The sequence below is a fragment of the Rhyacophila brunnea genome, unplaced genomic scaffold, assembly GCF_057557595.1.
Source record: "Rhyacophila brunnea isolate RB1 unplaced genomic scaffold, BYU_Rbru_1.0 scaffold_18, whole genome shotgun sequence".
NCBI classification, from domain to species: domain Eukaryota; kingdom Metazoa; phylum Arthropoda; class Insecta; order Trichoptera; family Rhyacophilidae; genus Rhyacophila; species Rhyacophila brunnea.
In genome coordinates this window covers 11,220,077-11,343,594 of record NW_028232837.1, presented here as the reverse complement: position 1 = coordinate 11,343,594, position 123,518 = coordinate 11,220,077, and the positions used below count along the sequence as shown (strand labels likewise).

The following is a 123,518-nucleotide window of genomic DNA, read 5'->3' as shown; positions in this document are numbered from 1 at the left end:
CTGCATATTTTAAATCGAAAAATAAGATTTTAACTACAATAATAATTAATATCTTAATACTGACTACAGTAAGTTCTCAACATACGTGAATTCGTACTTACAAGATTTTTTTTTTTAAATATGCTTTTTTTGCTGCAGTTTGTTTCTTTGCGCTTGTGTTTACATTGAATATTATGTTATATCGTCTCTGTTCTGGCAGAACACACTAACTGGAGACTACTAGTTTTGAGTAATTTGACTTTGAAGTTGTTAAAATGTTTGAAATGGTCTATCATGTGAGTTTATTAGGTAATCGTTACAAGGATGACTTTAAAATAAAGACTGTTTATTTATTAAGAAGGTTTCCAGACGGTAAAGTTTGAAATAAGGAACATTTTGGTATAACTAACTCAATATGTAATTTTTTCAAATTAGTGTCTTCTGCCAGAACAGTGACAATATATGGATTATGTAAAATAATTAGTAGGAAGTAATGCAATCTACGATAATTACCAAGAAAAGAAGGATATTAATAGAAGAAATGGAAAAATTGGTTATATGGATGCAAGATGTATTGCAGCAACAACAAATTCCTTATACTCATACATGATAAAGCCTTGAGTCGTTTTGAAGTGTAAAAATGATGATAGTATTGATACTAATCATTCACTGCAAGCCACGGACGGTGTCAAAAATTTAAAAACCGTAATAAACTACACAACATCAAAGTAACAGGTGAGGCTGCCGAGTTATGCAGATACAGAGGAAGCTATGAATTTTACCAAGTCTTGCAGAAATCATAAAAATGAGGATTACTTCCCACAACAATTTTTTTATGTGGATGAAACTGGGCTTATTGGAAAGCAATGCCAGATCAGTTTGATACATATTTTATATCCCAACTAGAAAAATCTATGCCAGGTTGTAAGGTGTCTGAATATGGGGTAACCCTTTTACTTGGTAGAAATGCTGCTGGGGATTGCAAAATTAAACCACTTCATCAATCAATGTTTTCTTAAATGTATGTATGTAGGTCTATTTTATTTTCACTTATCCTATGAAACTAATGCAGATTATTTAAAAAATTGCATGATTTTAAGTACACGAAAATCTTCAGAACGAATTAATCACGTAAGTCGAGGACTTACTGTATGTCCAATCCTAATAAGATAGTATTATGGGCCTCTACAGGGTGGAGGTTTGTAAGTATTAATAGATTTGTTTTTACAAGATATGGATGTTAGTCACTTGCTAAACCTATTAAGTCCATACTCTGAAACAATATTTGTATTTGCCAGACCCAGGATTCGAACCTGGGACCCGCGACGTTATAGGCCGACGCATAATCCACGGCAATCGTGGGCGTAAACTTAATGCAATTCACTAATTAAAAACTACCTTATAAGTTGCTATAAAATAAATGGTTTGCTCAGTTTTTTGGGTCTCCTAAGTTTGTCATGTAGATAGGACGTATTGCACAGAATGCTCGTGATATGGTGGCCTACCAAAAAGAAGATATAACTGTGTCACAGAATAACTCTTGGGGACGCTGAAAATGTAAATTCTAATCAATATACCCCACACGTTACCCATTGCCGTCATAACGTATCTTTGGCTTAGCAACCTCTCGAAATGAAGCGTATTTCACAATAATTAATAATACTTATGGTTCTGCGTAAAGTTAACCATTGTGACGTTAACACATAAAACACAGTCAAAATGCCCCTTATAACTTACTGTGCATATTTAAAAACTGCATTTTACACGCAAGCAGGGTTCTACTTTCATAGTGGCTTTTTCATCTGACAATTCTAACAGTAACTATCACCCGTAGAGGTGGTCGTCCATATATAATGTCACGCCTTAAGTATGGGAGGGTTTAATATAATGTGATGATTTTTGATGAGGGATGTTTTTTTTTTTTTTTAAATTATTAATAACCTGTCCTTGCTTTTTCGTACAAGGTGGTTGTTGTTAGTAATTTTGAACAATCACAAACACCCAGGCTTTGAGAAAAACACATAAATGTTTTTGTCACGACCGGGAATCGAACCCAGGAACTCTCGGGTGGAAGGCGAGCGCCTTACCAACTTCACCACGAGAGCCGCCTTGATTGATGAGGGGGTTATAGAAAATGTGAGAATAAAATATTTGATGCGAAGATTATACCTACTGAAATCAATCATTTGTTTTTTTAACGAATGGGTAATAATTTAGACAAAGGGAAGGGAGATTTTTTGATGATTGTTGTCATTATGATGGTGGGAGGAAAAAAATGCTGAAAATCGAGTAACATCATTTATGGACTTCGTGCACTTTATGCGTACCTGTAGTAATATGTAGCAGAATAGCACAGCAATGCTGTAAAGACATGGCTGCGGATTTGCCATTAATGCAATATAAGAGATAAAGTTTATTTTTCTGACTAACTTCATCTGTATTTATTTGATGAAAAAATATTTGTATGAGCAGACTGAGATGTTCATGAGCAGGCTAGTTTACAAGGGCTCGTTATTCTTTACTTACATCTTACATCCATTAGTAAGTCATTGGCAGTTTTTGTGATTCTATATCTGTTATTGTGACAATAGAAGTGTCAGATGAAAATTCATTATCAAAGGTTTTATACATGCTATTTTTGAAGACATTTTTGAATAAATACACAAAATAATTACCGTACTGTTTGAATTCCACTCAGTCCCAACTTTTTTACTAATAGAAATGTTTCTGAAGAGTACATACATACATACACCTGCCCGCAAACAAATGAAAACTAGAACTGTTTCATTGAAAGTGATTTTATACAAACGTTAATATTTTTTTTGTATTCCACCACGTATTGAACGCAAGTGCAAATGAACTAAAAAACAATATGGTTGACAGAAAAATTTTACTCTTTCATCAGAAATAGTGACGTGTTATCTCGTGGAGTTTTGTTTTGATTAAAGTTTACTGCATTTAATTTGATTACAATGTTTACAGGTCTGGAAATGTTGAGTATAATATGTATTTGTGTTGAGACAAATATTTAGAAACAGTTTTAGAATTTGTTTTCGGACAGATGTAAATTGGTCTGTACCTACTAGACAAGAGATTTTTTAAAGGACTTGAAATTAGTTGATTCATATATGATTCTTGTGAATAGAGCGCAAGTGTGACAGCATCTGGTCGATGTGATAGAACTGTTCGGTGCAGAAGGGGCAGAATGACATTATTTGAGGATTCTGGCATTTGTTGACATCAACTCATGGGCAGCTTGGGTGCTTGAGGCGCAGATGTGACCTGAGGGTGTCGATACGACTATACTTAGCCGGGCAGTATGGGCAGAATGACATTAACGGCGAGTGACTGTGGTAGTGGTGCCATCTGTTGGAGACCTTCTTGCCGCAATACTTGCACCTCCAAAGCGAAGAACTCTCAGGCGTGGCCGTGAACATGTTGTGATACGACTTAGAACTATTCATTTCTGTAATATTACCATAGAATTAATATTTACCACAATTCCTGGTGGAAGTCAGCGCTCGAAATGGAAAAATTTACGAACCGGAGCGCTCGACAGTTTTCTGAAGATTTTACATAGTAAAGTTATCAAAGTTTATGTGTTTTTTCATAAAAATAAGTGTGTTAAATTTTCTATTATATGGCCTAGCTCAGACGGTCAAATTACTTATTCCACGAGACGGAGCGATAATTTTACTGATTTCACGAACAGGAACGGCGCTCCGGTCCATTTCGAGCCTTGGTGGAAGACCAGATCATTGCCGGCTGCAGATGATGCTTTGATTTACATGAATATTGTCAGTTTTTAATGCGGACAATAATGTCGATTGTAATATGAGTGTCTATTTCCAAAAACTGTTAAGTCCACATATCGCAACGCGAATGTAAAACCATAGTAAGAGCAAATTTTTCGATCACAATATATGAAAAAACCTAAAAACCAATTATTATTGTTGTTGTATTTTAGAAATCCTATTTGTCATGACTAAATGAAATCATTAAACCCCAATATTTCCCAAACTATGACATTTGCACTTACTTTGGTTACACAAACATTATGTTATGTTGAGAATTTAACTAAAATATGTAAGCACATATTCTGTGTAGTTTCACACAATTTGTAATGATTTACAATGTCGAAAACCCGCTAATACTATATCCATATATTTAATATTGCAATAAACGGTTTATCGACTAATAAATATAGACATATTGTTCGAATTTTAAAATAGAATACAATTGAAGGGTAGGTACAGGTGAAGACCATGTTACGTCACATTTTTTAAAGTGGCAATGCAGTCTCGTAGATCGAACCGAGTAGGTACTACAAGATTGTATTTTAATTTCGGTATAATAATAGTCACAGCATTATAGAGAATTGAAAATCACCATACAGGCTAAAAATAAGAAATGTCTATGGTCTACATTCACGTCAGACATGACACTCTTGATAGTAACCAAAAATTTCTCCCTGTGAAACGCCTGAGACCTGAAACGGATGAGTGCTATAAATAACGCCAGACAAAAACCGACGCCCTTTAGAGTCATTAACTTCAAAGTCTTTAATCAATGATATCTCAGTTTGACATTTGTGACATAACATGTTCTTCTCCTGTACCCTCCAATTTAAAAAAGAAACAAACATAACTGACCACTTTGGAAACACAAATAATGTCAAATCATGGACTTATAGTTTTTGAAAATAGAGCCTTATAGTACTAAGTAAATATTCTCATTAGATGAACGTATCCTCTTTTTATATTCGTAATGAATCAATGCATTGTCTGTAGTCGTCATATTATGTTATTTTATAACCATTACAAAGATTTTGGATTTATTATTTTAAATATTGACTACCCACCTCTAATTTTTTTTAAAAATGAGCACTGACTTCAAATGATACATAATAGCAAGTATGCTTCAGCCGGCTCTCACATCTAAACTCGCCTCGTCTACCACACAGCCATAAATCAAACCTTCTAGGAACGTCGTTTCGATGTCGCTTATGAAGACCATCTACTTAGAGACAGTCATGCGTAACCTCTTGAAAAGTATATATATTTGGATGCGGCAAGCCGGTATAGGAATGACCAATTCGTAGGTATGTGTATGCATTCTGGCGGCATCACCTCGCAGTCCGATACGCATGCGATTTATGGTTAGCAGCACCAGATTTCTTTTTTAAATAAAGTCGCATTCGACCTATTTGCGGAGCTCCATTTGGCAATTGGTGTTTTGTGAATAACGTGACATCAACGTATTCGACACGTTGCAAACGAGACGAGTTTTGATGTGCGAGCCGACTATCATGTTTAAGTCAATTTTGTGTTAAATTTAAGTGCAAAATGTGGAAGTAGGTTATTTATACAAAATATTTGAATTTTTTAATAAATATAAAAGGCTAAAATATAAAATTCATCCGCATCTACTATATATTTTTTTGATATCAGTTTATGTTTTTACTGTGTTTGTTATAAACATGTAGTATTTCAAAATCTCAGGAGTTTAAAAGAAAATCTTTGATAATTGGTGAGTTCCATGGTGTCGACATTCAAACACAGCAATATAGAGTTCGGTTTTGAATATTTGAGGTGCTAAACCTCTATAGGAAGTAATATGTATCCTTCTTGCTCTTAAATGTGAGACTGTATATTATAAGGAATCAAAGTGTCTATATTATACAGAATTTATTCATTGTAATTAGGTTTTTATACAACGCATAAGATGCGTGTATAATAACCGAGAAAATAATGTAAAAATCATAAATAAAATTATATGAACAAATAATTAATAGACAATAATCGTGCGGGATTAACACAAAACACACCGTGCTAGGACATTATGTGACAATTAACAAGCTGAAAACATAAACGGGAAGTCAATAACAACAGACAATTAAAATTAATATTTAACTTCTCAAAAGTAAAAGAGATCCAACACAAGTTTTTCGTGTTTAAAAAATTTCGAAGTATCATAAAATATTGTATATATATATATACGAATTTAAATTTACATCTAATACTACCACATTTTTATCGTAAGTTTCAATAAAATGAAGTAGCATGAAATGTTTGTTGCACAAAATATTGAGTTGAAGTAATACGATATATTATTTGTTTGCTACAAATTAATGTTGGTTAGGACTCTTTCACTTTCAAGTAGCAATTTATTAAAACAACAAAACACAAAAAGCACTTGGGTTAAGCATATCGTGACGTAACATACAGCGGGGATCGAGAAACAATGAGGTCTCGTGCAGAAAATTGCATGTCTTATTCTTTTGGACCTATTATTATTTTTAACTAAGTTTTCATCGAGTCATCAATTTATCGTACTTACGATATATCCTAATATATCCAAAAGAAATTTACAATAGCCAAATTTGTAAATTCACATAAAGTTTACCATCCACATTATAAAAAAATAGTATAAATGAATATGAAATGAAATTTCACACAATTTATAGTAAAATAATTCAATGTGGTGTTGATGTCGACAGCGCAATCCTTGAATTTGGTTCAGTATATCAACAGTAGATGATCATCATATTATTATTGAAGATTGATTCATTTCTGTCAGTCAGAAAACATACTTAATTTAACCGTTTTAAACAGAGTGGAGTCTCGAACTTCAGACGCATTGCATAAATGAAATTTTGAGATGATACTCTTTTGAACTATTAGTGATATCATTTTTTCAACTCAATATTCTCAAGCTCTAAAAGTCAGATTTGTCGGCAATATCTCCTGCAATGTTTATGTAGATATAATGAAAAGGATTGAATGTGTGTAGTTAAATGGTTCCTTTCAAATTATTTACACGATAATAAATCTATTAGATGTAAGTATTTAATAATGAAAAGTGTTTACCTATTCCAACGGCATCTGCAGCATAATATTATGAGTTTCCTTAAATCCATAGACTAGGTTTAACGTATAATACATTGTATTACCGCAACCAGGATGTAATGATGTCAAAAAGACCTAAGCCATAATGAAATATTATTTCTAGAAGTTATAAAGTCATAGTCTAGAAAATGCCTTTTTGACATGTGACACTGTAGTTTTAGAAATGCGACTCATATCAAACGACACTATCTCATAATAATGGTTTGATGTGGGCTAAAAATCAAAAAAAATTGTGAGAATATATATTATTATCATTATTGCGCCTTTTAAACCAGCTATATGCAGAAATTCCGTGATATAAGCATTTTGCGCAAAAATATTTTTATATATCAAAATTCGTTTGATTAAAAACTGACAAGTGACTTTTCACATTTTATTTGCTATAAATACAAAAAGGACAACATAGTGTCTATTTTGAAAACTAGTATAACATGGAAAAAAGTCATTAATCACAAAAAATATTCTAGAATTGTTTGTCGATTTTCTAGATCGCAGTCATTACAAGTCGTCATATTTTTTGCCTCTCCTGTAAAGTTTAGTGAACATTAGCCAGTTTTTAAAATGCAACAATGATGTCGATCTCCATTTCATAAATCAGCTGTCGTAATATGATATAATTCCATATATTACTTAGAGGAAAAAGGGTTTATGGTATCTAGCAAAAGGGATGCCGATTAGCGCTTTGCAGATTAAGTCCATTATGGACTTCCAATTCTTGTAAATGTAAAATCAAAAAAATATTCAGAAGTTACCAGAAATTATGACTAAAGTACCGTAGAAATATTTTGTAAATGAAATGTTCAATATCCAAAATCCAATTATATCTCACTAATCAGATATCTTTACAATTTTTAGAATTAAAAATCCTCAAATAGTTAGTCTTCACTATCCAATATACGGTTGCAATAACCTCTTTCTGGTCGGCGCGTACTCCATTTTAAATCTTCTCTGGCTTATTCACGTTCACTCTCATTACCATTGTATTAAATAATCATTAATTAAAAAATTAAACATCTATTAATTTTTGGGCCTTGAATTAAGCGGCTTTTTATTTAGACAAAACAAACCTTAAGCAAAACAACTAATACTTATAAATACAGCAACTAAAAATTAAAAAAAAAAAAACATAGACCACATATTGTATCATGCAGCTCCTAAGCATGTTTTGGACATAGGACTTTTAGGCCCACAATTTAGCAAAAGTAAGTGTGAATTTAGGCCATATTTTTGCCTAATAATAAATACAATTAATATTATGAGAGGCAATAAATTAATAAGGTACTTGAAGAAAACCACAATTATATTTTTTTGTAAAGGTACTGGTTCTGGTTCATAGTTATTCTAGTCTTTATCTAATCCATAATTCTTTTTTATATACTTAAAAACTGATGACTTTAACCTTCTTGTGTACCTACACATATATTGGTATATTGGTTGTATTCGATATATTAAAAAAATGAGTAGAACAAATCTTAACAGTGACTTTATTTCTCTTAACCAAATATTTTTGAGTTAGTACAGTTTAACATTAAGCCAGTAACTTTTCATACTTCATGACCATTTTAAACAAAAATAATTTAACCTTTAAAAATATCAGTTAAGACAAAAACTGTGACAATATAGCATATTTACACGACAACACAGTTTGTGATAAATAATAGAAACTTTATTTTCCTATTTTATTACAATGTTCCGTGTAAAATAATATTAACTAGTGGTCTCCGCTAATAAATAAACCTATATCAAAACTGTGTTTTAGTAGATACAACCATTTGACACTAGAAATTGGACTTAGTACCTGTTGCCGAGTAATGTTGAAACCAAAAAATCAACATTGATATTTGCATTTTGACATTAAGCTAATCGTGAATATACTGTTATAAAGTTGGTATTCCACGGAAACTGACGGTAACTCTAAATTTATTTGGATAATCATTTTTTTTATTATGTTAAATCGTGTGATTTTATTAAATTCAATACTCTGAAACAACCAATATTTATAGTAATTCAAATAAATTAACCTCACTAAAAGATGTGACATTCGAAGAAAATAATCCAGTAATAAATTTTACAGAAAATAATTCAAATAAGCAGACGAGAGGAAAACAGAAGAACTCCAATTTTGAGTTATCGCTATACTAAAACTTAACTTTAACAGTAAGTTCAAATGTGCTTAACAAATAAATACACAAATAAAATTGTTTTCTGTAAAGTTGTTACCGCTGTTTATCACTCAGATACAAATAAATGGAAGATTGGGAGAATTTAGGATGTCTACATCAACATCTACACCGGTGACGTCAATATCACATATTTTGGTGAGGTTACATTATTATGGGGGACTGACAATCAATAAGAACACATCATATTTGTAACATACCACAATTTAATGTAAATTAGTAATAAATACAACAGATAAATGCAGGAGTGAATGCAAGACAACATTGCACTCGATATAACTTAAAATTGGGATAAAAATAATCTGAATAAACTGACTGAGTAGTGGAACATATCAGCTAGATGTCACCAGAGGTCAGATTGTGCCACCCTGGTGAGTCTACGCCATGGTTACATTTCAGCACTCATTTGTGTACATAAATAAACAATAGGGCCTAAAAAACGTGACAGCATAGCGGGGTGACTCGGTCCGAAAACTATAAAATGAACAGATCTAATTTTTACAATACTAATGACAAAATAATAATTTCATTACTAAATAACGTTATTTTATTCAGTCAATATGTACATATCAATTTTCAGATAAAAATTATCTAAACGGGATTTTTAGGCCTCGCAGACTTCTTACCGACAATTTTATAATAATAAATTTACAGTTAACTTTAACAACAAAAATTATTGAAATTAAAATAATACAACTCTTGTTGTAAAATATTGTTACAATATATTTAAAAAATGATACTGTAACAGTCTTAGTGAATTAAAAATGGCATGTAACCATTTTAAGAATTCCAAATAATGGTAATTGCTATATATATAATCTATATGCACCTGCATTTAAATTTCATTCTATGGATAATAAAAAAGTTTACTGTTTAGCCAAAATTGGGCCTATGTTACTCCCACTAGGCCTAAAAATGGACGGAGTCACCCCACGATGTGGTATTTTAACATTATGTATTAAAAACTATCACAAATGAGTATTAAGAGTGTGGGATGGCATTGTGGCACAATCTCACCCCGCCGTACAGTATAATATACTATAAATATTAATTAATAAACCTTAAAACTGCAGAGGTATGGAAATTTCATGTTTATCTTTGTTACTTACCTAATAGCTTCATAACCGTAACCCAATTTATTGTTAACTAAAATTATTACTTACGAGAGAAAACAAATCAGGTAGACACAATGATTTAGACTGTTAAGATAACATTTAGTTTGGTTAAAAATTAAATAACTAGAAATATTGCACAGAGTATGTATCAATCGTTGATATAATCATAGCCCACAATATGATTTAAGTTGACATATTCAAACATTTATCTAACTACGACAGTCTGCCGACAGAAGACCCAAGACCCGAATCGACTGCGTGAACTCTCTTAGGCTGTAGCACCATTCCAATATATCACAATTTGATTACCGTACCACCCTAAATTTAGCTAAATTTTAACAGAATTTAATATTATTCATAATATATATATATATAATATATAATCTAGGTTAGTCCCGATCGCATAATGCCAATATTTAATGCCATATAAATTGAAGATGTGTTCATTTAAGCATATCCGTCCCGGGGGGGGGTTCGGAGCCCCGCCCGGAAGATCACAAGTACATTCATAAAAGACTAATTAGGTAATAATAATGAACACAATCATTCAGAGTGTAAAAAAAAAACAAACGATAAAGCCGCCTCGCCTCTACAACTCCTTCCTAACTACAATTTATAAAAATTGAAATACAGTAATAATAATAATAATAATAATATAATCATAATAATATATTAGAATTCATGTAAAAAATCAACACTAATAAAATTTTACAGATAAATATAAAAAAAAATGTTTTAAATATATTATGACAATAAAATTTCACTCTAAATATACGCAGACGCGTGCATATATTAAACATATACACGGGAAGGCGTACATAAAAACAATCTCCATTCGCCGTCGACGTCATCGTCATCATAAAACAGGGTTACGTTTGTATAAAAAATTTCTCTTATCTCTTATCAAATATCCGTATCGATAACTTTTAATCACATTCCGATTTCATTTTTTCCATCTCTATTCAAAAAAAGGCCTCAGATGCACCTAATCGAGATTGCGTCGCTGGCGCGCGGGGGAGGGGGGGCGTGGCCGGGATCAGAAGGCGCCGAAGCCGAGCCAGCGCGGGCGGGATCAGTCCATCGCGTGGTGGAGGGGGGAGGCGAGCAGCGCGGCGGGCGGCTCGAACTTGCGCGTGTCAGGGTTGAAGGCGGGGTGCTTGAACTTGCAGTGCGTGCGCAGGTTGTCGGAGCGGGTGTAGGTGGCGCGGCACAGCGGGCACTCGAAGCGGCCCGGGAAGTGCACGTGGTAGTGGTTGCGGATGTGCGTCACCACCTTGCCGCACAGCTTGCACCGGTGGAGGTTGAGCGCGCCCTGCACCCGCTCGAACGTCAGCCGCATGTGCCAGCCCTTGGAGCCTGCAACACACACACGTCACTACCCACCGCTTTTCACTCTCTACCGCTGTCTTCCCTATCATACTCCAAAACGATAGCCACCCATTTTACCTCACTAAACCTGAATGCGGTATCTCCGTAAAACAAAACAGAGATACTGCATTAATGCTTAGAAAGGCAATATTGTCAAAAACGGTTCAACTGCCATTTTCAGAATTGACACAAAGCAAAATTATGTTAAATTATGATTTACTGTTTATAGGCTTCTCATTGCGCCTCCTCAATTTGTAGTGATATAAAATGTAACACGCTTGAACACCTAAAAAGGTATAAATAATATAGCCATTTGATTCATATTACATTAGTAAGTGATGTCTATGGGCAGCTAATCGCAATGGGAATCCTCACACTGACATACATCACATCTTTACAACTATTTTCAATATTATTATTTCAAAATGGCATGAATTCAAAATTCAATTTCAAATTGAATATAAATTTAATATTTTTAATTCGCTTAGAAGATCGTAATAACATTCAGTTAGTTACACTAATAATATTGTGATAACTGAATGAAAACTAAATGAAGTAAAAAGATGAAGAGAGATGTTCTAAATTGGTCTGTCTTCGATATTGTGGTATTTATTTTTATTAGGTTGTGTTTTTGGAAAATTGACTTAACATTTTATGTCTTTTTGAAGCTGTCAAAATTTTGATTCAATACTTTCACAATATATAAGCAATTTCAATAATTATTATATATTTTCAACATTTTATAATATATTAAACTGTGATAAGTTATATAGATGTAAGATAGAATGTATGTTTGTGTGTACAGCCTTTATTGAAACTCAGTTTTTTTTTTAAATACATATTCTTTCATAAGGTTACGCACATAAACAGTGTAATTGTTACTTAATTAATCTGCATTCACTGTTATTTCATTTCGATTTAAGATCTATGGAGAAATTACATTTTGTAATGATAAATAATAAATTAGTAAAGCAAAACGAGAACATAATATTATTTATTTCCTTTTAATTCATTTTACGACTAATTAATTAATATGTATGTAACAAAATCGTAAATCAGACTATTTCTATACAGCACTACAAAATAATAAGTTACGAATTATTAGGCTGTAAGCGTTTTAGAGACTAAATATGAAACCTACTAAAAGAAAACATGTCTTTTTTTTATTAACACTGATATAATAAAAATTAATTTCATGAAGTCATCATTAATACTAATGTAATTTAATGACAACATTGTGATAAATTAATATGTTTTGCAAAAAGGCATATATTTCTCCGTTCGGTACATTCTAAATGTATATAACTTGAAAGGAACCATATCAGTAATAATGTGTTTAGGGTGAGTGATGATGACTCGGTATTAAAGCATTTTAAGCGGTTACAGACGCAGATTTTAGAATACAGAAAGAAAATGAAAGAATAACTCCAAAGGAAGAAGAAAATGAGAGCATGCATGAATAATAAACAGTTGCGGAGAATAAATCATTGATATAAAATGTACCTGTTATTAAAAAGCCTTCTATTCTCCATCTTATCTAAATGTATCACCATACTGCTAAAAGCGGACAGAATTTAGTAATAAAAAAAGCATAAATCCAAGAATGTACTTTTGAATAAAAATATAACTGAGAAGAATAGTAAAAATACATGGTTTTTTTTAGTGTTTGTTTTTCGAATTTCTGCAATTGAAGTTTTTTTTTGTGAAGATTTTGCAAGTGTTTATTTTTGGAGAAACAAAATATGTAACAATGAGGCAGCTTAGAATACTACTTCATTGTTAGGTTTGTTTTGTCAAAAATAAACACTTAGAACCTTGTAGTATTAGGCTCGCGATTTGTTGACAAACATATAACACCACATTATCTCAGAAAACGACTGTCTTATTTAAGTTGATGTTACATACAGGACAACATCGTTTCACTATCTCTATAAACATATCCATTTCGACTATATACTAATAGACTTTTCACATTTGTTATTACTATTCTATAATGTAATTCTTGAACAAGGTAAGATCCGATAATGTTCATATAATACAAACTAATATATTATATTCTCAATTGAACATAACAAAATTTGATAACCGATCATTTAAAGATTCATAAAATTATTTAAAGCCGGGTACTCATTAGCGAGCCGTAACTGTGATGGTTGCAAATACAGTAATCAGTAAGGACGCCAAGTAATTAGTTCTCGAGCTTAATAAATAATTATTTCGCATCTAGAGTTGGTTACAGTATCTGGAAAGGTTACAGTTACGGCTCGCTAATGTAGGTAGGTAGGTGCCAGAGCTTTGGAGATCCAACATAAATATTGCACACTAAACTTTGTCAGTCATACTTATTTGTTTTCATTGAACTCTAAGAACACAAACTGTAAATGATATTCATTAATTTTTATCCATTCCTCAGCATACTGAATTAACTAGTAATATTCTGTAATATATTTCTAAGTCAATTTACTTGTTTTATTAACAGAGAATGTGTCATTGTGCATGAAGAGTGTTAGAACCCTCACAAATGATTATCTGTTACATAGCACCTTATCAGCAGCATAGGGTTAAATTTTGGTTATAAAGCGTGAGAGACTTATTGCCAATTGACAAGTGCTACCAATGATTGTGAGATTCTCATATAAATATTATTTAATATGAATTTACAGGATTAAATTAAATATACATGTCAACAGAATCATTAAAAAGATCTTTTATGATAATCTTCAATGCATTTGTGGCAGAAAGAATTAATTCTATTGAAGAGATAATTGGATAAAGCAGTTATGTGACATTTTCATGATAGAATGAATTTTTGTGGTTCCATAAATGACACCAATATCTTCCATTTTGGTATAATTATTTATATATTATGAAAGAATAAAGGTGTTATGTAGATTATGAAAAATGTCACATAACACCTTTATCCATTTTCAGAATGAATGACGTTAAATGTCAATTCTTGGGGAAAAGACACTATATTAATCTTTTATTTTAATACCAATTAATCCACAATAAGTACTATATATTCTTCCATTTTAATCAATGTGCGGTATTCATTACTGTATAATCATGATACATTCTTATTGAATACCATAGGTCTTTCTGGGTGTCGCCGAGAAATATTAACTTTGTGATCGGAGTATTTTAAAGAATACATGCATTGTTATTATTTATTATGAAGCATTATAATAAAAGCCTCGGGCTGGCAACACTGCGTAACTTATAGGAATAGATAATTATTTTCATGTCGTACCATGAGTCTTAGCTTCTATTGTTTTCATTTAAAATAGCTACTGACAATATTAAAAAAAAAAAAAAGTACCATTACTTACCATAAGTATTTCATATTGAGAACAACCAATAAAGGAGTTTTTTTTTTGTTTGTTATATACAGAGTTTACTTTAAAAGGTGTTGTGTAAATATGTTCAAAAGATCTCAAAATAATGTGTTTTCATTCTGACCAACCCGTCTCGCCTCAACAATAATATTCAGCAACAGAAGTCATGTGTATCGTTATTTAAGAAGACATAACGATCCTTCGTAAACACATAATATGAATTGTATATTGTCAATTTGTAGTAACTCCATATAATACCAAAATACTGATTTTCAATAATTAAATCTCTAAAAACATTTTGTAATATTAGTAGAAATGGGTATAAATGCCAAATTAGGAAATCAAAAGAAACAACATACTCTACATAGAAGTGTACCTTTTCAGTGACATCAAGCAGTACAACTTATTTCGGTTTTTAACTTCCATACCTGATGAACAGTGGATACTTAAAATGGATTTAGCCAAAGAAATAATATTACACGTTTTGGCACTCTACTGATTTCTAAAAATAAAGTATAATCCATTTAAATTGTCGACATTTGTAAATTGACCTGAATTGTTAAGCTGATAAACATTTATAAATTTACCAAAGTCAACAAGAACAGGGTGTACTTTTACTTGTAACTTTTTAAGTAAATACTTCATTTAGTAATTTATAAACATTTACTTAAAAGGTCAAATAAAAGCAAATAACTTATTTTTAATAACTCACAACATTTGTAAATGTTTTGAAAGCAGAATATTATATTATTAATGATAGTGCGTCCCAATTCATCATTCCAGCTTCAAGATTCAATATTAATAATACTAGCATTGAAATATTAAGCAATGAATAATAGAGATAAGGTAAATATGTATAGAGGTTATTCTACGATAATTTAATTATTTTTGGGTTTTACCAGATAATACAATCTTTTAACGTCACATACATAGAAGAGAGAGCTTGATAACAAAGGTTTTGACCAATGATGTTCACTATAAAATCAATAAAGCAAGTTTTTCTATGTAAAAATATAGGTGTAATTCTTCATTTGAGTATATAAAAATTAGTGCAATATAATTCTTGTATAGAGGCTCCATTTCTATACAAGAAGGTTTTTTTCAATAGCTTTCGCCTTGACAGTAGTAATATTAAACAAGACGTATTCTCCCCGAAAGGATAAACTATTAATTTTGAATAGATATTTAAAATATAATCTATTAAAAATTAAGTGGTATTAGAATAACCTCTACATTGCGTGTAAATAATAGATACAGAGAAAAACAACAAAGATTTGAAAATAAGAAGCTTTAATTGTATAGAAATAAAAAAAGACATAGAAATCAATAAGGCTTAGAATAAATAATGATTAACATAAGGCACATATGTATGTAACTAACTGTACTATAATCTCAAAACTATGTACTATAACTAACAATTCATTTCTTGGCACAAATAATGGTAAATAAACATCTTATTTCTAATAAATTATTTATTTATAATGAATAATTATCTTATTATAAAAGCATGGCGGTCAACGAGATATTACCAAAATGGTCCATAATTTAATTTTAAACATGATAACCAAATGTAGAAAAACCAGCTCTAGTTTGCTATTATGTATGTATTAAAGGGAATGTAGCAAGTGCCGATGCGGTATGAGGTAATATTATTGATACATGCAACATACGTGTTCGTTGAATATTTTTTACCATTTCGGCGAGTTCGCACATACAAACTAGTCACTTTTATCAACAAACTATAACACCACAGTGTGTTTATTGGTTATGATAAAATTTCCATCATTACTTAAGTCGTCATGTGTCAACAAATATCCAAGAACTATAAACAACATTGTAATACTTTCATGTCTGATGACATATGACAACCGAAAGAATATTCTGAATGGATATGGAATTTTGTGGCATTGCGTAGATTTTCTATGTGCGAACCACCTTCTATATAGATACGGATTGATTCACCAAATATATAACATTGGTAATAAAGACAGAATTGTAATGCCGGGTGCTCATTAGCGAGCCGTAACTGTGACCGTTGCAGGTACAGTAACCAGTGTGGACGCCAAATAATTATTTCGCATCAAGAGTTAGTATCTGGAACGGTTACAGTTGCGGCTCGCTAATGAGTAGCCGGCTTTACATGGCTAATGAAAAAAACCTATAATATAGTTTTGAAACTTAACTACCCAGTATGTTTTTTTTAACATAGACTATATACCTATGTTTGTACAGTTATTTTTTACATATTTGACTAAACTTGTATGCATACAAATAACCATGTGTTCACCATGGATGGCATCATCACTGATTAAACTAACTGAATATTCTATATATTATATACATATATAAATTTGGTAATTAATCAATCCCTGAAAATGAGTACCTATATACTTAAAAATATATAAGATACAACTATGAGTATAAGTCTAAAACTATCAGTCAAAAGTTTAAAAAATATAATTCATTGATGAGATTTGAAGAAAGTAATGAAAAACATTGAAGTAATAATAGATAACCCAGCGTATCGTAAATAAAACAGCTAACTTTACTGTACTATGCGTTCTCAAAATGACATACAAGAAACACGGACGTTCACAGTCATAAATTAATACAGGTAACCCTCGTCCATCGCGAAACCGGTGAGTGTAAATTCATTGTTAATGATATCACGATCTAGTTTTAATATTTTTTTTGTCCTGCACTTCTTTTGACATGTACCATGAGCAAGTAATCATCATAATTGCGCCTGCACATGTGCATGGATTTACTGGCCCCAATAGTGTGTAAATTCAACCATCGCGATAAAAACTGTTAACACGTAAAAGTGCCGACTGTCTCACCAATCTCATTCTTCAAGCGGAAGCGAGACGCGATGTTGTCATTGTATGGTGCTATTTGACTGGTTGTGAAAAATTGTAAACGTCAAAATGCTTTCGTATTTTTTCCGGTAGGTTCGCCACTATCGTTCTACTGAGCAGGCGCAGATATCACACAAACTCTGTCACAGTGAAAATTCAGAAGCATCTGAACTTTTTTGATCCATGCATGCAATCTTGCAAAATTGCACGATGATATATATTTACACGTGAATTTTCTTGTTATGACAACGATAATACGTAGTCAGCAGTAAATCTGTGCATGTAAACGGGGTACAATGAGTGGAATCATTTGCATACGATATGTGCTATAAATTCGAGACAATATTGATAATTTTAAGTACAGTAAACTCCCGATTATCCAGGCTAAAATAAGTCAATATTTTATAGTGCAGTAATTGGTTGACAAAAAGTATCAAAATTACAAAAGTTAATAAATTATTTTAATTAATTACCAACAACATTATGACCATGACCGTGACTGTACCTATGAAGTAGAAGTGAGTAACAAATAATGATTTTATAGCTATTATTTTTGACAATAACGAGGATAAAAATACACAAATTTAATACTATATAATACCCCTTGTGAGTTTCCTAAACTAGTTAATCAAAGACTTAAATCATAATAGGCACCTGGAATGTTCAAATTTAACAAAAGAAAAATGTCCAATATTTACATACTACGGCAAAATATGTAGAAGAGATGTCCAGGTAGTTTTACGATAAATAAAATAATATATTGGAAGCATATGAGACCATTTTCTATAAATATCTTAATATCTACCAAAGTAGGTACTACGTAAACGTAGATAATTAAAGTAACCTTTCACCACCATCTTTGACTATTTTCATACTGGAATTCTTGTCTATGGAAAATAATATTAGTTCAATCGACGTACACAGCGGATATCATTGTAACTTTAAAAAATATACGATATTTAAATAATTATTAATAATCAAAACATTTTTGATGCAAATTTGTTCTTTGTTTAAAACATTACCAAATCCATGGGTTTATTTTTACTTTTAAGCTCACTCTAAAAATAATCTACGTAGGTTAATAAATTTTGAAAATTATATTGCATATTGAAATTTCTGAACCAAAAGGGTGTAAAAGATATTTTGGGTAAAATGTTTTAATCAATTGCAACTAATGAAATTAGTTAATTGGTTTAATTACTTCGCGTAACTTTAAGCTTTCGGCAGTTAAACGGATTAATAATAGGATTAAATTGTTTAGAAATTTATTTTCAGAGACTCAAACCATCAAGCAAGAGTTATTCGAAGATGTAGTTAAATCATTTATTCTACCTTACACACCATTGTTTAAACATGAGTTTAGTAGTTATCGGGTTTTAAAAACATTTTTAATTTTGGTTTCATTTAATTATGTATTTTATCTTATTATCATTGGCTTTACAATTTTGTGTAGATCTTGGCCGCTGAGGTTTCATAACAGTTTATTTTTTAACGAGAAATAGATACCAGCCACATGTTCAACCTTTTAGGTCCATGCTCTGGGCCCACACACATTAAAAAATAACACATGAATCTAATTCCTCAGATAGTATAGTTATTAGGAAATATCTGTAAGGATGGTCTCGGTTCGGTAGCTTAGTGGTCAAACCCCTCACACCGACGAACGAAAGACGTGTTCAAATCCCACTTCAGTAAAATATTCTTTAAGGATTTTTTAAAGTAAATATATTTTTTAGGCTTTTTCAATAAAGTTACGATGATATCCGTTGAAAATCTCGATATAATAACTAGGAAAAATAACACAGTACTTCTGAACAAAGTGATTCACTACAAATCAAATGTATTTAACTAACGTCATTTATTTTTTCTGTATATACTATGCGGTCACTCGATGTGACCATTTGTTACTGGTCATCAAAATTTGAAAAAGGTTGTATTCTTAGCGCCTCAGCACACAAATGATTTTCAGTAGATGATAGCAATCTACAATTCCCTGGGAAGGATTTATAAGCTTTACTGTGCATACGACATAAATAAGTATGCAATGAATGCATCCATTCCATTCTACAAGTGTCAATCGCTATTACCTACTAAAATTGGTTTTGACTTGACTTGACTGGTTTTGACATACAAAATATCACATCAATAACATAGGAAATTATAGGCACACTTGGGAGATATAACATTTAAAACTATTGAGCAATATATCTTAATTACTATTATAATATATAGGGTAATAAATCCATGAGCAAAATCAGTCTATTTGCGATAATACTTAACGATCCATTCCTTAAATCTCACTAGTAAATTGGTAAAGTCGTGAATGAAATTCATTCCATCATTTCTCTCTAATACTTGACAATGTATTCGGGAGAGAGAGGTATTTGTATTGAAAACAACACTAAGACACCTGTTTCAACTTGAAACAACAATTCGAGTTATATCATTCGATGTTTAGGGAAAAAGCGGTAACCCACAAAAATAAAATTAACACAAGCACTAATATAATTTGTCACCTCAATACTATTACTAAATAAAATTGATTTTGACATTGTTACAATAAAGTAAATATAAATTTCGAAAATTAAGCAATAATTAAATAGGTCAGAATATTTAGATAAGTACCTAACGAAGGTACAGGCGGTTTTCGACTTTCGTACATTTCTTAAAATTTAGATTTTTGTTGATATTGGAAAAACTGTGCGCTTCCGTACATTGTCAATCCTTAGACTTTCAAGGAGGAATAGTTGATAGCCATTTATTTGTCCAACCCATTGGTTTCTTGCACTGGATCAAAATAAATACACATTGAAAAAAAAGCAACATGCATCATCAACAAACAACACCAGTCGCAAGTTCATATTTGCATACAGACGACCGTTGCTCTACACACTGCATGTTATTAGATTTTTTAATTAATATAATTCTGTATTTTTATCACTGATTATTAGTATTTACAGAAATATGAGCATTTTCATGTCTAAAACTTTAGAGCCTTCTAATCTTCTGATCAATTAATATGGATTTTTTTTAAGAGGGCAATATAGGCATGTATAACAAATTTGTGGGTTACCATCTTCTGTCTAAACGCAGTCAATATTATTATAGGCTTGTCATACTATGAAAGCATACAATTAAACTGTATAATATGTTACCTCCTTTATGGTTATGGAGATATCATAACGTATTGTAAAATATACAATTAATATTTAGTCTATTTATCACCGTCGACGCAAGTGGCTAAATTGAATGCCATAGTCTTATCGAAATGAGCCTTGGACTCTCTGTGCTTCATACGCACGTGACGTTTGAGGTTATCGGCGCGCGTGAGCACCAAGGCACAATACGGGCACTTGTGCTGGTCGGGATTATGTGACTTCATGTGTTTCTTTATGTTGGCGACAATTTTGCCGCAAGCCCCGCACGCCTGCAAATCCATGCAGGGCGTCAGCTTGCCATTGCGTATCGGCTTTGTGTTGTCGTGCAAGTTATCGAAATTTATCATCCGGAGGCCTAAATGGCTCGGCGGCTCATGATTCTCATCCGTCGGAGGCTCTCCTGAAAATTTCAGCAACATTTCGTCACACATTTGAGCTTCCACATGACTTTCGTATATTCCCCTAAATGCCATACACTTTGTTTCATTTCATCGATTGTAAAGAAACCGTCAATTTAGAAAAAACTAAATTACAAGTTCAGCCATCATTATTTTTGCTCTACAATAGAGTGGATATTAGTTTCTCCCCGAAAAAAATTCATAAGTAATGGTTCATAACCATTAGGCCCTGACTGGTTCTAAACAACTTGTGGAAAAAACCTTGTAAATTAGCTAAGCACAGGAATTGAACCTGAGGCCCACTGTTTCAAAAGTGGGACATTCTGCCACTTGTCCATGGCAGGCTCTATTTTAACATCATTTTTATATGAGGAACAGATGTTAGCAAGTCGCTCAACCCAAAGGGTCCATGCTGTGCAATTCCAATCATCAATCGACCGATATAGATGGGCACTAAAACACTGAGGACGCACTTAATTCACAACTCGCATTCAACGTTTTATCAAAACGAATAACAAGATCAATTCTTTATCCTTTTAAAAAATTGATCGAGTAAGTAAACTCTTATCATTTTATATCTAAAAATTTCAGTTTCTGAGTTGAAAAGGATGTTTCGATGAAATGACTGACTCATGCTAATCATAGAACAGTAGTTTTAAGCTTTTTAAATTTTTAATTTATCTATCAAATAGGACAGAACTCGAGAATAATCAAAGTCGAACATGTGCATTCAACTGACTTAAAGGTTCCAGCCATCTGTCGAAATGAAACAAAAAATATAGACAAATACTTAACGCAAACTACTTCTCGACACAGACGACATTACCAACTGCACATTAGTTTCGACAACACTTCATGCTTTGTTATATTCAATACCGGATACTTATTCTTCTGAGGAAATTCTACAATACATCATAATATATATTAACCTCAACACTCGTCGAGGCCTGTCATTCTTTCTCGTCTACATATATTCTCAAGAAATCTTATTATAAATGTTACTGAACTATGACACTCATATATAATTCAAATCCACCACCTTCAAAATACAATTTTAGTTCATTACCAGACAGTAGAGTAAAAGCTTGAACAGACCAATGTCAATCAATAGCAACAACTAAGATGTTTGTATCGGCTCACAGACAAGATCAAATTTGCGCAAATCTAGTGTGCGAATTTCACAATTTAAAAATGACAGCAAATGCAGAAAAGTTGATAGAAACATATTATAATGGCCTGCAGGAAAGTAAATTAATACGGTTTCCATGTAAGCAGGCATTTTTAGTTTTATACTTAAGCATAGACAAGTCATTTATTTTTGTAGTAATGGTAAAAAACACCTATAGCATTTAATAAAATTTGTATTACCATTTTGTTAACATAAATCGTTCCGCATATAAAATATGACATAAGCGCAGTTTTGAACCAAATCCCAATTGATGCAGTCTCTCGTCAATTCTCAATAATTCTGACAGTTCTCGACAATGCAATTTCCCATCAAGAATCGTTGTTTCAGTTAAAAGAAGATTTAAAATATCCAAATTTAATAATTTTATGTATGGATTGAATATATTGATAGTCTAAAAACTTCAATTCTCAGGGCAGCTGTTAGTTTTATGTTTGGATTATAGGATGTTTATAAATTTAAGTAATTTTTTTTAAATTCCTAACAAATTAAAATTTAAAAACATCCCTGATTTACCGCAGAAAACCAAAGTTAAAAATAGCTACCCCAACCCAAGACTTGACGTTTTTCGACTTATCAATATAATATAAACACACCATACACGGAATTTGATGAATTCTACTTTTGAGTATTTAATGTAAGAATTGTTGTTTTAAAACATATAAATTTGTCAACAAAATGCATGATGATGATGCACCGGTCTGATACATGCAAAATTCGCTATGTGAAGATTCCGCCATCAGCGGTGGTGCTAATGTTTCACATTGGTCTGTGTGAGCCCTAAAGCTACAAAGTCGGTCTGTCACTCTTTACAACAAAATTAGCTGGTAACTTTTTGTACGGCATTATAGCAGTGTAAGAAATTTAATTCAATAGCTTACTATAATTTTTAACAGTATAAAGAAGTTATACTTACGTGTGTAAACATTCGCAACCATAGAATTAAACTTTAATACTTAAATCAGCTATAAACTCCTCTCTGAATCTATAAAAAAACAGCCTCTGGAGCTCTCAAGGTGTAAAAAAATGGAAACCTCATTGTACAACTCCACTTCTAACTAAAATAGGTTCTTGCTCAACCCTCGCTGGATTTGATAGAATGTTTAGATAGATGTTTTTCATGATATATAATATAAAATATAACCACAGTTTTAAGAAAAACACACTTATATAAATGAGTTTTGATATGGAAAATAAGGAATTGAGAATTCCAACAAAACTGAACACCCCGAGTTTACTTAAGTCACACTTCTATCTAGTCCCTCAAGTTATTGTTTTAAGACCATACAACACAACCAGCCTGTGGCGAAAACTTGTTACCATTGGCGAAGGGTGAAAGTAGACCGTAGATTGGCATAAATAGTGCTCACTAAACTTTCGCCACTGCTTGTGTAATGTTTACCATAACTTAGTAACGGAATAATATGACCATTTATTAAATAAACACAACATGCAATTTGTACAATAATACAATATTACAAATTGATTCATTTGTCTGTGAAAAAAATTAGTATCATCTATTTTATATTATGATTTCAACGATGACAAGCCATTTCTGTAAAATTATTACACTGTAATTCTTGCGTTTAAAATGTATGAAAACAGTGGCGACATCGGGTAGTAGAATATAAAAAATATCCACAATTTCTTAGTGGATTATAAACGCCAAAATAAGAGTGTATTCATAAATTATATTTTGTGGAGAACTACAAGGTTCTAGGTGTTTATTTGTAGAGAAACAAAGTAACAATGAGGCAGCTTAAAATACTACTTCAATGTTTAGGTCTGTTTTGTCAAAAATAAACACTTAGAAACTTGTCATATTACGCTAGCGAGTTGCTCATGTATCCTAATTATAATTTCACTGTCAAATCTACTGTTTTCAGTTACGAATCTTTTACCTCCCCCAACAGAGTATTCGCCACTGCAACTAGCAATAAAAACTGGACAGAACTATTAGTGTCGTTACACACACAAAACATTTTATAATGACAAAGTAACGTGTAATAATGGCTCTTGTAACCCTGTTTGATACACAGCGATTATTACCGCACAATACAAAGTCACGTATATGAAAGCATTCACATTACACGCCGGCGAACGATGGTCGTGCAATAATATTTGCTGCATATGAAATAGGTGTCTCTTTTCTCTTCATCAGATAAAACTAGGTAACCTGCTTTAGCTATAAATCAAGAACTATCAAACTTATACAATTTACTCCCATAATTGACTGATGTTTTTTTCATGGTTAGCGTAGAAACTTACCATAATCTTTTTTGATATGGTATAATCCAGCGATGGCGAACCAGTGACGATTTCCAATAAACAAAAGCAGATTTCCAGTTACAATCAGACTATTATTTTTAGTGATATAGATTATAAAGTTAAAAACTTCTGTTTTCCTTCTTTTAATTAGTTCAAATCAAATATTTCACGGAGATTTAGTTACAAAATTTCAAATTCAATTCTAACTCAGCTGCGGAAGAAGGTTCGCCATCTCTGGAATACTGGATAGAGAATAATATATTATTAAAAATAATAAGACTAACGATATTTCCATGATCTTGTAACTCATACTGTCCTCAAGCTATTCCAGCATTTATATGGTTAACTTAAAATACTTCTTGTTTTAAACAATGTTTTAACCATACCAGAAAAATAAGAACTGCGTATATTAAACAAAGATATTGAATCTTCCTCCAGATGTAGTCAGCCTTATGTAGTTTCGCTATAAAAATTGCTAAACCAAGTTCCAGTTTTACATAAGTGCCATTTTCATATTATATTAAAAAATGTAGGACTACTCCTTTGAGTTTGTATGAAAATCAGTAGAGTATTCCCAGATCTCCTTTGCTTTACTTGCTTTGCAAATTTTAGATAATATAAAGCCTGTATGTTAATTTTTTAAGAATTGCATGTGCATAAAAATATATTTTATTTGAAGAACAGAATAATTTAATGAATATAAGAAAAGAGCAGTAATTATTGTGAAGCATATAGATTTTATTACTTAAACCTAGCCATAGCACTCTTTGCCACTGAAGAATTACAAGGTTGTAAATGACATTGCAATCATAAACGGACCCTTTGATAAACAATGGTTTGAAATAAAAACCTTTGTCCGAAAGGTCCCTTATTGTTTATGAAAATACTGACACTTATAACCTTGTGATCCCACCTTCCTATACTACTTATATGCATGCAATGTTGTATCAAAAAAAAATTGAATTCCGCTGGCGAATTATTAAATTATATCTGATATGTGATGACGTCATAGTAATATTACGTTATTATCTAGATAATTTTGTTATTTATAAATTTTGTAATGATTTTGTATCTTTTGAAATATTAATCAATGTAGTAGGTAAGTAGTGTAGTTTAAAAAATGCACAAAAAAGAAAACATTCCACATACCAAAAAACCAGTTGTCGTTATTCAATACTCCCACAAAAAGCATGCAGGTTCAAAGCACAACCAAATACAACCAAAAGAAAAATAAACTACGGGAAAATGCAAAATGGGTTAAATGATAAATGAATAACACAATGAAACGATACACTTAATCAATTAATATTAAAAACATCTGACTACTCATACAAATGTTATTTTGATTTGTTAAATTTGCGTTTAGCTTCGACTGACTACAGTTTTAAAAATGATAAGAGTAATAAATCGATAACTTGATTGCATATTTTACCATTGACAACACTATTTGCTTAAACTTTCAATATTGTTAAAATTAGTCTATCTTAAATTTATAGTTTTTCCGTAAGCAGTTGTTGTTTAGCTTTAGTGATATATTTTACATCGCAACCTGGTTATGGTGTACTATTAAATACACCAGTCGGTTTGGTTGCAAAAGGTCCTAACGTCACATTATATATATTTTGAGATAACTCCTTGTTAAGCTGAGAATTTATTACATGCTGCAGATTTCAACACTAAAATAATTATGAATGAAAACCTTTTACAACCAGTCCAAATTTATCATTTAACATTATTTGTTATTATTTAAAGAAAGTTAATAGATAGATACATTATTTCATAAGCGAATGATTACCCATTAAAAATTCTGGAGTAATAGTTGAGATTAATTATTTATAATTAATTACCAAGTGTTATGACAATATTAGTAATGAAGTTAGCCGCACTTGCATGATAACCAACCATGAAATGACACTACTTTGATTTGAGTACAAAAAATATATAATATTGGTTAAATTGAGACCTTGATGCCCTTTAATTCTATGTTACAACTAAAATAATATTGATTAACATTCAAGTCATGAAAATGTATATCTATGAATTTCTTCTTTAAATAAAAAAAAAATGTATGGAACAATACAAAGGTACATACATGTCAAGCAGATTCAATTGTAATGCAAAGTTAATAAATCACAGTGCAAAAAAAGTGTAAGTGCCATTATTCATGATTATGAGTTAGTCTGTTTATGGATTTCAAGAGACTTGAATGTGACTAATATCATTTTGTATTGTTCCTTACAGTAAAAAAAAAAAAAAGACAAATAATATCACGTAAAGTCTGGATGGTGAATACAATTATTTCTTACCATCCATGGCATCGACATGTTCGAGGTGTGTCGGTAGCATGCTGTCATTGTCGGGTGACTCCGACAGGCCGTGAGAGCTCAGCAGGGAGGCCATGTCACCTGAACCCTGAAGAAACAAGCAAAAGTTTGTATGAAAAAAAATGTATTTTACAAATATATAAATATAACATAAGTGCAAATAATGGAGTCTTTCAGCAAAATCTCAAAAAGGGTGATTAATATTGTAAATAATTTTATGTGAGGTGTAAAAGGGAACCAACTACATTTTTAAAAGTGTAAAATAAATTCTTAAATAGCATATATAAAAATATATCAGGTATAAAATAATGTGACAAAATGTGTTCCTTGGATTAGTGCAAGAAGTCATTAACCCAATCACTGCCAGAGATGCGATATCTCGTATATCTCTTTAGTACTTAAATTACATATTCCGTCAGGTACATGTCATTTTTATGGCAGCCGAAAGGTTAACTAACAAAATAATAATATTATAATAATGATTTATTTTACTACAGGAGAATGCTTTACGACAAGAAATAATTTTTACATTAAGTGTATTAAAAATGAATCGGTGTTCGAGACACTTCTTGCACAAAACCTGTGATAAGTGTATGAGTATAGCAGTTGAGCTTTTGCAGCAGTCAGATAAAAATGTTCAAATAATTTATATCAATAAAACAATCAGACTTCTTCAGATAGACCTTTATTCACTTGTCATACTAAGTACGATTCATTGACAAATATATCACCATTTCATATATATATATATATAATAATATGTATAACTATCTAATTTGAGATCCTACATTCAAATATAACATTTCATTAGCTCATCTTTAAAGTACAACATTCCTTTTAACATAGGTAAATATATATTTTTATGCATGTAGTAATCACTATAAATATAACAAAAACATAATCAAGATGTAGAAATTCAAGAATGTGTACAATGGAAGAGAAATGACGGATGTTCCACCACTAAAAAAAACCTCAATTAAGAGTAATTAATACATTAAAACTTATCAAATAGACTGATTTGATTATCGTTTATATAAATTATTTCATGCAGCTATTTCTGAGAGTCCTAAGTGACATTCTACGATGAAATCTCAAATTAGTGTTAGATTCTAGAAGTACGTACAAGTATGTCTATTGATAACTGAAATTATTGAATCTCTTCTAGAACATTGTACGTAGGTACTTAAATTATTGTTTTAAAAAATATTTTTTCATATTTTCAAATCAGTCCATGTGACAAATTTCAGATTTGTTTAGGCCTAACTAAAAGTCCTTGAAAGGGCATTGTATTTTATGATAATAGAAAATAGTATATTATTACTATTGCACAGTAAAATAACGTACACCAAAACGTTAACAATGTTGTATTATTAAACATAAATCTCCGTATCAACAAACCAGATCATAATTTTGTAATATTTACAAATCAAATGAATTAAAAATCCAGTTACTTATTTCAAGTGTTATTCCAATAATTCGAAATAATTTGGATTTTAATAACTGACTAAACTCAGATTTCATTCAAACCAATTTATAGAATCTGTCAGATGGGTCTGTCTTTCTCAAATATTTTAAATTACAATCGATATAAATTCAATTAAAAAACAAAGATAATTATTAAAACCAGGATGAGGTAGATGAATGTTATTCTATGATGAATAATATATTATACTAAATTGTTTGTTTTCAAAGCTATATTTTATTTCAAACACAGAATGACTGATATAATTAAAAAAGGAATCAGAGTAAATTGAAAAAATTGATAGATAAACATGGAAGAAATGTAGGCTTTACAATTTTATTTTTAATTAACTGTATAAAGAGTTATTGTACGGTATCAAAAACTATTAAGGAAATTTAAGCCATAAGGAATAAAAAGCAAGCTATACATAATTATATGCCCTTATAACTGTGTAGAAAAATAGTTAATTTTCAGAGGATTTGTAAACGTTACTATTTTATAAACCCTTAAATTCTTTGCAACCTTACATTTAAAATCTTCAGTTGCGTATGTTTACATAGATAATAACTACATATTTTTAAGACAACAATAACATTCGTTAAATGTACAAAATATTTTACAGCATTTTAAATGGTTTTACAAATTTTAGTTAGATTTTTATAAATCTAAAAACCCTGTCCTTGCCAGTGCAAATAGTTAGCACCTTTAAATTAATACAGCCAAACCTCAAAATTGTAAAACCGTAATAAGTTAAAAAGTAAAAAAAAGGGGGAAAACATTGAATTTTGTAGATACACCCTTTAAACACTTTGCAGAGGATTAGTTATCATGATGACAATATTCCTAATAAGGTAAATTCCTATTTCCCTTCCAAGACGGACCATAATATGGACTTTCGGTGAAGAGGTATCTTAAAAGACTAATAGGATGGTTATAAGCCATTTGATCTATGTGCTTGAAAACAAACATGTGCATTTGCCCAGGGGGAGGATTCAACCACACGACATGCAGAACCCAGCATTCTAGCATGTATTCTACCTAATCGTATAATAAGTTTTTAACAAAATCAGAGTGAGATATATCAAATAAGTAATTGCACTCTTGCTAAGCTTACCAACGGTGAAATGATCAAGCTGTTTCTTTTTTATAAGAGTCAAATAGTTGTATCTACTTTATATACAAATCATGCTTGTGTAAATAGGCCCTTTTGACACACTATCCCAAATAGGGATATAAGCAATCATTTGAATTATAAATATGTTATAATACAATTGAGAATTATGGCTGTATTTAGGTGTAAAAAATACATTATTTACTTGTAATAAAAATAAACTATCATGTCCTTGGTCATTTTTGTTTCAATCGTAAAAACAACAAACATTACAAAATTGTCTCCAGGAGAAAAAAGCCTATGTAATATTTAATATGATTATTTATAACTATTATATATTTTTTTATAATTTTTAATACCACCCAGATTTAAGCATCCGTTTTTGTTACAATTAGGTCTACCCAAAATTGTATTATCCTAACAATGGTTCGATATCCCAAAATTGGTATCAACGAAAAGTAAATATGTCTAACATCGAAAACATAGAGTTTAAATTAACACTCATTAAAATAGAATATTTTTTTAACGTTTTAACATTTTTATTGACAAGATATTTTACACAAAATCAAATTGTTAACCATTAACAATATTGTCAAATTTACCAGTACACACAGATCGCCAACGTCATACAGCATCTGTGATTGTCTGTAATAGTATTAGTAAACCGTATACAATTAAAACAATGTTTCATTGAAAGGAATCGACAATTCGTACCTGCAGATATTAAATTTAAAATAAGTCTTTTTTAAGAATTGAATAAATCTATTGTATTTTTAGGAATTCATTTATGAAATTTTCTATAGTTTATATATGAAAAATAGTTAATATATGTATGATAAAATGCGTCTATATATTATATAATGTATATAGTCATTTTTTTTTAAATCTATAGTTTTCAATTAGAAATAGTATGGTGTAATGAAATAAATAATATACTTAATCATTACTTATATATATATATATATATATATCACTATTATAATAAAACCAAATAAGATGGGTACCTCTAAAAATATATACACAATAGCCAAGCTTAAAGTAGGCAAAATTCATAAGTATAAAACAATAGTGGAAGTGAAAACTTTAAAATAAACAGTTGTCTGACCTAGCGGAAAAGGGTGTATCTACAAAAAAAGTCAAAAATACATTGCTGTCTCAAAAACTCCATTTTTGTAGATAGTTCTTTTTGACATTTAACTTATCTCCATGTTATAAATCAAGAAATAATATAAGTATTAAATTATGGCCAAAACTTACAAGATTATTATTGACAATCCGGCATTAAAATTAATATTTTTTTTATTTAGAATTCTAAATAAGCAAATTTGTAACATTTTAAAATGTACAAAAAATATTTGAAAAAAGGGTAAAATAAAGATATGTATATAGCAAATAGCAAAGCCATAAAATTAAATGTCCCAAAAATAAAGGAAACATCTTACCAAACACGTAAAATACAAGCAATTTAAGTGATGACAAAAAAATCGAGCTATCGATTACATCATTATAACATATACTCAATAATTCGTAAATGTGGCAACATACATTTTATTTAGGCAGGTTTGAAAATACATAATTATTCCATCAAGCCTTTAATACTATATATTTGCAGTATGGGTCAAATAGGAAGGAGTAACAAGGTATAAACACAAAATCAACTTAAAAATTAATAATTATGAGACACTGACTGCAAGAGATTGAAAATGCGTTAGGAATCGAATCTTGGTCAAGATTTCAGTTTCTGCATGGGCTACGTAAAATAAATGGCCGACTTTCCAAAGTGAAGTCATGGGGTTTGATTATTATCGTACACCTAGTAACATAGTGCTTAAAATACTAAGCTCGTTAAATTTACAAGCAACCTGAGACTGTGTTTAAATACGGCTTATGTGCACAGAAGCCACTAAGACAGTAGGAATAGAAGTACCAAGGAGCATTTGACATTGCAACATACAAGTAGCTTGTTCGGACAATAGACCCAATCGAGGGTCAACAAAACGTAGATGTGAATTAAACGTAAATTAGATGCACATTAATTGTGTTTCAGAAAAGGGAGACAAGCCACAAAGATTTGTGTCATTACATAATTAACTTAATAATTAAGCACAAGGTACTGACCCAAGAGCAAAAATAAAGATAAAATAATATTTACTAAAAAATGAGTTATATTAAAAGTTTCATAAAAACATAAAAAAAATACTATTGTTTTTAGCCTTCTATAAAATTTATTGACTTAAGCCCTTTTTCCTACAAGTTTCTAAAAGTGCAGTTAGCTCTCTTTCCAAAGGTACGCACACTTCTGTCAACAAAAAATTCTGTACATTTATATCCTGTTGTCTTAGTACCTTCTGTGCAATCAACCTCGGTTTTACATACTTACATTAAAAATAAACTATATCATAATATTACAACATTAACATTCAATTAGTTAAAAATATACTTTATTTTATATTTAAATGTATATAGTATAATATATGTTTCATACTTAGGACAGTGTAAAGAACAAATGTATCCTATATTCATATCACAACCAAAAATGTTTATAACATTTTATCCCTATATACCTTGTAGGATTTCACCAGCCTAGATCCAAATGGTCTCACCAAAGATGCTATATATATTAGAGCAGTGATTCCCAACTTTACAGACTGCGCGCCAAAAATGTATCATCAACCAATTCGCAAATATTTCACTCACAGTATAGCAAAATTAATTATAAGGATTTCTTTAATTTGATATTGAATAGTTTAATAACTATGAATAACTATGTTTTCGCGCATTCGATAGTTTTTTTAATTATCCAAATTATTGAATTGACTAAAAGATTTTGAATTGTTTCCTATCTCTGACAGAGCTAGCAGAATAGCCGCCATTGACCGCCATTCCTGTAAGATATTAAAATTTATGAAAAACAGCTTGAGTTACCGATAATATAAAAAGGTATGTCACATTTGTGATCTAAGATGAACTATATGACCCAATGGGTTTCAATCTTGACAGTTAGTTACAAAAGGCGACAAAATAAAATAGTTTCGATTGAAAATTTCGGAAGCCATGTTAATTTTCATAACAAAGGTAAGTAAATACAAATATATATATTTTATTGTATTTGCAAAAGATTGAAGAAATAGGGCGGCACAATCAGTAAGGTTGGTAGCCACCGCTGCAGTGGAATATAAGTCACGAATCCTACGGATAAACGACCCAACAGCCCTTAATACCACTCCTTGGTATTGATATCACATGATCACAGATAATAGTCCAACTCGACATTTCACTTACACCTCCACAAATCATACTAATACACACTCAAAAATGAATCTGTAAATTCACAGGCATCAATTGTACGGCCAAAACCCTGAAGAAATATTAGTAATTCAACATTTTAAAGTAAAAAACACAAAACCAAATTCATATCTAATATATTGTCATTATTCTGCTTTTACAATAATGAGAGCCTCATCATATAAATAGAATGACGCGATGTGAAATTGTGTATTCTGATGCTTGGTTATTGTTTATACTTGGAATTAAATGCAGGAAAAAATAATACATAAGTAATATATATTTGACTTAATGTATCTCTAATGCATGAGAGAAAATATATGTAAATGTTAATGAGAGATGCGACACGACAGGGAGAAGACGTATCAAATGGGGTAAGGAGACCTATAAAAGATACACGCAGATGTAAATTCTAAATTTGAAAAATAAAGACATGAAAATAAACTTGTTTTAACCGGGTCGTGAGAGAAAACAAATGATACTCTGATAATAGTTTGACAATTATTTACAGTGCAGTAGTAGCATATCGCCACATCCAAGAATGTTGACGGATGACACTGCCACCCGGTAATTAACTACGTGGCAAAAAAATATTTATATTATAGATGTTTTAACAAGAGTTGAGGCGAAGCAATACTCACACAGACGCAATGTTTACAAAAAAGATGTTTCAATTTTTTAATCGACATCAACGTATACGCATGTTGTCCTCTTTTCGCTATAAGCGCAATAAGTAGGCGTAAGTAAGACAAACGGCTGTTTCTCGTAGACGTTGTGCAATGCCCGTTGCCTCAGAAATGCACCAATACACAATCATTCGCACCAACTCTGGCTTAGAGACATATAATTGCGGGCATGTTTAATGCCTATTACAATATAGACTCAATGCACTTCGGCATGTTTACATGCTCAATGCAATGTACGAGTTAAAAATCATTTACCAGATTACATTCCAAGTATAAGCAATTACTAGTACTATAAACACAATTCGCAATATTGCCGGACTATAATAATGGGCCTTGATACTAAGACCCGTTTCACACGGGACACCTGTGTGGCGCCACCGGCATGACAAGATTCTGCATTTACATATAAATGAACGGGACACTCGTGTATCCCCGTCTGAATGCGCCCATTCAGTTATGTGTTGTTCCGTGTGAAACGGGTCTAACAATATGGCAATATGGGAGAAGTTGGTTTTCCCATGTGCAATTGAAATCTCTCTATTGTCAACAATGTGTCCGAAACACAAAAAACTCAAACACGGTTTTTTAATGTCCATTAAGTTGATATAAAGGATCTCCAATCAATTATAAATATCTAAATAAACAGCGATTTTAATCAGCCTATAGCACCAATGTTGCCAAACGTTAAAAATGAATTTCAATACAAATATAATATCTATTCATGATTTTAAGCCCAAATTGATATTAGCCTGGTCAATGTGAATTCCCACGTCAGTCGTACAATATAATTGTTAAAAAAATTACTCTATACTCCGGAGGTAAACAATTGAATCAAAAATGCACCGCATTCTCCTTTATACAAATTATTATTTACACATTACAAAAGCTTCATCGGGGCTCCTCTTTAGGAGGAGGCCCTCCCCCTCCTGCCCCCTCCAAGGTGACTCTCTCCTCGCGGTCTCGACATAGCCGGTGCGCCTTGCACTTGTCGTGGTGATTGACGATCTCCAACCGGAAATTACCGTTACCCTCCACAAAAGACGTCCGAATATCCGGTAATTCGTGGGACCACCTCCGACAGTAAGTGCAGAACATGATGTTCAACCTATCGTCGTACTGCAGCCAGGCGAATTGCTCCAGCCAATTGGGGCGGAATCTTCCTCCTTTTCTAACCGCTGGGGAGGCTCTGGGCGGGGTTTGGATGACGGATTCGAGTCGCGGCGGTTCGGTGATCCGCCGGCCGGGCATTTCGGTGCAGTAATTGATGGGGCCGGGTGAGTTGGGAGGCGGCGGCTCGGGTAATTTTCCCTGCGTGAGGTAGCGTTGCAGCGTGCTGTGGGAGTCGGTCAGGAACGGCTGGGAAGGCGCGGATTGCCACGAGGCCCCCGTGTCCTCTTTGGCCTGGGCCGGCGCCGACCCGCAAGTATTTAGTCTCGCCCATTCAATCGTCTGTCAACAGAGAAGGAAAGGATTTGTTTTTATACCAATCATTGTGTCTTTCATCATTAGATTAGACATATCTTTTGACAGTGGATGAGTTTTTTCTCAGTGCGAGAAAAAAATCATGCTTATATTTTTTTTTTGAATTTATTTGAATTTAGATTGACAAGGCAGATCCCTTCCTTCCCGTAGACGACTTGTAGCAAATTGTTACAGACATTTTTGTAAACATGTTTTAATATACAGTATTTTTTTTTGTATCTTACAATGTTACAAAGAAGAAAAAGATCATTCCCTGGAGAAATAATAGTAAAAGCATAAAATTAAGGTCGAGTAAAAATAAAAGTGACCTTGTGAACTATTGTAGAAACCAAAAAGGCTTACCTTATTTTAGACAAACAATAACTCTGTTATACTTATATCTAATGTAGAAAGATAAATATGAGAATAATAAAGCTTACAAATTAATGGTACAGAATATTTAATTAACGCTAAATGAAACTAACTTATGACCTAATTGTGTATTTCAAGAGACATTCTGTTTTTGTGATGGATTTAATTAACAACCACATATTAATATTTAAAATAATTAACCTACAAATAGAATTAAAACTTTATAATAATCTTGTATTATTAAATAGAAATATAACTTGACTTCCCAAGACTTGCTAATTAGGAAAATATAAAAAGCGACCGCTAATCAGCGGTCGCTTTTTATAAATACCAATGAGCATGTGTATAATAATATTGCACAAGTCTTTTGACTGTATAAGCGTCATGAGAATATTTGAATTTTGAAACGCATATCACCACGTTTTACAACAACACTGTTCCAAGCGTCAACTGACACCGTTCACCTATGGTTGTGCAAAGAAGTTGCACAAATATACCCTGGTCAAGTATGCAGTTCCATCGGTATAGCTAGCTAAACAATATTTTGTAACTTATTATTTAATCCAATAGTTTATTTATTATTTAAACATAATAGAGTGAGTTCTCGACTTCCAACCATTCAGTCTTATGACAAACAAAAAAATCAGTAAAAAAATATGTTTTCTTAAGTTTTTGTCTGCTGTTGACGTAAATAGGATGTAGCAATCAATTGCATTCTTTTTATTATTTTTTAAAGGTAGGAGAAGGTAAGAGGTTTGCTTTTATTGGTGAAATTATATCACACGCCATCATGTACACTCCATAACGAAGGACATTAAAAAAACTGACATTATAAAAAATCATGTTAGAAAAAACAACATGTGACAGCAATCCCAAAATAACTTGATTGTTAATTTGACATAGATTATTAATACTTAAATCTCAACTTTTGATATCTGTTTTTCTACAAACAAAGCCCAGTCGCACATAGAAAATAGTCTCGACTGGAACATGGTCATAAATCAAATCGGAGGCAACAGTGACATCACGTGGCTAGCCGAACAGAATGATAAACAGCACCTTCACATGCACTGATGCAATATTTCGCTATGCTACCTGCGCCCCATGTTGACTGAAATTTGTTACATGCGACAAGCAGATGTTTTTTTTCAACCAAAAACGTCACACCAAGGTTATGTGCAGCAGTAAATTAAGTTACATGTACCTATGTCGATGTATTGCATTTGAGATGTTTCTATATCTGTAATTTACGAAAATAAGCTATTTTCAAACACAAAACATAACAAAGTGAGCCGGCCAAATTCCGGCACTTTCTATTCCGGTATTCCTTGGAATATCCATTGGAAAATCAAGCAGGATTCTGAAATAACAGACCTTATTATGAAGAGTTTGATACCGGTTACCGAGTTTAAATATCAGTTTAAAAAAAGTTGTTGGATTTAGTTGAAATTGATTCGTTAAAGTCATTTCAATTGTAAGTAACTTTCCATTGGCTACACACTGCGTAATATAATGAATATCCATATGTACAATATATTAAAACATATTGTTTTATTTCGAATATAATATACTTTCACACAAATCTGAACCATCTTAATAATTATTTTCTTGTTGCATTCATTCATTCAAAAATATTAAATCACGATATCTTTCATACCAACTTAATACTTATCTTACTTAAAAAATGTCTGTTTATGTATAGATTCTATTTCGAGTTAAAATAATGATACAATAGTCAGTGATGAAATGAAAATAAAATAAAACTAAGCCACAAACAAGGAATAAATCTGTGTGCGAATGGAAAGGGGAAATAAGTCACAAAAACAGCAGTTCCCAGCCAAAGTTGTCAAAAACCCAATCTTCTCTTTAGCTCTCCTGAAAAATAGTGAATTTAGTGGACTTATTACTGTCTTCCTTTCGTACACAGAAATATACACATAAAAAGATTAATTGGAAAGAAAGCAATGTGGCATTAAAATATATATATATACAAAATACTGAAATATGAAGGATCCATTTTGATTTTTAATTACCATTCTGAAAGACTATTAACAATTACTAGCAAAACAGCCGGCATCGCTATGTGTTCTTACTATTATCATTATGTTCTATCTGCCTGATGCATAGTAATATTAATTTAAATAAGCGTGATTATGCATTTGGTCAGCTGATTTGAAGATAAATAAATAGTAACGCAGCTATTGCAAAAAAAACTGATTTTTAAACAAATAAAGTTAAATAATACATAGAAGTTTCGGACAAATAAGTACTGATTAGACTGCGGCTTCTGTATCGGGACATACAGGTCACCGCGGTCGTTTCTGAAACTAAAACCATTGCAATACCACCAGCTAATACTGTCATCACATACAGCGCCATGACGTAGATATCAATATATAGAAGGCGTACAGTATCTACATCGTAGATAATCTATCCAAACATCAACAAAAAACGAATGAATAATTTGCATTCATTTGCGATAATTGCAAACCTTGTAGAATTCGGCGAATCGAGATTTGTGAATAATATTAATGAACACGGAGAGCGAGTTGTCATTTCAATAATAAATAAAAATAATGCTAGAAATGCTTTATTTGCACTTACTGCTTTTATTCAATTAACTGATGATTTTAAACAACTAAATTTAATTATAGAAAGTTTAAAAACTAAATCTGAATAATTGAAAACTCGTAAAAAAATATTTTTTTATATAAGAACTTCAATTTACACATTTTTTAAAAAAAATATTCTTCTATCTACAAAATATGTAAAATTATACCGTTTACACATGCATGGATTTACTGCTAACAGTACATATTATCGCGGCTATAACAAGAAAATGTACATGTAAACACGTATTATCATGGAAGTTGCAAGATTGCATGCATGGATCAAAAAAGTTTGGTGGCTTCTGAATTTTCACACGACAGTTGGAACTTATGCGATATCTACACTTGTGCAGTGGAAAGATAGTGGTGAACTGCCGGAAAAAAGGTCTACACCGTGCAGAGCACTTTGACGTTTACCAATTTTTGCAACCAGTGAAATAACATTATACAATGACGAGTCTCGCTTACGCTCGTGCAAACAGTTACTATCGCAATAGTTTAATTTACACACTATTGGTTCCAGTAAATCCATGCACGTGTACGTACAGGCGCTATTATGCCATTAATTAAACCATAATTCTTCATCTATTAAAGTTTGGCTAAGGCGGGGTTTAATTAAGTTACTAACTAACACTATCTGCAATCTGTATTCTTAGTTTAATGAAAACAAATAAGTATAACTGACAAAGTGTGCACTATTTTTGTCAGATCTCCACGGCCTACGTCTACCCTTGGCCACTGGTATATAGTTTATAACAGGTGTGGAGTGACAGGCTAAAATGCAACCGATCTTGAGTGTGGAAGAATATGGGGTAAATTAAAGACAATATGTCAAGAATAGTCATTCTAAGCTTGTACTTAGTTCTGACAACTGCTCTCGGTTTATGCACTGACACACATTCAATATTGGTGTATTTGAAGGTTGAAACACACACTACTGCACGTCTTTGTGTGTTTCATTTTCGTAGGACACTCACACATTCAAAACCCTGCTTCAAAATGTAATGTATTGGGGGTATAGCCTATCTGAATTCTATTTATTAATCTGTTCTGTGATTCTATATTTCAGGCATTTATGGAGAATGCTCATATTTTTCCAAAAAAGTATCTATAGATTTGAATACCAGTCAATATTGCTGTAATGCTGACATTCGTCATAAAAGAATTCTTAAGAATATAGCAAACTATTTTGATTTGGTGATGACCACCACTTTGGTTGTACGTAATTAATATTGATTTGTTGTTGCAGATTGAGGTAAAATACAGTCGAACTTGGCTATTCCGAGGAAGGTGGGACAGACTGAATTTGCCGAAACAAGCATGGCATTCACAAACAACAAAAGAAGTTGTTTATTGTAATGAACGCTGGTAGGTACCTACTTACTTCACAAACCTTGGATTTTTTTCCAACCATGTGTGGATACTTTTTCAATCTTGTCAGCGAAAACACTAATTAAGTAGGTACTTAGACATTTAACACATTGATCGCTAACTAGTTTTACATAAAATAGTTAAAAAATGATTATTTGTTTCTAAGGTATTATTTGATAGGTTATGAAAGAATATAATGTTTTTTTTTTCATTTTGACGATTTTTTTACGTAAATATTGGTTTTTATGATGTGCCGGCCACATGTGTTCGTCGCGGCGCCAACAAGTTAATTTATTCTATTGCGCCGGGCCGGCCATTTCGCCGGTCACCTGTCCATATGTGTTGACAAGAGCATGGTGCCATTTCGCGGTCGAATTATATTTAGATTTAGATAGTATAATAAACAGAAAAGGCACAAATACGGAATAAAAGTTTTCAAATTGGGTAGTATAATACCTGGATACACATAAACTGGAAATATACGTATACATACCATATAATCATTTTTGTTATTCTATTTTTTTATTATTTACATATTTTTTATAACTTACATTTTTATAATCTATTTAATTTTTATTTTTATATCAATAAAAACACATTTACAATTTAAAAGGAAAACTTTTTTTTTCATTATGTACATTCGTGCATTAGTGAGCCTATAATTTGTGACTGGGAAGACATATTTTCAGGCCAAGTGGCAGTAATATACAGAAGGGCCATGCCGGTCACCGCGTATCGAAAAATGCACTGCGTGCGTGCCCGCCGGCGCTGTAGAACAACTCTAAGGCAGGTCTTCTTTGCCGGTCACCGGTGACCCCCATGGCCCCCTGAACGTAATCCAATGCCGGTCACCGGTGACCCCCATGGCGATCAACGTGTTAACCAGTGTCATAAATGTAATCCGATCCCGGTGGCATCCTGTCTGGTCTGATTTTATTGCTTAGGGTCGAAATGTTTTTAAACGATCGACACATTAACAGTTTTAAGAAAAATTTTGACCATATTTTAGCTAGGTATATCCGATAAGGAGCTCGTTATAAAAGTGAATAAATGTATGGAGAAAACCATAAACTAAAATGTCAACGAATGTTTTCTCATTACATCCGAGATCTCGCTATATCCGTGATCGTAATAACCGAGTTTGAATGTACATACATGCAACACGTCAAATGACAATAAATTTTAATTACCACTGAGTATAGTAGGTTTATGCAACATTGGAATTGTTGAAATTCAACATGTGATTAGATTAGCAGATAAGGATCAGCCGCCTGAGTGTTACCATCTTTATTAAAGAAAGTTATCAAAGCACGGCAATATTATCATCTCACCATTGCACATGCAATTACGGAGGTGAAGACTGCGTTGGAAGGTAAATGGTTAACCGAAGAGAATAGTGCACACTAAGACAGTCATCCTTACGGGATCGTTTGATCATAATAATATATTACTTTTGATTAGTAGATACATTAACGAAAATACATACCAAATTGAAAATGGTGAATCTAATATGCATTTTTAAAACCATCAGTTTTGATTGACATCATATTATTTCATGAAACAAAATACCTATCAGACGTTTTGATTTGATAACTTATTCAGTGGTTCATAGATGGTTTTTTTGCCCATGTCCGATCCTAAGAAGATCATAATAATATGGGCCTCCACAGAGTGGAGGTTTGTGAAACAGATTTTTTTGTTTCTTTTTTTTATGAAAAATGGAAGCCATTGAACACACATTGAAAAACAATGTGTATTTGCCACACCCAGGATTCGAACCTGGGACCCACGACATTATAAGCCGACAGATAAGCCGCTCACTCATAGATGGTACTAAGTCTTATTTTAAAATTATTATTCACTATTATACTACTTATGCTTTAAAATCGCCATCTGTCTTCCTAGTGCAATAGCGGACTGCTTTGATAATTATCTGATAAATGGTACCCAATTTTTTCCTTTGATTTTTTCAATGTCAATTACACCCCTATAATTTGGTATAATCGACAAAAAAAAATATTTTGTTCTATAAAATATATAAATAAATATAATACTAGATTTTAAATTGCTTAACAATTTTATACTGAGTAATTAATTTACTTCACTACAATTACAATTAGATATTATGTTGTAATATTATTGTAATAAAACTATTTTTCAATGTAAATGATAAATACTAGTTTAGTAATGAGTCTTCCTTTCCTTAAAAGTTTTAAAATCCAATAAGAGCAATGTTTTCATGATTGTATTGAAGAAAATGCCACATTGCTGTGTTTCCACAGTGTATGAAAAAGCTGTCAGACTCACCATGTGCATGTCGGCGGTGTTGAGGTGGTAGGGCAGGTCCATCGCCTCCTGCTTGATGCCCGCCGTGGAGATACTATGCGAGGAGGGAGGGAGGGGAGTGAGGGAGGAGGGGGTGGCGGGCGCTGAGTGCGCGGGCGGGGGTGGGCTGAGTCCGACGTCGCTGTCTCCGCCCCGCCCGCACCCCCGCATCTGCTGCTGCTGGTGTTTCACTGCGGCAACCAGCGCTGGACTGCCCTTGTACGCCAACGACGATAACTGTGGACAAACGAGATGCAGACCGTCAGTCGTGTTGGAGAGAACACACAAAGAACGTTCACAGAGGAATGTAATATGTAAAGACGATCAGTATTTATTTTCTATGATTGGGTACTCTTTGGATCAACGATTGGGACCAATGTCATTACACAATACACAATCCCTGTATGGTATTTAAAAAATTACAACACTTCATGCTGCATTATCCGGTTGCATGTAAATTATACGTAAAACATTTCACCGTGGCACAGTTCGCCGTGAGCTTTCTATCGGAAAAAGATGACCATATACTATCCGGTCTCCAATTTTATTAGATTCAAAATAAACATCAATTCAATTTTAATTACTGATTTTGGCAAAATTCATGAATTCAAGAATGAAAACCTAACCTAACCGAACCTAACCTAAATTAACATAACTTAACAAATAATCCAGTATATCGGCTATTTTCAAAATATGTTTGCTGCTGGCTTCCTGTAAAGTGTAAACGTAAACCGACAAAAACAGTGTTTTATTTAGACATGAATTTTATGTCAGTACTATACGATCTAAAGAGGTTGGACGGTCTTTACTATTATACAGCCATATATTTCCGATACAACATTTCACGGTGAAGTGTAATACGGCGAACTGCATACGTACAAGTTTCCGGACACGGCATTATCCATTTAAGAACTTCTTGACTTGAGACAATATGGATACTATTGCAGAAACGAAATTTCGGGCGCTGTGTGCAATTCATGGATAGCGATCAAGAAGGATCTCCATCAATCCCCTCGAAACGAGTAAACGTATTTACTATCAAAATTCAGTTTTGATAAATTGTGACATATCCAAATTCTAAATCCCTTCTCGATCTTTATAACCATCATATCCAATGAGGTTTGATTTTTTTCACTACACTCATGGTTTACATTCAGTCGCATAATAGCAATACAAAATCTCTTTGGCTGCATACTACGTAATACTAATAAGCCGACCAATGATGGGTCTCGATTGCCTTACAAACTATCAAAAATTGTGTACGCTTCAAACATATGCGAATTTAAGCTGTCCACAAATGACACACCACCGTATGGCTCCTACAATCGCTGCGGCATAAGGGTGGACAGGCATGCGGTGGGGTCAAACGCAATGATTCCTCAGAATCAACGCATGGTCGTCATGTGCAAACAGCTTTAACTAAAAGCCTATTCTCTGTAATAAATCAACGATCGTATCAGACCCTCGTAATCATATTGGTAAGACACTGGCTTTTCATACCAGGGTTCCAGGTTTGATCCCAGTGAGGTCACAATATATAACTGTAATTTTCTTAAATCTTTGTTTCTGTGATTTGTCTCACTGCTACTACAATACTTCTATGATTTATTGCAATATATTAAAAAAAACGGTGTGTACTTATGTACCCGCGTTAGAAGTTATCCTTCTTTGGCGTAACAAAACAAAAAACAAACTTGTGATAACCTAGATTCTTCGACTAGCTCTTAATTATCTTGTTAAATTACACACTCAAGAAAAAGGACCGCTTATTGGAACGCCTTTGGTTTATTTCTATACACTTTAACTTATATTACTAAATTATATAATTATTTATCGTTGTTTTTGTTTTAAACTAACAACTGCCACTATGACGTTTAAGTTTGTTTACTTAAGGAATTGCAAATGGGCGACAATAATAAATTCGTTTCTTAGGCAACGGAACAATTCTTCGTACATATAATAATAAATTCGCTGCCTAGGCAATGGAATAAACTATAATATTATACTGTATAATCATCACGATTGCATTATCATACTGTGGCGTAAAGGCAGTGCGTTCGGCTGATAACCGAACAATCGTTGTTCGAATCCAATCGAGTGCGATTTTTTTCGTGTGAAAAAATAAATTATGTGTTACATGAAGTATAACTTCAAAAAAAATGATTACAGTAGGTATACTAACAAATCCACCAAAATAAACATGCCGCATTTAAGAGCAAGAAGAAAGCATCGACACCAGGGAACTCAGAAATAATGGGTAATGAAATACCCAACGGGTAAGGCGATAGCAGGTATCCGTCTCGGGTAAGGAAGAATCCGAGTTAAACTTACACACGTGTCAAGAATACGTTGTACTTCGAATACTGAAAACTGCTCTCGGTTTATGCATTTACGCTCATTTAATGTTGGTGTATTACACACACTATTGCACGTGCATAATGCGTGCTTCATTTTCGTAGGACACTCACACATTCAAAAACCCTGCTTCAACGTACGGCGTATTGAATATAGCATATCGGTATTCTATTTATTATCTGTTCTGTGATCCACACTATCCATGGCTTACTCTTCAGTCTGTTTACATACTGTAGTTGAAAAGTTAGAAGAGATCTTCATCTGGCTATACATTTTATTTGAATTATATGTTGTGTAACTGAAAACTTGCCACTCATTCTTGCTACTATTAATCTGTCTCCCCGATAACTATCTAAGAAATCAGGAGCATCAGTTTTTCCCAGAGTGCAAAACTAGCTTGACATTGGTAATGCAAATCGGTAGGGCAATAACAATACTACGTTTTATATATTATTATATTTCACAGAAGAGAAACCCAGTTCAACGACAACTGATTTTCAGTGATTAACGCTAAGAGCTTTAATAATCATTCTAAATGAACATAAATAAACGCCTCCTGACCACCGTGTGTCACAGAATCGTGTAAAATAATTAGGTATAGAGCGTTCCCATTTAATTGGGTAATTAATATTTCAATTTACATTTAAACAAAAAAAATTCTCATTATGGCAGAAGCCTCCAAAAAAAGATATAACATTTGACATTTAAGAATGTTGTAAAAGAAAAAAAACAATTCATGTGACATGAAAAAGGATGGGCCCCACATGGATTTAAAACAGTAGTTTGCAACATGCGGTCCAAGTAAACATTCTATTCCGACTTTTATAAGAAATTTAAAATTAACACATGTAGATAAATATCGATAAACACTATAAGAATATAGTTACTAGACAGGACTTGTGAGAATAAAATTAATGTCAAATTCGACTCGACATACGACAGGATAATGTTCAATTAAACCGATCGGACATAGAAAATCGACTGGAATACAGTCAAACCAAGTGCCATATTGCAACCTTCTTCCGTGTGCGCTTGCGAGACCATGCCAAGACAATGACGTCACGCAACTAGCCGAAACTAAAGAAAAAACAGCTTCTGCACACGTGCCCTAATGTCAAGTGAAATTTGTTACAGACGACAAGCAGACGTTTTTTTCTACCAAAAGTGTGAGACTGTGCGTAAGGCGCTGGCCTTTCATCCGGGACCTCCAGGTTCAATTCCCGAATAGGTCAAAATATATTAAGTATGTGATTTTCTCAAAGTCTGGTTGTTTGTGTTTGATTCACTTCTATTACTAAATACACTACTGTTTCACTACACTACAGTGAAATCCCGATTCTTCGGTTTTCAAGGGACCCTAAAATAAAAACGATACATGCGGGATTTATAAAAAACGTCAACTCATTTTGCTCTTGAATTTTTTTCGACGTCTTGAATTATTTTCAGTTTCTCAGCTAGAGTTCTAGTTTTCTTCATGGGGGGCATTTTAGTTGCGACTTATAAAAATTCATGATACGAGATGTGAGGCAAGACTGAGTGCTGACCGACCTGTGCAAACAAAGCGACGCGACTGAAAGGTCTGTATGTATGTATCATAAACAATTCTACGAAAGCGATATGAAAAATATTCAATAAAAACGGTCAATCGGGATAATATTTGTGACGGGACCATAATATTTAAATGATAGATCGAGGAAAACGATAAATCGAAGAACGGTTAATGCGGGATTATTTAACGTTGTTCTTACGGGTGTTTGGCGGGACTTTCAAAAATGAACGATTTATGCGAGAACAGTAGATCGGGGTTCCATTGTACTGTCATTGGGCGTCTTGGCCTGTTGTAGTGTTATACTGAATATATTATATTATGTAAGTATATAATATATATTTTTATTTTATACTATATTAAATTACATGTGTTTTGTGGATGACAACAAAATTACATCAACATATTCGACGTATGGCAGTCAAGACGAGTTTCTATATGCGACCGGGTTAATATAAATTTGGATCCAGCGGGTAGAATACCTGCATACTGTAGAGAAGATGAATGGTTTTTTTTTGTAATGTAATACGAAAAGGTTGGCTAACACTGCATTATGCGTTAAAATACAGTTAATTAACTTATAAACATCTTTTTTTGCCCAACAGGAAAATGTCAAATTAAAATTATGACATTTTGACTTCTGGCCTATTCTGACCATGAGTATTGATTTGAAAATCATTATATATTATATATAATTGCCTGTCAATCGTAAATTGTAGTTTTTGCATAGATGCACATTATGTATTGTTAACATCATGTCAATAAATTCATTTTTCTTACGCCTTTAAGCATTCAAAAAATATTCTCAATACAGTAGAACTTCGATATAACGAACTAGTGCGGGTTGAAGGGGTGTCCGTTAAAACCGAAAGTTCGTTATATAAAAACACAAACAAAATCCTGTTTATTCGCCTTCGGATACACACACACACGCACCAGACACACCCATTGTGAAATGACACTGATATTCGATGTCGAGTCTTTTAAAGCTTCAATAAGCGCCCACCAGGGGGTGAAACGTAACAGTGTTAACTTGGAATGAAATCGAAGGAAATGGATATCACTGCACTATACACTGAGCTTATTGTCAATTCGATAAAGGATATTTTGACATGAACGTGAGTATAGTAGAACCTTAATATAACGAACCAATGCGGGGAAAAGGGTGACCGTTGAATCTGATAGTCGTTTATATAAAAACACAAACAAACCCCTGTTTATTCGTTTTCGGGTGATATATAGAATATATTGTGTTATATCAAGGTTCTACTGTATTATGCAGATTTCCAAAAACAGATAAGTCCATATCAGTTTTTCTAAATAGATGCCTTATATCACAAAGTTTCTGCTATCTACTAATATGTACTGATATTTTTTCTGTCATTAGTTAACAAAAAAAACATTTATAATTTAAGAGTATATGCTAAAGAATATTATTTCAAAAAATTCCCAAATAGCCCTTTAGGAAAAGGTTTACATCTCATGGCCCAATAGCCAAAACCAACTTTCACTTAGAAACAAACCAATAAATTGACAAATAAATTATCATCTTTCGAGAATGGAAATTATTATTTTTAACAGTGTGCGTGTGTGCCAATTATTATAGCATACAAAATCCCACATAGAAAGCAGTAAATCAAACGTACGACAGGTTTATTGCCTCACCAATACACACAACAGCTTCCAGGCTAACATAAAAAAATACATACCTTCATACTCGTTATTAGTAGTAGGTAAGTAAAAACTCCTAACTGACAACTTGATTAAACAACATAATAATGCTAATAAATGAATGTAAAAGCTTTCAATGGATATTATTATGGCAAGTGTCTGAGCATGACAACACGTAATGTTTTTGGTCATTATAGTTAAGCCGTGACATGAAACTGTAATCTTCGATGGAAGTGCTGGTTATTGCTCATACTTCAAGAGCAATATGATAAACCGTTTGTAGAAAATGATCATTGTTACAGAATATTGAAATAACTATTAACCCAATGCTTATGGGCCGCACAAAATTGTGTTTTTGCTAATTACTTTTCAAATGCAAATTAACACGTTATTACAAAATTAATTAAAAGGGCATGTAAGCATTGTGTTAATATTTTGAACGAAATATGCAATCGAAAATATTCATTTGTAGCACTACCATCGTATTTTGCAAGTAAGTGCCACGGACTGAATATATAGTCGGCCTCAAGTCACGATAGTTTCACAAGAGACGAAGAGAGACAGTAGTGCAAGATTTAATAAATATACTGTGATTTTATCATGAGTATAAAGAAATAAGGGACATTGAAGTTAATGGTCCACCAAACCACACGTTAATCAGACGTATCACAGAACCCTAAGTTGAAATGAGATGTGAAGCATATTTTTTTTATGACTGGGATTGTCTCAGGACCAGTTACCCAAGACTGAAGTCGGCATGCACTCAAACGTGCTAATAAGGGACAAACAAAACATACTATACACACTGTAGCATACCATTTTTAAATGGTTATACTGCCCTTTCAAGGAAGAAGGCGGTAAATGACTTTCACACACTTTCGAGATAAATGACATATTGTGTTTTTTTCCAAATTGTACTGTGAATTAATGAAAAAACGATGATATTTTCTGTAGGATGTTAAAATACAAACATAGTAATAATAAACAAGCAGTAACTGTAATAAATAGGTGCAATGACTGCCTTTTTGCTAAGAAATGTGTATTAGCAGTAGAATTATATAGCTTTCAAAATCACCTAACGGATGGCATTTATAACTCAATTTCACAAATTTGTTAAGTTGCCTTCTTCCTTGGAAGGGCAGTATAGTGCAAGACAGCCATACACAAGGAATGTAGTTATACTGCCGTACTATAACTGCATCTATGAACACTCGCAGAATGGAATTAATTTTAAATTAACGAAAGTAGTTTTAATCGATAAAAAGATTCCATACAATATAAAATCAGTCAGTTTTAGACTAAAACTACATAACTTGCATGTAGAACAGAATTGACAAAAAATTCAATGCGCAGATCCAATCGGGTGGGTAGATAACATACATGTCCAACGATTTTCCAAACCTAAACCATCAAATAGAACGATTGAAGCTATCAGTTACCAAGGACTGGTGCAATAAAAAATAACTTGTGTCTAAATGCTTCCAATACATAATTAATTACAAGTCGATTCTTACAATGATATAAAATATGTTGACTAAATAAATATCAAGCCCATTGAAAATACATTAATCAATTATTTGAATATTTCGAAAGACCAACAGATATAATATTAAAATACATTTTGGTGTAAATACAATAATAATTTACACCAACTAAAATACACCCACAGTGACAAACCCACACGTCGTAAGGTCGGCGACCTTTATCGCTAAGAACTGATATTCCTACAACACAAATACCTCAATAAACTTGCGATTCCTTATCAAGTTCATAGCAGTTTATAGCTAAAACTCACTAAGTGACATGTGGGGGAAAATGGTAAAGTGAGAAATGTTTAACAGTCCAAGGGCCAGATGCAGAATAATAATTGAATGTGCAATTAAATCTTACGTGGGGTACAAACACACATATTACTCATCTAGTTGAGTCGCAAAACATGTTTAACTTAATGCACAAAGCGTCGACGCAATATTGTTCAATGGAAAGATAGCTGTTGGCGCTTGCAACAAAATTTCGAAGACACAAAAAGTCATCCCCACCGCGCACAGAATCCACACTATTCAGTGCACGAGTCGCTACTAATTCAAGCTACCACACAGCACTGGTCTGTTACATCGCACAGAACACGAAAATGTCAATGTTAACAATCATAACGAAAAGAAAATTGAGATTAAGATATATCCATCCAACAATTGAAACACCATGAACTAATTTTAAAGTAGGTACAACCAGGGAACTCAGAAATAATGGGAACTGAAATATCTAACGTGTGTGGAGTAACAGGCAACCGATCTTGAGTGTGGAAGATTATGGGATATACTTATAACACGCGTCAAAAATATGCTTGTCCTTTGTTCTGACAACTGCTCTCGGTTTATGCACTGACGCTCATTCAATAGTGATGTATTTGATGGTTGCAACACACTATTGCACGTCTATAATGTGTGGTTCATTTTCGTAGGACACTCACACATTCAAAGCCCTGCCTCAAAATGTAGTGTATTGGGCCTATCAGAATTCTATTTAATAATCTGTTCTGCGAGTACAACATGCCATGAGTCCTAATATCAGTAGTCCAATGGAACAGGAGTGTAATTAATAATAGAAGAGAAATCAACACCCAGACTTTGAGAAGATTGATTGTTAGGTTAACTTAGCAATGACATATATGCATCTGGCGTCAAGTTCCAACACCTTAACCTTAGCTTGACTCAACAACATATATAGCACCCAATCTCTACACAGTAAATAAAAATACTAGAGATTTGACTTTTTTTTTTTTGACCATGTCCGATCCTAATAGGATCATATGGGCCTCCACAGAGTAGAGGTTTGTATTAACAGATTTTGTTTTTTACGAGAAATGGATGTCAGCCACTTGCTCAACCTAATAGGTCCATACCCTGACTCACACACAAATTGAAAAACAATATGTGTACTTGCCAGACCCAGGATTCGAACCTGAGACCCACGCGTGATAGTCCAATGCTTAAGCCGCGCGGCCACCGTGGGTGAGATTATGGGTGAGAGATTTGACTAAGCATATATAAATGAATAACATGGTCAAATTGGTACTTTTGTGTGTAGACATGAAATGACTACAGAAAACAAAACAATATAACAATGTCAAGCCCGTGGTTTAACCAGAAACCAAGTTGGCATTAGTTCAATAGTTTTAGCCATTAGGAATAAAATTTATTGGTTCTTGCAATTGGCGTACCTCCAATATTGAATTTTAGATAGGTGCACTAAAAGTTAATAAACCACAGTTTTCTTGTTAATGACAGCTTTTGAAGAGCTTGGGCGAAAAGGAATCTCCAAAATAAATTTCAATTCATATGGCAACAAGAAAACGATTCTTTAAAAAATTTTGGTATCCATTGATATTGCGGAATAGAACATTCATTAATTAATATGTTCATTTAAATGAAACAGTTTTTAAATTGACCAATGAAACTGTCTCCCATAATATATAATAATATTATGTACATAATATGCCATGATAAATTGAATACGTGTATTAATTAAGGCGCTTAGTACCAAAAAGATAAAAACTGAAAATTGTATAGAAAAATGTTCTGCATACCAACGCCAATAACTTCAACTATAGTCTAAGTGCCTCAAGCAAGTCAAAAAAATACAGCAAAATAATTAAACCTGTCGACGTTGTAAGTCCGTTGGCGTGTTTTATTTATAATGGTGTAAGTAGCACTGCAGTGGTCAACGGAATTCAATATAAAATAGCTGACGATGGTGTGTTGACACTTGCGAGTTCTTAATACCTAAAATTATAGAAGCTGCCGTGATTGCTTCACACTATAAAACTACATTTTTCAAAAGGTCTGCTTCATGAAATTTTACTGCAATGACTCGGTATTTTGTAAATACAGGCAATACTACTTTTTGGTACTTTGAGCCTTATTTAATACACGTATTCAATTGTCCGGTGTTCGAATTTAGAACTAAGCTCATACCAGTAAGCACAAAAAGTATTGAGTCAAATGTTAGTATGGAGCCCTCACTCAGTGGACAACTTATATTGGTGGATCTATAACAATCCTCAATAATGGACAAACTGGCTTCTGAAACAGTGGGTTGCTGGATTGAATCCCGCATCTGGCAAATTCACATGTTCTTTTTAACGTGCATAAAAAATACTAAATAAGTCCAGTTATTACTTGCAATGTAGGCTCGCGCTGGTTTTGCAGAGCGTGACGGATTTCTATTCGGTTTTTCATCACACTTTTCTGAAACGGGATGTTTACAAATCATCAAAAATCTGTAAAGAAACCTTTATGGTAGACAAACCGCGTCAGACTGCTATATCAATTGGAAGCATAGTGGGACGAAATACAATTTAAAAAATTAAGAATTATTCATTGCATAAAAAAACACAAAATTGAAATTGGAAAAACAATTATGAATGGTCTAATGGACATTACAATATATTGGTTGCAGATATGAATGTTTTCAATGAATGACTTATTTTCTCAATGTTTTTGCAATGTCAGGCGATCATGGCCCCCACAAGGGGGGGTTGACAGGGCTCTAGCCTAGGGGCCCGGCGTGGCGGGTCGACCATATAAATAGGATAAACACACATCTTAGATTTGGTCTAATAGTAAAAAGTCACCTGCGGCGCTATTTTCTTCGAGGTTATTACCTTCTTTAAATATATGGTTGTGCAATGCAATTTTTGGTTGATGTGTGTTGATACTCGACAACTCCATAATTAGATGTGTTAAAAAATCGCTAAAAAATACAATGAATTTTATTTAACCTCGAACACTATTTGGAAAACGCCACTGGAGAGCGTCAGACTGCCTTTAACCTTAGCGATAGGTAGGGGGCCATGCTGGCGATAACTGACATAACAATAAGAGAAATGCACACAATTCGTGTGATATGGTGTGGTGCCATCCATAAAAAGTAATAATCTTAGCTAAATACGTATACTCTGTATAGAATGTAAATGTAGATGTTACCTGTGCTTCGGCGAAGTGCCTCTGCATCTGGGCGGGTGAGTCCATCATAGCGGGGTGTGCTGCGGGCGGGGCCAGGAGATGGGCGTGCGGGCTCTCGCAGCTATTGAGGGGGGCGCCAGAGGAGGAGGAGGAGGCGGCAGAGGAGGCCGGCGGAGGCGCCCCCGCGCCGCTGATCTTACGCCGTCGCTTCTCCCCCGTGAACACGCTTCCCCGGTCGGCAGCTTCTGACCGCGACGAGCTTAGGTTTTCCGCAGTCGGCGTGTGCGGGGTCCGCCTCTCTTCGATCTACAAACAAAAGAGAAAAAATATTTAGAAAACCCATCAAACATTTTATTTCTAGCCAATTCAACACCGGCGCTCAGAGATAAAGAGAGCACTGTCTCTTAATTTAAAATTTTCTGTATGGCCTCCATACACGGCAGAAATGAAACATTTTGAAGAGTTCAGAAGGCAAATGGTTCCAAGGAATTTCACTATAGGTAACACATAAAATGTAAATATGAAATACCTAAATTAATTTGTATTTCACAATTTCAACAATCAGTTAGATATACTTGCAGGTTTGTTAGACTATGCAAGACCCAAGTTACACCAGATATAAACTACTAAGTATCTATATACAACTGTGGTCAATTCATGTAATACATATCATCGGTGTTTTGTAAAAAGGGCGAATTAACCAAAATGCTATTTTACAGGAGGAGGATTTTTAACTTTTGACATTTATTTGTTTATTACCTGTGGATGATTATAAATATCTAACAAGTTTATAATAAAGCTTAGAAATAATACTGGCATTATAATAGGCATTATTGTATAATATTTTAATAGGCCTAATATGTCACATTCGCTTTTTATTCGTAATACTAAATGGATATTCGTCCTTACGATTATCGTTTTTAAGTACTTTCCTGTGGAGATACAAATTCGCCGTTTTTACACAACAAAGCTACTATTTAAAATCTCGATTTCACCAAAATGGTTGATTCGCCCTTTTTACAAAACACCGACGATATACTCAAGACAGAATAAATGGGAATAGATATTAGACCAACTAGCGTTGCGTGCCAAACCTGTCCGCTAATATTGATGAAATGGGAAGGGTATGATATTTTGCTCTATATATATAGTACGTACTATCATTGTTGCACGGCATAGCAATCTTTATCAATAATTCATTGTGAACAGATGCAAACTGAAGTAAACCGATGTTTATATTACAATGTCAATGCTGCCTAGAAACCTCGATGTCAATATATTATTACTACATTCCAGACTGTAATCTAAACTATGACAACGTGAAAGATTATTGAATGCAACAATTTGATAAGAGAACGATGTTATAATTAAAAGTTCATTCGCCTGTTGCAATAATTATGCTAAGCATTTTACCATATTGTTGTCGTAACAGAAGATAAATATCTCTTATATACATAGATACCTTGTAATTTTATAGTCCAATACTTCAATCATTATACAGGACATATCCATTCTACTGTCATTTGTCTAGAATTACTCTCCACAATGTGCAAGACAAGTCAATGCGATCCCCAAAGACATAGACATTTTCAATGACGTGCTGTGTATTTTGTTTTTGAAATTGTTTTTTTTTTTCAATAACATTGTTTTTTTCTTTCTTCTCTCTTGTGAAGGTAATATTTGTTATATATTAGACAGATGTGTATTTTTATTTAACTTGTTTGATTAGAATTGCGAAATAGCTTACAGCTAATTTAATTATCTTAGTGTATATTGTGTGAAAATACATAAAAAAATGTATATATTTTTTGTCAGATTTTGGCCATATGAAAGTAGACATCTCAAATACACACTGATATGCTGATAAACTAGTTTAAATTGTCACTTTACATTTCTGTAGTTTAGGATCACAGGGGCCTAACCACAAAAATGTACGATTTGAGTTAGACCCCGTTTCGATAATACCGTAATCATATTTATTGGTGACACAAGCAGACAAGCTCTACGTTGTACATACATCCATTTACAAGATATAATTGAGTAAAGTGTGCTATAATTTAATAAATTTCATAGCAGCAAAATCTTCATTTGCGTTTATCTTAAAACTGTGTTAATGTAGATAGACCCTTGTGATCCTACAGCCTCCGTTTTATAATACTGAAATCATTTCATTTTTATTTGGCAATAAGATTCATGACGCGCCTAATTAGCAATTCATTGTACGACATAGGGCTTACTAAATGAATTATATGTACTCATCCATCAATTTTCAGTTATAACTTATTGGAATAGGAAAGATGATTATCTAAGCTAAATTTCCATGTATGCTCCAAAACTGATTGTATGAAGCTTCACGCTATCATTTTAAATTTATGAATATTGGTCACATACAAATGACATAATTTCACACAGCCAGTGGCATTCAAAGCAGTGACCATCCATCACAAGATCAACGTGCTAACCTTTACTTCCGTGGTGAGCAGTAGAATAACTCGATTTATATTCAAATAGTTTCTTTACACATTAATACGTACATTAATAAATCGTACATTAATAAATTGAACATACCTTCGAATTTAAAGTATTGTTTTCCGTTAGGCCCCTGACTTGTAAACTTTCAGCGGTTTTCAGGAACATTGGCAGCATATTTTGGCCGACATTTACTTCGCCCTGAAAAAAAGAAAAGAAATACATTTAGACACCAATATCAAAACTTAACAAACAAATGTATTTAAGAAAGGTTCATAATATGTAAGATATAAGTTAAAACATATAACCACCGCTTTCAACTGTATTGTAAAGGGACAATCACTAGATAAATGGTGTCAAGCTTAACTAGTTAGTTATAACTAGACACCGGACATCTGGAGTCCTTTTTTTTTTGGGACGGACTCGAATATTACAACATTTTTTAATTAAAAAATGCGTTAATAATTTATGGAACCTATGTTTTTCAGAAAAATAAGTTGTACGATGTAGTAGGTACAATGAAATATGAAATAAATGATATTGATAATATGTGCAAGAGACTTTATCGATACTTAATTATATAGAAACGCTGCTATTAGTAGATATACTATACTACTTAGAGAAATTAATGAAGCGCTTACGTATAGAGTGGAAGAATTAGTTGTAAATAGTAATATCTATAATATTTAATAATATTCCACTTATATACCTATTATTGAAATCAATGTTTAAAATTTCTACTAAACTACTTTTATTTTCACTATCAAATAACAAATCACACTTGCTCCCATAATGAGAAGGACCTGACAGCTAGTGTATTATTAAAATTGTACCAATTCTGAATGATTTCGTATATTATGTTGATACTACGAAAATATATAATATGAAAACATATTATTATATTATATGGATTTATGGATAGGTAAAATGGGGAATATCGGACCTACGTGGTTAATGAAACCCTTTAGAAAAAGTTTCGTACGAAATATACTTCAAATCGTACTTTTGTGTTTCAAGCAAGTGGTTGGACATATTGAGATATTCAATTTTAATATATAGGTACTGATGTTGTAATGTTTTTTTTGACATTTTATAGGCCATTTTCAAACACTTTATATTCATCATGCAAAATATGTAAGTACATGCGTTTTCTGTTAATTGCTACTCCCTAATACTATAAATTATATATCATAGTATTATTTCAATGAAATATATAAACCCGATATAATTATTTATTTCGGAAGTTATCAAAATAATAAATCATAATTAGTCGACATTGATACATTGTGTATATATAGTACCTAATACCATTGATAATAAATTATTTTATCAATAAAATATTAGATATAAATAGGTATAACACAGTTGCAGTGCCTACCATTTGCCTTAACAAGTTGACCTTGGTTCTAATAGTTCATTGCTTTATCCAATCTGGGAGTTCACACATGAAACAATAATTTGATGTTATAGTAATATGGTAGAAAAAACAAAAAAAACTTAACCTGCGCGTTTGTTAACTGATCTACGTATTTTCTTAAAATCCGAGATCACTCAGTTTTGACGATTATGGATTATAGCTTAAAATTGTTTATTTGTTTTTATTTAGTGAGTAGGTATATTTCGTGATATTTCACATTAGCTGGTTCCATTGTTTGCGGGAAATGACGATTTAACGGGCTTACATATTGAATGTATTAATAGTATGTAATATATTCATTACGAGTTTTCACAAACACTTCAGATAATCAAAATTTGTTTTTTACTTGATCCTTTACTAATAGGTAAGAAGGTTTTAACAATCTTTTATTATGTCAATGTGCATTTACGATCGGTGAGTGCGCATAGTGCACGAAGAAGCCAAAAGGCATAAGCCGGGTCGTAAATAATGACTAATAGAATACCTAGTACAAAACATAAATCAATTAGAATTTATTGATTAATATTTTTGCCACTCGTACCCGTTAGATATAGGGACCATTATACCACTTTCCTCTAGAAGGTATATAAGGTACTTTTAAACACTTTGTACATTTTGCATTTTTGTTTATTGTTATTAAATCTTAGTTGATATTATTCTTTTGACTTATTAACTTAAAAATAACAACAATGGATGAAATATAATATTCCTAAATATTATAATATGTCACATATATAATATTGTGTAAGTATATAATATATAATTATCAAGCCTCGATAGCGAAGGCTGCGTGACTAGCAAATGCACTTACGACCTATGTAAACCTGCCGTTCATATTATTTTAAAAGCACATTGGCATTGTTATTTTTTTAAGATTATCCTTTGCTTTGTAATTTTATTCTTGTAAATCCACGGTATTATAGATGGTTGCACTATTATATCTAAAATGTAAACATAAATTTATATACAATATTGGTATATACTACAGCTGATGATGATACATACTATCGTATGGAAAATAATTCATTTTTAAGTTGTGAACTTCTTGTACGTATCATGCAACGAAAGCAATAAAATCGTCTTCAAGTTTTTGTCATTGGTCGGGAACCTTTTTTGATACATACACCTACGGCAGGTGAATTTTAAACACAGCAAATTTTTCACAGTTTTGAAGTTACGCTATTTCTTAATGTATATAAATCAGTCATTTAATAAATAAGGACAAATATCACCAACAAGTTAGTTCAAGTAAACAATCGACTCCCACGTCCTCTATACTTAATTGACTTTATATGCAATAATATGTACCTACCTATATTTTGTACTGTTATTCAATTGAAAATGTCCATTAGGATAAAATCGGTTGAATATCAACATTATGGAATAAATGTGGAAAAAGTACGAAAGTACATATTATAAAGTGTTTTAATGAAATATTTATCTAGGTACCAGTCGTTTTATGTGATGAATAGTTCTTTACACTTTATAATATGTAAGTATTTAAATCAAATACATAATATAATCATATATCAGATAATTACTTTTTAATAACAACATTTAAATATAATGCTAATTATGTCGAATGGCCGCCTAATCGGCGCGCCTTTAGCGTACAATGTATTAAATGGAACGGCGGGACTTTTTTTAACGTTACACACCTACAAACTTACCTGTAGAATGGCCAAAAATGGAACTACGAATTACCATAGGACGCCATTTTGAAAATTTCATTCGAATGTCAGATTTTGTCCAGTTACTAGTCTTGATTGGGTAGTTTTCGACAATGGCTCCATTTTTTTGTAGTACTTATTCCACTTTTAATCAACAAATTAGGACCGGTTTCTTCCGCCTCAGAGGGACATTTTCAACTGAATCTTCCCTTGTTCGGTTGAAAATGTCCCTCTGATGCGAACGAAACCGGTCCTAATTTATTGATTAAAAGTGGAATAAGTACTAAAAAAAAATGCGTTTTTTTAATTAAACAACAATAAATATTAACGTAATACAATCACTAAGTGAAAATCTGAAGTATTAAATGGGACAGCGGGACTTTTTTTAACGTTACACACCTACAAACTTACCTGTAGAATGGCCAAAAATGGAACTACGAACTACCATAGGACGCCATTTTGAAAATTTCATTCGAATGTTAGATTTTGTCCAGTTACGAGTCTTGATTGGGTAGTTTTCGACAATTGCTCCATTTTTTTTGTAGTACTTATTCCACTTTTAATCAATAAATTAGGACCGGTTTCGTCCGCCTCAGAGGGACATTTTCAACTGAATCTTCCCTTGTTCAGTTGAAAATGTCCTCTGATGCGAACGAAACCGGTCCTAATTTATTGATTAAAAGTGGAATAAGTACCACAAAAAAATGCGTTTTATTAAATTAAACAACAATAAATATTAACGTAATACAATGACTAAGTGAAAATCTGAAGCAATATTATATTGCAAAACCTTTAGAAGAATGCAATTACGGCTTACGCAATACATAATATTATAATAGTAGGTTCAAACGAATATTTTCAGGGATGTTTCGCATCTACAGATGTACGCCACTGGTATTTTGAAGATGAAATTTCTTACGATCGATTTGATGAAATTCTTCAATGTCAATAGTTTATAATCAAATAGACCAGTTTGGGCAGAGCATCCTCAAAATACTTAAATATCTAAAGAAATAAACAAGTAGGTATGTGACTTTTTTATCGATATGTAGGTACGGTATTGTTGCTTGGTAATACTAATAGGTATCAATATGATACACTTAGAACATAAAACGGGTCAGCGGACAAAATCTTTCAATATTTGTATTTATATTAGTGGTAGGTACGCAAAAGCTATTCGATATTTAATTATGAAAAAACATATTCTACACGCATTTTATAAAAATGGTTTACCATTACTTACCTGCAATAAAACAAACCATAAATTTTGTAATGCGACCTTTTTAATTACAGTTTGCGAATTTGAATTCGTGTGAGTCGCCCGCACGTCGCGTTAAAATATTGGCAAGACGATTATCTTAATTACAATAATTACCATCGCACCTGAGCTGTCAGAAAAAACAACTGACTAATTGTAGAAATCCATACTAAGAATCATTTGGGCAAAAGTCTCCTTAGGATATTGGATTCGTCCACCATTTTAATGTGTTTTTTTATGGGTTGACGGTTAAAGACTCGAAAGATCCGGTCTTTAGTTATAACACTAGTTTCTTTTTCTATCATATTTTATTTTCAAATTAGATCAACATGTCTTTATCTATTCCGCCCTGCTAAGTAAAAAGACGGTGTTTTTGGTTTTAGTGAAATGAGAACGCAAGTTTTAAACTACATTTTCTCCTATATTATGTAAAACAATCCAATAATTTTACATATAAGAGAAAATGTAGTTTAAATCTTGGGTTCTCAATTCAATAAAATTAAAAACGTCTTTTTACTTAGCAGGGCAACATTAACTACACCAAGTATTACTTGAAAAATAAAATTAAGAAAACCAACATTCACTTTAAATAATCAGTTTCTAGTAGGTTTTTGAGTTTTTTTGTATGATTTTGGCACGTTTTAGAAGTTGAAAATCATTACATATTGTGTGAAATTACACATTGATTACGTATGTATTTTTCGTTACATTTTTATAAACGGCTCCTTAATCTGCAAACCGGCTAACTCCATTTGGACAAATTGTTCAGGAAGGAGAAAAAACATTATAATTTAACTAGGTATCGAGTGGAATTTTACAATTCCAAAAATACACTTGAAATTTTTTTTTACAGATAAGCTGCACTATGAATTAATATTTAATACTATTTTTAGCGTCCCTTTTATATATAAAGAAAATTTATATAAAGAGCGGAGTTGTTCCATTTACAATATGGAAATTTGACACCTGCAGTTGGCCGTTTTGTTTGAAGTGCGACAACGCATTTATTTACAGGTTTAGGCGTTTAAAAGTTTGTGTGAGCATAGAAAACATGCTTTATGCCATCAAAATCTCATTTTTGGTCAAAAGTGCAGTTGGCTGGTTTGCAGATTAAACAGCCGATATGTGTGACTTATAAAGGAATCAACATAGAGAGCCTTCATTCAACAGTGGACAGATCCAGGCACCATATAATATGGAGGTAATATACGACCATAACTTGAACAATCTAAACTAAATATAATAATTCTGAAATCCCCTGTATCGTTCACATCAAAAGGCAACAATGTTCAAGTAACAAATTCAGTATCGTCACAAAGTGTGTGCGAAATAAACACTTGCCATAGTGCGGCTATCATAATACTAGGGTCATAGGGCAAGTAAACTTGCCCTGTGGCAAACGAAGGCGAGTTTCACAGCGACCCTACAGCCCGAAGATAAAGAAGCAATTAATTACGTGTGTACACGTCTGCCCACACGTTATCACCATTCTACAAAACACACTGGTCCTAACTTTATCACATTTTAGAAAAACATAAAAAAATTAATGAGCATGTACACATTAAAATGTTTTGTTTTTTTGTTTCGAATTTATTTCGGGTAGATATTTAGATATATAAATCGGGTATATAAAAATAATAATTTGGGATAAATCAGAGATCCGCATAGCAAAACAATTGAAGATTCAGAAAGAGATTTTCTTGGCTACGAAACCTCCCTCAGTGGCTCAACAAGTCCACGCCTTTGGGGATCCGATATGATGCCCCCATGATAGGGAGGTGTACTGAAGGTTGGTCGCCAACCTTTTATAGAAGACGGCACCAGCAAATAGAAAGTCGATAGCCGCTACAGAAACGAGTGAACTGCATAATAAACTTTATTTTACAAGAGACCAGTATTAAAAGAAAATATATAATTTTTTGTAGTCTTGACAATTTAAAAAAAAATACCTTATCACCTCATGATAAATGCACTTTAAACTATCGACTTGCCAACGTACTCAGTATGTGCACTTTTGTAAACAACCCTGCCCATAGACATCTGAGTCTGCTCACACAGATTTCATTATTTCCTTATGGATAAATACAAATGAATGCGGTTGGAGGAATTCTGCCTGCCGTGCAACAGGAATCTTTATTAGTAATCAGCGTTTATGTCTTAATGGCATTATTATCATAAAATTATGTAAAACAATGCACCAATATATTAATGTGATTATATTTTAATTTGACCAAAACACGTAAATTATTTTTTTAAATATGATATTCTTTGTGGATTACTGTCAGTATAAAAAGCTTCACTTGAATTCGCAGATGTCGATGATCCCGTTTCGATTTATAAAAACGAAAATAAAAACCGCTGTCAATAAATGCAAAATGTGCTATCGGAGGTGTGACCCTATGATGGTCATCAAAAGTGAAGAATGATCTTACCTTATACATAAAGTCTAGTAGTGATTTCATTTCTGAGTAGCGCACATCTTTGAGAAATATAATTGGATGAGGGTGGTTGTTCTGTAGGAATATCGTCTCAAAGTATGGTGAACATGCCGACAGTATGGTCTGATGAGCCTGGAATAAGAGAAAGCACACATTATGGCAACATTCTAATAATAGCTTACATGAATAATTGAGGGACTAACAATTATGTGGCACAAGTGATAATAATAGACAGCCTGATGACACATATTATTTTTTTTTTACTATGTCCATGTTTTTTGTTTTAATGAGAAATGGATGTTAGCCACTTGCTCAACCTATTAGATCCATACTCTGGATCAAAACACACAGTTTTTACAAGTTTTCTTTGCCAGACCCGGGATTTGAACCCAGGACCCACAACTTTATAGGCTGACATGTTACCCGTTCGGCCATAAATAATTAAACTCAAAATTTTAAGGTCATGCCAATCAATCAAGGCCCACTAGTCAGGCTGTGACACGAAACTGTAAATTTCGATCGTAGTGCTGATCATCGCTCATACTTCGAATGTGTAAGCTGATGATAGAAAATGATAATACGTTCATTGATTTGAACGAAATATTCAAAAAAAAAGTCTTCATTTAGGTACGCGAACAGATTGCATTACATTCGAAAATAATCAATAACACTACCGTCGTAATTCACAATTTAGTGCACCCGGCATGTCTATAGGCTGTCGCCCTGGTCAAGAAAAAACTTGTAAAAATAAATATGCAATGTGCATTTGTTAAATAATCTAATCTTATTACATATTATTTTATAGTTATGTGTATCATTAAAATTTAGTTTATTAAGTTCTCTATAAATTGTCAAGGAGAGTGGTTCATAGTTTTAATGGATTTTATAATTAATTTAAAAAACATTGACTTTTCTAAATAAAAATAGAAATCTGTATAACTTGAAATCTGTTTTTATCTGCTAGCAGCTGGTAGAGCATGGAATTAATAAATAGCACCATGCAACTGAAATTGAAAATTCTAATTGATTTAAATTTTGTACCATTCCAATTGAATTTTTTTATGTATTTTTCTACACTTGTGATTTTCAAACACATGGCCAATTCAATGTTGCCTTTTCACGATCAGTTAATATGTTAATTTCATATAAAAGCCGTTAGTGACCATAATCCATCCGTGTCAATTGTATATTTGATGAATATGCACAGCGCCCGAAGATGCCGAAAGGTGAAAACCCTGGTTGGCAAAAGCAAAGCTTAAATAAACTAGAATTTATATTTAAATTTCATTAAGTCAATTCCAACAGTTTACCATATCGATACCCTAGTAGGGAAACAACACAAAATTTCAAGGTACTGAGTAAATAATGCCATTTGATATAGAAAATATTTATAATTCATCAAAAAAAATAATCAAAAATTTCTTCAATGTGTTATAAAATCGAATAACCCTTTCTGGTATTAATCATTCATTCAATTATAAACGAGAATGTCTGGGTCGATTATTTGTTAAACTGTAAAATTTCAACGTGTATTCCAAAGTTCATTTAAACTAAATAAAAAATAAACACATACCTATACTTCAATCAACATTGAAATGAGAATTTGTGTAAAATTTTCAAACGCCATTATCTTAGAACATGTAATTTTGAGTTGTTTTTCTATAGCACTAAGGTGATCAATAATTGTACTCGAAGTATGAGCAATAACTAGTCGTGTCACGGCCCGACTACTTGATCTTTGACTATTTTTCTTTTTATTATTTTTAGAATCCTATTATTTGATTAAAACACTTTGTAACTATAATAATAGCCCCACAATATTTCACGGTATTCCAAATACAGTAAAAATTATCAATGGTTTAAAACTAACTGTTTTTATCAATCTGTAATAATTGATAAATTGTAATATTATAGACAGCTTAAAAATTTACAGTAGTATGTACTAAGTGTTGAGTGTAATAAAATCAATTTTACAGCTCTGCAATATATCATAAAAGTCATGCGAATTTACAGCAATTATTGAAAAAAAAGGCAAACTCTTAACATGGCAGAATCGTATCAATATGCAAATCAGTTATTAACTGTTAAATGTAACACTGCTCACCTGCAAGGTTTTAATACAATTTAAATCTCTTGATTCAATTTTCATATTAAATTTATATCATCTCATGTCTTTATAATCAATTTGTATTTTATTACATATGAAATGATTAATTGAATATTTGCGGAATGAGGTGTAAATACTTAGTTTTAATGTTAGTTTTACGTAAGTACCTAATTAGGATTATTTTTTCCATTATATTTTAAAATTAGACAAAATATTGCAATTAATGTAAGTTAAATAAAATTGGACATTTCGCCATTTATTTGTATCGTTTTAATTAATTAAAGTTAAGTTATTAAAGTATGCTTTTGGTGGGTTTTGGAAGTTACAAATCACCACAAATTGTATGAAATTATACAAAGAATAACGTTGGCTTTGAAAAAGACTGTCACAACTCGAAATCATAAAATGTGCATGATGATAAAACCACATCCCGACCAGGATAAATAATAGAATGTCAAGCTGTGGGCGTTTTGTTTTATCATTACACATATTTTAAAATGCTTCTACTGAAATTTTACAATTTTAGGTTATGACAGTCTACTCCTAAGCCGTTGTCCATTAAATTTTTTTCAGATTTTGACAGATGTGTTTGGACTTCATAATATCATCAACCAAATTTATAACCTCAAATCAATCATTACCTGGACCACCATCATCCGTAATTAATCCGCGTAATCAAGGTTCTACTGGACATTTTCATAGTAATTTAATCATATAAAGGCACAAAGATAGAACTGGACTGAATCCCGATAGTATTCTTCCTCGACACTCACTCCAAGATTAAGCATATATACCTCGGTCAAGTGGGGGGGGGGGGTAACCAAAGATTTTTTTATGAGAATTGGTTGACAACGATTCACTCAATCTTTTGAGTATCTTAGGTACATACAATAATATTATTTGGAAAAATTGAAACACTGGTGACAGTCAAACCTAACCTCCGGTGCTTACTGAACCCTTGTTTATATACAATTGAGGCATATATAAAATAAACGTAAATCATTTTAACTTTATTGATAGGTTTATGATTTTAGTAACAAGATCAGTGCAGAATCGCTCCAAATTGAAGGAGATTATTGGCAACGAGTGTAATTTCAGTGATCACCATCCTCAGTAAAGAGGTAAAAGGATATGAAGACATTTTGTATTTCTTGTAATACACTTATTCAAAGGAAAAATTTATTATTTCAAGATTGCACAAAAGATATGTCAAGTTATAATTTTGTTGCCATCATTAAAATTGATAAAACAATAACTCGTTGAGCAAAACCGGTCCTAATCATCCATCTAGTATAAACAACATTTTAAAATTAGTACTAATACAATAATAATTTTCCATTAGGTACTTGAATTAACTACAGAATTGATAATAATAATTATATGCCATAAACCAGTTTGTAACTTAAAAGTATACCAGCTAAACTAAACTAAAGAATGCAAGGTAGATGCTAAGTCTCATAAAAAAAATGCATAGAAAATCACTCTATGCATACAAAATGCTAGAGCAGCATGGAAGTAACTGCCTAATCTATTTTAGGTCCCTATTGAAATGTGATAAAAAAAATAACACAGAGCGAGACAGCATGATATCTGTGTGCTCTGTCTGGGTGGCATCATCTCTTACCAACACACAAAGGTTAATGACACCATAATGATTGAGGTTAACAATCTAACATTTCGGCCACCACTATACACTATGTGTGTAGAAAAATCGCATACTTTCTTCTTTTGCAGTTTGAGTTTTTGGATACTTTCCACACACACGAAAATAAGGTATTTTTTTTAACCAGTTTTGGATAAATCAGTCTAATATGATTGTTGCATTATTATCAAGAAAAACCAATAAATGTTTACTATCTGGCTATATTATTATGCATGATTATTATTTGGGTCATCTGTTTTTTTGTTGACATTACAATTCATTTCGAGGTTAGTAAACTGATAAAAAAAACTGTATTATCTCATTTTTATCTAATCTATTTATAGTATATACTAAATTTATATGATAATAAACATTATTGTTTTAAACTATTAATATTTAAACTAGAATAACTTATAAATTAAAAAGTTATTGCCCATATAACTGTAAATAAACAGCTTGTTTTGTCATTAATAATTTAGTGGTGAATTAAAAGAGAAGAATCTCTTCAACCTGCACATTTACACAACCCTAATATTTACAAAATTGAACACAAGTATAAAATTAATATCATTTCAATTGTCACTATCACAATGAAGTGTTACAGAGTGCATCTTTATAACAAGAATCTTTCAGTCATTAATAAAACTACAATAACCAATAAATTACTAATTGAATATAAACATAGTCACCCTGTTTTGAAAATAATTATAGTGTGTAATGTCTATAAATGTGTGTTATTTGATTTACTTCCGAATGAATGGCTTACAAACTCAATTGTAATGCAATATACCAGGCATGCCCAATGCGTTGATCGATGGATTTAAATTTTTTTTTAAGGGAAAACATTAACCATTCCTATTTTTATTTCTCTTAGTTAATTGTGTGACATCGTCGTATCACTTGATTCGTATTATATCACTCACGGCCTGTCTGTGCAGGAGTGAAAGAAAGACAAGATGTGGATCCACGTGGTTTAAACTGAGGCATAGTTTCCTCTTACCGTCACACAATAGGCTCTTGCTCTTTGCACAGTAGGAAAATAGCTGGATGATGAATACAATGAGTATCATTTTCATGATGTTGTTTAATTTGTAACACCTCAATGACCTTGGTCAAATATTCTTAAGGGGGAGTGTGAGTAGATCACAGCCTACTTGAAGTTGGATATGTCTGCAATATACAATACTATTGAGACTAGCATGTTACGCTGTCCAGAACTGGAGGGGGCTACTAATACAAAACCATGGTGTAAAAGTCCAAGGTATTATAAATTTTAATACACCAATATTTCACAGTGGCGAAGGGTGGAGGTGGGCTGTTAAGATTCGCCATAAATAGTGCACATTAAACTGTGTCTGTCATACGTATTTGTTTTCATTGAAATAAGTCTACAATTTACAGATGGTGTTGGTTAGTTTTTAAAATTCAATTAAACCCTGCGAAAACCAAGCCATAATACATTATAGTCAAAAAATACTCGTCTATCTATAAAATATCTAAAATTATGCAATTAAATCATACATAACTTTGGATATTTCATAGATAGAATAATATTTATTATTTATTATAATTTGGTTTAGACAGGGCTTAATGAATCAATAATATGTGTAATATGTATTCTTAATCCAACGAAAACAAATAAGTATGAATGAAAAAGTGTGCACAATTTTGTCGTATCGCCCAAATTATACCAAAACTATTATGGTTTGGTTGAGGCAGGGTTTAATTGATTTTTAAAAACTAACCAAAATAATCTGTAAATTGTAGTCTTAGTTCAATAAAAACAAATACGTATGACTGCAAAAATTTTAATGTGCACTATTTATGGCGGATCTAAACAGCCTACCTCCACCCTTGCAACTGATATTTCATCGCTACAATAATATACATTTAACTTAGAATCTCAAATAACCAATAAGATGTTAATCATTTGACTTAACAATATTGTCCTGTAAATAATCTGCACTACATTCTCATGGTAGTACAAAGACTGCATTTCCACAGTGTCATTTTATCTATTTCAACGATCTAAAAACACTGGTGTTTCATTCAAGAAAAATTCCTTCTTTAAAATAAACGTAAATAATTGGAAACAATGAATGTTTGATTTTATGATTCAAAAGATTGACTATTATCTTTCCACATCGTCGTCGGGTTTATTTAATTAAAGGTTTACTAAGCCTATACAATACAACTTCTCTGCCTACTATTGACTTCTATCTAGCTGCTAGCACTTCAAACATTAATTAAGAAATTAGTCACCCAGTCTAGTTAACCTATAATCTTGTATATTTATAGTTGGGTCGTATAAAGGTCCACTGATCTAAGACTAATTATTATTAATGAGTTACCAGTGGATTCAAAAAATTACACATATTCTACAACTATTAGCTAAAATTGATATTCTAAATTGATTTAAATTTTGTACTATTCCACTTGCGTGAGGCATCTTTTGCAACTCGGCTTTCGCCATTATTGTGCACTCAACAACGGTAAATACACACTGACCGCATGTGAGTGAGTGTGCATAGTGCCAGAAAATGACGAACGGCAAATCGAAAATATTAATCAAATGGAATAGTACAACACTTTAATCAATTAGAATTTAAATTCAAATTCCATCAAGGGCCATCAGTCATTACAATTAATTATCTAAAATCAATATATTTTCATATAAAATTCACACTAGGTTTTATAACAAGTCTGCAGTTTTATGGCGCTGCAAGCAGTGGTAAAGACTTGTAACAGTTGCGGGCGTATAAATATATCTGAAAGTACAGGGGATATGTAGTTCGGCAGACCAACGCTAAGGGCTCAAATACATAACACTGCAGTTATCGTGTGTCGATGCAGGTCTTACTTGATTCCAAACAAATCCGATTGGGTGAAAAAATTCAATTGGAGATTCTAATCGGATGCATTTGGAAGCAAATAAGACCTGCATCAGCACACGCAAATTGCAGTGTCGTGTATCTGAGCACCAAGTCATCCACAGCCATAATGTACCGGTAATGCTATAGAAGTCAATATTGAATATGATAAAATAAATAAATTATTTTTTAAATATAGGATAGGTCAGACGAGTTTTACACAGCCTAGTTAATGGGCATTATACAGCTGTTTACTAATAAGTAATAATAGAAATGTGAAAATAATGATTCTAAGCTCGGTGTAAAAAAACAATATTATGTAATATAGAGACTTCCACAAAATCTATTTGTGTTCTTGTTTTAATAGCATAGGTCATAGACAATAATGTACCGAAATGAAATGCCCATATCAAAAATGCATGACAGATGCACTTGTAAATTTTCTGTATAAATAAAGACAAAGCAATGTGGGTCAATGTTAGATCGATACACAAAGTTGCCACCAAAAAATGCCCAATCTGCTATTATTTATCAGCGATCTAAAGAAATTGTATGTTCAAAAATGGACTGGTTTATTACAATAATATAATAATCTAACTCTAAATAATTAATAATCCATCACAGGCGCTATCAACACGCGGATTTCTTTTTAAAATCAGGTTGCAAATCAACTGACAGATCTGTATCTAAAAATATGAAGTTTAGTAGTAATATCATACAGAGCCAGTTTGATGTACAGTTTTAGAGTGTACACAAGCCATTATCTGTCCCAACGAATGGGTGATTGACCCAAAATTGGGCGCAAAAAAAAACATTTCAGTTACATCTTAATGTGTCACTAATCAATAATAATACCTATCAACGCAAACCAGAGGAGATAATTGACTAATCTATGCTAGAATCAAAGACAAGAAGACATTCTTGACACCGAAAAATAATAATGAAAGGTTGTAACTACATTTGAGTTATAAGGTCGTATGTACTTTTAACGGTCAGAAATTAGCACACCACATACTGATTGATTGGCAGCGGGTTTGTACCCCAAAGGTGGGTGTCTACCAGGGAACTCAGAAATAATGGGAACTGAAATACCCAACGGGTATGAAGAAGCAGGCAACCGATCTCGAGTGTGGAACAATACGTGATAAACTTAAACACGTGTCAAGAATATGTCATATGTCAAATACTGACAACTGCTCTTGGTTTATACACTGACGCTCACTTAATATTGGTGTATTGAAGGTTGCAACACACTATTGCACGTCTATAATGTGTGGTTCATTTTCATAGGACTCTTACACATTCAAAACCCTGTGTCAAAATGTACTGTATTGGGATATAGCCTATCGGAATTCTATTTACTAATCTGTTCTGTGGTGTCTACGGTATTCAAGTAATAAATAAGGGACCAGATACCAAAAAATCAAACTATTCTACAGAAATGTATAAATTTAACATCGGCACCCATTAAAAGGTTCAGAAATGTCCCAGAAAATTTCCTTGTGGCATCCATCCAATCCAAAGTGTGTGTTTTACGAAAGACAACATTTTACACATGACAAAACACGATACTAAACATATTAATTGTATGTTATTCAAACAGTATCTAAAATATAAATGCACTAAAGCAGTCTTTCCCAAACTTGAAAAAGGTTCGAGATATTGTACTTTAACATAATGACGATATACCTACCGCTTAAAATCCTTTTGCATACCTACCAAGGGTACGCAAACGATGCTTTGGGAAACACTGCGTGATAGTATTCATCGATAGACCATCAAATTAGTAGGATTCGAATGTCAGCTGTGTAAAGAGATTCATACGGTTTCCTTTGAATTGACTCACGTACTGTTTTTGCCTTGCATGAAAACAACACTTATGAAATATTGTCAAATCTGATTAAGATTTGAACCCTGGACCATCTAAACTACACACCTGCCCATATTGAACAAGCATTACAGATAAGTAAAACATAGTACATACAGATTTTCTTGTATGTAGACATAGAACTGTCAAATCAATTGATTTATTTCCATATTATTTTATTACAGAAACATTTGTAATGACTCCATAGTATAATAATTGTCACCTTGGTGGTAAACTGACCTAATCACCATAATTTATCACCATATTTTTTTTTGAAAATTTTTATTTTTTTTTGGTGTCAAAATGCTTTGTGAATGAAGGAAAAATAATAAATTTTTTTTTTCGAAAATTTCATTAAATTTTGTATGTTACTGCGTGATGTCGCAGATTTACGACATTAGGAAAAGTTACATTTCCGTGTGACAAAATACAAAACCAAATGATAACAATTATAAAAAACTAATGTACACACCTTATTTGATGTGTAGATATTTTTATTCAACAAATTTCAATCTTCTGTACATTTTTTTTTATTTATTTACAAATGCGGATTTTCGCGTACATACGAATTCGTCAACTGTCAAAGCAGAAATGCATAGACTATAAAGCAGAAATGCTTTATTTCTTGAAATGTTCAAACAAAATCGGAAAAGTAGAATGTTTATGGTAAAACAGTTTTCTAGGCATCGAAAAAGGATATTATTTGATAATTTACACAGATGGCATCGGCTATATCGAAATAGTTTGAAATGTTGCAAATTTGCGACACTATGCAATAAAGGGTTAAATGAAAATGTCTTCATTGGAGGAATTCTTGTAAGTTTATATAAAATCTCAGGGAACCCCTAAGTGACTGACACATTTACAGGAATAAAAATATTACAAACGGTTATCACTTCACGGCTGTTTTACTGATAAACAAACATTCTGTATGATACTTTTGTGGCTAACATAACTCAAAACTAGAATTTTTTGACTTATCCATACTATGGAACTGAGACATTGATATATGAATACGTGTATTAATTAAGGCTCTAAGTACCAAAAAGTAGTATTGCCTGTAGTTACAAAATACTGAGTCACTGCAGTAAAATTTCATGAAGCAGACCTTTTGAAAAATGTGGTTTGACAGTGTGAAGCAATCACGGCAGTTTCTATAATTTTAGGTATTAAGAACTTGCAAGTGTCAACACACCATCGACAGCCATTTTATATTGAATGAGGTTGACCACTGTAGTGCTATTTACACCATTATAAATAAAACAGGCCAACGGACTTACAACGTCGACAGGTTTAAATATTTTGCTGTATTTTTTTGACTTGCTTGAGGCACTTAGACCATAGTTGAAGTTATTGGCGTTAGTATGTAGAACACTTTTCTATAAAAATGTCAGTTTTTGTTTTTGGTACTTAGCGCCTTAATTAATACACGTATTCATATTACAATATAAAATAATAGAATTATTTTACTATTGAACCAATGAAACATGATCAACATAAAGCCGTCTGATTTCAAAAGTCTTAAATTATTAGAGAAAATAACATTTTTGATTAGACAATTAGTAATAATAATCCCTCCTAATGCTAAAATTATTCCACATATTATAAACTATTGCAAAACATAGTTAGCATGTAAGCAAGAGGAGGCTATAAATAAAAAATGCACAATACTGGATTTTTTGAACTTTATCAAAAATGAAACTCTATTAAGGTCCTCTGTGACAAAAAAAAGCAAAACCTGCTTTGCTATTTTTTTATTATAATTTTTATATCACGAACATTAGTGTATAATTTTTTTATAAGAGGCAACCTTTAATCACAGAATTCGTGGGCTTACTTTAACATACCAGAATAAAGACAAGATAGTATATTTTTTTTAGTTCAGGAATAATGTAATTAGTTTGGTAGAAGTGGTAGAATATCCTGGATTGGATGATTCCCAACTTACAAAATTACACAATTTACACAATGAATTATGAATTCTATTTAATTTAGTAGTGGATGTAATATCCACATATTGTCCGCCTCTTAATCCGTGGATCTATGTTTTGAATAAACATTCAAACAGCATGGGCGAATGGCTAAGAACTGTCTTGTAAAAAGTTTGTTACACCACTGCATAAAAGCCAAAGATGTTGAAAAAATTTACTTCTATGATAATGGAAATGAGTCATATTTAATTTAAGCGCCTGCGGTGAACTAGTGGACCATACGTCTGCCTCTAAATTCAAGGGTGAAAGTTTAGACTAAATATTCACACGTGTGCTTAGATCCAGGGTGGATTTAGTAGAACGAACGAATAGCAGCAAACAACAATTCCTCATAAAGTTGGTTGAAATAATTTTCACTGTTGAAATCAAAGATGTTGAATAAAACCTTCTTCTACGGAGATGTAGTGTAAATAACCCCGCGAACAATGGTTACATGTAAATTGTACGTGAAACATTTCACCGTGAGCTTCGTTATCAGAAAGAGATGACCGTATACTATTCATGAATTCAAGAATGAAAACCTAACCTAACAAATAATCTCATATATCGGCTATTTTCAAAAATTGTTTGCTGCTGGCCTCCTGTCAAGTGTAAACCGACAAGACATGGATTTTATGTCAGTACTATACGACCCAAAGAAGTTGGACGGTCTTTAATATACGGCCTTATATTTCCAATACAACATTTCACGGTGAAGTGTGATACGGCGAACTGCATACATACAAGTTTCCGGACACGGCGAACAATTAGAAGACCGATAAAATGGGTCTACCGATAAGATTGTACAACCACTTTTATTTGTGACAGAATGGATATCCTTGTGATGTTTTTCATTGAATCCAAACCTTTGTTAAGCATAATGGTTCGACAGCACTGGTGTTAATCGCTGACCATTACAATTTTTCAGATGGAAAGCCGAAATGTATAAATTGAAGGATTGGAGTGAGAGTATTACCTTGACGGTCTCCCCGTCGCAGGCGAGCGTGACGTCACACAGCGCCTCCCTCTGCAATAGGCTGGCCAGCACGTCCGTCAGGTTGTGCGGGTGGTTGTTCCATCGAAGGCAGAACTGCTGGTCCATCGTGGGGGCTAGCGTCAGTGAACGAGCTGCAGGAACAAAAGAAAAACAGACCGTTAGTATAAGAATGTAAATAAAAACCAACACGCAACACTGTTCACATTACATTATATTACAGCAAATTAACAATTTAGAAAGAATGCAATATTGTTTGGTTTTTAGAGCAGTGGTATTTAAACTGTGCGCTGCAAACTGTTTAAAAAATTAATAATTCCAGACATTCTTAATACAATGCGCCGATGCTCAATTACAATGATAGATTCATTTGTTGTACTAGTTTGTGACCTCCAAAGCTTCCGACGATATAAAATTGTTTTTGATCAGCATCTATCTCATCTTAGCAACCGGTTTCAAAAAATACTTTTAGGAAAATAATATCGATAAGCTCATCGGATTCAAGATCCTATGAGAAATGAGGGTAGATAACGTCACATGTAGCTGAGAGGTCATGTGTTACGTGGAGACGGAAAATTAAAGAAGGAATATGAATAATACAACTAACTCTATGAAAGTATAATCCAAGAGCAATTTTTTGCCTGCACGTGTATCAGAGTTTTAAAAATTCTGCATGTATCCATTTAAAATAATAAAATAATGTAGTAAAAGTAATTTAATGCACATAAAATTGAGACTAAAAATAATATCATGTCAATAACATTAGTTTAATTCAAAGATACCTATAAAAAACTGCATGCTGAATGAGTAATTCAGCTAATTGATATTTTTGGGGGAGCCGCGTCGCAAAATAGTTTGAAAACCACCAGGAAAGGGAAATAGTTGGACAATGCAGTCCTGGGTTTGGTGGGTAGGGCAATACAGTTTAGGTTATTAGATAAGGCAATAATTAGGCAATGCTACGACAAACACATCATGTACTGAGAATTAGAGCATTTCCACGAAACCTACTCTCAAAAAACGGTGGTTTTAGGTATGTGGAGGTCTCTGGCGCTGACAGGTTTGGAGATACCCTTTGTGAAAACATTGTCTGTGATTAACCGTGATTACAATACAACAGTTGTGTTGTCAGGAATTTTTATACTTTGATTATTTTTTAAACTAAGATGTCAATACTTTCTAATGAAGAGACCATCGCACAGCGTCTGCTTCATTAAAAACAACCGCTGTTCTCAAAGCAGTAGAATTTATATTCGTTTCTTTATTCACCGCCCTTTATAATATGCCACCGCTAAGCAACACATGGCCTGCCTACCCCCACGGAACGTCACCGATATAGACTACACATTAATGTCACTAGGTAGAATTTGTGTAAAAACAAGTTGTAAAGCGTTGACATTATTACTAGAATAACATTGAAATTGTTGCCATACACAAAAATGTACATCTGCTGCCAACAAGACCAATAGTCAAAAAATCTCCTCTCATAGAATATAATATGTATCAAGAAACACGCTGTTAAGAATATAAGTCTAGAGGAAGCTATAATACTACTGCAATCCAATACACGCTGTGCCGTATGTACATAAATAATATTTAAATATTTTAAATGAATGGGAGATGGTCACTACATTTGTCAGACTACAAAAAAAATGTAAACTCATCAATTACCAAGATATCTCAGTAAAATTGAATCATATAATAGAATTTGAAGGACAAAAAACATAACATATCATTATGACAATATTATCAAATTCTGTATTAATCTGAGGTACAATGGGTTTTGTATCATCAGTCTGAAGGAGCTGTCTACATTTTAAATACACAATGTATGACATAAATCAATTATTATTTCTCAATCCTGCGTCTCAAAAGATGAAAATCTCCAAAAAAGTTTTAAAAGCCGAAAAAAACTAAAGAATATTATAGGGCTCTATCTTAGGGTGGCGTCAAAGAGCAAAATTACACATACAAACGATATGGAGGTGATGTGAGAAAAAATAATCAAGCCAAACTATGGCATTTTACAATAATGTTACTCCACTTTACAATAAATGATAATGAAGAAAAAAAATACTTTTATATAATATTTTTATTGCAGGGCTCCATGGTATAGCCAACACAAACATTTCTTGTTTATGACATTATTACATCTTTGTTTCGTAGATACGCCCTTTTGAAACATTAGACTATGAAACAAAGTTATGACTTTATAATTACATTGTGCATAGATGTTGACAGTGATTTCGGAAACTGAGGAAGCCGAAACTAATGAGGAATATAATTGAGACCGAACAGTAAATAAAGCCATTTTCTATAATGCAATTCGCCTCACTATTACAAGGGTTTATGTTACATTTTTTAATGTTAGGTTAACAGTGTTGGTTTATAGTATGTATAGAGTTAGTACTATTAAAATCATTAATAAAAAGGTTTATTATTGTATGCTTTTAAAATAATTTAGAAGCTTGTTGTACTGAAGAGGCAAAAATCAATCCAAGATTGATTTATCAGCTATGTATTTCCATCGTATACTTACATATTAATTTTATTAATAATAGTCAGTTAAATGTGTATGCCAAAATTAATATCTACAAATCAGCGAATTTAAAATGAGAAATCGGCGATTAAATAAAAAAAAAAAATTGCAAGTCACAGAAGTATTTCAGTATCCGAAGGGATTTGAAAACGAAGCCGAACCATAAATTAATTTAACACTCTCGGGCGGGCGGTCTAAAAAAGCTGAGTCCAGTTTTCATTTGCGTTTCATGACTTGTTGGTTGGCAGCGGGCCACATCATTGGTTTCTCGCTTTACTCGCAATTGAAAAATTCACACTCTCCCAGTTCTCAAGCACTGGGAATTTATGCAAAAATAATGTTATAACGAACAAAAAATAAACAAACAAAATTTATAAAGAGACAATCGAAAAGCTTCCCAGATTTTTTTTAGTTGTACTAAAATGGTTAATTGACCAGACATGTTAAAGATAAACTTTCTTTTATGAAGATTGAGGTTTTATATACGTTACTAAGAGACTAATGATTAAAAGTAATTTCGAATTGCAGATTCCTCTCCAAGCAAGCTCCAAGTGTGTGTTCTGAGATTTTTTTTCCAGGACCGCGCTAAGATTGCTTCTTTCTTTATTACATCTGTGAGGAGTCATAATATTATAATGTTAATCAATTGAGTAGCTTAGTATAAAAGTGGGACATGTAAAGTGGGAAGTGTCCGTTTTACATATAATATACCAACTTTAAACTCAAAAATCTCTATGAAAACTACTGTTTTTTTTACTTTTGATGGATTTTTGCAAAGAGCATCACTTGCACTACCATAATCAATTAAAACATGAATTTAGTGGGAGGTGGCGTTTGTCCCACTTTGATACCAAGGTACTCAATTATCTTAAAACAGGTGGACTAAACCTACATTTCCATAATCACCAACAGAAAATAATTTTATATAAGTAAAAAAAAAAATGTCGAAGCATAATATGAATATGCTAAGACTCTTATGTGTTTCCCAAACTTACAATATGCTAGTACCCCTTTAGAGATGTTGGCTTTACCGATGTACCCTACTTTTGGCGACTAATTGATGTACCGAGTGTGACATATGCGTTAGAAGTAATTTTCACATCATTACATACCTATTTATGCGTGAAACAAGTTTTAAACATGCAACCGTTTTGTATGAAAAGATATAAGCATTATTTTATTCCCAAAATTGGAGTATATCCCATGGACATGGTGTGTAAAATGTCATTATTATTTTCATATCAAACGTATATAAATTAATTTTTTCGACTTGACTAGTCCTCGGCAATATAAATATTTTTGCTCTATAAAGTTAATAATGGATCATTTGAGAATTTTGGAAATAATTATTTACATTAACAATCACATACTATTTAACATTTAAGTTGTTTTACTCAACTTGGTCACCAGTGAGTTTATATTCATTTGCTATCATCTCATTGTTTTCATACTACTTTTCCAATTTCCAATTTATATTATATATGGAAATTCAAAATTACTTAATATTTTCTTTTTTGGCATACTTACAATCGTAATAGCACGCTAATTAAAATTATGGTAAAAATATTATTTATAATTCATATACCACCGGGTACACATTACTACAGTTTGAGAAGCTCTAATCTAGAACCCCCAAGACTATATCAATCTTTTTTCTTTCATTCGATGGATCTATTGTAAAACCTCGATAACATAATGAGAATATATTATTAAATCTAGGCGTCAAAATATTCTTATTCAGCACACGTGCGCTTTACAGAATATGGGCCCACAATGTACTATGATTTTGCTGATTTTTAGAGATCCGCGAAAGCAGGGCTTCAGTAATTAAATCGTGACATTTCGGTCGACATATAGGAATGTTGTCAGATTAAAAAATATGCATCTTTGCAAATTCAAATTTAGATACCATCAAAGTTCTGCAAAGGCATTATTATCCGCCTATTAATATTAAATTCATTAATTTATAATCATGCGAGATAAAACGCTAAACCTGAATCTGCAAAAAAAAATGCCAGAGTTGGTGCTTATTTAAATGCAGCTATTTTGGGCATCGCCATTATGTTCTGTCTATATGAAGGCCAAAGGATGTTTTTAATATTCCAAAGTGGCTATAGCTATGTTAATTTTAATATTATAACCTAAAGCTACGTGTGAATTCAAATTTTTTTTAAATGTCCACGAATATATACTTATTTGATTTGGCCGTCTTAACCCTTTGGCAAAATAAATTATGTAAAACTCCGATTTGACGTTTTTAAAGGGACAAAAAAATATTGATTATTTTATTGACAAATCATATACTTAAAATGATACGTCTTTCAATATTATAAATTGATTTGAAGGTTCCGTCTTATATATTATCAATGGTAGTAAAATAGCTTTAAGAGCTCGAGCTTTGCCGGAGATTTCTTCGGCAGACAAGTTTTCTTGGATATGACAGAATGACAAACTACACCCCTAATTGGCTAAAATAAAAAATCACCTGTAACCTTGGCCTTGAGCACTGCACATGTGCATGATTTTAATAATTATCAGTACCCATTTCGTCAAATTAGGACATTGTCAACAGCTATTTGTAAAAATAGGTTTTTAAAAAATTGTGAAAACGCTTATAAAACTATAGAAAACAAACATGCCAAATCTATTAACGCCCCGCCCCGCCCCATACAATTATTTAGTCACTGATGCAAATTGTATTCTTTCCCGAACGAATAACCACAGATTAGTGAGAATGATCTCCACCTACATTGTAATAAGGGTCAATTCGCAAACTACATTATTGCTTATTGTAAAAAAACATATCGCATGTACTTGAACTCAATCTACATTGTATACCAGATATCAGATATCTTTTACCGAAGGATTACCAAACTTTTTCGGTTCACGGTGCCCTAAACCGATATCGACTTCATTTTCTTAGGAGATTTTTACGAGCGTAACTGATGCGTAATATGGTATGAAAATAAAATTGTCACATTATCTTGTACATCCATTTTTGTGTAGTCCATTACTGTCCAATCTGTTGGCCATTTTTCATTTAACCATATGAGGTTGCAGATGTGCAAAAGATATAATATTTCTACTGGTATTTGGTGCATTACGGAACTAAGAAAATCTGACTCCGATTCATTAAGAATGACATTGGAATTTCGCGAGATATCTATGTTTGCATAAAGCTCTTCACAGAACATTCTCAAAGTTTGCACAACCTTGTCAATTTCACTAACAACATTCCCTTCCTTGTCGTCTATCAATAATGTTTTCGGCTTCAATTGATTTCTTTATATCTCAACTAACTTGCATCAAATTAATAGCTAGAATAATTAATAAAATATTGAAATATTCCAAGGCGTCACAGGGTTATTTTAAATAGTCCCTGCTTTAACCTATTCTGCAAAATGTGTCCACTTTAGTGGAATGGTGTAACCTGTATAATTAGTGAGAAGCATAGCAGTTCAGCTTTATTGCAATAAGCCTAATTTATTAAATTTTAATTTAAACATTCGCTGATAATATTAATAATGAATGCGACTGTGTAAAAAAAATAAAACTGCATTCTATGTCTACTGCGAAATGTTAATAGTTTTACAAAACGGCAATGCAATCTCTCTTATCAAAAATTATTCACATATAGAGCCAGCTGCCTGCTTCGTGGGCAGCAAAGTGAAAGCCGCCTCGCATTGATAATTAATTTAAGGAACGAAAAATAAAAATAAATTAAAATACTATCAAAAACCACCAAACGTTAGAAATGATTATGCAGTGTGCATAATAAGATGCAGACGCACGGCCATTTTCGTGTTGCAAATAAATTGCATTCGGTGGATCTGGTAATAAATCGAGGAGAATGTATTTCTCTATGACAGAGACGGCCAACCTTTTTGCCTACTAATCGGTACCTTAGTTCAATATGGAAACAACTCTAAAATGCCAACCAAAAATTAATACCAAAAGTCTGCTTTAAGGGGACATTCAGATAGTATTGCTGAAACACATATAAAAAAAATTCACAACCATGGCTTTTGGCTGCAGTAAGAAAGACCTTGGCAGTACCTCAAAAAATCAACAAACTACGACATCTCTAAAATCTCAGTTGTAACACTTGACAAAATTCGAGGTAAATCGATAATAAAATCATTAACTAATATGGTAAAATGTTTTAGAAACATTCCAATAGATGTCAGGATGTGTCCTATATTGAAGTTATTTGTTTTGACCGAATTATTAGTACTACCGATATATCTCATATCTGGCGAAGCGAACTTGGACCATTTGACGAGATATCTCGCATCTGGCAGTGATCGGGGTACATACTTACTAACAGTTTTTACACTATTATATTTGTTTGCGGACGGATGTATGTCGATCACCATTAAGCTTATTATATCTCCATGGACTATGATTTTGAAGCCGAGTTCGGTTTATTACCAGACCACAAAGCAAGCGCAAGAAACACAAAGGGCGCCTTGAGTGTCCTAAATTATTACCAAAATTGAATGCGCGTTTCGTTCAATCAACAATCTTTAATGCACATTATGATACAGGTGTAACTATTCAAAATAACATATTCTTTAACACGTTTTTAAGTTTATCCCATATTTCTCCACAATCGAGATTTAAAATTTGTTATTACCACTGGGATAAACAATAGTAATAGACCGAATCCGGCTTCAAAGCCTTGGTCCACGGTGAATGGTTTTCACATTTCTATCTTATTAATCTGTTTTGTAGCCAATAGGCGTGGCGATATATACCTACATATTGATTTTGCTGTCGTGTGTATGGGACATTTTGGCAAAAATGAAATTCATAACAAGAGTTAATACGTGACAGTTACAACGTTTTTTAGTACCAATAAAACAATCATTTCATTTTGCTCTCGTAGCAATATTGCAAATAATTTATTATGCCCTTTTAACATCTCAACACCTTCAACATTACGTATGTAGGCAGATATAGGGTACTATATTACGAAAGACAGCCAGCCTTACGTAGAGATTAAATAAGTTTACTATTCCTTATTTCCATCAAGTCATTACTATAAAATTAATCCACACATCATAAAAACGAAGCAGTGTAGCGAAAGATAGCATTGTTTACGTTAATTTTAAATCGCCCAACTTAGCTTCAGCTTTTTCACTTCCTTAATAGATTAGTCTTTAAAAAACATAGTCATAACTATATAAACCGTGATTGATGTATTTAAAAAAATCTAGTCCAAATTCAAACACCAAAAATTTCCACTTGAGACAGGCAAACTGACACTGTTGATACTTTAATAGTGGTAACTGACAATTTTTGGTGGAATGGCATTGTATGAATTAAAAATATAAAATTCAATAAATAGTACAGTGGAATCACACTTAGGCACTATATAAAACCTGAAATGATATTTCCAATTAGTAGCAAAACAAATGTTTATTTGAAGTGCTTAGTTTTAAAACCCCCTAAAACAGTTTTTGAACAATTTTTAATTAGATAATATGTATTTAGATGGATATTTTTGTTACCTATATGATGGCCAAAGATTAAACTTTAAAAAACGCCAAAAACCTTCAATATGTATGATCAAAAATTAGGGTAAATATCAAAACCCGCTAAAATGGTTGGGTGTGCTTTTCAAATACCGCTAAAATGGATAAGCCAAAATACTTTAGAATGTACGAATTAAATAATAAATACATCAAGTTCACAGATTTAATAGATGAGTATTTCTCATTTTTCTCAAAACTACCTAAAATCATTTTAGGGGGTTTTGAAACTAGGCGCGCTTAATTTATTGTTTACCAAAATAATCTCTCATGGACGATTGTTTTTTCAGAATCAAATTAAAAACTCTCCTGTAATGTACACAAAACCAAAATGTCTTCAGATAGTGCTGCGTCGGTGAAATTCTATCGTACTCACCGGAGATAACTTAATAATACTAGAATCAATTTTAATAAACTGGACGGGAGCAATGTATACACCCTGTCGGCTGGTTTACCGACCTGTCCATCTACTGTCATTACACAACAGGCCGATATGGTAACCTATGCGCCAAGTAAAATAGAATACTCGGATAATACTCTCACTGAACTTGTCATGTTTACCTCGCGTGGCAAACCATTTATCGCAAGGTTGTTTTGCGGCATGAGAAAATCATTAAAGTCTCAACACATTATAAACAGTTTTTTTAATGTATCGTTTGACTACAGTAGAACCTCGATTATCCGGACTAACCAGGGATGAAGATAGACCGGATAACGATTAATTAATCGAAAATATAGTAATACATTTCGTCAGCTGAATGCAGAACTATTCTAACTTACATTTGAAATTTTTGAGGTGAGTTTTTTGAAACAATTTACTGAAATTATTTATTATTTTTATGGATAAATGTATGCATCATATTTTAGTAGAATTATTGATGAAAAAAATGGTGAATACACTTGTTCATACAAATAATAAATAACTGAAGTAGGCTGTTTCAAAAAGCTCTTCTGCAAAATATTTCAAATGTGAGTTAGAATAATTCTGCATTCAGCTGATGATTTATTTTACTTACTTTTAGTAGCATTTTATGAAAAATTTACTCTTGACTAATTAAATATTTTTAATTAAACATTTTTCTTATCTATTCTCATGAAACTGTTGATCAAATCTGGATAATTGAGGTCCTCCTGCATATGAAATATATTCTCTATGGTAAAGTGAAAAAATTTAAGAAACCATAAGCGTCGCATTGTTTTCTCCACATTCATAAATGCTTTCAAATCACGGATATAGTTCACAAAAAAACGCATGGGTCAATTTAAATTGATCGATTTTAAATATAAATGTATACAGTTTGATGGGACAGTGTACCGGAGGTTGCCCGCCGATGCCTCTATAAACACGTTTTCTGTGTCAAACATTTCTAAATATTGGCCCACTAAAGTATTTGTGAATGCACACACATGCATGGCCAATGAATGCTAATTAATAACCCTAATAGCTAAGGATGCTAGACAGCAAAAAAAAAACTATAATGCGCAATATAATGGCCGAATATACTTCTCAAATTTTTAGTGCGAAGTCACCAAATGTTTTTTTTTTTAGAATGAGTTACATGAGTTACGAAATATTTACTAAGTACGTTCATATTTACTGTTCATTATTAAATTTCATTGTGCATTAATTGTAACTATTGGCAATAAGCAATTCAATACAAATGAGTTTATAAGAGACCAACCTTATAAAGGGACTGGATAAAAAAAACATCATATTATGTGGAATATGTGTTTAGTTTTAGTAGTTAGTTTGCATCTAGGCTAATATAAATAGGTATTTTTTTTCGCTTTAACCAATTATTCCAGTGGTCGAAACCTGGCAAAAAAAAAATATATCGCTTATAAAGTAAATGTTCACAAAAAATTTTACACTTCTCTTTGGCATTACAATTTTACAAATTAGGTCCTTCGCGTAATATTTTAACATATTCTATGTTAAAAAAAGAAAATATGGTTTCAAAGATTTATGTAAGATTTGCTCATTGCATAGGTACTACCATCTCAAAACGGATAGGTCTGCTTATTGCTTATAGCATTGTCCTATTCTGCTAACATAGATGCAGGTGTATGCATAAAATGCATCTGTACATTATTGAAAAATGAGCTCTACCCATATTGCAATAAGGATGATCATTGCAAATCCTCATTCACAAATGATCTATTCTTCGAATGCTTCCACTTAGATATTACTGCGATCTTATATGGGAGCCTAGTAATTCAGAGGCGTTGATTCAACTCATTCTTTTCCCCATTTATGCATATTAAATTTTTTAGGACTTATTGCCCTTTTCCTTTCACGTGCAGATTTATTTTTTATATGGCAATGATCATCATACTAGAGTACATAAAGTTATAAACAGGTAAAATCAAACAGTGGAGACATCTATTTGCATTATTTACAACAACTGATAAGTCCACATAATATCGTGGGTATTCTGCGAATAAGCATTAAGTCAAAAATACTAGTTTTGAGATAATCGAGTTTGAAAGTTTGGACGGTCTTAACTTTTTTATATATATAAAAGGCAAATTCCTTTCTGCGAAATTGCTTTTTGTACGACTTAGTGCAGTTTCGCACGCAGAATTTTGTGAATATAGCCTGAGAATGAGAGAAGCAAATGCACTAAGTGCTTTTTCTCTGAATAGATGTATGTCTTTCTGACTTATAACATAAATTATCTTCGCCAGTTTTATAGATATGACTGTGTGTGTTTTTGTAGACTATAGAGCGTACTCTTAATAAGATTACCTCATCGTTAAGTCAAAACAGCAAAATTTTGAGTTAGTGCTTTTTCGCAGAATAGTCAAAATCAAAGAAAAATACTTATATATTCCAAACAAATAAATGCCGGTATGTCACTTATATTTATTGCAATAAAGGGTTTCTTGGCTAATAAAAAAGGGCATAATATTCTAATTTGAAAATACAATACAATGAAAAAAAAAACAAATTAATGTAGAAACCAATGGCTTAACGCTTGAAAATGTCATTTATCACTAATATTGAAATGTGGACTGATGAGTTTTGAAAATATACACCTTAGTTTTATTGCTAACCAACCTACTTTCTAAGTGTTTAGACATAACAGAATAAAGCCCTTAATATGGGCAAAACGAAAAAAATGTTAAACTACTGAATGTTATGCGTCTTGTACAGTAAATTCAGTAACATTAATAATGCCAATTGAAGGTATCTGAACCTGGCATTGGAGTACAAGTCCTGTTATTCAAAACTGTTAAACCAGTTATAACAAGTGTCCAGTTTTATTATATTACAATATTGAAAATGACTCCGTTTCATTAAATAAGATTTAGGGCTTGAAAAGTTGTGCCACTGGTGTACGTTGTGCGTACTAAAATGGTACACAAGTTTTAATAGCCGTGACAAGATGCCACGTAAAACATCTTTATTTATTGTAAAGGTGAAGTTAATTTAATTGTAAATTGTGAAGGCAAAATGACTGTAGATGCAGTTTTTCTTCAGTTTTCTTGAAGAGATGGTCGCAATGGTACATTCTTTAAAGTGGTAAAAGTGTACAGCTCCAACTGTTATATACTGTGTGCGAAAGGAAAACAGCGATATGTCAAAAATCACTACTTTTCAGGAGAGCTAAAAGAAGATTGATTTTTGGACCACTTAGTATGGGTATTCCAATGTTTGTGGTGAAATTTAGTAATTCATAGGTATTGATTGATTCAATTTATGGTGAATTTGGCACATTGAACTCATTTTCCAAGTTATAAGACTTACTGCTCTTTTCCTTTCGCACACAGATATATATAGGTACTCATTTCTCTAAATGCCATATAAAAAACGTCACTTATATCACATCTGTGTATGGCGTGAATATGTTGATAGTCAAAAAACATTAATTCGCAGGGCTGCTATTTGTAAGGCTGGTATTCTGTGGTAAATCAGTTTAATTATATTTTTGGATAATTTTAAATTTTAGTGAAATGCTTGAAAATTCTAAACAAACTAAAATTTAAAAACCATTCCCGATTAACCACAGAATACCAACCTTACAAATAGCTGCCCTGGGTTAGACGTATCAATATATTAACACCATACATGGAAATACAAACCTATAAGCAATTTTTAAATATAGTAAATAATACAATGAAAAATAGTGCGGATTGTTCTTATATTGATTGACAATGTCTTTCATAAATGATTACGAAACTTTGTTTTATCTCTCCTGTAAAGCCGGATACATACGTAACAGCATACTTGAACGAAATTTCACAACCATATACCTACATGACAGCCATAGAACAGATTAATAAGATAGAAATGTAAAAGCCAGTCGCCAGGACCGAGGTTTTCACGCCAGACTCAATCGTGTCATAAATTGCAAGAAACGCAAAGAGCGCTGAGTATCCACAAATATTATAAATAATGAATGCGCTTTCGTTTACATGACAAATTTTAATGCATATTATAATAACAGATGTAACTATTGAAAATATCATATTTTTTAACAAGTGCTTAAGTTTGTCCAAACTTAATTAGGTGCTCAAAATAAGAAACAGTGGTTTTTCACATGTCTCAGATATATATTTGTATTAAGTAAGTAAAGTTCAGTGTCAATACATAACATTATTGTACTGGTCTCAATTAAGTATCCAAACCTGTCTAATGTAAGATCAAGATACATAAGGTAAAAAATATGACAATGAATCTTTTCATACATTTTGATAAACTTCCAAGGATTCACTGAATAATATGTAGGAATCACAGAATATATTTGAGCGAATGGCTGACAAACAATCTTTTTAATATGCTTCTAGTATTTTAAATGGTGATTTACATATTAGACACAACGATAAGGACATCAGCCCTGAAATATTATCCTAGCAACCAACTGAAACATGCAAACATAGACACATTAAAGCATATTATGCCCTGTTATAAGGGCGAGGTTCTGACAGATATAACACAATTAGCTAGATAACCCAAGGTTACAAAATAAAGAAGACATTAGTCTAATTGAGTCGGTTGTCATTTTAGTCGAGTTATTTGTTTGCGATACCCTCATATTATCAATGCCATGTCGACATTACAAAACCTCCATGCAAGCAATGGAAGTTAGATGACTCCAAGACCTGTACAGGATTGTAGTGCAATTAAGGATAATAATGATATTTTATAAAATTACTTGAGTCAAGATGTCTTCCCAGAAATACAATCCAAATGCCACATGTATTAATACGCAACATGCAGGATCAGAGACAGCTATGAAATCTTAAAGCACCAGCTAATGACTTCGGTCAGTGACACATGGGGAATGGAAGAATGCCATAATGATCCAACCAATGATCTACCATAATAGGATAGGCATTTTGGTAAATTTGATGAATACACATTTTATAGTTCGTAAAGCATTCGTAGCCCATTCATTGGTCGGCGTATTTGTATTAAATGGTATACAGCCAATGAGGTCTTGACTGATTAGTATGAAGTGGTTTTCGGCCAATAAGATTTTATATCAGGTTTGCCCAAACTGAAGGTGGGCAATGTACGATTTACATTAAGATAAGCAGTGAAAAAATCAAACCTCATTGGATCCCACATAACATGTTCACTCATTTTATATGGACATCTGTTGCATAAATGGAAGACAGTCTGAAGTAAGCCATGTAGTCAGTGTATAAATAAGTGTAGGATGGGTGTGAATGATCAAATTGGGTAAAGCCCCTGTGAAGAACAAAGACTATAATTATCCCAATAATCTCTTCGGAAATGGACTGATCACCGCTTTTTACAAAGACTAGTTAGTGCCCAGACCATGAGATCAAGATCAGGTCTGAGATGGCACTTTTGAAAAAATGAAACATCTCTTCTCCAATGGAGACAACTTTGAGCACTCGATGGAGACCGACCAGTTGCTACATCACACCCAGAGTCGAAGTCTGGACAATAAGAAGACGTGAAGCTTCTGAGATGTGGCTACATCGGCTTACCATGACCATACTATCCTAGGCTAATAATGAAGAAGTTTTAAGATGACTCAATAAGACAAGAGAACTTACAGCTACTATCAAAGCATACTTTGTATTGAACTGGTGCCATTATTCTCTTTGCATTGTAGGTTACCTTTAAAACGCAGAATGGTCGGACTATACTAATAGTCGACATAGGTATATGCCAGTGGCGAGGGTGTAGGTAAACTCAAAAGATCCAACATAAATAGTCTACAATAAACTTTGTCAGTCAGACGTATTTGTTTTCATTGAACTAAGTCTAAAATTTGCAGATAAACAAAGCGAAAACCAAACCATAATAAATAGTAAAAAATAATTGTCTATAAAATATCTAAAATTATGCCATCAAATACATACATAATTTTGGATTTTTTATTGACAGAATAATATTTTTATCTACTATGATTCGGTTTAGGCAGGGCTTTGAATTTTAATGAATTTTAAAAATACCAACCAACATGGCGTGTAATATGTATACTTAATTCAACGAAAACAAATGAATATGAAAGAAAAAATGTGCACTATTTTATCGAATCGCCCATTAACTTACCAAAACTATTATGGTTTGGTTTAAACGAGGGTTTAATTGAATTTTAAAAACTAACCAATACCATCTGTAATTTTTTTGTAGTATTGGTATAATAAAAACAACCTACGTATGACGACATAGTTTTATGTGCATTATTTATGTCGAATCTTAACAGCCTACCTCCACAGTCAGTCGACATAGCTACCTATATGCATCCTTAACCACAGTGCTATGGAGCCAACTGTTTTTTAAAGATATGGTAACGTTTGTTTTCTTTTTCTGCAAGATAAACAAGCGGTTTAGTTCAGCAAAAGGTCACTTTTCGCACGTCCCGTGATGAGAGAGTTTTGTTTGCTCGAGTTCTGATTAGATTACGGGTGAGCCCTACATAAAAGTGTCAAAAACGTTTTTAATTATTTCTATCGCCAAATAATACTGTTATCACATCGTGAACTAAGTAGGAACTTAGATAAAGGTATCTTATGGAAAATTAACAAAAAAGACTTTGCGGTTCGCGCTGTGAACAGAACTAATTTAAAATAATAGGAATAATATAATCCAATCAAAAGACGTTAAAAAAAACCATCTACGGAAACATAGCTCAATTCATTGATACATGCCCTTATTCTTTAATTCTGAAGTGCATACCATATTAAGTAGTTTTACAATAAAATTCTGGCATTACAGCCACAAACAAATTGGGTATAGGTCATTGATATACTACTAGATGAGGAGTTCCTATACAAGTGTCATTTTAAAAATGTACCACAAAAGATGATATTACGAATATCGTCTTATAATATTTCTTTGTAGGTATAATGCGTTAAGACCGTTAACATGGATTCCCGAATTTCACCCGTATTGCCCTGGCTGTAAAACTAGATTTGCGTTCTTGGAATAGTGACCCTAAGGGTGTCTGCAACCCAAAGCTTGCAAGCTACCAAAAATTCATGTCTGAGCGGACAGAGCAAGTCGTCATGCCCTACTATTAGTTAGAGTAAGATGCAAGCTAGATCGGGCTTACTCATAATTATTGCCAGGTCTTTTTTGAGACAAATATTAAATGAGCTTATATCGAGTTAAGTCCGCTGATATTAAAACAGTAAGTTTTAACACTGGCCGAGTCGCTGAAAATCGGGTTGTCATTTTAAGAAGCATATGATTCATCCAGTAGTATATCAATGGTATAGGTACTTAATATAATAATCATACAGCAGATTAATAAGACTGAAATGCGAAGAACAGTCCCCAGAACAAGACTTTGCATGCAGTTTTGACTTATGACTTAATGACAGTCAGGTCATAAAATGAAAGAAATATAAAACACTGAAATTTCTCAAATATTCCCAACATTGAATCCGCATTTCGTTTACGTAATTAGCTAAAATAATAATGAAAATAACATTCTTTAACACACGTTTTAAATTTATCCCATATTTCTCCACGCTCGAAAATTGTACCTTATTACGGCCACACCCAGAAGGTAACCCATTTCCCTTATTTTTGTGTTCCCTGAATACACGGAATACACCATCCCATAAGAAAACCAGTAGGATTCGCCATGGTAGATTCATTTTTCCATCACATTCATCTGTTAATAATGAAAGAATGAATTTCGTATGATATGAGAGGACTCAAGCAGACAGAATATATGCGGTATAGTGTCATTTTATTAAGCGCAAGTAAATAAAAGTGAAACTAAAAAGGGGTAATAAAGCTAATGATTAATTTTTTTTTTCCGACCATGTCAGATCTTAATAAGATCATATGGGCCTCCACAGAGTAGAGGTTTGTATTAATAGATTTTGTTTTTTACGAGAAATGGATGTCAGCCACTATGTGTATTTGCCAGACCCGGGATTCGAACCTGGGACCCACGGCGTAATAGTCCAACGCTTAAGCCGCGCGGCCACCGTGGGTATTAAATTAAGATTGTGATTAAGAGTGTTAAATTAATGATTAAATTAGCTGCAAGTTATTTTGCATTGCAGATTCATTTGTACTTCCACAATTCATACTTTTGTGCTGAGATAAAAATTTCTTGCATTATTTGTTTTATAAAGTTGACCATAAACATCTTTTCAAGATATTCAACGATTACTTGGTGATAATTCATAGTAAATTTATAACTATAACGTATATGTGGTGAATATGTCACTTGTGAAATTTGTTAACTCCACAGAATCTACTCTCACAAGTTGTATTATTCTCATTCCTTCTTTCATTTTCCATCCGCAAGCAACGCATGACCTCTCAACCACACGAATACTGCATTTCTCTCACATCTCGAATTCATATGAACTTCTCCACATTATCTACCTGAAAGTATTATTGAAACTAGTTGCTAAGGTAAAAGAAGTGTTATTGATGTATGAAGCATTGGAGATCTCAAACAGGTGCAACTATGGGATCTATCAATGTGACTGTGCATTAGTGAATTATTGAATTAAGATTGTCTGGAATAATTACACTTTTCAAACTACTTGCAGCGCCCCTGGGTTATTTTTGGGGCAACGGCGCATAGTTTGAACACCACTATTTAAAACGATATTTTTGCCCGAACTGCAACGATATCGTCTCTTTGTACCGCAGACTTAATAGAACCGTGTTTTGCAGTTGTAAGCGATATTTGTATACAATCGTACAAGTCTGTAACGGTGCGGCTGAATTCTGAAATCTATATTGACTAAAATATAGTCGGTTTGAAGACGATTTAAGAAACCCTTTCATTCAAATTGTACTGCATCATGTTCGATCTCAAGAAGATCATAATATGGGCATCCACACAGTGGAGGTTATATTAACACATTTTTGTTTTTACGAGAAATGGATGTTAGCCACTTGCACAACCTATAAATACATAGAAATTATTCTTTTTAGCACTACAACAGGCCATGAGGCTCAATGACAGTAGTGTAGTATTAGAAGTAAAACAATCACAAACACCCAGGCTTTGAGAAAATCACATAAATATTTTGTGACTTCAATCCGGAGCCTGCTGATGAAAGGGCAGCGCCTTACGCACTGGACTACAAGGGCCGCTATCAACTCTCGGTCAATACACATTGAAAACAACATGTGAATTCAAACCCGGGACCCACAACATTATAAGTTGACGCATAACCGCTTGGGAATCATGGGCAATTGTACTGCACAACCGCAATAAAAATCAGTATGATCTCAAGCTACATATAAAATAAAATGCCAAATTCAGTGATATAGGTTCCTCTTTTAATAATGGGTTGTTAACTAGAATTATTCAAAATTTTTAAGAAGACACTCCAATCCTACTGTCAATTGTTATTTGCAGAAACAAAATGATCAACACACTATCGTTTTGTAGTGTCAGAGTGAGTTAATTTTCTTTACCATTGCAGTGTGTAAACGTTTTTAATAAGCTTGTGAATTTAATAACGCATTTAATTTGTCCATAAACATTAAAATTCTGGCTGAAAAAGATTTTCACATGTTAATTTTACAATTGAAATGTGTAAGTTTTTCTTGGTTGTCTCTTAAACAAGTGAATATCAACAACCAAATTCTTACCTCTACCTACCTCTAAAGATATCTCTAAATTACGGGTTTAAATTATATTCCTTAAGCCGCGTTAACACGGTCCAAGTACGATCCAAGTACACTTGGATCGAGTGCCATCCAAATGACAGCTTCATATCAATTATTCCTATCCAAGTTAACTTGGATGAGTAGGACGCGGTCCAAGTAGCTTGGATAGGAATAATTAGTATGAAGATGTCTCATACGAGTGCACTTGGATGGCACTCGGTCCAAGTGTACATGAATCGTGTCAACACGGCTTTACTAAAAGTATATTATCTTTAACTGTCAAATAGCAAAAATGTAATAAATCAAAATAATTATGAAACCCCCTTATAATAGAAATTGTCGTTTGCTTCCACCCTAAACCCAAATCTATTTATACAATTCACTGGCACAATCACTTTCAACATTCACTGCTAGATGAAGGCATGTAATATAAACAACGGTTCAATACGTTTATCCCGGATACAGCGGCAAACACATTTTGAAAATAGCCGATATACTAAATTATTTGTTAGTTTGGGTTAGTTTAGGTTAGGTTAAGTTAGGTTAGGTTAGGTTATCCTAACAAATAATTCAGTATATCGGCTATTTTCAAAATGTGTTTGCCGCTGTATCCAGGATAACCGACTTGTACCTAAAGATCTTGCAATAGCAGGCAAATTCAGTCTTCAAATAATTCAACAGTTGAATTTTGATCACGTTATCACTGATAATGTTTGGAGAGGTTTTTATTTTATTATATTGATGGCAATATGTATGGAAAATTAGCTGGTCTTAACTTTACACTATTTCACAGCCTTATAATTATTTATTCTTTTCCATAGATAATTTATTATTATGTACCTAGTAATAATAGACAGAAAATAAATTGGAGGTATACTGGAATGCCACCTACACACAATATTTTGTACCTACAGTCCTAAGGTAGGTATAAGATTTTCTTAAATCATTTATAAATATGGTCAATACTTTGGGATACATATTGACATTATTATTTTCACATAATTATAAAAATAATCCACTTACAAAATACCTAGCACTGTTTAATAATAATCGGAAAATTGAAATCGTTTTTTGCAATAAATTTGTGTGCATTTTTTCTATAATATCACAGTTTCACCACAACACTAATATTTGAATTGCCAACCAAAAAAAGATTTGTAACACAGATAAAATTTTTGAAATTAGAACATATTTTTTGGAAGTAGAAAATCGATTGACTTACGGGATGTAAATAGCCTATGGTAAATTCAGATTTTTATCCAATTCGCAATGATATTCTTGTATAAAACAATAGCGGGAAATTTAAACAGATACGTTTCACTGTTGCAGGAACGACATTAGATGTGCAATATAAATTCGCGAAATGAAAATTAAACGCGAACAAAATGCTGCTAAGGTTACTGTACACTCCGTTGACAGTTAGATCACACTACCTACATGCCTACTTGTTGCACAAGCCGAATCCCATAAAATTCGCGCAGGGTCCATTATGTAATTTTGGCACCCGAGAGAATACACAACCTTAATAGCTAGGCACACAATCTGATATAGCCTCCGGTCCTAAACTATTTTACCAAACAAGTTTGGAAAAGTAGTAGCATTGCCAAAAAAAATTGCGACATACAAGGCACCGTTATTTTGCCTCGTCGGGTGCCCTAATTCAGGTTGATTTCTAACGAGAAGATTATCGCCGAATCGCAAGGTTTAGATTGTTAATTAGGGATGTCAATAATGCCGGCACGTGACAGTTCGCACGTTCGAGTGGGCGTTAAATTTCTAAACGCGTAGTTGTGTCAAGTATTCGGAGCGCCATTATGATCATCCGTAAACTTGCAATTTTTTATTATTCCCACCCCGAACGCGAGGCACGAGATAAAGTAAAACGGATGATATAAATACCTGGAGAATTCAACGAGCATTTATGCATATGCGAGCGCGAACTTTAGAAATAATAACACGAACACTCACCGTTTGCAAAAAATTTGCCATCACAAATGCCAGCCGACCCTTACTTTGCACTGCCACTTCGACCACACACATCTCAATTTCCGCAACATTGCATGGCCTTCGAGCGTTCCATAACGTGCTAATCGGCCAGCAATACAAGCGAACACTATTATACTCGTGGCATTCGCGAACGCGCCAATATTTGAAATACATTTGGAATTTTGCGAAAAATTCATATACAATATAGATAATTTTAGAACTCAGGAAGTTATTATACTTCATATTATTCAAATTATTTAGTATTTTACTACATTACTTTCGTTCAATATTATATTTACCTAACTTAAACCATATATTTTCGCTTTTATTATAGGTATTTGAAAATATCGCAGATTTTCGCAAAATTTTCGGTAGCCTGTGTTGTATGAAAAATTGCATGTCAATTTAGTCACGATTCAAAATAAGCATCTGTAAATATGCACATCTAAATGGAAAAAAAAATTTCGACATTGTATTTCAATATGTAATATTCTTATCGTAGGGACTGCGGCACATACCGGCCTTGACATTAAACCATAACCTCGCTTGAATTTTTTCGCAGCCATCTGTCGGCAAAATGTACAAGTAAGAAATTCAACCAGTGCTTCTATTTGCGAAACAGAGAGCGCAGCAAAATCGCAATAACAACACCCGCATTGTGGAAAGTTGGGTTATGTTGTGCCACTTTGGAAAAAAAATATTTTTAGTGGTAGATTACAGTCAAGTTATTTTAGTAAATATGTATTAAAATTTATAGAAGATTATAAATTATTTTTTTGTAATGATGAAATATTTTTTAGCGCATCTTTAGTGCGGCGAATACCGCCGAATATTGGCGAAATTAGCCGAGGTCGCGCATTTCTTATCCAGCAGCTGCTGTTTGTAAACACGTGTCCACGATGAATGCGTTTGCGTGTGTGTGTGAAAAATTATAACGGGACTGGCACAGTGAGAAATCTAGAAGGCTGTGCATTTCTGTTGTCTCAGATGCGCTCACTGGTGGGATTTGTAAACATTTTTTGAAAATCGCACTAACAAACGATTTAGGCAAAGGTTCGATTTCGACACCGAAGTGCTAAATTTTATAATTTATTTATTTTGCATTTTGGTAAAATTCAACTTTTTCCATACATTGATTAGCACCTCGAATCTAGCGAAATAAAAATATCTAAACATCGCTACTCGCTAGGTATATCGTTGGAAGCGGGGAATTTTATTATTGTATTGTATAGGTACCTATTGTGAATAAAATTATGAATGAAGCTAAATACCTACAACTTTTCTATGTGTGAATCTAAAGAATGTCCATTATTATCTATATTTCTATATTCACCATAAATACGTAGGTAGGTATATTATTAATAATTGTTCGCGAAATTACATGTAACAACTTACGAAAAAAGTTATTTTATCTATAAAATCGATGTCGAACTTTTAAGCGAGCTAAATAAATACATCTAGGCATCACCTACTTACGTACCTAGGTTTTAAAATTGATAGGTAGGTACCTAAATATGTTTTCATCGCAGAACTAACAAGCACAAGTACAGTTCCGATTGGTAGGTAATCCTAGTACGAAGTACAAACCTACATACATACAGGCAAATAAATTATTAAAGCAAGTGTAAAAACTAGTAAGTACCTACCTATAAAACTGCCTACATTGCCTACAAACATCATGAATGTTTGTTCTATGTTTTTTTGTATTCTTTCTCGCATAGAAAGCAATGTCCGATACTGATGTTAGCAGGATTTGCGGATACGTGGCGTGATGTTTTGAGTAAAGCGCTCACATTTTTACGACGTGGCTTATCCAAACTGAAACTATATTATTAGGTATTCTATTTGATAGCAATATCTGCAGGTGTGTGGACATGCATTGTGTTTCAAACAAGCATGAATCCAAGTGCACTTGTATAGTAAAGTTTGTAAATAATTGGATAATTTGTTTGGGGGAAGACGCAGGGATGTAGGTATGCTGCAGTGGGCTTTATAAACAATAATATAGATGGGGTAAAATTTTCGTTGTAAGTACGTAATTAAATTTATGTTTGACGTTTTAAACGTCACATTTGAAATTAGTAGCTTTCCCGCTTAATTTCTTCGATTATATCATAAAGCCCTCACCGTATGGGAAGGTTTTATTTTCTTTGTATAATATATAGATACTTTTTATAATCAAAGATTTATCTTCCTAATGTTGGTTGTACACTGTACGTAGGACGGGACGTAGGCATAGAAAGGGTTAGCATAGAATTCTCTCATGGCCGTGCCTAAATTTGCAAGCCCACAAAATCGCCGCGATAGGTTTTTTTATGTTGTTATCAGGGCGTGCGCGTGGGCGAATAAAAAAATTCAAGGTTTTTATTAATACATCGTCATAATAATTCTGTCGTTTATATTTTATTTGACAAAAATAATGGATTATCACGTTGTCCTTACAGACGAACGATCGATTTATTCTGTATAAAATTGCCATTTTACATAATTTAATTTTATATTACTACTTCATACAATAATTATTCCGTGTTATGTAATATATTACCTATACGCTTTTAACATATTTTATTTTTGTAAATAGGTAGGCACCTACCTACCTACCGATGCATTTATTTCGTTCTTTCTAACGCATGACATTCTAACTAACGTCAACATTATATTTTATTACCTAGTTTTATGAACATGTTTTGATATTACATTTTTTATATATTTATAATAATATGTTATGATTTTAATGAATAATAAATTTATTAAAAAAATAAAAGATTTTTATTATCGGTTATGTATTTATGTATTTAATTAATTGCACATTTGGCGCCAGGGTGCTTTCTGAATATTCCTGTTGCTACATTTTTGATACCTACCTACCCTATTAGCAATTAAATAAAGTTTTATCTCGTTATCTCATAAAGTTTCAAATGGTTTCAAAGTTACGTAATAAAACTTCTAAAAAATAACTCCATATTAGTAAGTAATCGGATGGCAGTAGTGGTGAGACGCAGTTAGAGGGGGGGCGCCTACATCCAACCGTTGTGATTGCGTGGGAACAGTCAAGTGTGATACTGACGTACGTGTCTAAATGCCCTTACGAGATATTCATATAAATGAAATGGTAGGGTAGAGAGACGGGTGCCTAAAACACAATCGCTGTTTATTTAGTATTTTTTTTTGATTCTGTATAATATAATATTCCGTTTACACGTGCATGGATTTACTGCGGACAGTACATTTATTATTATCGCAGCCATTAGGCCCCCATAGACGGACAGTTCTCGTAGCAGTTTGAAACTGGCACAGACAATAACTGTTCAATAACTGTACGTTAGTGGACACACCACAGATCAGTTTAACTACCCCATTTAAATCTGTCGAACTGTCAACAGACGTGCCCATATACGTACAGTTATTGTCTGTGGCAGATCAAGTGTCAAAAACTATGGAGGTTATGTTCGCCGAGATCATACACAGGGGTACCATGTGTTAAATTAGTTTTAAGTAGGGTATACTTGAAGTACATATTTCTTTTGTCTAGATTTATTTTACATCAAGTTTACATTTTATTTTTTTATTTACATTTAAGTAGTGGAAAATATTGTTTGCGGTACCTAGTTGACACCACAATATTCGTAATTATATAATATGAGTATCTCGCAAAAGAACTAACACGCAACAAAAATAATATACTTCTTACGAACGAACTATGACAGAACTGTCAAAATTTGCCGCCAAATCGCGCCAGCTACTCCTACTTTACGTTACCAGCATCTAACGTCAAACGAGAACTTTCGGCTAGTTGAAATTCCAACAGTTTTACAAAAACACGGGAGTGGGGGGTCGCTGGCAGTTTGAACATGGCACATATCTGAAAGGTCGAAAAGTGTCCGTCTATGGGCGCCGCAGATTATCTACCAAAGATAACTGTATAGTTATTAACTGGCATGTTCAACCTGTTACGAGAACTGTCCGTCTGTGGCCGGCAATTACAAGAAAATGTACGTGTACACATGTACCTATTATCCTGCTGTTGCAAGATTGTATGCATGAAACAAAAAAGTTCGGAAGCTTTTGAATTTTCATGCGGCAGTTGGGATTTTTTCGATCTGCGCCTGCGCAGTAGAACGATAGTGGCGAACCTGCCGGCAAAAAACGAACTACACCGCGGAGAGACTCATTTTGAAGTTAACCGACTTTTACGACCTGTCAAATAGTACCATAAAATGACAACATTGCGACTCGATTGCTCTTGAAGAATGATATTGGAGAGACAGTCAGCACTTTTTACGTGTAAACAGCTGTTATTGTCACGATAGTTTAAAATACACACTATTGCTGCCAGTAAATCCATGCACGTGTACAGTCGCTATTATATTCCGCCTGCACTTTATTCCCACATTTCACGCGGACGAAGTCACGGACTAGTTATCAATAATTCTGAGAAGGAAGTAGGTATATTATTAATTATTATACCTATACAGCTTCTGTCAATTATAGATAGGTATAAGCTGATAAGAATTTATAACAGCGCAATTATTAGTAATGTAATAAATGTATTACGCATTTAAAAGGTAGGTAGGTAGGTAGGTAAAATGTTGATGTCCTTGCTTGTCCTAATATTGCATCTTTGTCAAAATTGCATTTTACTGGTCATTTATTTTTGAAACGAGTTTTATTAATTCCTTGCTGATACGACCAAATGGCAAGTTAGGCATCATGTACGTTAACATAATATCATTAAATTAGTATAAAAATATACTTCCTTATTATACCTAGGTACATAACAATATTATTTTCTTATTCATTGTTAGATAACACAATATCATTTATGGTCATATATTATAATACAAAATTAATATACATATAGTAGCTTTCTCTTGAAGAAAAGCTTATCTTAATTCCTTTGATAATAATTAATTGAGTCGTATAGTATCAAAAGTAGATCTGTGCGTTATTCATCATTTCGAGAAAATGACGAAAAACGTTTTGTTGGGTTTTTTAGTGTTATAGTAGCATGAAATATGTTTCTACACTTAGAAATTAGAAATTCAATTCAAATTCAACAGTTCTACTTTTGTTTCCAAAGTATTGAACAGTTCTAATTCTGATACCAAGCCCTATTTTCCATCACAATTTTATACAACACAGATATGATTTTGATTCGAATAATATAATTATTGCTAGTCGTGCATTATGGTCAGAATAATAATTTGGCATACTTAGTTAAATTTCGATATATTTGCGACAGTTCTGCTTTTGATACAATACGACTCAATTATACTTATATCAAAGCTTGCCACATCTACAAATTATTATTCTGTTTCTGAACAGTGCCAGTTTTACTAGAATCCTCAGAATGAACCAAAATCCGTATTTTTCACAAACTGAGTTGAACAGTGTATTATAATACTTAACATTTTTATAACACTCAATGGCGATTTTTGCAAGGGGGCTTCGAAAACCGTCACCGTTCGTCCATTTTACCTGAATACCGTCATACGGTGCATTTTTATGCACATGCTTTTCACTCCACCACCCGTCACGTTTCCACAATGCGCTCCGGGCGTATACCGTGGCGTAACGAACGTTAGTCGCCCTTCAAAGTTATTCTGAGAGTGTCACAGGAGTAACTTCCCAAGACCTTGGTTGGCGTGCACTAGAGTGTGCGTGATTTATATTTTGATATTACAATAATATATTACGGTCAATTCTCGATGAGAAAAGACCTTCCCGCTCGCCGTAAAATGCCGCAAACTTTTATGAAAGCTGAGAAATTTTCCCTCGGAGATAATATTAATTATAACGTTGTAATGGGCGACCGGTCCAACTGACCGTCGTACCGACTTGAGAAGCTCATTAATTGCTGTTGTGCACTATCATTTTTAGAATTTCATAACGAGGGTTGTTTTTAGTTTGGAAATTATTGATAATTTTTAAAAGTTCACCGGATTACCCTGGATATTGTATCTACTACTATTAATAACACGAATGCAATAAAAATATTGTACAAACATAATTCGGAAACACATCAGAAACATACATACTTAAAGAAAACACATTGTGCCAGGTGGAACTCAAACCCGCATCCATTCTGCATTCTGGCATTCTGGCCAATTTGCTTAACCCACCCTCAGCGACCTACATCTTACTTGCTTACTTAATTACAACGAAATTTGTTAATAGTCATCGTATTACGATGGAAGTGTTTATCAAATGTATGTGATTTCGAATCCCACCCGGTACTAACACTAATATTTTCTTCGAGATTGTTTCTAATAATATGTATTTGTCAGGGCTCGAAATGGACTGGAACGCACCGGAGCGCCGTTCCGGTACATAAAATCTCCAAAATTTTCGCTCCGTCTCGTGGAATAATAATTTGACCGTCTGAGCTAGATAGACCATAATTATAACAAAAAATCTAACACACTTATTTTTTATAAAATACCCATATTTTTGTATGTTAATATTTTCGTAAAATTATCGAGCGTTCCGGTATGTAAAATTTTCAATTTCAAGCGCTGGTATTTGTTGAATAGCGCATATACACGTGGATGGATTTACTGGCAGAAATTGTGTATATTTTAAACTATCGTGACAATAACTGTGTTCACGTAAAAGTGCTGACTGTCTCTCCAATCTCATCCTTCAAGAGTAAGCGAGACGCGATGTTGTCATTTTATGGTACCTATTTGACAGGTCGTAAAATCGGTTATCCTCAAAACGAGTCTCTCCGCGGTGTAGTTCGTTTTTTTTTCCGGCAGGTTCCCCATTATATTCATGCATGCAATCTTGCAACTTGCATGACAATACATGTTTCCACGTGCATTTTCTTAGTATGGCCGAGATCATGTCCCCCATAAAGGGGAGGCTGATAGGGCTCTAGCCTGGGGGCCTGGACTCTAGCCTGAGGGCCTGGGCTCAGGAGGCGCCCGATGTGGCGAGTCAACCAGAAAAGTGAGATAAACACACATCACCAATTCTCGCTAAAAGTAAAAAAAGTCGCCTGCAGCGCTATTTTTCTTCGATGATGTTATTTGAAATTATGTGGTTGTACGATACAATTTTTAAAGTGTATCAATACTCAACAACTCCATAATTCAAATGGATGTATTAAAATATACAATAAAACACTAAGTAAGTATACAAATTCAACGCGTACACCATTTGGAAAACGCTACAGCAGAGCGTCACACTACCTGTAACCTTAGCGATAGGTAGGGGGCCCGCTTCAGGATGTGGGGGCCATGTCCGTGATAATACCTACTGTCAGCAGTAAATCCATGCTTGTGTAAACGGGCTATAAGTCTAAGTTTCGTGTCATGATCGATCAGATAAGACACAAATAATTCTTTCATATCATGCTAACCGTATTAAATTAATTAGACTAAATGTAACGCTGTGTTGCCATCTTTCTCTATGCTAATTATAGTACAGAGGTGTAAAAATTATAGTATTTCTGAAAAATATATAGTACAGGAACATGAATCTTTTAAAATTATAGTATTTTGGCATATTTGGCGTAAAACTATAGTATTTTACATTTTTAGCGAAATTAAAATTATAGTATTGTTCTATAATTATAGTACGGTTGGCATCACTGGTAATGTAAATTATATTGCAAACTAGACTTTTCAATTCAATTGACTTAAATTTCGAGAATGACATCCGTTTTTTTCTATCGTTTCTTTTCTTTCTGGAATCGTGTCTTTTAAAAAGCTTTTAAACACAATGTTTTGTCGGTGAATTATTATATTTGGATAAATCAATGTGCCTTCCTTGGTTTTGTCATACTTGCCACCATTAATAAAATTAGTCAATCTATATAAATCATCGGAACCTTCCAATAGAGTGATTTAATACTTAGTCATATTTTTAAAAATAGAACTGGTAGCCTGTTTCGAAGTAATAACAATGCAAACTTCTGTCTATGTAGGATTTTAATTCGTTAATGTTTATCGATGCAAATTTAATGATTTTGGGTGCCCGTTCGCGCCATTCTAGGACGTGCATTATGGATTCAGTTTCCTTCATCGGGTCCGGTTGATTATTTCAGTGCTGATACGTGCATAGTATCATTTTCTTAGCGCGAAGAATGTTCTCGAATATAAATCGGCCATTAATTTGGCAGTCCCTATTGTCCGCGCAGTGTGTAAATTCGCCACAACGCTTATGCAAATTATTGCAAACAAATTTTTATAGAAGAACACCACATACTGCTTTATGTACCTATCCACTGAAAGAGCAGTGGTGTTTCTAACTCATAACTACGTCTCAATAATATATTGATTACGGTGAAAGAATGAATGCCAATTTTTTTATTTCTAGTGATATCATCCAAATCAATAAAGGTAATAAGGAATCATAAAATCTTATTTTATTTCCTACAGACGAGCCAAAAAACCGCGGTATAATATAATAAAAATATCGTCGCTATTTTCACTTCTTCTAATATACACTGATTAATTATTGCAGTAGTGTTAGTAAGGTCAAAGCGCGCCATTTAATTGCGGATGATGCGGGTGTGCTTACTTCACAGTTTGTAATGCAATGAAACTGCGTATTTTATACCGCGGGTTTTATTTAGATGATCCACCAAGGGTACAGACAATATTAATAACGATCGACAGCAATAAATTGAGAAGACAACTGAAAATGTCTTTAAATGTATTTTAAAAATAATTGTCATTTTCATTATTAATTCTATTAAAGAAAATTTCCTTCAGCAAATCGTCTCTTACCATTTGGCTCTTCTGTCACAAAAGTGACGTTATTTATCACTCGGCAGTGTTGCCATATTTCAAATATGTCCAGTATTGCGAAGTGTCAAAATATAAGTACCTACTATTTTCATTGGATTTCAGGACGAAATTTTAATAATAAAAAAAACATCCGTAGCGGTGGAGCACTACATATTTTCAGTGCTACGGCTCCGCTCCTGCTCCGGGTAAAATCCCATTGCTCCATTGCTCTGTGCTCCTGCTCCGAGCTCCGCACCCAACGCTCTGGTTATTACTGTTATTAACTTGATAGTGCGTCCTGGCCTCTTATACTTCGAAAGCTCCGGCTGAAGAGACTACCAGGAAATTTGTTCGCGTCAATTCAAAGTTATTTCACGAATAGATCGATCGAGTTTCGTGTTGGATCAACAACAATAGAGAGGAAAACCAGCATGGGATGTCCCCAGGGCTCAGTCCTCGGGCCCCTTCTCTGGAACGTACTCTTCGACGATCTCCTTAGAATTCCGCTTCCAACCGACTGTACTGTCATTGCCTACGCAGACGATGCGCTGCTGCTGGTCGAGGCCGACAGCAGGGCGAAGATTGAGAGCACCGTTGGCGAAGCTTTAGCATCAATTGAGGCTTGGGGTAGATTAACTAGACTATCATTCGCACCTTCCAAGACAGAAGCCATTGTCTTTAAAGGACCGAGGCGACTTAGCTGTTCGAGACTACCCACAGTCCGATTCGGTGACACGAGAGTGAAAGTGTCGAAGATCGTCACCTATCTAGGCGTCAAAATGGACACAATGTTAAATTTCCTACACCATGCCGAAACCCAAGTCCACAAGGCTGGGGTGGCCTTCCAGAGGATCGGCCGCATGGCTGGTGAAGGATGAGGCTTAAAATAAGGGCGCTCAAGATCGCCTACGGCACCATTTTTATGGGAATAGCGGCTTATGGCGCCAGTGCCTGGTGCCCGCGCATTCCCAAGAGTGTCAAACTTAGAATCTCTCTTTTAAGAGGACAGCGCAGCGCGCTCCTGTCCATTACCAAGGCCTACCGTACGACATCAACCGACGCGATCCCGGTCCTGGCCGGTATTCTCCCACTTGACCTGCACATTCAGGTCAGCGGCGCTTCAGTGTTGCTCCTCAAAGGTGAGGAGGCCGACGTTGGTGATTTTCATCTCGTCCCCCCCCCTCGACGAGCCGGCGAGGGATTAGCACTACTGAAGCGCAAAATTAGACTCATGTCGCTAGATGCGGCCATTAAGACCTGGCAGCGAAAGTGGGACGAATCCACCAAGGGCCGGCACACATACAGCTTTTTTCCAGACATTCAGTGGCGAATGGAGATAACCAAGTATTTGACTCCAGACCATTACACCAGTCAATTTGTGACTGGTCATGGTGGTTTCGCTGGCAGGCTCTTTGAGCTTGGACTTGTAAGCCATCCGACATGTCCATGCGGATGGGAGGTACAGGATGCCAATCACATCCTATGGGAGTGTCTGAGTATGTGCTCCGAACGGGAGGAAATGCTCAGGTCGGTCCAACCAGCTGTTGGACCCATCGGCCCGTCCGACCTGGTTGCTACTAAGGCCAACTATCTTGCATTCAAAAAATTTGCGGCGTCTTACTACGGGCGTAAAGATCTCTTCACATAAATTTTGCTGCCTGTATGATTAGCTTCGTTCTTTGTTATATTAAAATAGTAGCTTCTTTTTCTTAGTAGCACTTTGCATTAGAGTAAACTCAGTAAACTCAGTCAGAACTCACTTTGAGCGTAGCAACCTAAGTCTTGGGCATCTTCTCCCAGGACACTCCCAGGCCAATTTTTAGATGCTTCACATCACCAATTGATGGGTCCCGTGATACTCTCGATTAAGACCGAGGGTGGTACGGGGCGGGTTTTGGTGGAGGGAATTTAACTTCAATGTTATTAGCAGTCGATATCTAATTTTGTTATTAAATTCAAAATTAATTGGTAAGTTTTCATCAACGTTTCATAATATTGTTACATTAGCCCTTTGCACCACTCGCAACTTATATATTACACGTCACTGCTCATAGCGTCCTTGAGCCGTGGCCACGTTTACGTAATAGGCCCGTCCGTGTGGCGCTCGTGTGAGTGTGTCTCGTCTGCGTGTGGCGTATATGCGACTTGCGAGTGTGTTGGTACACGTGTTTTGACGTCGGCCACAGACGGACTTGCCTACATATTGCGTCTGGCCGTCTGTGTATACAAAATATCAGGTGCTCCCAACTATATTTCGCTTCTTTCTCTAAGATCTTGTGAGAAATCATAGCCGAGTCTCACATACACAGTAGGCCCAACGCTCGAAATAAATAATTTTACGAACCGGAGCGCTCAATAATTTTCCGAAAATATTTATACCCCCCTCCAGATAAAATCAATAGCAGTCTTCAAACTTCTGACAGAAATATCTACTAAAGATTAGGACAGACCTTTTTTTCTAAATGTAATGTCAAAAATTAGCGTGCGTTGGTGTACAAGTCACCTCGAGTCCGATTTCGATAAGCTGGCGTACACGTAATCACGGTTCTTTTATGAACTAGTGGAACTAAATTCCTAAATTCCCCCCGTTTCAGCATCTTAACCTAGGGGCGGCAGGTTATATGAAAGTATGGTGAAGCAGGCTAGTATGGTGAAAAAGTATGGTGAGGTGGGCTGGTAATCAAGTTGCGGCAAAATTTCCACCTTAACATTTTATTATATGGGTACGTTATAATGACCAAAGTAAATCCTCCGTGATGCCCTGATTTTTTTTATCGCGACGCTATTTCTCGTAAGTTGTGGGCTATTGTTGGCCTGCTTTATTCAATTGTATGAGAAAGCCGATTCCTTGCCCCTCTTTTTATTTAATACTAATACCTCTATGATCTTAACTCTGCATTACGTCCACCCCCCGCCAACTCCATCGTCAATGCGACGCTGGCGACGTGATGACGTGTCCGCCAGCTTATAGAAATCGGAGTCTAGTTTCAAATTATTTATTAATTTATAATATTTGTCAATCTCATTCTTTTACGCGATAGTCTGGAGAATTTCGGAAAATTCCAGGGCTCGAAATGGACCGTAACGTACCGGAAGGCCGTTATTGGTCGTGAAATCGGTACAATTATCACTCCGTCTCGTGGAAAAAATAATTTGACCGTCTGAGCTAGATAGGCCATATAATAGAATATCTAATACACTTGTTTTAGGATATACACATAAAATTTGATAATTATGTACATATTGTCATTTCCCTCCATGTGCGAAAGTAAAAACACGCAATCAGTTTTATTCTTTTTCTGGTTTTTTGTCTGGGTTCGGGACTTGGAGGTGGACAAATAACACACCGGAATTGTGGTGGAAGCGACGAGATTTATTTACGTTAATATCTACTAATGGTTACATTTTTTATAATTTATTTTATGCGTAGCGCGAGTTAACAATGTTTACTGTCTGGCCGTCTACCGCGTTATGTCCGCCATTTTATGTTTTGCTCCCAGCAAGAAGTGTTGTTGAAAACGGCAACAATGGCGACGTTACAAATATTTTTAAACGGCCGGGACTTACAGCATTGCCGGCTTTATTATTAAGTATTTATTTTCGTAATCAACCCTTAATATTTGTTGGCTTGGTACCGATTAGGGCCTCTCCAGATTCACAGAGACATCCCCAAATGGGGACCATTTAGGAATGTAACAATATCTTCAGAAAAATGTCGAGCGCTCCGGTTCATAAACTTTTCCATAACGAGCGCTGGAAAATTCGTTTGGGGATTCGGGTGGGGGGTTTAATAACATAGGATACAGGTTCAAATTATCATAATTAAAATATAATTAATTTCGACAGTCCAATTAGTTGAGTTCGCCTTAATCTATCTAATTCCTAGGATAGTCCTTGAATGACAACATCCATGTTATGTAACTAAATGACAAAAAAAAATGTTATCAGTCTAGCGACTTGTAATTACTAATTAGTAATAATTATTATATAAGTAAGTATACGGCATTACATACTCCTAATATATTTAATAAATGATATTAAAATTATTATAGTAATTATGTGGTTAATAATTATGTAAATCAGAGTTTCCCGAACGTTTTAAAACTATTGCTTTAATTTTAATTAAAGCATATTATATTTCACCAGAACCTTTACAAGATCAGTCAAAAAACACAAAAAAAACCAAGTACTTTAATTGGTACAGGCATAATGCATCACCACTGAAAACACACAGTGACATCCCGTGGGGGTAGGCAGATTGAGCGTCGCTTGAAGGGGGCAGTTACCCGAAGGGCGGCAATTCATGGATAATCATTAGCTATAATTATATAGAAATAGCTACCTAAACTTAGTAATAACGGAAATATCTTTCCATTATAAAACTCAGCTCACTGGTTGGAAACAAAGTGTATTAATTACTCTAAAAGGTTTAACAGGACTGTAATTTTTTTGTCGGGCTCGTGATGTCTAGTTTACTTCCGTTGTTCTTGGACGTCGCGTTCTTGGTAATCAGCAATGATATGTGCAGATTTGCGAATTATATTTGAATTATAGGTAGGTACATACTTACCTAATTTAAAATTTATCCAAATATTTTTTCTAGTCACTTGCCAGTTTTGGAAGTTGTTACATGTATTTTTAAATCTTCTTATCTGAATCCGTGGACTAGCAATATTTGTTTATTGAAGCAAAGATGGTATTTATTTAGATTTAGTGGTATACCTAGGTCTTGTCAATAATGTATCCATAAAACACACTTCTTCGAAACTGGTGTCATGAAAGGATGATAAAAAATAGGGTATAAAAACGGGGCGGCATTTTGTCTTGGGACGTCACTGAAAACACATATAATAACATATTATTATGCTTGTTTGTTTATTTACCTACAAATAAAATGATTGACTAGGGACAAAATCAAATAAAATTAAACATCATGGTGGAAACGACTTAAATGCGATGTGTGTAATTTTACATGCTCAAAGCCTCGTCACTTCAAAACACATAAAATGATTCATACAGTCTGAAATCTGAAAATATATATTTTTCAAATATCTTTATTGCACTCCGAAATAATTGGTGATTTTAAATTTTATGAATATTCAAAAATGAATGTGTTGTTTGATACTTCGGTAGGAAATCGTTTTAGCTACCCACTTATTTAAAAAAAAAAAAACACTAATTGATGTTATTGTATTTTGGAAGTCCCCCAACATGTGAAGGTGAATATTACGCTTCGAATAATAGATTTTATACATTTACTGTATATAGCTTGCAACACATGTACCTAAATATGTAGGTACATTGTACACATCACGGAAAACAAAAATAATGGGAAGTGGGTTGTCTTCTGGGTGAGGCGGTAACAAGGTGGAGAAATATGGGATAAACTCTAACACGTTTTAAAGAATATGTTATTTTCAATAGTTACGTCTGTATCATAACATGCATTAAAGTTTGTCACGTAAACGAAACGCGCATTTAATATGGCATATGGCGCGCACACTGGCTAGGGGGGGGAGGGAGGGGTCCGATCTACGTGCTGCAGGTCTGGAATGGCGGAAGGCGCAAGAGTTGGCGATCGATCGAGGGAAGTGGTGCGAACTTGTGATTGCCCTATGCCCCAATGCTGGGTTGTGACAGCGTGAAAGAAGAAGAAAGAGAATAAACCTACAATATACGATGTACAACTTTTCCCATGGAATAGGACGTCACTGAAGAATCAAAATATTTATAAATAATTACAAGATAAAAAAAACTTTTTATATAAGTACGTTTTTAAATTTTCTGTTGAATCATATAAACTTGACTTAAGGGCGGACGTGCTCAGCGTGGGTCAAAATGGAGCTTTTTTCTATTTTCAAAGCATGATCCTGGACATTCCTTAAACGTTGTAGATAATCTATTTATATAATTTTGAAGCCTTATTATCAGCGCTCGAAATGGAAAAGTTTACGAACCGGAGCGCTTGACAAATTTTCTGAAGATATTTACATAGTCATCAAATCGTATGTGTATTTTATGAAAATAAGTGTGTCAGATTTACTATTCTATGGCCTATCTAGCTCAGACGGTCAACACATTTTTTCCACGAGACGGAGCGATAATTTTACAAATTTCACAAGCCGGAACGGCGCTCCGGTGCGTTCCGTTCCATTTCGAGCCCTGCGTATTATCCTTTATATTTATTTTAAATATTTGATGACTACATAAAGTATTTTTATTACATAAAATAGTATTCTATTAAACCTCTCGCTCTAATGTTTTAGAATATAGTCATATTTCAGTACATAAATGTGCAGTGGTGCACCTAACCGTTTTTTTTTTAAACGGTACATGTTCAACAACGCGCGTTAACATGATTTTACTCCCTACTTCAATTTTAGTTTGTCAATTTATGGCTACGGCCGTATGTTGTAGCTTAACACTGGGGAATGCCTAAAGAAATGGCGTATTTCAAAAAAACACTACCTTATTCTTAGGTCAATAATTATTATAAAGCAATCATTATTCGTAGGATGTTTATCACACTTAAATGGTCAAAGACATAGCTTATAATTAGTATCTTTAGAATTATCTTCAGATGTGTTAATCTTGCCCATTTTTTGAATAATAAAATGCTTAATTCTTGTCAAATTTGGGATCACAGAGAGTATCAATATAATTTTTTATCGTAAATATTTCACTATAATAATGTCGACGTAAATTATACTGATGGTTTTATAAATGCGTTTGAAAATTATAAATGTAAAAAATCTTAACACCACTGCACATTTATGTACTGAAATATGACTATATTCTATAACATTAGATCGAGAGGTTTAAAAGAATACTATTTTATGTAATAAAAATAGTTTATGCAGTCATCAAATGTTTAACATAAATATAAAGGATAATAAGGCTTCAAAATTATATAAATAGATTATCTACAACGTTTAAGGAATGTCCAGGATCATGCTTTGAAAATAGAACAAAAGCTCCATTTTGACCTACGCTGAGCATGTCCCCCCTTAATCGATCAAAAAAAATTGTATTTGATAGAAATAATACTGAAATGTCATATTGATTTCCATAGTAACGCACGTATATATTAATATTAATATTTTAGTTGATAGGACCCACTTAGCAACCAGTAATAGTTTTACTTTTTACGGATTTCTTCCGAAATAACTTTTCATTCAAAACAGAATTAACTGAAAATGAAATCAATTCTACTTAAAGATGGCGTATTAAAAAATGCATTGGCATCGTGTTCTGATATATTCTAAAAGTTTCAAATGTCTAGCTAGTCGGGAAAAATTGATTGCAAGATTTGTACCGGACAAACAACCACCGGACAAATAAGAATACGAGCTAAGAAAAACATTGTAAAATACAACGGTCAAAAGAAACTTGGCAATGCCTGCATTTATCAAACGTTTTATAATGTCTACGATGATGACTCCACGAAAATTTGAGAGTCTCTGGTCAATGCGATGAAGTAATTGAATTAAAAATAATTATTTTCAACTGACTGCTTTTGCAAAAAACTGTTAATATGCCTGTCAAAATACTGCATGGCTTAAATACATAATTTATTGACATGTCAAATGAGTAAGTAAGTTTTTTTTTCAGAAGCTTTATTTAATTCTGATTGACAGGTTTGGTGAAAATAATTATGTTATTGATTTTCTATAGCTAATAATAATTATTAATATTAAATCAATATTAAAAGTGGATTATATTTTATAATATCTTCAAAATAAAGCTAGGCTTCATATTATCATAAACAGATATAATATAGTTGGATTCTTATCGTGGGCAGAATAGTTAGTTATCAATCACGAAATTGCTGTTTCAAAGATGGGTTGACCAGTTGAGTGATTAAGTAGGTAAAATAAAGAATATCTGCAAGAAACAAGTTGTAGCGAGTCGGGAATATCTTTCATCACGAACAACACCGCACCGCGACAATGGCAACATCGATTGCGTGCCTATTTTATGTTTTCTCACTTTCTTGGTCCGTCATCGTCACGTCCCGACTCGACTTTGCACGTGTTCAAATTCTAATGAAATAACTTATTACTAGCATTTTTGGTCTCACTTACAAACTCGTCTCTACTACAACACGTCGAATTGGTCGATGTGATTTTGTTTTCGTTCACAAAACACATGTAACTTAATGCACTGCCGCACAGAGCGTCGGTGCGACATTTCTCATAAAAACATCTTAAGTCGCATGCAATAAATTTTACTGAACACGGGTTGCGTGTAGAATAGAAATAAGTTGCTCTTCGCAATCAGTCATTCGTTTCGGCTAGCCGCATGACGCAACTTTCCATGCATGGTCCCACATGTGTGCGCAGAAGAGAGTTGCAACATTGCTGACAGTTTTGATTTATGGTCATGTTGCAGTCGATTTTATAAAATGTGCGAACGGGATTATTTAGTTAGTATTATTTATCGATGCCTTCGATCCTTAAACTCAGAAGTGTTCACAGTAGGACGAAGATTCATCGTTATATAACTGTCACAGGCACAGTGATATCGTATGTATAAGCATTAACCGTGAAAGCAGACGAACTGATCGACATATTTAAGAAGAATTGTGTGACGAATACGTGTATGGATCTGTGGGTGATGATGGCATGTCGAATATCAATAATAATGTTGAGTTGTATTGCATGTAAGTATATTAGGAATAGAAAGCAGAGCGTTGGAGCGGAGCTCGGAGCAGGAGCACGGAGCACTGGAGCAGTGGGATTTAATCCGGAGCAGGAGCGGAGCCAGAGCACTGAAAATTTATAGTGCTCGACTGCTCTGGATAATTTTTTTGATTATTAAATTTTCGTCCTAAAATCCAATGAAAATAGTATATTTCGACACTTTGCAACACTGGAATTATTTCAAATATGGCAACACTGCCGAGTAATAAATAACCTCACTTTTTTGACAGAAGAGGCAAATAATGAGAGACGATTTGCTGGCGGTTTGGTTAATAGAATTAATAATGAAAATGACGATTATTTTTAAAATACTTATTTTGATTTTTTTAACATTAAATTTGTATACATTATAATATCTACGTGTTAAAACTTTTTAACCGGAGCGGAGCAGACCCTGGAGCGGAGCCGGAGCAAGTATTACGTCCCGGAGCGGAGCAACTCAAAAAAGGGTCCTCTCCAACGCTCTGTTAGAAAGTATCCACCTTCATAAAACTTCTGAGACTGAGTTAGGCTAGTAATGTCCAGCGCATGCTAGAGATACGACCACCAAAAAACATCATCGGAGAAAGATGTGCCGCTAAAGGAGGATTGTCACATCTTGGATTGCGCCAGGTGAATGGTGAATGAAGCCATGGGTTAAGGTGAGTTGTGGCGACATCGCAGAAAAAAATGAGGCAGGCACACATAGGTATACCTAAGTTTTTTTTGCATATATCAAATCGCGAATGGAGATAACCGCTTTGACTCTGGACCATTACACTCATTGCTACCACAAATGGAAGCTGACAGGGCTCTAGCCTGGGGGATCGGCGTGGCGGGTCGACCAGTTAAGTGAGATAAAAATACATCCCAAATTTGCTCTAATAGTAAAAATGTCGCCTGCGGAGCTATTTCACGAGTAGAATTTTATTTTATAATTATTTCTAGTGTGTTTTTTGACTAATATAAAAATGACTATTATATTCAATATGGCGACGGGTCGCACGTTACTTGGCCATCACAAAAGGAGAACGCGATCAAAAATTCATAATAATATGATGCTGAGTGCCGATAATTCAAGAGGATTTAATTAAAAAACCAAAAATCACTAAAAATACATGGAATATCTACCCACTGAACCCTTGAGTTTCGCGGAATACCATTTATTTGGGAAACACTATTGAGTAGACCATTGCACTGTAGCGATAGGTGGGGGGCCGCAAGACATCATGGTCTTGGGGCCCGCTTTAGGATGCGGGGGCTATGATTACACTAGTAAATTTTTGACTGGAAATGGTGGCTTTGCTGGCAGGCTCTATGCTGTTGATGCTGTTGCCCACCCTACATGTCCATGTGGCGGAGAAACACAAGATGCAAACCACATCCTCTGGGAATGTCCTACAATGTGTATGGAAAGGGAAGAGCTGCTCGAGTCGTCTCAACCAGCTGTTGGCCCATGGATATACGCATTGGATTACTAGGGTCGCTAAATCAACACAACCTTCCACGAGACCACGCGTCTCTACTGCTGATGAAACAGTAAAGAAGACCCGCAAACAAGGCTTGTTTGTCAGGTTACATGTAAATTGTACGTAAAACATTTCACAGTAGCACAGTTCGCCGTGAGCTATCTATCGGAAAGAGATGACCGTATACTATACGGTATCCAATTTAATTAGATTCAATATGAACATTAATTCAATTTTTTCATAGCTGATTTTGGCAAAATTCATGAATTCAAGAATGAAAACCTAACCTAACAAATTATCCAGTATATCGGCTATTCTCAAAATTTGTTTACTGCTGGGTTCCTGTAAAGAAAGTGTAAACCGGCAAGAACCGTGTTTTATTTAGACATGAATTTTATGTCAGTACGTACTATACGACCCAAAGATGTTGGACGGTCTTTAATATACGACCATATATTTCCGATACTACATTTCACGGTGAAGTGTAATACGGTGAACTGTATACGTACAAGTTTCCGGACACGTGTTTGTCAGTCTCATGACAATTAATACAAAAACATGGACATTTGTAGAAAAATATTTTAAATGTTTGTAATCGGTTGTTTTAGTGTTTATTAAAATTGTTTATGGGTAGATGTATCTCGGTCTCAACTAGGTTCAAGATTCAATACTGATTATATGAATAGTGCCGGCCTTTTTTTTCAATTCCTCGTAACAGTTCTATGATCTCTAGGGTCTGCCAAAATAAAACTGGTGTGGTAGGTAAGATAGGTATGTGTAGGTAGGTACCTAGTCATAAAATACAGCACCCACGCGTGATTTCGAATATAAAGATAAAAAAATGTGCTAAATCGACTACTATAATAATTTATACACAGTCCGGATTATCTTTGGGCAGTGCAGGCTCACATTAGGGATATGCGACGGCCGATAGCTTTAATTAAAAATTAAAAAGTATTTTTTATTAGAAAGAAAGAGGTAGTACCTACGTACCGACAAATAAGATTATAATTATAAACAAATAGACACACGTTCTTTATGACTTGCTTACGTATTTATGGTTGACGAATCAAGTACAAAATTAGCCTGTTCCGGAAATTTAATTTGCTAGAAGCATTACTTAATCTAATACTATTATTATCCTACGGCTTTTTTCCGTTTTGACGAGCGATTGTGTACCTTATTTTGTCATGTTCGACAGGTTAAAAAAATCTCTTTAAAATTCTTTATTCAAAAACAATAGTATGGGATATTATGAGAAATCCCCCTTCGTATACGGTTATTTTTTTATTGTTTCCCACGTTTCCCGATAGGTTTCCGTTAAGACACGGGACTTTAATTACCACGCACTCGATTGGGAGAAAAAAATCACATGTTTGCAACACTAGGTGATGAAATTTAATTACATTCATATAAAACGATTTTAAAATTAAAATGCGTTTTTGACAAACTATGCTTAATCGGATCGACATACACACATATTTGATTTTATTTATTAATGTTCCCGAGAGATTTCAATCGCAAATTTATTCATAAGGTCGTCTCAAAAATTATACCCATATAACCTAAAAATATCTGTATCGACCAATTTTTTATCATTATTTACGTTGATTACTTAATAATAATTATATTTTTAATGTCTCTATAAACGAGTATGACAAGCAATCGTCATTTTTAACACTGTTCTTTAAATCAAAGGGAAATTGTATTATTAGGTAGATGTCAATGGTGTCATAATAATAATAATCTATATACACTAAGACTTGACTTCCACAATTCCACTGAACCTATGGCACGCGTGCCAATAGTGGCATGCGAGATGATTTTTCATGGCACACAAATCCTTTATTTTGATGAGAAAAAAATTACATATAAGAATTTAAAAAAAAAATACAAAAGAATTTTACAAATAAATATATAAGTAAGTATATAATAATGATGACACAGTCGTGCGTCTTTTCTTCGGTTGTTATTATAATTTTTTCCAATAATATTTACCAATCGATCTGCAAACTGAATCAACGAAATCCATGCATGAATGACAGTTCGCATTGTATAAAAATTGCAAGCAATTGTATAGGTCAGTCTTTAGGCTGTATGCGTCACACATAATATTATCGCACTAACCTCATCAGGCGGCGGTAGAAACTGCGCCGCGAACCTCTGCTTTTGATCGATTTACAATAATTGAGACTAATCTGGCAATTAATAATAAAACTATTCAATCAACAAACCTGATGAAATTTATCGGCAGTCATTCAAATATAAACAGCTATTTGTTATTTTTCCTCAAAAATAATCGCTAAAAATTGAAGAAGAATATAATATTATTATTATGAAGGGAGCGTGGTTAAAATGCATCCACGATCTCTTTGAATTTTTTTAAAATATGGAAAAAATTGTTCAAAGAAGAAAAGATATGCATTCGGCTAGAAACGCAGTAAAATAGAATCTCAAGAACTCGATTCTAATTTTCAAACTTTATTAGGTAATAGGATTCCTAAAAACATATTTTTTCATCTTTCCTCCATGAAAAACTGCTCGGCACGTCAGACAGTCGAATAACAATATTTGGGAAATTTTGGCACGTGTACGTAGAATAGAATGGTTCGCTATCCCTGCTCTATATATTATTACTCTGAGCCCGGCACCCACATACGGTTCACTCACATCGTATATTATCACGATCATCTAGTTATATCCTAATGCCACCCTGTCACATACGAAGATTTCCGAAGTGGGTATGTCTTGTACTTCGTTAAAGGTTGCGCATACTTAAGTAGTTTTCTCCTCTAGCGATAATCGATATGCAAACATAAACATATTCCTTGCTTAAGGGGGGACATACTCGTCGAAGGTCAAAAATGAGTTTTTATTGTATTTTCAAACCATGATCCTGGACACTCCTTAAACGTTGTAGATAATCTATTTATATAATTTTGAAGCCTTATTATCCTTTATAGTTATTTTAAACATTTGATGACTGCATAAAGTATTTTTGTTACATAAAATAGTATTCTTTTAAACCTCTCGCTCTAATGTTTTAGAATATAGTCATATTTCGGTACATAACTGTGCAGTGGTGTTAAGATTTTTTACATTTATTAATTTTTAAACGCATTTATAAAACCATTAGCATAATTTATTACGAGATAATTTTTGTAAAATATTCATGATAAAAAATTATATTGATTATCTCTGTGATCCCAAATTTGACAAGAATTAGGCAATTTATTATTCAAAAAATCGGCAAGATTAACACATTTTAAGATGATTCTAAAGATACTTATTATAAGCTATGTCTTTGACCATTCAAATGTGATAAACATCTTATGAATAATGATTGCTTTATAATAATTATTGACCTAAGAATAAGGTAGTGTTTTTTTGAAATACGCCATTTCTTTTGTCATTCCCTAGTGATTAAGCTACAACATACGGCCGTAGCCATAAATTGACAAACTATAATTAAAGTAGGGAGTAAAATTATGTTAACGCGCGTATTTGAACATGTACCTAACCGATTTTTTTTTTATTTTTTTTTAAACGGTACATGTTCAAACACGCGCGTTAATATCATTTTACTCCCTACTTCAATTATAGTTTGTCAATTTATGGCTACGGCCGTATGTTGTAGCTTAACCACTGGGGAATGACAAAAGAAATGGCGTATTTCAAAAAAACACTACCTTATTCTTAGGTCAATAATTATTATAAAGCAATCATTATTCATAAGATGTTTATTACACTTGAATGGTCAAAGACATAGCGTATATTAAATATCTTTATAATCATCTTCAAACGTGTTAATCTTGCCGATTTTTTGAATAATAAAATGCCTAATTCTTGTCAAATTTGGGATCACAGAGATTATCAATATAATTTTTTACCGTGAATATTTTACAAAAATTATCTCGTAATAAATAATTATGCTAATGGTTTTATAAATGCGTTTAAAAATTAATAAATGTAAAAAATCTTAACACCACTGCACAGTTATGTACCGAAATATGACTATATTCTAAAACATTAGAGCGAGAGGCTTAAAAGAATACTATTTTATGTAACAAAAATACTTTATGCAGTCATCAAATGTTTAAAATAACTATAAAAGATAATAAGGCTTAAAAATTATATAAATAGATTATCTACAACGTTTAAGGAGTGTCCAGGATCATGGTTTGAAAATACAATAAAAACTCAATTTTGACCTTCGACGAGCATGTCCCCCCTTAAGAAATTAGGCAGTCGTAGGCGATTAGATATTTTGGCTTCAGTGTTTCCCAAAGTATTATGCCCTTAGTACTAGCGATTTTTGAATTGAAACTCTTTAGGTCTTTGGTTTATGATTACATAAATATTATATTATAATATGTATCTACACTTGTGCTCGCCCTGTGGTTGATTTCTGCATAATTAATAAATACGTGGACCATGACAGTGAGCATGCAACACGTTATACGTCGGAGAAAAGTGGATATGTTATAAGTTATAATATACTCGTGGCTCACTAACTCATTTCCCTACGCAAGACGTAAGCAACACGAGGTGCACATTATTATAGAACCTACAGTCGGTTTATATGTTATTATACCTGGACGCCATCCATAGACTTAAACCACAGAATAGATTAATAAATAGAATTCCAATATATTCCACAATACACTACATTTGGAAGCATGGGGTTTGATGAAAAATGAACCACACATTATAGACGCGAAATAGTCTGTATTGCAACCTTCAAATACGCAAATATTGAATGAGCATCAGTGCATAAACTGAGAGCATTATTAGCAGATATTGATGTATTTGAAGGTTGTTACCCCGGCAGTACACTGAGCCCGCAGGACCCATTTAAGGATTTAGCGGTAGAGGTAAAAGAATATTTGGACACCCTAAAGAGTTAAGGGGTGACATGCTCAGCGTAGGTCAAAATGGAGCTTTTATTATATTTTCAAAGCATGATCCTGGACATTACTTAACCGTTGTAGATAATCTTTTCTATAATTATGAAGCCTTATTATCCTTAATATTTATTTTATTTTAAACATTTGATGGCTGTATAAAGTATTTTTATTACATAAAATAGTATTCTTTTAAACCTCTCGCTCTAATGTTTTAGAATATAGTCATATTTCAGTACATGCATGTCCAGTGGTGTTAAGATTTTTTACATTTATTAATTTTTAAACGCATTTATGAAACCATTAGTATAATTTATGTCGAAATTATTATAGTGAAATATTTACGATAAAAAATTATATTGATAATCTCTGTGATCCCAAATTTGACATCCATTTTATTATTAAAAAATATGGCAAGATTAACACATTTGATGATAATTCTAAAGATACTAATTATAAGCTATGTCGTTGACCATTCGTGATAAACATCCAACGAATAATGATTGCTTTATAATAATTATTGACCTAAGAATAAGGTAGTGTTTTTTTGAAATACGCCATTTCTTTTGGCATTCCCCATTGGTTAAGCTACAACATACGGCCGTAGCCATAAATTGACAAACTATAATTGAAGTAGGGAGTAAAATGATGTTAACGCGCGTGCTTGGTATATGGTACATATGGTACTTACAAGACCCAAACCTAGAAATACAATATTACTCAGGAAACCGAGGTCTACTTTTCAGACCTCATAATAATAATTATGGTCTTAGTTAAAAGCAAATGTAGGGGGAAAATTCCAAGATAATTCAGTGCCATGGTCTGAATATAGCCGGCATTTTACTGCAGTTAAAGAAGTTTCATTTAAATATATATCATCATCATCAGCCGCGGTCAATCCGCTGCTGGATGAAGGCCTCCCCAAGTTTCCTACAACTCTCTCGGTCCTGTGTCGTTCGCTGCCACGTATTTCCGCCGAACTTTATCAGTTCGTCAATCCAGCGGCTTTTAGGACGACCCTGTGCCCATTTCGTGCCGCTTGGGTACCATTGGATGACGGCATTATTTGTCCAGCGGCCGTCCTTTTGACGAGCAATGTGCCCCGCCCATCTCCATTTCAGCTTTTTGGCAACGTCTATTACATTGCGTACTCTTGTCTGCTTCCTTACCCATTCGTTTATCTTACGGTCCTTTCGCGTGATGCCCAACATACACCTCTCCATGCCTCGCTGTGCGACTCTTAGTCTTTGGACGTCTCTTGTGTTGAGGGTCCGCGTCTCGCAGCTATACGTGAGCACGGGCAGCATACACTCGTTGAACACATATTGTTTTTCAATGTGTGTATGAGTCAGAGTATGGATCTAATAGGTTGATCAAGTGGCTGACATCCATGTCTCGTATAAATAAAATCTGTTAATACAAACCTCCACTCTGTGGAAGCCCATAATATGATCCCATTAGGATCGGACATGGTCAAAAAAAAATATATATATATATTGATAAACACCAACATTTTGAGATGCATTAGTTTTCCTATGGCATTTTTTGGCACGGCTTGCAAAACTGGTTAGGACAGTGGCGGCCCAGCGGATCACCTCGAGGGAGACAAGACTTTTACCGTTCGGCGTCGCATTTTTAGAGAAACTTGATTTTAATTTCGCGCAAGAAGAACCTAAATATCGATTCAAAGCGCACTGCTGGTCATACATAGGCGTAGGTACTAATATCGTGCTAACGTTAACAAACTATCAACCTATAAATCAGCGAAAATCTCAACACTATAGCCCAAGTATTCAGTAACGTACATGGTAATTTGTATGTATGCAATTGACCTTATTAGAGTTCAGCGTGAGATATTGTATACGAAACCGATGGCCGTATAGCACTGTGATCAAATGCATGTAGGTATAAATTAAACATTTAAAAAATACGTTATAAAACCACCTGGATACAACGGAAAGAAAAAAGGAAATAAGTAGGTAGGTAAATAAAACAAGGCTTGAGAATGTAGCGGCCGACAGAAAAGTGTACCGGACACTAGTTGACTCGTTATCTCTGGGGCGTTCATAAACATAATACAAACGCCCCGTTATTCGAATACAAAGGCCTCCTTATTATATACGAGCGCGATACCGTGTCCCGTCTGAAACGGCCCTAACGTGACCATTTATTTTTTTCCTCATAGCGGGACATCAACTAATTTTTAGGCAATAGTATGTGTATTCAAGAAAACACATATTTCTTTAGGTAGGTAAATAAATTTAGAATATCATATTGTTTAATTTGTATAAATTACCTCTCAACCTATCAAATTAATGTTCTTATTGAAACTAATATAATTGGAATATTACTGTCTGCAATGCTTCACGATCATTTTTTATCTCAATGTTATACGGTCATCTCTTTCTTGTAAGACAACTCACGGTGAATTGTGATACGGCAAAATATAGCACGTAAAACTTCCATTTAATAAAATTTAAATGGCGGGATTTGGCGATGGACCGAGGGAAGTGACGCGACCTTCTGCTTGCCCTAGGCCCCGATAATGTGTCCTGACAGGGTGAATTGGTGGCAGTAGTAGCAGTTCAGAGTTGCAGCGTACGAGTGTGGACAATCAAATTCTCTGTGAGAATCGTAAAGCGAATGCGTAAATTACGCCATGTTGGTATGGGATAAGATTTTTGAAAAAATGTAAGTTCGAGTCTACCGACTTCACTGCTATTATTCAAACGATGCAATCAAGAGCCTTTAGCCTTTCGTACTCCCAGCCAAGTTAAATAATGTGTTTTTTTGCAACACACAAAGAATAACATTAATATTTGCATATCCTGCTCCTCTGCATACCAAATTCATAGACAATAATAATAAATTATTACAGTGTTGCTATCGTCTCGCAACGACAAGAATTTATTTTGATGGGCCAAAATGAATCGATCTTAAATTTCAGTGCCTTGATAATGGCAGCCTTATCCATCTAGGAAGTTTTATATAATCTGTCTTCTTTTTTATTGCCGGTATACACGCGTACCTCATACCTATGTGTGAGTTTTTTTAATACCATATATTAGTGGTGTGCCCACCCGATCGATGCAGCCAATAGTAGGTATTCGATACTTTTAATAAAATAATTAATTACTGTTTATACTGTAGTATACAATACATTTTATTCCCAACCGGCAGGCGAGTACACAAGGGGGGATTTCGTGTTCGAATCCTCTCCAGGTACGGAAAAATACAAATTATTTAGGTGAATATAATATTATATACTAATTCTTCTTGTTCTTCACCAGGACCTCATGACTCAGGATTATTACCTAGATGGTTTGACTGTCCAGTCTTCTCAACGTTTCTACTTTATAACCACAGTACAGATAATAAATAGAATACCAATAGGCTATATTCAATACGCCGCATGGTGAAGCAGGCTTTTGAATGTGTGAGTGTCCTACGAAAATGAAGCACGCATTATGCACGTGCAATAGTGTGTGTAATACACCAACATTAAAGGAGCGTAAATGCATAAACCGAGAGCAGTTTTTAGTATTCGACGATAAACGTATTCTAGACACATGTGTAAGTTTAACCCGGATTCATCCTTACTCGAGTCGGTTAGCTGCTATCGCCTTACCCGTTGTATATTTCAGTTCCCATTTTTTCTGAGTTCCCTGTTTATAACTTATAAATAAAAGAAACGCTGCATACAAAATTATGACTAAACTACTTATCTGCCTTAATTATATGTAATTATGTTCTTAGTAATTATTATAAAACACGAAAATCTTCGTTGATCCTTGTTCATACAAAAGCAATATAGATAATTTATTATGACATATTTTTTTGAAATGTTTGTATCTAGACCAGTGGTTCTCACGTGAAATTTAACTGTGGCCGCACAATTGACATTGCAAGTTCTATGGAAACGTCTGGTGACCGCACCAAATTTCACTTTCAAGTCCATTTAATAACGTGAAACTGACTGAAATATTATACTGCAGCCGAAGAGGCCAACAAAAACAAATTTGAAAATAGTATTACCTTATCTCTCTTTCTCTCTCTCTCTCTTTCTCTCTCTCTCTCTCTCTCTCTATCTCTCTCTCTCTATCTCTCTCTCTCTTTCGAATACGAGAAGTATTAGATAAAATGGTGACGATTCTTTCCATATTTGGTCCATATTTAAACAAATACGTGAAAATGTATATACCGGCAGAAATTTCGTTAAGTCAGAAACAGACTATTTCACACATGATCTCATCACAAGAACACATTATGGATCGTTTGAGCGTGGAAATGAATTTAAGATAAGTCATGTGTATACAACCAATTGCATAATTTTATAAATCAATTTTTGAAATATTATTCTGTAAAGCGCTGGTGGCGGCAGCAAAATCCTCTGGTGGCCACACATGAGAACCACTGATATAGAGACTTTTTCAAATTTGAGAAAATCGAACATTTTTTTCTGCGATCTGGTATAATTATATTTTTAAGCTATCCTATCTGCATCTGACAACAGGCGCGCAAATAAGAGGGGGTTTTCTGGTTCGAACCTTTCACAAAAAACGGAAAAAAATACAAATTAATTAGGTAAATGGAATATGATTACTTCCTAGTAAAAAATTTAGTAGAAAATATGGTTAACTAAGTTGTGCTTAAATTTGGTAGCTGTTCTGAGAAGCAACATGATGGTAGGTATAACGTTTCGTTAAGTTAATAATAAAAAATGAAATTATACTGTGCATTACACGCAAGAAACACAGCTTGCTGAACAATACACACTCTCTTTATACTATTACTCTGAAATCTACACCATATTTTTTTGAAACTATACCTACAATCCAATTATTTTTATTGTGTTCCCTGAGTGCACTGAATACCTGTTACTTGCGTATTAGTTCAGCGGCCGGTAGGAACATCACTAGTGATATAATTAAAACTACGCGTCGAAAGCTTTCAGTAATAAATGGATTTAGTCAATAAGTAGACATCTTGGTATTTAGTGTGACTGTCATGGCCATACTCAGGTGCATGTAGTATATTATACTATATTGGGGTCGATGCTTTGGATCAGGGTTTTAGGCTTAATTCAACCACACAATGACCTGGTCGGTATCTTTTCACACCGTTGGAAACCGTTGGACGACATGTAGCCCATATATCTCTTTATCTAATTCGATCGGTTATATAGAAGCTTATTATTCATTTAATAAACTTTCATAATGCATCAGATCTATCACTAGAGCAGTGGTCTACAATTTTTTTTGGTCGCGTATCTCTAATGCCGGCCACAGACGGACAGTTCTCGTAACAGGTTGAACATGCCAGTTAATAACTATACAGTTATCTTTGGTAGATAATCTGCGGCGCCCATAGACGGACACTTTTCGACCTTTCAGATATGTGCCATGTTCAAACTGCCAGCGACCCCCCACTCCCGTGTTTTTGTAAAACTGTTGGAATTTCAACTAGCCGAAAGTTCTCGTTTGACGTTAGATGCTGGTAACGTAAAGTAGGAGTAGCTGGCGCGATTTGGCGGCAAATTTTGACAGTTCTGTCATAGTTCGTTCGTAAGAAGTATATTATTTTTGTTGCGTGTTAGTTCTTTTGCGAGATACTCATATTATATAATTACGAATATTGTGGTGTCAACTAGGTACCGCAAACAATATTTTCCACTACTTAAATGTAAATAAAAAAATAAAATGTAAACTTGATGTAAAATAAATCTAGACAAAAGAAATATGTACTTCAAGTATACCCTACTTAAAACTAATTTAACACATGGTACCCCTGTGTATGATCTCGGCGAACATAACCTCCATAGTTTTTGACACTTGATCTGCCACAGACAATAACTGTACGTATATGGGCACGTCTGTTGACAGTTCGACAGATTTAAATGGGGTAGTTAAACTGATCTGTGGTGTGTCCACTAACGTACAGTTATTGAACAGTTATTGTCTGTGCCAGTTTCAAACTGCTACGAGAACTGTCCGTCTATGGGGGCCTTAAGAGTTAAGACACAAGACAACGCTGACGCCGTTTCGTCAAAGCAGGTGTTTGTCACTGACATCCCGTAGGATTAGGCAGGTAATGCGTCGCATAGAGGATGCAAATTAAACAGGGCATGGCCCTCAGGCAGGGATCTTTGGCGGGCTCCCTCATACCGATCGTTAATCAGTGACGTCCCTAGACAAAATGCCGCCCCTAGGCAGTGCCAAAATGTCACCACATTTTTTTAAACAGTACTTTTTATGATCCTTTCATGACTCAAATATCTAAGAAAAGTGTTGTATGGATACATTATTAACAAGATATAGGTATACCACTAAAGCTAATTTAGATGTCATCTGTGCTTCAATATACAATAATGCGAGTCTACAGTTTCAGATAGGTACATTTAAAAATAAACCTGACAACTTCTAAAACTCGCAAGTGCCTGGCAAACATATTTGGAAAATTTTTAAATTTGATAAGTATGCAGGTGTCATTGCTGTTCACCAAGAAAGTGGTGTCCAAGGACAACGCAAGTAAAACTATGCATCGCGAACCCGACAAAAAATAAAGTTCTGTTAAAACTTTTATATTAAGTACCTAC

General features: G+C 33.5%; 2 protein-coding genes across 7 annotated transcripts; both read right to left on the bottom strand.

Moving 5' to 3' along the window:
- Positions 1-1,880: 1,880 nt before the first annotated feature.
- Positions 1,881-93,168, bottom strand: LOC147073201 (uncharacterized). Of its 6 annotated transcripts, none has more exons than XM_085945529.1 (8): positions 93,117-93,168; positions 72,980-73,131; positions 61,542-61,679; positions 54,864-54,965; positions 52,317-52,601; positions 41,742-41,996; positions 27,060-27,165; positions 1,881-3,445 (listed from the first exon to the last, which is right to left on the bottom strand). In XM_085945529.1, exons 2-8 carry the CDS (start codon positions 73,103-73,105, stop codon positions 3,225-3,227), a joined length of 1,233 nt encoding a protein of 410 aa, XP_085801655.1. In that variant the 5' UTR covers positions 73,106-73,131; positions 93,117-93,168; the 3' UTR covers positions 1,881-3,224. The 6 variants fall into 6 exon arrangements, with proteins under 6 accessions (XP_085801655.1, XP_085801654.1, XP_085801653.1 ...); XM_085945528.1 differs by having other exon boundaries at positions 1,907-3,445; positions 93,048-93,168; XM_085945527.1 differs by lacking the exon at positions 1,881-3,445 and adding an exon at positions 11,101-11,538.
- Positions 20,435-22,497, bottom strand: LOC147073202 (uncharacterized). The gene has a single exon (XM_085945530.1). It carries the CDS (start codon positions 21,372-21,374, stop codon positions 20,958-20,960), a length of 417 nt encoding a protein of 138 aa, XP_085801656.1. The 5' UTR covers positions 21,375-22,497; the 3' UTR covers positions 20,435-20,957.
- Positions 93,169-123,518: the final 30,350 nt, after the last annotated feature.

Bases quoted from the DNA above. Each gene is read 5' to 3' on its own strand.
- LOC147073202 (XM_085945530.1), bottom strand. From the start codon at position 21,374: ATGGCATTTAGGGGAATATACGAAAGTCATGTGGAAGCTCAAATGTGT.
- LOC147073201 (XM_085945524.1), bottom strand. From the start codon at position 93,075: ATGCATAAATGCTCGTTGAATTCTCCAG. The intron at 61,680-72,979 runs GTAATACTCTCA...CTCTTATTCCAG, and splicing joins GCGACGGGGAGACCGTCAAG to GCTCATCAGACCATACTGTC. The intron at 41,997-52,316 runs GTAACATCTACA...GTTTGTCCACAG, and splicing joins GGCACTTCGCCGAAGCACAG to TTATCGTCGTTGGCGTACAA.